Below are 112602 nucleotides of genomic sequence, written 5' to 3'. Positions count from 1 at the left end.
ATTTTTAAAAATAAAAAGTTACAAAATATGGAAGCTTCTAGAAAATACGGACTGTGTGCATCCCCATAGATTGTACTATTTGCCCACCTTTTGGGTGCCAGGCTGTTCTGATGTGGCTGATACCAATATTCCCCTCGTGGTGGGGGGGGGGGGGTGTAATATAAATGTAAATGAGATTTCTGTTTAATCAATAAGTGAAAAGTCTTATTACAGTCTATAACAATTACCCTAATTTACCTCAACCTGGTGCATTTTAAAAAAATTTTTATGTTTTTATTTATTTGAGGAGAGAGAAAGGGAGACACAGAAACCAAAGCAGGCTCCAGGCTCTGAGCTGTCAGCACAGAGCCCGATGTGGGGCTCGAACCCGTGAACCTCCAGATCACGATCTGAGCTGAAGTGGAATGCTTAACCGACTGAGCCACCCAGGTGCCCCCATTTTTATAGATAGAACACAGTATGATAGAATACAGTATAATAGAACACAGTATAATAGAAATTTCTAAAGTGTTCTTTAATCTTCACAGTTCTTTGCAATTTTGTCTGTACCTAGAAACAGTCCTGTATTAATGTTTCTTCACAAATTGAGACCTTAATAAGTAACTCATTAACCCCAATCTACAAGAATATACCTTTCCACATCTGTATGGAATTCCATCATCAAAAGACGAATTTATTGTTCAAATAACCTATGGCTGTCTTTATACACTAAAAATAGGTATTTCTTCCAGTAAGTGAGGTTTCATGGTTTAAATGAACTTCTATAAAACAAGTCAAATAGTGTAGTATAATAAAGAATGTATCTGGTTGGGGCACTTGGTTGGCTCAGTCAACAAAGCATGGTGACTCTTGATCTGGCGGTCATGAGTTCGAGCCCCATGTTGGGTGTAAAGATTACTTGAAAAAATATATATATATGTTTGTGGGGTGCCTAGATGGCTCAGTCAGTTAAGTGTCCAATTCTAGATTTTGGCTCTGGTCATAATCTCACGGTTAGTGAGTTTAAGCCCCGAATAGGGCTCCACACTGCCAGTGTGGAGCCTGCTTGGGATTCTCTCTCTCTGCCCTTCTCCAAGTCACTTTCTCTCTCTCTTAAATAATTTTAAGAAAAAGAATATATATATGTATGTATATATATATATATATTATATATATATATATATATATATATATATATATATAATTTGTGTATATGTATATATAACATATATATGGGTGCCTGGGTCGCTCAGTTGGTTAAGCGTCCTGCTTTGGCTCAGGTCATGGTTTTATGGTTCATGATTTCCAGTCCCATGTTGGGCTTGTGCTGATGGCACAGAGCCTGCTTCAGATTCCCTGACTCCCTCTCTCTCTGCCCCTCCTTGCTTGCGCTCTCTTTCAAAATAAACGAACACTTAAAAAATACATGTATAGGGGCACCTGGGTGTCTCAGTCTGTTAAGCCTCTGACTTTGGCTCAGATCATGATCTCATGTGAGTCTGAGCCCCACGCTGGCCTCAGCACTGAAAGTGCAGAGTCTGCCTAGGATTCTGTCTCCCTCTATCTGCCCCTTCCCCACTTGCGTGCTCTCTCTCACACACGCAAAACTAAACTTAAAAAATACATGTATATGTATACACATATAGAGAGAAGTCTTTGTTATGCTAATCAGGTGAGTAGAGGGGGACCCTTAGATAACTTCAGAATAGGGCCAGTTACCAAGAAGACCAACCCTGTGATGGTGAATCTAGAGTTGGAACTTTGGGCCAGGCCAACCTCCTGGGAAGACCGGGAACCGGAGATGGAGTTCATCGGTCATACTGGGCAATGATTTAATCAACTGTGCCTGTATAATGAAGTCCCAGTAAAAGCTGTACACCAAGGCTGAACAGAGCATCCTGGTTAAGGAACATTTCGTTGTGCCTGGAGGAGTGACATGCCCTAACTCCACGGGGGGGCAGGCAGCATGGGAGCACTGTGCTCCCTCCCAGACTTCCCCCCATGTTTATCTTTTATAATAAAAGTGTAGGGGCACCTGGGTGGCTCAGTCGGTTGAGCGTCCGACTTCGGCTCAGGTCACAATCTCACGGTTCGTGAGTTCAAGCCCCACATGGGGCTCTGTGCTGACGGCTCAGAGCCTGGAGTCTGTTTCGGATTCAGATTCTGTGTCTCCCTCTCTCTCTGCCCCTCCCCCGTTCATGCTCTGTCTCTCTCTGTCTCAAAAATAAACATTTAAAAAGAAAAAATTTAAGTGTAATTGTAAGTGTAGAGCTTTCCTGAGTTCTGCAAATGGATCTAGAGAATTATCGAACTTATTGAGGTCGTGGGAACCCCCAATCTTATAGCCAGTCCAAAGTGTGAGTGTCCTGGGAAATCTTAGAGCTGGCTTCTGAAGTAAGGGCAGTCTTGTGGGGGAAGTGAGCCTATAGAAGCTGATACTAAATGCCTAAGGGGGGGGGGCGGTGCTTATTGTCAGAATTGAATTGATCGAAGTGCACCCAGTTGGGAGTGAGACTGATAAAATTTAGATCACACACACACACACACACAGCTTCATTCTACCCTACTAAAGCTGAGACTTCTGTAGACAGTCCATTTCTGTAGGTGACCTCCTGAAGTTCCAAAACCTAGAGCTTTAAAATGAATTCAGGAAGGTCAACTTTTGACGTTAACATCAAATACAGAGTAAAGACATCACCCCATTGCACATCAAATAATAATTATAATTAAATATATTTAATATGTAAACACACATCTATTTATTGAAGTTTATTTATTTTGAGAGAGAGAGTGAGAGAGAACACATACAGGTAGGAGAAGGACAGAGAGAGAGGAAGAGAGAATCCCAAGCAGGCTCTGCACTGTCAGCACAGGGTTTGATGCAAGGCTTGAACTCAAGAACCATGAGATCATGACCTGAGCCAGTCTTACACTGAACTGACTGAACCACCCAGGGGCCCCTGAAAATGTTTGTTTACTTAAACGATTGTTCTTCCTAGGTTTTACTTGTCAAATGTCAGCCCTGATCATTTGGTTTTACTGAAACAACATTATCACCACAACCAAAAAATCTCAGTAATTCCAGAGGTGCTTAAGTCCCCAGTAAACAGGGATCAGGCCTGATTTTTCTTTAAAGGGAGTAACTTTGACCACTTTTAGACTAGATATATGCAAACTTTTCTGTAAAGAGCCAGATAACATTTCAGCCTTTGTAATCTAAATATGGCCTCTCTCACACATTCTTTGATTTTGTTTGTAGGACCCTTTAATTTTTTTTAATGTTTATTAATTTTTGAGAGAGAGAGAGAGAACAGGGGAGGAGAAGAGAGATAGGGAGACAGAATCCAAAGCAGGCTCCAGGCTCTGAGCTGTCAGCACAGAGCCCAATGTGGGGCTCGAACTCACAAGCCGTGAGATCATGACCTGAGCTGAATTCAGACGCTTAACTGACTGAGCCACCCTGGAGCCCCTTTGTAGGACCCTTTAAAAGGTCTGCTTTAGGGGTGTCTGGGTGGCTCAGTCGGTTGAGCTTCCAACTCTTGATTCCAGCTCAGATCATGATCCCAGGATTGTGGGACTGAGCCCTTCATCAGGCTCCATGCTCAGTGTGGAGACTGCTTGGGATTCTCTTTCTTTCTCTCTCTCTCCGTAGAATAGAATAGAATAGAATAGAATAGAATAGAATAGAATAGAATAGAATAGAATACAATGCAATGCAATGCAATGCAATGCAATGCAATGCAATGCAATGCAATGCAATGCAATACAATACAATACAATACAATACAATACAGGTGCCTAGGTGCTCAGTTGGTTAAGCATCCGACTTTGGCTCAGGTCATAATCTCACAGTTCATGAGTTTGAGCCCCGCATTGGGCTCTCTGTTGTCAGCACAGAGCCTGCTTTGGATCCTCTGTCCCCCTTTCTCTCTGCCCCTCCCCTGTTCATTCTCTCTCTCTCTCTCTCTCTCTCAAATAAATAAATATAAACTCTAAAGGGGTGCCTGGTGGTTCAGTCAGTTGAGCATCCGACTTTGGCTCAGGTCAGGAGCTCACAGTTCCTGAGTTTGAGCCCCGCCTCAGGCTCTGGGCTGTCAGCTTGGAGCCTGCTCTTTGCCCCTCCCTCACTCATTCTCTGTCTCTGTCTCTGTCTCTGTCTCAAATAAACATTAGGGGCACCTGGGTGGCTCAGTCAGTTGAGCGTCTGACTCCAGCTTAGGTCATGATCTCATGGTCCATGAATTCAAGCCCCTCATTGGGCTCCGTGCTAACAGCTCAGGGCCTGGAGCCTGCTTCGGATTCTTTGTCTCCCTCTCTCTCTGCCCCTCTCCCATTCGCACTCTGTCTCTCTCTGCCTCTCAAAAATAAAGAAAGGTAATAAAAAAAAAACTTTTTTAAATAAATAAATAAACATTAAAAAAACAAAAAACTTTAAGAGGCTCCTGGGTGGCTCAGTAAGTTAAGCGTCTGACTTCAGCTCAGGTCATGATCTCACAGTTTGCAAGTTTGAGCCCCGCATTGGGTTCTGTGCTGACAGCTCAGAGCCTGGAACCTGATTCACACTCTGTATCTCCCTCTCTCCCTCCCTAGCTTGTACTCTGTCTCTCAATCAATTAATCAATCAATGAAACTTTAAAAATAATTATAATAAAATAAACAAATAAAAATAAAATAAAAGGTCTGATATAGCTATAATTTGCCTACTCCTGGTTCAGATCCCTAACACCTTCTATGAGGGCAATAACAGCAGACTATGTCTCCTTCAAAAGCCAGTGGTTCTCAACCCTGGCTAAGCATTAGAATATTATAGAGTTTTTTAAAAAATAATTCATAGGGGTGCCCGACTGGCTTAGTCAGAGGAGCATGCAACTCTTGATCTCAGGGTCATGAGTTAGAGCCGCACGATGGGTGTAGAGATTATTATAAATACATACATACATACACACAGACAGACAGACAGACAGACAGACATAATTGATATTGGGATGCCTGACTGGCTGGCTCAGTCAGTAGAACATGCAGCTCTTGATCTTGGGGTCCACGCTGGGCATACAGCTTACTTGAAAAGAAAATTTGATATGGGTGGGCACCTGGATGGCTCAGTCAGTTAAGCATCAGACTTTGGCTCAGGTCATGATCTCACAGTTTGGGCGTTGAGCCCCTCGTCGGGCTCTCTGCTGTCAGTGAGGGGCTGCTTTGGATCCTCTGTCCCTCCCTCTCCTTCCACCCCTCCCCCGTTGGTTCTCTCTCTCCCTCTCTCTTTCTTTCAAAAATAAATAAATAAACTTTAAAAATTCTTTCAAATAAATAAGTGCATATTTTTAAACAAATTTTTTTTAACGTTTATTTATTTTTGAGACAGAGAGAGACAGAGCATGAACGGGGGAGGGTCAGAGAGAGAGGGAGACACAGAATCGGAAACAGGCTCCAGGCTCTGAGCAGTCAGCACAGAGCCCGATGCGGGGCTCGAACTCACGGACCGCAAGATCATGACCTGAGCCGAAGTCGGATGCTTAACCGACTGAGCCACCCAGGTGCCCCAATAAGTGCATATTTGAAAAAAAAATTGATATGAGCTCTGTACTCCCACCCCCAATCCAACTGATTCCGATTTTTATATTGCTTTAGCGCTATCCAGATGGTTTCATGAACAGACAGCATTGAGAACCATGGTTATAAATATTACAGTTATTTCAGTCACCTCCAGAAATATAAGTTCCCCAAGAAAAAAACCTTTCCCATTTCTGTGCACTGTGATTTAGCTCATAATCTCAACTTGGTTCCAGCCAGTTTTATAATAGGATCTAGATTTTTGTATAAAGGCTTATTAATAATAATAGCTACCATATAACGATTGCTTATTTTGTTCTTTGTACAAGGCAAAGATCTTAAAACTATGTTCTAATTTAAACTTCACGACTACCCTAAGAATACTGTTACTAGCACATTGTATAGCTGCTGAAACAAAATTTAGGGTTGTTAAGAAACTTATCCTGGGTGCCTGGGTGGCTCAGTCGGTTAAGCATCCGACTTTGGCTCAGATCATGATCTCACAATTAGTGAGTTCTAGCCCCACATTGGGCTCTGTGCTGACAGCTCAGAGCCTGGAGCCTGCTTTGGATTGTCTCCCTCTCTCTCTCCCTCCCCCGCTTATGACCTGTCTTTCTCTCTCAAAACAAACACTAAAAAAAAAGAAACTTATCCAAGCAACCACATCTGGAAGGTGCAGAGGGTGAGTTTTTGAACCAAGATGTTTGGCTTCAGAACTCCTATGCACAACTACTATATTTCAATGCCTCTTCCCTAAGAAATGTCAGAAAACTGATAATAGCTTCAAAGCAGCAAATTATCCTGTTTCTAGCTGCTAATTTTTCAGAAATTTGGGGAGTCTAATCTCAGGACACTAATCCAGATATTTCTCCCATAGGCAAGAAAGAATTCTTGCTACTTATTTCAAGTTTGTACATGTTTACGTACTATATTCATTTAAAAAATTGAGTGCTTACGTTCCAGAAAGTGCGTTTCGTAAACAGGGAACAAACTGGATGAGTCACGGTTTTCATCGCTTTTACATCCAAAAACTGGCTGGCTCAGTCAGAAGAGCCTGTGACTCTTGACCACAAGGTCATGAGTTCAAGTCCCATGTCGGGTGTAGAAATTATCAAGAAAAAAAAAAAAAATTGGCGGTGCCTGGCTGTCTCAGTCAGTAGGGCATAGCAATCTTGATGTGAGGGTTGTAAGTTCCAGCCCCATGTTAGGTGTAGAGATTACTTAAAAATAAAATCTTTAAAAAATTTTTGAGGGGTTATCTATACATTAGGGGTTATCTACCATACAAGGTTGTGGTGAGAAAATACAATTTTACGTGTAAAGCGCTTAGGCAGTGAGTGCCTCACACACAGTTAAGTGCTCAGTGAACGTTAGTTTACGGAATCTCGAGTGCACTAGGTCTTGAGTAATGGAGAATTTCCCACTGCCATGCTGTATTCCAGCTAGCGTCCAAGTGGCTGGCTCCAGAGGAGGGAAGAAGGGGAGAGGGAGGGGAGAGTACTAAAGGACGATGAAGCAGGTTGAGGATACCAATGGGCCAGATTGGGAAAGCTGTAAACCATCGCAACAATTTAGGACTTTCCCTCTTATGAAGTACAATGTCTAGTGTGATTTTTTTCCAGCTGGTAAGTAACCCAATGAGACATCAGATTTGTGCTCTAAGAAAACACTTACAAAAGCATAAAAGACCCACTATTTTATTCAGTGTTCAATATTATACCCCAAGTAACCCACAATAATCAGGACGAAACTTGGAAGGACTCGGAAAGCACGGCAACCTCCCGAGGCACACTCACAAAAAAACAACCAACCGCATGCAGAGAATAGGGACAAGATGGAGGACAAGGAGCATAAAGAAAAGACTCCGCAAAAGACGCATGGGTGGAGTTCGTAATGGGAAGTCGTTCTAACTCAGGCTCTTCCGCGCTATTGGCTTGACTCTCACTCTTTTTCCTTTTCCACTGGCTACTGGCTCCTTCAATGGATCAAAACAGCCAATCGCCTAGCACCGTGGGTAAAGCCCGCCCTGCCTCCCTGGAAGGAGGAGCCAGAATAGCGTACAGGACCCAGGGCGCTTGCGCGGGCGCCCGCTCCGCCGGTTAAAAGCAGATTCTCTGAGGAGGCGGTGTCGCGGTGCATGAATATTGATTACGCAGCGCCGCGCCGAGCGCCCGCCCCTCTCGGCTGCCCGACGCTCGCGGCTCGCGCTCAGGCTCGCGATGGGGAAGAAGTCCCGGGCGGTACCCGGCCGCAGGCCTATTCTGCAGCTCTCTCCGCCGGGTCCCCGTAGCAGCACCCCGGGAAGGGACCCGGAGCCGGAACCCGACACGGAGCCGGATTCGACGGCGGCGGCGCCCAGCCAGCCAGCTCCGGCGGCGCCACCGACGACGACGACGACCACGGTGACTACTGCCGCCGCGGCCCCAGACGACTCGCCTTCAGAAGGTAAAGGTGCGCGAGGGAACTCCGGCACCTAGGTGGGGCTTCCGAAACTCGAGCTCGGGCCTTGCGGCCTAGGGCAGGGCCCTGGGAGGAAGAGAAACCCGGGCGGGCGGGCTTGCTCCGCATCCGAGGCCTGCTGCGTGGGTCCCGAGGGGAGGACCGATGTGGGCCCCAAAGGCGGCGGAAGGGGCCAGCGGCGCCGCGCGCGCCGGCCCGCCCGCCCGAGGGGCGCCATCTCTGGTGCAGGGGTTGGCCTGGCCTCCCGAGTCTCCTCAGCGTCGGCGCTCGGGTTTGCATAACTTCAGGGGATATTTGTGAGAGTCCGGGCTTCGCTTCCGAGGCCTGGAGATAGGAAACCTGCCCTTTTCTACACGTCCTGTGCTTTTACCTTCGTTTTTGTTGAAACTGAGAGGGACCCTTTAGAAATGAGTACACCCATTTTATTATGCCAGCCAAAGCGAACGTAACTCCAAATGGGTAGGTAACCCCAAAATTCCTGCAGAAGTGGCGCTTGTGGGTTCCCAAGTACTTGTTGGTTTCTCCCCGGAATGGTTCTTGGATTAAGAGTAACTGTTCAGCGCGCTGCTACGGGGCCAGACGCCCGAGATGCCGGGACCTTTTCAGGCGCTAAAATATCCCCTTGGTAGTTACTGTAGGGGGGGGGGGAATGCTATGGCTAGCCTTGCTTATTTTTATTTTATTTTATTTTTAAAAAAATTTTTTTTTCAACGTTTATTTATTTTTGGGACAGAGAGAGACAGAGCATGAACGGGGGAGGGGCAGAGAGAGAGGGAGACACAGAATCGAAACAGGCTCCAGGCTCTGAGCCATCAGCCCAGAGCCCGACGCGGGGCTCGAACTCACGGACCGCGAGATCGTGACCTGGCTGAAGTCGGACGCCTAACCGACTGCGCCACCCAGGCGCCCCTTATTTTATTTTTTAAATATAACTTAAATCGGTTTCCATTGGCTATGCTTGTTTAAAGGCCCAGTGGTATCCCGGAGAAGATTTGTTCTGTGTCTGTGTATTTTTAAAATTTTGAATGACTTAAGGTATACTTTTATGTATCATCATCGTGTCCTTAAAGTCGCTAGTCACGTGGAAGAGTCTAGCTCTGCTTGTTTATCATCTCCCAGTTATTTGGGTCAGTGATGGATTTACACACCCTGTTTTCAAGTTGGTGAAATTGAGATTTGAAAGGTTAAATCAAAGATTGTTTTGTCACCTGTAGTGTTTTCTCTGGTCCACCGTCTAACTGTAGTTTTCTTTTGTACCTTTTTAAAATCCAGATGAACAGGAAGTGGTGGTGGAGGTTCCCAGAGTTCAGAATCCTTCCAAACCACCAGTCATGACCACCAGACCTACAGCCGTTAAAGCAACAGGTACACTTTTTTTTTTCATCTTTTCTACAAGGTCTTTCATTAGGGTCAGATTGGGTTTGTATATATTTTGTTGAATGCTTCGGTGCTGCTTACATTTCTCCCGTAAAATGGAAATTTAACATTTTTGAAAATAAAGTAAATTTTTGTATGTGATGGCTTGCTGGTATATACACTTAAACCAAAGTAAGGTTTGTTGTTGCTTTTTTTTCTGTAGCCAAAATACCTTTTACTATTTTTCTTCTAATCCTAGTTTGTAATTTTCTGGCTCCCCCACTAGTTTGATGTTCTTTAGGGATACCAAGGATGTCTTTCATTCTGTGCATTTCTTTTCCAGCACTATGCTTTGGTTGGTGCCTAGCAAATGTTTGTGGAGCTGAAAATTGCTCTTATTAAATATTTTTTAGGGGCACTTGCCTGGCTCAGTCAGTAGAGCCTGTGACTCTTTTTTTTTGTTTGTTTTAAATATTTGTTTATTCTTAGAGAGGGAGAACACGAGCAGGGAAGGGGCAGAGAGGGAGACACAGAATCCAAAGCAGGCTCCAGGCTCTGAGCTGTCAGCACAGAGTCCGATGTGGGACTTGAACTCACGAACTATGAGATGATGACCTGAACCAAAGTCGGACACTTAACCAGCTGAGCCCCCCAGGCGCCCCAGAGGGTGTGAGTCTTGATCTCAGTGTTGTGAGTTTGAGCCAGACCTTGGTTATAGATATTACTTAAAAGAATAAGTCTTAAAAATAAATAATTATTAAGTGTGAAGGAATATTTGCAGCAGTGGTTTTGTAGATAAACCTGGTCTCAAATTGGCACTCCAGCATTAATGCTAATACCTTGGGAGTGCATTCATCCATAAAATAAATCTTATGGGAGGGCACCTGGGTGGCGCAGTTGGTTAAGTGTCCCAAGACTTGGTTTCCGTTCAGGTCATGATCTGGGGGGTCATGGGATCAAACCCGGGGTCAGGCTCTGTGCTGACAGCTTGGAGCCTGCTTGGGATTTTCTCTTTCCCTCACTCCGCCCCTCCCCTGCTCGCTCGCTCTCTGTCTCTCTCAAAATAAATATTAAAAATAATTTCTTTTTCTGAATCAGCCAGCCCTAAGTTGTTTTGAAGATTAAATTGAACAGGGTACATAAAGTTCAAATACACAGCAAGTGCCAAGAATGTTAGTTTTTGCTAGTCTTTATATATCTTGAAAGATTAAAATATGTTTTGATACTAAATTTTTTTTTAAGTTTATTTTTTGGGAGAGAGAGAATCCCAGGCAGGCTCCATGCCAACGGCACAGAGCCCAACACGGAGTTTGAACCCACAAACTGTGAGATCATAACCTGAGTTGGATGCTTAACCAACTGAGCCACACAGGCACCCCTTGATACTAAATATTTTATAATTGGTAATAATTTTATTCTTTCAGTTTGGAGTTCTGTCCAGACATGACACCTGAGATAATAGAAGTTTGTTCTCCTTTCCTCCCAGTTGCCATGTAAAAAAAATAGGGTCGTTTAGAAAAGCTAAAACTTGGTTGTAAGAGAAATTTCAGAACTAGAAAATACCATTTTATATTTGTAAACTGTGTATGTTATTTTGAGTTTTCTATGATGAATAGAAATTTAATGTTCCAAGAAGAAATTTCTTGAATTGCTCTGTCAGCATTTCAGCCCTTCATGTGCCTTGTGAATAGAACTATTTTCATTCTATCCAACTTCATCCTGAAACATAAGGTATCTGCTTTATTCAGTTCTTAACCTACCAGTTGTGATTCAAACAAAACCCAAAGTGAAACCATTTTCTATTATTTGTATGGCTTCTATAGCTAATAGAGTAGATACTCAAGAATTTTCCTTTTTTTTTTTTAGATGATTTTAAAGAATTTTACCTTTATCACTAGAAACATGCCAGATTTCTTTCCACAGAAATGAAGTATAAATCTTAAGTTGTTAAAGAATGTTTTTATAATACAGTAGAGCACCTTGGTGGCTCAGTTGGTTGGTCAAGCCTTCAACTCTTGATTTTGGCTCAGGTCATGCCCCCCCATCAGGCTCTGTGCTGACAGGGCAGAGCCTGCTTCGGATTCTCTCTCTCCCTTTCTCTCTCTCTGCTCCTCCCCTATACTGATCACAAGAGTTCTCTCTTAAAATAAATAAACTTAAATAATACAGTACAGCAAGCATAGCTAATATTTTCATGCAGAAGAATATTATGGTAATATGCATATGAAATTAAGAAAAATTCAGGGGCGCCTAGGTGGCTCAGTCAGTTGGGCGTCCGACTTCAGCTCAGGTCATGATCTCGCGGTCTGTGGGTTTGAGCCCCGCGTCAGGCTCTGTGCTGACAGCTCAGAGCCTGGAGCCTGTTTCAGATTCTGTGTCTTCCTCTTTCTTTCTGCCCCTCCCCCACTCGTGCTCTATCTCCGTCTCTCAAAAAGAAATAAATGTTAAAAAAAATAATAATAATTTATGGGGGCTCTTGAATGGCTCAGTTGGTTGAGCATCTGACTTGATTTTTTGTTTCGGTCTTGATCCCAGGGTCCTGGGATGGAGCCCCACGTCGAGCTCTGTGCTGAGCTTGTGGCCTACTTAAGATTCTCTCTCTTTTCCTCTGCCCCTCTCCCCTGCTCATTCTCCCTTTCTCACTTGAAAAAAAAAAAAAAACAAAAAACCTTTTTAGGGCATCTGGGTGGCTCAGTCAGTTAAGCGTCTGACTTCAGCTCAGGTCATGATCTCACAGCTTGTGGGTTTGAGTCCCGCATTGAGCTGTGTGCTGACAGCTCAGAGCCTGCTTAGGATTTTGTTTCCCTCACTCTCTGCCCCTTCCCCACTCACACTCTGTCTCTTTCTCAAAAAATAAATAAACATTAAAAAAAAATCTTTCTAGTCAGCTTTGAATATTTTAGAAATTTGGGGTGCCTGGGTGTCTCAATCGGTTAAGTGTTTGACTCTTGATCTCAGCTCAGGTCATGATCTCAGAGTTCGTGAATTTGACCCCCAAGCTCTGCATCTAGCACTGCGGTGATGGTGCAGAGCCTGCTTGGGATTCTGTCTCCTCCTCTCTGTCCTTCCCTACTTGTGCTGTCTCTTGTGTGCACTCTGTGTCTCTCTCTCTCTAAATAAATAAATAAACTTAAATTTTTTAAATTGGTATTTAGTGCAAGAACTTTACCTGTATGCTAAAGATAATGAAAGCAAGATTGATAGGACTAAAACAATGAATGTGAACCCCTATGATAAATGAAGCAACTTAATGTTTATTTTTAGGGTATCTCATGAATTCATTTATGGAATTATGATACAACTAGGTTTTACTTCCTAATAAATCTGTTCATTTACCAAATATTTACAGAGAACATAAGCTGTTGCCAGACCCTGGGAAATTTAGTCTTAGTGATAGCTGAAAAGTTGGCTGGAGTTTAACATTTAATGTATCTGTTACAATAAAATTAGATGTAAAAAGAGAATATATACTTGCTTAATTAAAATTTTTTTTAATGTTTATTTCTGAGATACAGAGAGACAGCATGAGTGGGGAAGGGGCAGAGAGAGAGGGAGACACAGAATCTGAAGCAGGCTCCAGGCTCCTGGCTATCAGCACAGAGCCCGATGTGGGGCTCAAACTCACAAACCATGAGATCATGACCTGAGCCGAAGTCGGACGCTCAACGGACTGAGCCACCCAGGCGCCCCTATGCTTGCTTAATTTTAACATTAGAGTGGCCACAGGTCGTAGAGAGGGAAATGGCATACATAGCAGCATTACAGAAGCTATATCTGATACCTCTTAAGTTTGAGGAAGACATTGAAGATTGGTTCTGGCTGGGTTTTTGTTGTTTGTTTGTTTGTTTTGGTTCTAGCACTTTGATTTCCATTATAATTAGTCCCTTCTTGTTTGAGGAAAAATTGGAAAAGATTTTTAGCTTTGAAAATCTGTTTCATCTATTAAACCCTAATTGGCTTTGTTGCTTCAGATGGACACATAAGTCAACAAATTCCTTTTTTTTTTTAATGTTTGTTTATTTATTTTTGATAGAGAACATGTACAAGCAGGGGAGGTGCAGAGAGTGCCAAGCAGGCTCCGAACTGTCAGCACAGAGCCCAGTGTGGGGCTCAATCCCATGAACCACAAGATCGTGACCTGAGCTCAAATCAAGAGTTGGAAACTTAACCAACTGAGCCACCCAGGCACCCCTATGAATTCTAAAATCAGGATTTACTCTGTGCTATTTTGAAAGAGGATGAGGTTGATTGATTGTGTATTTTGAGAAGGATGTCAAGTAGCTATGTGGATGGTTTTATTAGCTCTAAATGCATATTATAATTTCTATCTCTGTGGTAGTTCAGTGATGACTCATTTTGAGGCTGTGTTCTAATCTGTAAGTAAACTAATTGTAAACTCTGACTGAAGAACAAGGTCATATTTTTCTTCCTGGAGCATACTGGCATTGTTGTCACTAACATTTACCATTTTCTTTCTAGGAGGTCTGTGCTTACTTGGTGCATATGCGGACAGTGATGATGATGAGAGTGATGTTTCAGAAAAACCAGCACAGTCCAAAGAGACAAATGGAAACCAGTCAACCGATATCGATAGTACATTGGCCAACTTCTTAGCGGTTAGTGGTGCTTTTGTTTGGCTTTTTAGCTATTGGAGCCACTTTGGGACCTGGATCTCAAGTGGTTAGCCTGCTTGTCAGTTTCAGTGTTTCCATCTTCTTTCTCCCCTTCCACATCTCTTCCTTAGTCCCTCCCCATCCCAGTCATCTCTTTTTTGTAAAGGTTGTAAGGAGGAGAAAAATGGAGAATTAAAGTGTTTGGGGATCTTTTACATAATTGGAAATTGAGAGTTTTGATTTAAGCTGAGAATTGATCATACAGAATTTTTTTTATGGTGATTGTCATTTTCTCAGTGTTCTAGTTTTGAGGTTATTAATGCATTTGTTACTATTTCCATACTAAAGGAGATTGATGCTATAACAGCACCTCAGCCTACAGCTCCTGTAGGAGCCTCTGCTCCACCTCCAACTCCACCTAGACCAGAGCCAAAGGAATCAGCAACATCTGCCCTTAGTTCTACCACTTCAAATGGAACAGACTCCACTCAGACAGCAGGGTGGCAATATGATACTCAGTGTTCACTTGCAGGAGGTAAGTTTGATACTTTGATTTTTTAAAGAAGTCTGAAGTGTAATTTTCAAAGGTGTTCTAGGCATTGAAATTCCCAAGGATGAAAGCCCATATGCTTTAGCAGACTTTTAACCAGTTGCAATTTTATGCCAAGTGAATAATTAAAGCCATTATTTATTTTATTTGTTTTTTTAATGTTAATTTTAGAGACAGAATATGAGCAGAGGAGGGGCAGAGAGAGGGAGACACAGAATCCGAAGCAGTAAGGCCATTATTTTAAAGGTTCTTTTTTGGGGGCACCTGGGTGGCTCCGTTGGTTAAGTGTCTGAGTTTGGCTCAGGTCACAATGTCATCGTTCATGGTTTTGAGCCCCGTGTTGTCAGTACAGAGCCTGCTTTGGATCCTCTATCTCCCTCACTCTGCCCCTCCCGCTCCCCTCAAAAATAAACACTTAAGAAAACCCAAAAAATTCCAGAATCCTTAAATAATTCTTTGTCTTTTTTTTTTAAATTTTTCTAAATGCTTATTTATTTTTGAGAGAGAAATAGAATGTGAGTGGGAGAGGGGCAGGGAGAGAGGGAGACACAATCTGAAGCAGGCTTCAGGCTCCCAAGTTGTCAGCACAGAGCCCGACATGGGGCTTGAACCCATGAACTGTGAGATCATGACCTGAGCTGAAGTTGGACTCTTAACCATCTGAGCCACCCAGGCGCCCTTGTCAAACTTTCTTAAGTAATTTGTGCAAAAATGATTTGGGAAGGAGGAGTTAGACCTCCAGGGGACATTTGACTGTGTCCCTAGACATATTTGGTTGTTACACCAAGGGGTGGGGAACTGTTAGTGCATCTAGTGGGTAGAATCCAGGATGCTAAACACTACATGGGACTACCCTCACCACAACAAAGAATTATCCAGCCCAAATGTTAACATTGCTAAAGTTGAGGAACCTTGTGTTAGATTGTTAATAGCTTTAGAGCTGAGTTGGGGTATAAAGTGAGAATTGTGGAGAAATTTATGCTTCCTTTTTTAATTTTTAAAATTTTTTATTTTAGGGGCGCCTGGGTGGCGCAGTCGGTTAAGCGTCCGACTTCAGCCAGGTCACGATCTCGCGGTTCGTGAGTTCGAGCCCCACGTCAGGCTCTGGCCTGATGGCTCAGAGCCTGGAGCCTGTTTCCGATTCTGTGTCTTCCTCTCTCTCTGCCCCTCCCCCGTTCATGCTCTGTCTCTCTCTGTCCCAAAAATAAATAAACGTTGAAAAAAAATTTTTTTTTTAATTTTTTATTTTAATTCCAGTATAGTTAACATACAGTGTCATATTAGTTTCAGGTGTACAGTATAATAATTCAAGATTCTATCCATTATTTTGTGCTCGTCAAAGTGCACTTCTTAATACCTATCACCGATTTCACCCGTTTCCCCTCCTCCTGCACCCTCTAGTAATCATCAGTTTGTTCTCTATAGTTAGTCTTTCTTCATTTGTCTCTCTTTCTTTGCCTTTGCTCATCTGTTTTATTTCTTAAATTCCACATGAGTGAAATATCGTATTTGTCTTTTTCTGACTTACTTTTCTTAGCATTATACTTTCTAGCTGTCTGCATTGTTACAAATGGCAAGCTTTCATTCCTTTTTATGGCTGAATACTATTCCATTGTGTATATACCACTTCTTTGTTCATTTATTTTTTTTTAATTATTATTTTTTTTCAACGTTTATTTATTTTTGGGACAGAGAGAGACAGAGCATGAACGGGGGAGGGGCAGAGAGAGAGGGAGACACAGAATCGGAAACAGGCTCCAGGCTCTGAGCCATCAGCCCAGAGCCCGACGCGGGGCTCGAACTCACGGACTGCGAGATCGTGACCTGGCTGAAGTCGGACGTTTGACTGACTGCGCCACCCAGGCGCCCCATTCTTTGTTCATTTATAAATAGGTACTTGGGCTGCTTCCATAATTTGTCTATTGTAGATTATGCTACAATAAACATAGGGGTGCATATATACTTTCAAATTAGTATTTGTGTTCTTTGAATAAATGCCAAGTAATGCAATTACTAGATTGTATAGTAGGGTTTTTTTTTTTTTTTTAATGTTTATTTATTTTGTGAGAGAGGGGGTACTTGTGCATGTGCTGGTGAGCAGGGAAGGGGCAGAGACAGAAGGAGAGAGAATCCCAAAGTAGGCTCTGCGCTGTGAGCACAGAGCCCAACACTGGGCTCAATCCCATGAACCCATAAGATCATGACCTGAGCCAAAACCAAGTTGGACACAACGGACCGAGCCACCCAGGCACCCCTATTTTTAATATTTTGAGGAACCTCTGTACGGTTTTCCACAATGGCTGCACTGGTTTATATTCCAGCCAACGGCGTGGGGAGGGTTCCTTTTTCTCCACTTCCTCACCAACGCTGTTTCTTGTGTTTCTGATTTTAGCCATTCTGACAGGTGTGAGGTGAGACACCTCATTGTATTTTGACTTGCATTTCCCTGATGATGAGTGATGTTGAGCGTCTTTTTCTGTGTCTGTTGGCCATCTGGATGTCGCCTTTGGAAAAATGTCTGTTCATGTCTTTCCCATTTTTATTTGGATTATTTGTTTTTTGCTTGTTGAGTTGAACAAGTTCTTTATATATTTTGGATATTCGCCCTTTATCAGTTATATCATTAATAAATATCTTACCGTATTCAGTAGGTTGTTTTTTAGTTTTGTTGATGAGAAATTTTTGGTTTTTAAAATTTGTCTTTCTTCTAGTTGGAATTGAGATGGGAGATTGGCAGGAAGTCTGGGATGAGAACACAGGATGCTATTATTATTGGAACACACAAACAAATGAAGTGACTTGGGAGTTACCCCAGTATCTTGCCACCCAGGTACAGGGATTACAACATTACCAGCCCAGGTAAGAACAGACTTACAGAAGAAATTACCTAGGAAGAAGTTAGAGTCTTTCTCTTGTTGATAATATTTGTCTTTTGTTTGTCTTACTAAGTGTATATTTATATATATGTATGTATATATATATATATATATTTTTTTTTTTTCAGTTCTGTAACAGGTGCTGAAGCTAGTTTTGTGGTTAATACAGATGTGTATACAAAGGAGAAGAACGTTTCTGTTTCCAGTAGTAAAAGTGGACAAGTCATAGCCAAGCGAGAAGTCAAAAAGGTAAGTTACAACATATCTCATTTGCTTGCTTGCATACTTATTTATTTCTTTATAAATGCTTATTTATTTTTGGCGGGGGGAGGGAAAGAGAGAGGAAAGAATCCTAAGCAGGCTCTTACATGGGGCTCATACCCACAGACTGCGAGATCATGATCTGAGCTGAAATCCAGAATTGGACGCTTAAACGACTTAGCCATCCAGATGCCCCTCATTTGCTTATTTTAAATCTAAAGAACTTGACTCTTGCTCTGGCACAGGTATAGAAGCTTTCTGTTAGTATTTTATAACTGGATGTGAAATAGGACAAATGTTTCTTAAAGCTTTATTTGATGTTTATGTTTAATATGTAGCCCTTATAACAGTTACCCAGTTCATTGGTTCTTCTGGAGCTTTAGGGTGCTACAGAGGCTCATTGGGTCATCATGAAAAGGATGTGGGAGCAGCCAAGCAGGCAGGCTTCAGATCTCCTTCTCTAGTTCAGAATAGTTCTATTTTGGGAACCCACATGTTTTTTTTGTTTTAAGCCGAAATCTAGTTGGACACTCAACCCACTGAGCCACCCAGGCTCCCCATATCTTGAATTTTTAATTTTTTTTATTTAATGTTTGTTTATTTTTGAGAGAGACAGAGCATGAGTAAGGGAGGGGCAGAGAGAGGGAGAGATAGAATCCTTAGTAGGTGGTTCTGAGCTGTCAGCTCAGAGCCTGACATGGGACTCAAACCCACGAACTGTGACATAATGACCCAAGCCAGAGTCAGACGCTTAACCAACTGAGCTACCCAGGGGCCCCATGTATCTTAAATTTTTAAATGATGGGTTTAAATAGGAGGTATATTAACATATATTTTTAGGGGGTGCCTGGCTGGCTCAGTCGGTATAGTATGCAACTCTTGGTCTCAGGGAAGGGAGTTCAATCCCCATGTTGGTGTGGAGCCTACTTAAAAATACATACATACATACATACATACATACATACATACTTTTGGAACAATTTGGTTTTTACAACTCCAGGCGGGAGATAGACTATTTTTCTTTTGAGGTGGACTAAATATTATACCAGTGAAGGAAGTGAGCAATATAGGTATAACAACACATTTCACTTTTCTCTTTGTCACTTTCCTAACATACCTCTGAAGTTATGTCATCTTACAAAAGAGGGTAGAGATTTATCCAGTTACATAGCTGACAAAACTTAGATTTTATTTAATTGTTTAAATCTGCTTCTTGCTAACTTGCCTTTTGACTTGGGAGAATAGGTGGAAGGATATGTGTGAATCGCACCCAGAACTAGGTTCTAGTTCAAACACTGCTTTCCTTGTATGGAAAGATCCCAAATGTCCATCGATGGATGAATGGATAAAGAAGATGTGGTAGATATATACCATGTAGTATTACTCGGCAATCAAAAACAATGAAATCTTCCCATTTACAGCTACAGGGATGGAACTAAAGGGTATTATGCTAAGCACAATCAGCCAGAGAAAGACAAATATGACTTCACTCATATGAGGAATTTAAGATACAAAACAGATGAACATAAGGGAAGGGAAGGAAAAATAATATAAAAACAGGGAGGGGGACAAAACATGTAAGACTTCTTAAAAAAAAAATTTTTTTTTTACATTTATTTTTGAGAAGCAGAGCACAAGTGGGGGAAGGGCAGAGAGAACGAGACACAGAATCCGAAGGAGGCTTCAGGCTCTGAGCTGTCAGCACAGAGCCCAATGTGGGGCTTAAACCCACAAACCATGAGATGATGACCTGAGCCAAAGTCAAGACACTTAACTGACTGAGCCACCCAGGCACCCCAAGAGACTTCTTAAATATGGAGAACAACAGAGTTACTGGAGGGGTTGTGGGGGGGGGGGGGGGTATGGGCTAAATGGGTAATGGGCATTAAGGAATCAACTCCTGAAATCATTGTTATACTATATGCTAACTAACTGGGATGTAAATTCAAAATAAAACAAAAAAAAACACTGCTTTCCTCAAGTAACAATGTTTGCATTTTACACTTGTAAGGAAAATGGTACAAATATATATACTAGTCTGTTGGCCGTTTGTGGTTTTTAAGAACATCCCATGGTTGGGGCGCCTGGGTGGCTCAGTCATTTAAACATCCAACTCTTGATTTAGGCTCAGGTCATGATCTCACGGTTCATGGTTTGGAGCCCCACATCAGGCTCTGGTCTGACAGTGAGGAGCCTGCTTGGGATTCTCTTTCCCTCTCTGTCAGCCTCTCCTCTGCTTGTACATGCATGTGCTGTCTCTCTTTCTCAAAATAAATAAAAAGGAAGGTTGATAATTTAAAAAATATATATATATTTATATATCCAGTGATTGAGGGGTGCCTGGGTGGCTCAGTCAGTTGAATGGCCAACTTTTAATTTCTGCTCAGGTCATGATCTCACACTTCGTGGGACTGTGCCCCGCGTTGTGCTTTGTGCTGCCAGTGGGGAGCCTGCTTGGGATTTTCTGTCTCCCCCTCTCTCTGCCCCTTCCCCCCTTTCAAAAATAAATAAACATTAAGAAAATAATATGCACTAAGTGGTGCAGTTGCTCTGGAAAACAGTGTGTGAAGGTTCCTCAAAAAATTAAAATAGATCTACCCTATGACCCAGCAATAGCACTGCTAGGAATTTACCCAAGGGATTCAGGAGTGCTGATGCATAGGGGCACTTGTATCCAATGTTTATAGCAGCACTTTAAACAATAACCAAATTATGGAAAGAACCTAAATGTCCATCAACTGACAAATGGATAAAGAAGATGTGGTTTATATATACAAGGGAATACTACTTGGCAATGAGAAAGAATGAAATCTGGCCATTTGTAGCAACATGGATGGAACTGGAGAGTATTATGCTAAGTGAAATAAGTCAGACAGAGAAAGACATACCATGTGTTTTCACTCATGTGGATCCTGAGAAACAGAAGACCATGGGGGGAGGGGAAGGGGGGAAAAAGTTACAGAGAGGGAAGGAGGCAAACCGTAAGAGACTCTTAAATACTGAGAACAAACAGGGTTGATGGGGAGGTGGTGAGGGGAAAGTGGGTGATGGGCACTGAGGAGTATACCTGTTGGGATGAGCACTGGGTGTTGTATGTAAACCAGTTTGACAATAAATTACATAAAAAATATGCAGTGATTGAAAAACAGTCATTTTTAGCATGAACAATTGTGTGTGTTATATTTATTCAGGTAAAGTTTTTTTATTTTTTCATTTGAAAAATAAATGAGATTATTTTATTTATAGGAAGTAAATGAAGGAATTCAGGCTCTCTCAAATAGTGAGGAGGAGAAGAAAGGGGTGGCAGCATCACTGCTTGCTCCTTTGCTGCCTGAGGGAATAAAAGAGGAAGAAGAGAGATGGAGAAGAAAAGTAATTTGTAAAGAATCAGAGCCAGTTTCCGAAGTGAAAGAAACCAGTACGACAGCAGAAGAAGCAGCAACAATAATAAAGCCACAGGAAATTACATTAGACAACATGGAAGATCCTTCTCAGGAGGATCTTTGCAGTGTTGTTCAATCTGGAGAAAGTGAAGAGGAAGAGGAACAAGATACCCTTGAATTGGAGCTGGTTTTGGAAAGAAAAAAAGTAAGTTTTTGTTAAGTACATTTTTTCCCCTATTACTATCACACTCTGGGGTCATTGTGCTCTGTTTATAGCCATTGCTGGGATTTTGTTTTTCTCAACCTTTTGTCTACATATGTTTAAGCTGATGCAATAAAAACCTTAACTATCGAGTTATAGTTTTTTTGGTTCCTGATGATGCTTTTGATAGTTGACTAATAAAGACTGACATTGCTCTGATTTAATGATAGCTAGATACAGTGAGGAATGACTATCTTTGATTTAGACTCTTAACAAATGAGCATAGTAGATTCTTAGTGATAACTTGGTTTTTAAATTAAAGTACAGGTTGACTTCTAGTGATCACCTGTGGCGTTATTTAAATAGTTAAATGGGTCTTATAAGATAATAGATTAAGAGAAACTCATAATTTCATGTGCTTCCTTTCAAAAAAGATGGTCCTCAGGAAATTTTCTTGATTGAGAAGTTGATTTTTACAATTTTCTGCCCTGATTTTTCTTTTTCTTTTTCTTTTTCTTTAATGTTTATTTTTGAGAGAGTGTGAGTGAGCCAGGTAGAGGCAGAGAGAGAGAAGGAGAGGGAGAGAATCCCAAGCAGGCTCCATACAGTGCTCATCATGGACCCCCACACGGGTCTTGATCCCACAACCACGAGATCATGATCTGAGCCAAAACCAAGAGTCAGACACTTAACCAACCGAACCACCCAGGTGCCCCTGCCCTGATTTTTCTTGAAACAGTTTTGTCTGCTGTTTGGAGTATGAATCAAAAATGTAACAGGTGTTATAACAGCAATATCTCCTTTAAGCTTTTCCACTTTTGAAAAATTTAAAGCTATCAGGGACAAGCTACGTTAGACTCTATCTATTGTGTTCATGTATTAGAAACTTTGTCTCAGTGAATCTCTAGAACCTTTTCCCTTTCAAATTGGTATTTGTTAACTACAATCATGAATAAGTGCTGAGTAACGAGCATAATGCTTGGCGCTGATGGAAAAAAATGTATTAAATACTTCTGTCCTCAAAGGATTTTAATTCTGATAACACACAGTTATCATTCTTGGTCTCACAGATGCTTAAGTGTTGACGAACAGGTTATAACACTCTAACTTTGTTGTCATGTTCATTGTAGGCAGAGTTACGAGCCTTGGAGGAAGGAGATGGTAGTGTGTCAGGGTCTAGTCCATGTTCTGACATCAGCCAGCCAGCATCTCAAGATGGAATGCGTAGACTTATGTCTAAAAGGGGGAAATGGAAGATGTTTGTTCGAGCTACCAGTCCAGAATCTACCAGCCGGAGTTCTAGCAAAACTGGACGAGAGACTCCAGAAAATGGGGAAACTGGTAATTTGTGTTTTACGTTAAATTTGTAGAGTTGAAAGATACAAAGGGGAAATCCTTAGCCTTGTTTTGTTTTGTGTTTTGTTCCCTTTTCAGCAAGAAGGAGGTAGCACTTGCATCCTTTTATGGAAGTGCTGGAAAGGGAGCTTCCTTTCACTTCTTTAACTGCTCTGTGAAAAGTAGAGAAGTGAAAGGAAGCTCCCTTTCCAGGAGCTTTGGTTGGGGATTCACTACTGATTGGGGACTACCTCTCCCTCAAAAACAGAAAAGCAAGATTCACTCCCTTTTTAAAAATCTTGGTACGGTAACTGCCTTATCTGTATTTTTTTTAAACATTTTATTCATTTATTTTTGAGAGAGAGAGTAGGACAAGCAAGGGAGGGACAAAGAGAGGGAGACACAGAATCTGAAGCAGGCTCCAGGCTCTGAGCTGTTAGCACAGAGCCCAACGTGGGGCTCGAACTCACAAACTGCAAGATCATGACCTGAGCTGAAGTCGGACGCTTAACCCACTGAGCCACTCAGGTGTCCACTGCCTTATCTGTATTAAGTCCATGAGCTCTCATTAGCTCACTGTTTCTGTTTGTAAGCAAGGCAGGCAAGGACTACCTCTGCCAAGCCCAGCCTCCTCTCTGCTCTCTCTCTGGTTTTTTGTTTAGATAGATTAGTCTTTTCATGAGGACCCAACTTATCTCTATTCAGGGTAATGTAGTAGAGACCCTGCTGCATCTTTCCAATCTGTTAATAGAACAAATATCTTAATCTCCATTTGACCCTGATTCTTTAGTGGAAAATTAGCAGTAAGATTTGAGCACTAGACCTTAGTTTGGTGTACTTAATGAAAGATACTTTTATGGGTTATGGTCAAAATACGATAAATAAACAAAAACACAGTAATAAGTAAATGCAGACATCCTTGTTTGAGATTTTTTTTCAATCATATAGAAGAATATGAAGTGAAAATCTTAAAGTCCCCCTTCATCTTTTCCCAATTTGCATTCCTTACCTCTGAAGTCCGTTTTCTCTGTCCTTTACCTATATCTTTCCAGACCTTTTCCACTGTATTCATTTGTGGTTGTGTGTATATGTGTAATCTGGACATGTGCATGTGTAATTTTTGCCATAGATGAGATTAACCATGTGGATTGTTAAACATACTTAAAGTGTAAAATTACTGTTTTTAACCACCAAGTACAAAAGATATTTTTATTTAACTCTTCTTCATCAGTGGACATTTGAGTTGTGTCCATGTTTCACTTTTAAAAGTAATACTGCAGTTGTATTATTAGGTAATACCAGCAAGCCATTCAAGTGTCCATCCAGGGTAGAATGGATAAATAGTAGTGTGTTCTTGCAATTGAATACTAAGCAACGGTGAAAAAAGGTCAATGGTCTACAGTTAATATGCATTAAAATGAATCAAGAAACAATAGTGTTAAATTTAAAAAGCTACAGGAGAACACATATGTTTGTATTCTCTGTATATAAGTTGGAAAATCGTAAAAAATATTGTGCTTAAAGATCTTTCCATGATGGAACTAGAGGAAGGCACTTAAACCACAAGGGTAGAGATCACGTCTGATGTGGATGTGATGGCAGAGGCACTGTGAACTTTAGAAGTGCCTGTGATAGTTTTCCACTAAGCTGGGTTGTGGTTTCTTGAGTGCTCATTTCATTCTTTATATTTATTATATACATACAGTACTTCACAATAAAAACAATGTTGTAATAAACATCTTGGTATATATATCTTTATGCAGATTTTAGTGTCATTATAGATTCCTAGCGATACAATATTATTAGGTCCACGGGTATATAGATCCTATCTAATTGCCCTTGGAAATAGGCAAAAGTCTTAGAACACTAGTAGTGCTTTAAATTGTTAAAGTCTTTTACCTGCCAGCAAATGTAAGATGTCTAATATACAAATGAATTACAAACTGGTAAGTGGGAGGGAGAGATTTGGTTTCAAACAATTTTTTTTTTTTTATTTTTACATTTACTTTTGATAGAGCACAAGTGGGGGAGGGGCAGGGAAAGAAGGAGACACAGAATAGGAAGTAGGCTCCAGGCTCTGAGCTGTCAGCACAGAGCCCGACGCGGGGCTCGAACCCACTAACTGTGAGATCATGACCTGAGCTGAAGTCAGACGCCCAACCGACTGAGCCACTCAGACGCCCTGGTTTCAATTTGAAAACGCAGAAGGAATATTAATAAGAGCAAGGCCATTATATGATAAGATTAAGTACTTAATATAAACTTTTAGGCCAATAAAAGTTAATGAAAGTGATGTTAAAAGTCACATTATTCTTTACATCAAAGATTAACCAGAGTCAAGAAAAAGTATTTAAATTTAGTTATTTCTTAAATCACTTGATAGCCTCATGACAGAATGATTTATATCGTATATGTGGACTAGTTTGATAAGCACACATCTAGGTGGTAAGCAAACATAACAGAGAGGTGGTAAGCAAACATAACAGTTCGTGTCTTTTACTCCATTTAAGTTGATGGTAAACCTGTTCTCTTTCGAAGTTTCCCAAAGAGACATCACCAAGCAGAAGAGTAGTTTGGTCCGATATAGATTGTCTACAGGTCTTAACCAGTTTAGAAAGGAGTTTATCAGGTAGTTTAAAATTATTGCTGCTGTGATAGTGAAACCCTTTTTTTCAAAACTCATATTGTGAAGAACCTTTATGTATCCCAGGTTTGATAACCTAGCTTTTATAAGTAATTGAAGTAATGGTATCCTGGAATAGATTAGAAAAGATAAATAGATGAATGTGAAAGGGAAACTGAAGACTACAGGGTAATGTGGTAAAACAGATTGTTATTTATAGACATTTTAAGAAAGGGGATTATAGAGGATAAGGTTTTTTGGCTTTTTAAAGACAGGTAGATAAGTCATTACGGTTTATTTAATAAAACAGGCAAAGGAAAAAGAACACATTTTTTTTCAGATATCGCTGCTATAGGAGTAAGAAAAGTTACGTGATGTACTATATTAGTATTCCTTTTGAATTAATTTTACATGTTTTCTTTTGTAGTAATTGGTGCTGACACTTCAGAAAAAATAGATGAAAATTCAGACAAAGAGATGGAAGTCGAAGAATCTCCAGAGAAGATAAAAGTACCAACAGCACCTAAAGAAGAAGAACAGGATTTGAAAGTATGTATTTAACATGGCTTGACAAATTTTTAAAAAAATATTTTTAATGTTTATTTTTGAGAGCGAGAGAGCGTCCAAGAAGAGGAGGGGTAGAGAGGGGGGACAGAGGATCCGAAGTGGGCTCTGTGCTGACAGCAGAGAGCCTGATACAGGGCTCAAACTCATGGACCGTGAGATCATGACCTGAGCCAAAGTTGGAGGCTTAACCAACTGAGCCACTCAGGCGCCCTGACAAATAGATATTTTTAAAGTTTGTTTTTCTTTTGAGAATGAGTGTGTGCATGAGCAGGGGAGGGGCACAGAGGGAGAGAGAATCCCAAGCAGGCTGCACACTGGCAGGGCAGAGCCCAAGGCAGGAGTTGATCGCACAAACTGTGAGATCATGACCTGAACAGAAGTCAGGAGTTGGATGCTTAACTGATTGAATCACCCAGGCACCCGGACAAATATTTTTAAATTGGGCAACCGTTAAACTACATTCTTTGTTAGCAAGTACTGAAAGTAATCTTTGCTATCTCCAAATATAAGTCATTTATTTAGTTATGTGAAAAGGTCATATTTCAGGCTGTAACACTGAATTAGAAGACTGACTTGATGTAGAGAAATTACCTACAAATAAATTCTAATGCTTTAATTGCTTTCTTTTAAAAGTTACGCCTTCTGGGGCGCCTGGGTGGCTCAGTCGGTTAAGCATCCGACTTCGGCTCAGGTCATGATCTCACGGTTCGTGGGTTCGAGCCCCGCATCGGGCTCTGTGCTGACAGCTCAGAGCCTGGAGCCTGTTTTGGATTCTGTGTCTCCCTCTGTCTCTGCCCCTCCCCCACTCGCACTCTGTCTCTCTCTGTCTCAAAAATAAATAAACATTAAAAAAAATTTTTAAAAAATAAAATAAAAGTTATGCCTTCAGGGGCAACTAGGTGGCTCAGTTGGGTAAGTGTTCGACTTCTGCTCGGGTCATGATCTGATGGTTTATGGGTTTCAACCCCACATCAGGTCTTCTGCTGTAAGCACAGAGGCCACTTCAGATTCTCTGTCTCCCTCTCTTTGCCCCACCCATGCGCACGTGCCCATGTTCTCTCCTCTCTCTCCTAAATAAATAAACATTAAAATATGAATAAATAAAATTTAAGCCTTCATTGGAAAGCAATAATAATGTATCAATGTAGGCTCCTGTAGTTTGGAAGTACTGAAGAGACTAAAAGTCACAAATTTAATTTCTTCGTGTACTTCTCTTTACATAAAGGCTAACTCGGTTCCAATTTTATTTCTAGCCTAGTGTCAAGAGAATTGGACCATATAAATATGTGGCTATTTAAGGATGGTCTGTTGGAAAAATCACATAGTACATTCTTTTGACTCGAAAGAGTTTATCCAGTCACTGGCTAGTGTACAACCATGTGAAAGGGAGTGGGAGAATTAATTTTGTTCAGTGCGTAGCTGATAAAAGCACTTAGTAATAATTAAATGATAGTTTGGACACTATTGGGAGTTACATCATTTAGCATCTATTTTCACCTGTTGAATTCTATATTGTCTCAAAGTATACATTCAATTTCTCTAGGCTTGTCCTTATTTATCACTTGTTATGTAAAGTATTTTAACGTAAATTAGAGTTTTCTACGTAACTAGAAATTTTTGTACGTAACTAGAAATAACTAGAGTTATTTTCATGACTGTTCAGATGCAACTATTTAAGAAGGGCTGTTTCTAGGCAGACCCTTTTTTTTAGTATGTTTAAGAACAAAATAGTTTACATAATACAGAAAAGTATTGCTGATTCAATTTTATTTTTCTCTTTCTTTCCCACATTACAGTTTCAGATTGGAGAACTGGCAAATACCCTGACAAGTAAATTTGAATTCCTAGGCATTAATAGACAGTCCATCTCCAACTTTCATGTGCTGCTCTTACAGACTGAGGTAATTTAGGCATTTATGTATAGTTGGTCTTTGAGTAAAATGCTCTATGTGTAAGGCATTTATCTTATTTTTCTAATCCTAAATTAAAATTTTTAACATTGGTGCAAATTTGAACGACTAACCCAGGAAACAAAACTGTGTATTAGCTAAAGCAAAACGTAACTATGAAGATAAATACTAAGATTTTATGTGTGGGGATACCACCTTCAGTAGGCATATATTCTATTTTATGTTTAAAAAATATTTTTTTATACAAAAATGCTGATTCAAAGGGGCACATGTGCCCCAATGTTTATGGTAGCACTGTTAACACTAGCCAGATTATGGAAAGAGCCCAAATGTCCATTGACAGATGAATGGATAAAGAAGATGTGGTATCTGTATACAATGGAATATTAGCAATCAGAAACAATGAAATCTTGGCATTTGCAACAATGCAGATGGAACTAGAGTGTATTATGCTAAGTGAAATTAGAGAAAGACAAATATATGACTTCACGCATATGTGGAATTTAAGATACAAAGCAGGTGAACATATGGGAAGGGAAACAAAAATAATATAAAAATGGGGACAGGGACAAAACATAAGAGACCCTTAAATATAGAGAACAAACAGGGTTGCTGAAGGGGTTGTGGGTGGGGGGATGGGCTATAAATGGGCAAGGGGCATTAAGGAAGACATTTGTTGGGATGAGCACTGGCTGTTACATATAAGGGATGAACCACTGGATTTTACTCCTGAAATCATTATTGCACTATATGCTAACTAACTTGGATGTAAAATATATAAATAAATGAATGAATGAATGCATTAAATAACACAATGAGCCTAATAACAGATTTACATCAAACTAAAAATAAAAGTTCGGAGTCCTTTTGTAACCTGAATAGTTTACAACATGGTAAAGCAGGATTCAGTAAGGAACTCCTGTAGGAAGCATACCTCCCTAAGTATTGAACCTTTGCTTTTGATTACTGAACCAAATGAACTCTCTATCAAAAACTAAAATTGCTAGGGAATTAATATAGTCCAAAGGAGAAAAACAAAACTGCTACTCATTTTCACAGATACTGGAGAGCTGGCAGTATAAAAATGTACTAAGGTCCAATCTTGTTTTTCAGAACTGTGTAGAGCAAACTATTTTATATGAAATTAAGACAGTATTTCTGTGCGTTTTGGGTCTACTTTCCTTTTGTGAGAGTATAGCAATACAGTTGTGGACCAGAAGACCTATCCCTTTTTATTTCTGTCCTCTGATGTAACAGTAAGCCTTTTAACTTATTTCTCTGTTTGTTGATTCTAGACTCGGATTGCAGACTGGAGAGAAGGGGCTCTTAATGGGAACTACCTTAAACGAAAACTTCAGGATGCAGCAGAACAACTAAAACAGTATGAAATAAACGCCACTCCTAAAGGCTGGTCCTGCCACTGGGACAGGTACGCACTCTTCTCCCCTTTTCACCTTTCACCTTTGACATCTCAGACATGATTTGTGATCACCACCACCTGACGACATGACAGCCTGTCCGGAGACTGAGAGCAGCTGCAGTTAGCGGTGCTGGGCAGGCAGAGCACCGCAAGCACTTACAGTTTGGGCCAGCCACACGGAGAAACAAAAAGCAATGTTTAAAGTGTTCCATGTAACGGATTTTTTCCCAAGATGGACAAAGCTGGTTTTTACTCTCCAGAGTGTTGTTGCACGGAGTAGGGCGGGCTTGGGGGTTAAGCGCATGCGAGAGCTCTGTGCGCTTTACAGGACCTCTGGAAGCAACTACTCCTGATTAACCTCGGTGAAGTTAAGGAAAGCTTCGTGCCAGAAGATGTGAATGAAGAACAAGATTACTATCTTCTGCCAGCAGGTCAGATGAAAACATTTCTTTTTATATTTGGCTTTTCTTGATTTTTTTTTTCGTTATTTGAAATCTTTGCTCTTTTATTTTTCAGCTCCCAGATCCTCTCCCTCTCTTTAGCTTTCACTGTGTTTGATATCAAGAGTATGAAATGTGAATTCCACGGTCCAAGAGGGGAAGAGTCACCTTTCGCAAACTTCGTTGTTCTCTTCTTTGGAAGGGAAATTAGTGTTCTAGGAGATTGAGTCCCTTCGTTAATGAAACTTGAAACCCTGTTAAACATTGGCAAAAAACAAAACAAAACAAAATGTGAGAGGTGTTTTCTAAGTCATCTGTTGGAGTGAGGGCTCAGGGCTGTATTCACAGAGCTGCTGGCAGTGCAAATAGCTTTGAATTATCCTTGGTTCTTCATCCTCAATTGTCAAAGCTCTTTGTTGCCTTTGTGAATAGCAGTCCATTAAGAAGAGGTTCGTCCCTGTGAGAGCAGACTGCTGTCCTGGGACAGGACCAAACGGAAGTGTCTTTGTAGGAGAATGGGTCTTAAAACGTGTGTTTTCTTTCTTGTAATTTAGGGATCATAGACGATATTTCTATGTAAACGAACAGTCGGGCGAGTCTCAGTGGGAGTTCCCAGATGGTGAGGAGGAAGAAGAAGAAAGCCAAGCACAAGAAAGTAGAGACGAGACTCTTCCTAAACAGACCTTGAAAGACAAAACTGGCACTGATTCAAATTCTACAGAATCTTCTGAGAATTCCACAGGTGGGACAATTTACCCTATACTAATTGGAGAGAAATACTTTTGGAGAAAAAAAGATTTGTGTTAGTTGGTACCATAAAAGAAGAAAGTAATTCAAATCATAGCGTAAATTTCTAGCTAAAAAATAGTGGCTTAACATAAAAATGCAAGAGTTAATACTGAAGAAAACTAAGGCAGGGACTGCTTAGAAATCAGCGGACTATTAATATCAGACTTTGCTAAAAAATAAAATGATGAGCCAGTATATTTTGATTTTTAAAAGATTGTCCCATAAGAGCTTTCATCTGCTTTCTAGATAGGATGCTCCCGATTCAGGAATCATTTAATGTACCCAATTAGATCTAACAACAACAAAAAGATTGTCCTATAACCACTCTGTCATGGCACAAAGCCGTGTATCCACTAACAGGAATGTTAATGTTGAGGAACTAGTAGCTGAATTGTCAATATCTTTGTGGAGTGATAATAGATTTGTTTTCCCTTTCTGTAGAAAACTTAATCTGTAGATAGTGCAGCCTCATTTTTCCACTCCACTATTCTTACAAGTATGGTTGTTGTAAATCAAAATACTCTGAAGAAATGGTATGAAACTAGGACCATTATTTCAGAGAAGCAAAATAATCATTGGAAATTGCCAACAATATTCTAGCATAAAACAATCAGGATGGCTCAACCCAGTAAATGTTCTCCTAGAGGTCTTTAGTTTTGTTGTATACATTAACTTATTTTTACTCATGTATTTATTTTTTGAGAGTGTGGGGGAGAGGGGTAGAGGGGAAGGGAGCATTTTAAGCAGGCTCTGTCCTGAGCAGGGGGCTCGATATGGAGCTCAATCCCATGACCATGGATCATTATCAAAATCAAGAGTTGGATACTCAACCGACTGAGCCACACAGGCACTCCTTATTTTGTTGTATAGGTTTTTAAAAAGGCTTTCATAGCTCCTTAGTTAATAGGAGCTCCTCTAAAGAGGAGTGGCTTGATTTCCACATCTTGGAAGATGCATTTTTCCCCCTCTAAATCCACCATTCTTGGAATGACAGAAATAAGTCAATAGTGAAGCCTAGTCAAGGCTATGATTTTTCATTCTAAAAAACTAGTAGCTGTTTGTTAAAATGACAGTACGTGAAACAGGAGTCTGTGATTTGGCTTTTAAAGTAATAAACATTTAAAGGTAAAGGCATGGAATTTGTTGGTAACATAGGGAGTGGACAGCTGAATTCTTTTGTCCTCTGCTTACGAAAAATGACGTTTTGTATTCTGTTGCTCCCTGATCCCAATTAAAAAGTTCTGATAATGTACCGAATGAAACTGATCGTGTTAGATGATTTTTTAATTTCTAAAATAGCCTAGGGGCAGTTATCAGATCACTAAACAAAAAGCCACATTTGGCTGCAGTGATAATTTTGCATGAAGCAAAAGGGTGGTTTTATTCTACTTACTATTTCAGAAATACATTTTCTGAGTTACAGGGTGTCTTAATATTTTCACAAAGGGATTTTCTTTTGATTACTTTCCTCATTCTTTTCTTTTGGTAGTAATGATAGATATGTCTAATAAGTTAGTTTTATCATGTTAACTGAAGTTAGTCCAGTGAAGGCTTGATGGTGGTTCCGGATAGGAGATTCCACTCCTGACTGCTGTCTAATGTCCCTTTCTTGTATGTTACAAAGCTGAGTATTCTAGAATTACCAACTCTTAGGTGTTTTGGTGAACACCTTAGAATTATTTTCTCACTTTGTTGAAGACACATAAAGTTGGGTACTGTCTGGTTAAAGGAAGACTGAGACATTCCTATCTGAGTAGAACAATTATGCTGTAGGAAAAAGTCACTGATAAACTGTTTATATTCTTAAGCCTCTTTAATGAGAGCCATTAAAACTTGATAATCTTGATCTAAGTAAAACGCAGATCTTGTACTAAGGTTTTTGGGATTTAAGAGCAATACTGATGGCTATTTAAGCCTGTCAAGAAAGTTTAGTATATTCACTTTGTCAGCCCAGTAGTGGTTAAAATCATGTTTTAAATAAGAAAAATTACTATACTGTGGGGAGCAAGGAAGTTTCAAACTTCTGTTCATTTCAATCTTCGTTCATTGTTTGAATTTAACAACCTGTCTCTAAAGATGAGTGATATTTCAAGATACCTACTGTGTCTGTCTTATTAGGCTTTGTCACTTTGGTTAAATTCAGTTGCTTTTCAAAAGTCTATGGAACTATTATTTATACAGTAACTGCTAAACTGGCCTCTTGGTTCAGAATACTAAGCAAACATTTTCTCTTTGGAGAAATACAGGAAAACAGTAAAGGGAAGCTTGCCTAGAAATAGAAAAAAACAGGTTCTTGAAGAGCAAAATTTGTATCCCCACACTATTCTAAGCCTGTAACTTTCAAATTTATTAGCATATAATAAACACTGTGTTTACCTCTATGTTTTTAATTTTAATTTTTTTTTTAATTTACGTTAAGTTAGTTAGCATATATGCAATAATGATTTCAGGAGTGGAATCCATTGATTCGTCCCTTACATATAACACCCAGTGCTCATCCCAAAAAGTGTCTTCCTTAATGTCCCTTGCCCATTTAGCCCATCCCCCCACCACAACCCCTCCAGCACTCCTCAGTTTGTTCTCTATATTTAAGGGTCTCTTATGTTTTTTTCCCCTCCCTGTTTTTATATTTTTGCTTCCCTTATGTTCATCTGCTTTGTATCTTAAATTCCACATATGTGTGAAGTCATGATATTTGTCTTTCTCTGACTAATGTCACTTAGCATAATACACGCTAGTCCCATCCTAAAAAAATTTTTTTTTAAGTTTATTCTTTTTTGAGGGAGGGGGAGACAGGGACAGAGAGAAGGGGACACAGAATCCAAAGCAGGCTCCAGGCTCTGAGCTCAGCACAGAGCCTGACGTGGGGCTCCAACTCAAGAACAGGGAGATCATGACCTGCGCCAAAGTTGGCCACTTAATCAACTAAGCCACCTGGGTGCCCCCAAAACTGTGTTTTTTAATCTCTCCTTGGATTTCAGACTTGAAAGTTCGCTTAAATGGCAAAATATACCAACTGAGTTATATTTAGAAATGAAGAGAAGCATCGTGTAGGAGGAGATCTATTAATATCCAAACTTTGTGTTTAAGCTAAAGGAAGCTATCAGTGTTAAGACACAGCTTTTATGTTTTGAGCAAACTTAGTATGGGATTCAAATATTAACTAAAAATGCTCCTTGTTTGCTGCTAAATTTATCTCCTTATTTACACAGTTTAATTAATTCTGATTATCTTTGCTGGAGGTTGTAAACCCCATTTTTAACCTTGAACCTGTATTTCCTTGAGTTGCTTTGCATAGTAGCACATTGCCATCATAAACATTTCTGTGTTGCATTGTGATTTTAGACGAGAATGTGTAAAATTTAGCTTATTCATTTACCTACCAAATGTAGTTGAAGGTTTAGTAGAAGGAAGTTTGATAAATTATTAATTCTCAGTACTTATTACCCTAGTTCTGATGTAATCTTGATGTTCTATTATTATGTAACATAGTAAACTGCCTGGCCATACCCAAACTTTATTCATCTAAAGGTCAGTGTATAAATTCACATTAGATATGACCAAGTAAAAAAGTTTAATGAGACTTTTGAAGTCTATTAGCTGGAAAACTGCATTCTTGTTTTCTGGTGAATTTTTTCTTTCAGTGCTCCTTTCCTTTGCTAAGTAAGCAGCATCTCAGAATAATTACAGTAACCTTGTAAATCCTATTCTTAAAATCTTTTGTGTAATATTTTTACCTGCTCCATAAAAAGTAAAGCTATCCTTATAGCCAAATGGTTCATAATGGCTTAGGTTTTATCTTATTGAGGACAGCATGGTGTCTTCAAGCCAAGTAAATAAAGGGTTTTATCCTTGTCATAGAGACTTTTGTTTATGGTATATGGTTATACCATCACTTTTGACCATGAAATTTAACAGGTGATTGCATTTGGATCTCTATTCCATGAAAAGTGAGATTTATTTTTTGTACTATTAAAAAAATTTTTTTTTCTTAATGTTTATTTTTGAGACAGAGCATGAGCGGGGGAGGGAGGGGCAGAGAGAGAGGGAGACACAGAATCCTTAGTAAGCTCTAGGCTCTGAGCTGTCAGCACAGAGCCTGATGTGGGGCTTGAACCCACAAGCCGTGAGTTCATGACCTGAGCCGAAGTGGGACACTTAACCAACTGAGCCACCCAGGTGCCCCAAACTGAGATTTATTTAACTGTGATTTCTAAATCTGTTAGATCCCTGGTATTTCACCAAGACTTCTTGGTAAAATAGCACTAGACTAGGAGTCAGACCTAGTCATTGAGAGCTGTATGATCTTGGGCAAGTCATTTCCCTCCTGGGTTTCATTACCTTTGAAATCAGAGAGTTGAACTAGATGATTTCTCATGTCTCTTCTACTCCTAAATTCTATGATTTTTAGGGAGAAAATTCCCTTCAGCATTCCTGGGATATATATCTAATAGTCCCATATATTGTGAAACTTCCCTATTGACGATAAAGAGGGATGGGGAAGGCTACAAGTAAGTATATCCTCCTATTTTCTCTAACCTTTGAAACTTTTCCCAGGAGAGAAAGGACAGTAATTAACTGGCTTTTGCAGAATTTGAGGAAAGCTGATCCTGCAGCTTTTCAGCTATAATTTCTTAACTCAGACTTCAGCAACTTCAGATCTTCTGCATCTTCAAATACCTCTTTTGTGTGTGCCTTTGTTATCCTTTACCTTGAAGATTTGTTTTTCTAAATTTCCCTTTCTCATCACAGAAATAAAAAAAAAAATACCTTCCTTGATTTGTGTTGCTGTGGTTTAGCAAATAATTCATACAAAGGCACAAAGGGATGATAGAGTTGACAAGACCACCTTGGAAATGGATTTTTAAAACTTAGTAACCCAGATTAATAAAAGGTGTTTTGAATGAGTACTTCTCTGGGTCATCCATGATCAGTTATCTACTCACTAAAAAATAAAATAACACAGAATCAGAATCACAAATGTACATTATTTACTCCCCTCTTCTTTTTTGAAATAAAGACCCAGAGCATTCCCTTCTAGTTGTGTATGTTGAAACTGTGAATGTTTGACATAAGAAACTTCAAGTTCAATGACCAAATTTCTCATTGAATTGATGTGATGTACTTCATTTATTTATCCATAAATCTGGGCCCAAAGAACAACACTAGTATATAACAGCTAGGGCAGGTGCTAACTGTGGGGTTCATAAATTTATCTTTCTATGGAAGCATTTTTGAACTGAATTGCTTAATATTTCAGTAGTATGAGTGTAGAGAATAGATGCCTGTAGGTCCAGTTGTCTCACTAGGCAGTTGAACATTGTTGTGAATGTAAGCCATGGAGCTTTTGTCTTGCCCTTTTCCTGACTCCTGTTTATTTTCATAGGTTCTCTTTGTAAAGAGTCCTTTTCTGGCCAAGTTTCTTCTTCATCACTCATGCCACTTACTCCATTCTGGACTCTCCTTCAGTCGAATGTGCCTGTGCTTCAACCTCCATTACCTTTGGAAATGCCACCACCCCCACCTCCACCCCCAGAGTCCCCTCCTCCCCCTCCCCCTCCCCCTCCTCCTGTAGAAGATGGTGAGATCCAGGAGGTAGAGATGGAGGATGAGGGAAGTGAAGAGCCTCCTGCCCCAGGAACAGAGGAGGATACTCCATTGAAACCTTCCACACAAACCACAGTTGTAACTAGCCAGGTGAGAAATGCTCTTTGGCATTCCGAAGGGTTTCTGGGGACTGGGGCATGACTGACACCCATGTTTTATATTAGAAGAGGATGTTTAACTAGAGCTTTTAGCCACTGACTAGATTCTCTTCTGTTTCAGAGTTCAGTTGATTCTGCCGTCTCTAGTTCTCCTTCCACTAAAGCAATAAAAAGAAAAGCCACAGAAATTAGTAATGCAGTAGTTCAGAGATCAGCTACCATTGGTAGTTCTCCAGTCCTCTACAGCCAGTCAGCTATAGCTGCAGGTAAGCATTGTGATTGAAATCTGTTTTCCTGAACATATTACATCTTTGTTTTTGGAATTAGATGTCGTAAAAGGCTTTTAGATATCATGTAAAGGCTTTTCATTTGTTTTTCTTCCAGTTACTGAAAACTACTGTTAACAATTTGACATGTTCCATATTGTTTTCTGTGCACTTACATGACCTCAGTAATTTTGATAATTTAAGTACCTTAATGCTGAAGTGCCTGGCTAGCTCAAGTCCGTAGAACATGGAACTCTTGATCATGGGGTCATGAGTTCAAGCACCACGTTGGGCTTAGAGCTTTTTTTTTTTTTTAAAAAAGAAAAAAGTACCATAATACTAAAGTATTCAGAAATACTTTGCTGCCAGAAAATGTGGCTGTATTTTTTGAGGAGAAGGTATATTGGCATCATTTTATAGGGGATCTAACCCCCAAATTCCTTTTCCATCTTTTCTTTGTTTTTGCTTTGTCAGAGTGTCCTTCTTAATAGTTTTATTTTATGGTTTGTATGTTAGGTCATCAGGCAGCAGGGATTGGACACCAGTCTGCAGGGATTGGACACCAGGCAATATCTGTTAGCCATCCAGCAACAGGAATGGGTCATCAAGCCAGAGGAATGACCCTACAGTCAAATTACCTAGGACTGGCAACAGCTCCTGCAATTATGAGCTATGCTGAATGTTCTGTCCCAATGGCAGTGACTCCCACATTGCAGCCAGTCCAGGCCCGAGGTGCTGTGCCTACCACTGCCATTATTGAACCACCACCTCCTCCTCCTCCGCCACCACCACCACCACCACCGCCAGCTCCCAAAATGCCACCATCTGAGAAGACAAAAAAAGGAAAGAAAGATAAGGTACAGTAAATCTCTCCCAAGTTTTTATTTTAAAATTTTTATTATTGAAGTGATATTCATGTAAAAACCAACATTTTAAAGTATATAATTCAGTAGCATGTAGAAGTATGAGTTCTCCAATTTTGTATGTAATTTTCAGTATTGAGTATTTAGGCCCCCTTGTAAGTTACGAATTTATTCAGCTTTTCTATTTATGCATAAAAAGCCAGTGGAGTTTTGATAGGGATTTCATTTCATGTCTGAATTGTTTGGGTCATACTGCCATTTTAACAATATTGGATTTTTCAGTCTGTGAACACAAGATTCTTTCCATTTATTTAGGTCTTCAGGGTTTTTTGGGTTTTTTTTTTTTTTTTGGCAATTTTTTGTAATTTTCAGTGTAGAAGTCTTTCACTTCCTTTCCTAAATTTACTCTTAGGTATTTTATTCTTTATTCTGTTGGATACTATCATAAGTGATTGTCTATTTGGTTTACAGTTTTAGCATTATATAACGTCCTTTTTCATCTTTTGTAACAGTTGTTTACTTAGTCTCTTTTATATTAATGTTGTTAACCCTTGCTTTCTTTTGGTTACTATTTGCATGGAGTCTGTTTGTCCTTTTACTTTAAATCTGTGTATATCCTTAGATAGAAAATTAATGTTTTACAGACATCACCACTTCAATTCTGTTTTTTTGTTTACTTGTTTTGAGGGAGAGTGCGCACTTGCGATGGGGCAGAGAGAGAGAGGGAGAGAATATCTCAAGCGACTCCACCACTGTCAGCACACAGCCAGGCACGGGCTCAATCCACAAACTGTGAGATCATGTCCTGAGCCAAAATCAATAGTCAGACCCTTAACTGACTGAGTCAGTCAGGCTCCCTATTCAGTTCTGTTTTTTTAAATCCATTCTGCCAGAATACATCTTTTAATTGGAGAGATTTATTTACATCAGTAAATTACTAATTTATTATCAGTAGTTATTGACAGGGAAGGACTTACTGTTGCCATTTTGTTACTTGTTTTCTGTATGTATTCTGAAGATTTTTTTGTCCTCATTTCTCCTCTCACTGCCACCTTTTGTGTTTAGTTGATTTTTTTAGTGACACATTTTGATTTTCTTGTCATTTCCTTTAGCATACGTTCTATATTCATTTTTTTTTTAAGATTTTTTTAAAAAGTGTGTTTTTTTTTTTTTTTAATGTGTATTTATTTTTGAGAGAAAGACAAAATACGAGTGGGTTAGGGGCAGAGAGAGGGGGAGACACAGAATCCGAAGCAGGCTCCAGGCTCTGAGCTGTCAGCACAGAGCCCAACGTGGGGCTCGAACTCACGAGCTGTGAGATCATGACCTGAGCTGAAGTTGGACGCTCAACTGACTAAGTCACCTAGGCGCCCCTATATTCATCTTCTTTATGAAGTCATGGGTATTATATGTAATGTGCTTAAGTTACAATCAGTTTTAAACTGATACACTCTATTGCAGACAAAAACCACTCCTATATAGCTGCATCCCACTCCATTATGTTATTGGTGTTATAAATTATATTTCTACATAATGTGTGCCCAGTAACATAGCTTTGTAATTACTGTTTATGCTTTTGTCTTTTAAATTCTGTAGAAGAATAAAAAGTAGAGTTACAAACCAAAATCACAATCCTACTGATTTTCATATTCCTGTGTTTACTTTATCAGAGAACTTTATTTTTTTGTATGACAACTTAGGTATTTAGCATCATTTCACTTCAACTTGAAGAACTCCCTTATGCATTTATTGTAGGATAGGTCAAGCAATAATGAACCCCAGAGCTTTTGTTTATTTAGGAGTATCTTAATTTCTTCTTCATTTTTGAAGGAAAGCGTTGCCTGTACAGAATTCTCAACTTTTTTTTTTTTTTTCTTTGATCACTTTAAATATATCATCCTGCTGCCTTTGGCCTGCACTGTTTCTTCCAGAAATCCTGATAATCTTATTAAGGAACCTTTGTACATGACAGGTCATTTTTCTTTCACTGCTTTCAAGATTCTCTTTGGTTTCTGACAAGTTATGTGTCACAGGGTGATCTTTTGGGGCTTATTCTACTTGGAGTTTGTTAGACCTCTTGGGTATGTATATCCATGTCTTCATTAAATTTGAGTAGTTTTTAGCTATTTCTTTTTAATTTTTAAAAAATTTATTTTGGAAATAGAGCATGCAGACAAGCGGGAGAGAGGGGCAGAGGGAGAAAGGGAGAGAATCTTAAGCAGGCTCCATGCTCAGCACAGAACCCAACATGGGGCTCAGTCCCACATGACCCTGGGATCATGATTTGAGCCAAAATCAAGAGTTGGATGTTCAACCAGCTGAGACACCTGGGTGCCCCTTGGCTATTCTTTTTCTTTTTTTTGTTTATTTATTTTGAGAGAGAGAGCATGCACACTAGTGGGAGATGGGGAGAGACAATCCCAAGCTGATGCCACACTGTTAGTTAAGAGCCCAGCGTAAGGGTCAATATCACAAACCATGACATCATGACCTGAGCTGAAATCCAGAGTCAGACACTTAACCAACTGAGCCACCTAGGCACTGTGGCTTAAAATATTTTATTTCTTTTTTTTAAATTTTTTTTTTTCAACGTTTATTTATTTTTGGGACAGAGAGAGACAGAGCATGGACGGGGGAGGGGCAGAGAGAGAGGGAGACACAGAATCGGAAACAGGCTCCAGGCTCTGAGCCATCAGCCCAGAGCCTGACGCGGGGCTCGAACTCACGGACCATGAGATTGTGACCTGGCTGAAGTCGGACACTTAACCGACTGCGCCACCCAGGCGCCCAATATTTTATTTCTTAAATTAAGTTCTGCCCTTTTCTTTCCATATTCCTAGGATTCCCATAATGCATATATTAGTCCACTTAATGGTGTATTATAAATTAGATTCTGTTCACTTTGCTTCATTTTCTTTTTTTTAATCTCTGAAAATGCACTTATGTATTTTCTTCAGATTCTTATATAAATTCTAATTAGTTAACATATACAGTGCAATATCGGTTTCAGGAGTAGAATTCAATGGTTCACAGTGTTTTTCTTTTTGCTCTGCAGACTCCATAATTTCAAATGACCTACCATCAATTTTGCTGATCCTTTCTTCTGCCTATCAGAGTTGGCTGTTGAGCTAATGAATTTTTCAGTTCACATTTTTCAGCTTCAGAATTTCTATTTGGTTTGCATTTTTTTATATCTACCTGTTTGTTGATAATCTCATTCATGTGTAATTTTCCTGATTTCCTTTAGTTCTTTGCCTTTATTTTTCTTTAGCTCTTTGAATACATTTAAGACAACTGTTTTAAGGTCTTTAGTGAGTCTGAAATATGTATTTATGGTTGGTTTCTAGAGATTTATTTTGTTCCTTTGAATGGACATGTTTGCCAGTTTCATCTGTGCTTTGTGATTTTTTTCTTTGTTGAAAATTAGGCATTTGGCAAAACAACTGTCTCTCCCAGTCTTTGCACATGCATTCTCTTTGTAGAAAGACCTTCATTAAGAAGCCCAGCATGAAGGTTTAGATCTCTTTGGGCCTTTTCTGGGCATCTGTATCCCCTGTGTAGATTTTTTTTTTTTTTTTTTTTTTAAGAGTGTGCAAGCATGAGAGAGAGGTGGGGGGAGACAGAGAATCCTAAGCATGTCCTAAGTTCAGTGCGGAGCCCGACACAGGACTCAGTTCTACAACCCTGGGATCATGATTTGAGCCAAAATCAAGAGTCAGGCACTCAACCAACTAAGCCACCCAAGAGGCCCCCCATCTGTATACATTTAATTTATTATTATTTTTTTTTTAGTTTATGTATTTTGAAAGAGAGAGAACTTGTGTGTGAGCAAGCAGGGGAGGGGGAGAGAGAATTCCAAGCAGGCTCTTTGCTGTTAGCACAGAGCTGGACGTGAAGTTCGAACCTGCAAATCATGAGATCATGACCTGAGTTGAAACCAAGAGCCGGGTGCTGAATCAGCTGAGCCACCCAGATGCCCCTAATTTTTATCTTCCTGTCTTACACCTTCTTTTTTCCGAGGAGCTTTATATGTTGTTTAGTATTCCGCTGCCCATAATCTCTGCTCCTAGGTATCCACAAGACTGCAGTTTCCCTGTGGTTTTCACAATGCTGCAGTACCTGCTGCTGCCTTTCATGGCTTCCAACCTGAGATTCAAAATATGCTGCCATTACCGCTTGAGCTCCAAGTTAGTCAATGTACCGAAACCAGTCCTTCAGGCAGCCACAGACAGAAGAGAGAATATTTTACTCTTTTCCTTCCCTCCTCAGGTAGGGAACTGAGAATTGGGCTGTTTCATCCCAACCACACAGGAGAGGGTGGTGCAAAGGCAAGCAAACATGTCACAAAATTTCCTACCGTTTTGAGTGTGACTTTTTTTTTTTTTTTTTTTTTTTTAGATTTTATTTTTATGTATTCTTTAGACTTAACATGGGTCTCAAACTTAGAACCCTGAGATCAAGAGCCCTATGCTCTACCTACTGAGCTAGGCAGGTGTCTCAGTGTGGCTTCTTGATTGAGTGTTCTCTTGTTTGCTGCAGATCTTCAACTTGTTTCCAGAGTTCCCATAAAGCGATTTTAGTCTGTATTTGTTTTCATAATGTTTCCTTGGGGAAACAGGGCCTGGAGCTTCATGGTCTTCCATTTTACTGATGTCACGTCACATTCAGTGGCCACTTTTGAATGCCCTGATGACCCAAAGTTTCTCATCAGCTTTTTCTCTGTGTTGGCACTTTATCTGCCTGAACCAGAATCATTTCTCCAGGGATCAGCAGGGCAAATTCATTTGCCTTACCATGGTTAAAGGAACCTTACTGAATGAGATATGTGTTCACACAGAATAGGCCATGTGATTCCACTTGAAACCCCTTGTCCAAGTTAGTATTCTGGTTTCAGAAATTATCTGGAAACGAAGTAAATATTATGGAAGTCAATGATAACAGTTAGAACACTGTCTTTAATATAGTGTCAAGGTCTATACTATAGCATATATGGTTCTCCTGAGCCAGCATACTGTTTACCACCTCCATATCTTTGCTTTGTCTACCAGTCCCACTACTTTTTGTTCTTTACACAATTAAATGTTAGGACAACCAGTGCTGGGGAATCATTTCTTGTATGAAGCCTTCCTTGACACTCTTTCTCCAATTCTCCAAAGATTTCATGCAGTAAGTAACTTCTTAGCCGGTCATTCTTTAATGGTTTTGTAAATAATACTTTAGGAAATCCAGAATTCTAATTTGTTAATATGTCATTTTTATGTACTTCATATTAAAACAACGATAATCTTATCTTTCTTGTTACAGGCCATTTTAAAAGAATATAAAATAATATACTTACTTCCTTGGATGTTCAAGAATATTTGAAATGCATGTTTTCAATCTTGTTGCTGAAGAATTTTGTGTGCAGCTTACTAGAAAATAAGCTAGGGTCGCCTGGATGGCTTAGTTGGTTAAGTGTCTGACTCTTGGTTTTGGTTCACGTCATGATCTCACAGTTCATGAGTTCAAGCTCCACAGCAGAGCTTGCTTCAGATCCTCTGTCCCCCTTTCTCTCTGCTCCTCCCCTGCATGTGTTCTCTCAAGAATAAAATAAAACATTTATTAAAAATATCAAGTGTCCTAGGGGCGCCTGGGTGGCTTAGTTGGTTAAGCACCAAACTTCTGCTCAGGTCATGATCTCAAGGTTTGTGGGTTCGAGCCCTGCATCGGGCTCTGTGCTGACAGCTTAGAGCCTGGAGCTTGGTTCAGATTCTGTGTCTCCCTCTCTCTCTACCTCCCCTGTTCACGCTCTCTCTCTCAAAAATAAACGTTAAAAAAAAATTAAAAATACCAAGTGCCCTTAAAAAAAAAAAAAAAGGCTAGAAAACAAGTCCTAGCCATTGGATCTTTATTCATCTTACTGCCTGTTCCCCTGTAAAAATGTGCTGGAACAGCCATTGCAGGGGCCCCTGGGTGGCTCAGTTGGTTAAGTGTCCAAGTTTGGCTGCAGTCATCATTTCATGGTTCTTGTGTTCAAGCCCCGTGTCGGGCTCTGTGCTGATAGTGCGGAGCCTGCTTGGAATTCTCTCCCCCTCTTTCTGCCCCTGTCTAACTTGCACTTTATCTCTCTCAAAATAAATGAACTTTAAAAAGAAAAAAACAGCCAGTATAATTCTTTATCCATGGTTTTGGATGTGATTGGCAATAAATAACTTCTAAAACAACTTATTTTCCCATGACAGGAATCAAATGTGATAAAATTTTTCACAAAACCCATAGAAGTCAAAAGGAAACAACGACTACCTAGAGCTTTGGATTTTAGTCATGTTTGACAGTGTTCAGTGAGAGGTCATACCTCACCGAGCCCTCTGTCCACTTATGACTGTTATTAGTTCATGTTACTTTTTACACGTATGGTTCCATGCTAACCCCAGGTGGGCTGTTTTGGAGCTTGTTGGCAGGGTATGTATGCAGTGTGTGAGGCTGAACCACAGGTGAAATGACAGCCTGGAGTGTGGGGGTGTGTGGGGCTAAAGGTGTAAACACAACAGATGGAGCACTCAGTTCTCCAGAACGTTAAGAACTGTCCGTTATAGTCAAAATATGGTATTGAGCAGAGAGCAAAGTAATAGAAGACTGAAAATCTAAAACTTACTTTCTCAGATTTTGGGGAATTAAGAAATATCTCTCAAGTGCAGGCAGGAAAAACAGGGTGGGCCCCCATACCTGGTCCAAGAAGAGCCCAGCAGCAGTTAATCACACCTACCACTCAACTGCTTGTTGTGTTTCTAATGTAACCTGGTCAGGTCTTCAAGTACATAGCTCTTCAAAATACAGGGATAAAAAACAGGTTTCCCCCCATGTCTGATACAGGAGCCTTTGAATTTCACATAACTAATCACAGATTCAACAAATTTGGTTTTTGGTTTTATTTATTTTTTTAACATCAGGTTTTTTTGTTTTTATTTTTAATGTTTATTTACTTATTTATTTTTGAGGAGGGAGTGTGCAAGAATGAGTAGGGGAAGGGCAGAGAGAGATGGAGAATCCGAAGCAGGCTCCAGACTCCGAGCTGTTAGCGCAGAGCCTGATGTGGGGGCTCTAACTCATGAACTGTGAGATTATGAACTGAGCCAAAGCCGGATGCTTAACTGAGTTGAGTGAGCCACCCAGATGCAGGTGCCCCTCAACAAGTATATTTTTAAGGCATACTATTTGTCAGGCATTCTCCCCAGAAGCTGGGGATGCAGAATTGAATCAAATGTTTGTGGGGGAATACAAAAGAATACAAACCAAAGAAGTAGGGGAATGGGGTTGGGGAGACAGATAAGCAAATGCATACATGTTTGGTGCTTTAAAATGCAGTGAGAAAAAACAAGCAGTGTCAGGACAGAAAGCGGTCTTTGGGAGGTGGTGCTGTTTCCAGTTAGGTTGGTCGGGGAAGGCCTCTTTGCTAGGGTGCCATTGATCAGAAGCCTGATGATAGTGATAGAGCAAACCGTGTTGGATATATGTAGGCCTACTTTTGCTACTTTCACAAGATTTTTTTTTACTCTGAAAGTAAATACTTACTATAGAAAAAAATTAGAAAATGAAGATGAGCCAAAAAAATTTTATTATATCTCCTCTTAGAACCATTCTTACCATTAATATTTTGATACATCTTGCTTTGTAAATATTTGTTGTTAATTGACTTTGTTGCTGTTTCCAGGAAAGCTGGTCATTTGTTTCTCAGCTCTATTTTACTTAATGTGAACACTGCATTTAGTAAAATTTGCAAGAGGAAACACTGTAATTCTGAGATAAGGGCAACAGTTTTGAATTCCATAGAATAATGAGGCTGAAGGAAATTTTTCTGACCTAATTTTATAAAAACACATTTATGGGGGCGCCTGGGTGGCGCAGTCGGTTAAGCGTCCGACTTCAGCCAGGTCACAATCTCGCGGTCCGTGAGTTCGAGCCCCGCGTCGGGCTCTGGGCTGATGGCTCAGAGCCTGGAGCCTGTTTCCGATTCTGTGTCTCCCTCTCTCTCTGCCCCTCCCCCGTTCATGCTCTGTCTCTCTCTGTCCCAAAAATAAATAAAAACGTTGAAAAAAAAAAAAAATAAAGTTAAAAAAAAAAAAACAAAACACATTTATGGGTGGTTTTTTTTTTTCCAGTTTTTAGAATTTTGACCAAGCATTAATTAGATTTATAGTTGGTAGAAATTTCGGGCAAGAATTTATAGTAGTATTTATTTTTTGTGTTTCTGTCCTTTTGATTTTTTTTTTTTTTGTCCTTTTGATTTTAAAGTTTACTTATTCCTTATATGTAAGAAGAACCTTGATCTTGTGTGGATCTTACTTCCATATTTTATGTATTTTCTTCCTTCTGACCTTTACCCTTTGTTCTAGGCAAAGAAGAGTAAAACCAAAATGCCGTCTTTGGTAAAGAAGTGGCAGAGTATCCAGCGTGAGTTAGATGAAGAGGAGAACTCTAGTTCCAGTGAAGAGGACCGGGAATCAACTGCACAGAAGCGAATCGAAGAGTGGAAACAGCAGCAGCTGGTCAGGTAAACGAAAGCCCCCAGATGAGTGGGTTATGGTGGTGGTTTTAAAGCAGCAGTCATATTCTTTAAGTCACAATCCTTAATTTTTGATATATTTTACAAACCTTTATCTAAAAGTTTATAATTCATAATGATTATTTCCCTGTGATAATTATGATCTACCCTTTTTCAAAATTATAGATATCAAGAGTTTAAAATTTTTTTTAATGTTTATTTTTAAGAGAGAAAGACCATATGAGTGGGGGAGGGGCCAAGAGTGAGGGAGACACAGAATCCAAAGCAGGTTCCAGCCTCTAAGCTGTCAGCACAGAGCCAGACCCAGGGCTCAAACCCACAAACTGTGAGATCATGACATGAGCTGAAGCCGGGCACTTAACCGACTGAGCTATCCAGGCATCCCAGAGATAACAGTTTTAATACTTTATCCTACTGATTGTTTCTCTTAAGCAAAAAGACTGTCTTTAACATACCTGTCTTAGCATACCAGGAAAAATACCTGTCCCACTTACCATGTAGATCCAATAGACCCTTTCATAAATTTTTTTTGAAATTATTTTACAGGGGCACCTGGTGGCCCAGTCGGTTAGGCATCTTGATTCTTGATTTCAGCTCAGGTCATGATTTCACGGTTCATGGGATAGAGCCCCACGTTGGGCTCTGTACTGATAGGGCCTACTTGGGATTCTCTCTTTCTCTCTCTGCTCTCTCCCCCTCTCATACTTGCATGCATGCCCTTTCTCTCTCAAAATAAATATTTAAAAATTTATTTTGCAAATAATTTACAGAAGTTAAAGGGAGGGGGAGGGGTGTGCCTGGCTGGCTAGTCAGTAGAGAATGCAACTCTTAATCTTGGGGTTGTGTTCAAGCCCCACTTTTATTATTATTTTTTTTAATATTTTATTTATTTTTTAGAGAGACAGAATGGGAGTGGGGGAGGGGCAGAGAGAGAGGGAGACACAGAATCCACAGCAGGCTCCAGGCTCCGAGCTGTCAGCGCAAGAGCCTGATGTGGGGCTTGAAATCTTGAACCGTGAGGTCATGACCTGAGCCCAAGTTGGACGCTTAACCGACTGAGCCACACAGGCGCCCCTGTTCAAGCCCCGCTTTGAGTGCATAGCTTACTTAAAAAAAGATTTTTTTTTTTAATTTTTTTTTTTTCAACGTTTATTTATTTTTGGGACAGAGAGAGACAGAGCGTGAACGGGGGAGGGGCAGAGAGAGAGGAAGACACAGAATGGGAAACAGGCTCCAGGCTCTGAGCCATCAGCCCAGAGCCTGACGCGGGGCTCGAACTCACGGACCGCGAGATCGTGACCTGGCTGAAGTCGGACGCTTAACCGACTGCGCCACCCAGGCGCCCCAAAAAAAGATTTAAAAAGGGAAGGGGAGAAAACTTCATTAGAGATTTTTCTAAGAATTTAAGCATAGCTAACTCAAAATTTTTTCTTTATTTTCTCGGTTTTAAAGGTGTCCAGGCTAAAATGAGTAACATTCTTTGGATGCAACTAATTGTTTATTTGTTACAACATAACCTGGAAGATACTCATCTCATAAATAGTGCTGCCATATTTCAGATTCATCTTTGATAGGTTCTAGCTTATCATTGCTTCTGGTTCTTAACATTTGCAACATTCATAAATGTAATACTTAACGAAACCATTTGGAAGAGGATAGCCATCTTTTGTTTCCTAATTGAAGGCATTTTTAGTTTTAGATATATAAACACCAATTAGAATGGTCACTGTAAGAGGTTTTTTGTTCCTAAAATATCTATTTCTGCAGTCATTATATACCTGCTTTCAGCATTTGTCTACTTGTAAACCCTCTGAAATGAATTTTAGCATACAGCATCATAAAACCTGAAGGATTCCTGTCATGTGTCATTTTAGGGAAATGACATAGTCCTGGTTCTTTTTGTTTGTTTGTTTTTTGTTAATATTTATTTTTGAGAGAGAGCATGAGCAGGGGAGGAACAGAGAGGGGGGGAGACACAGAATCTGAAGCAGGCTCCAGGCTCTGAGCTGTCAGCCCACAGCCTGATGTGGGACTCGAACTCACAAATCCTGAGATCATGACCTGAGCTGAAGTCAGGTGCTTAACTGACTGAGCCATCCAGGCACCCCAGTCCTGATTCTTGTTACAAAATAATTGGGTGGTGGTGTTTCTTTTTAATGAGAAAATTATACTTCTTTTTTTGTTAGAGATACACTGTTCACACATGAATCTCAAATTTGAGAAAATTCATCTAGGATGTGGTCCTCTTCATACCCATAGTCTGAAATGTTACTTACCCAATAAGTTTTACCATCATAATTATTAGAATGTACAGTGCCACTGTTTGTTTGCTTTTATCTTTTGGTTTGTTTAATACTTGCAAAGCAAAGCAGGGGCACCTGGCTGGCTCATTCGGTAGAGCATGCAACTCTTGATCTCGGGGTCACGAATTCAAGCCCCACTTGGGGCAAATAGTAATAGTATGGGGGGGGCGTACTATGAATGAAGATGTTGCCTCCAGACTCTTTTACTTCCTTGAAAGGTTACATGCTTTTTGGGGGCAACACAATAAGAAAGCTGGGGATGCTGTTACTGACAATTTGTGCTTTTGCCTCATCCTTGTAGGCGATTCTGTTACTTGGTTTTCTTATTATTTTAGTCTTTTTGGTATTGCTGGGAATTGAGTAATGATTAATTCCTACAATGATGAAATAGGAAACTATTTCAAAATGATAGGTGGGGAATCACAAAAAGTACTGTATTTAGATTATTTTAGATTTATAAAGATTTATAAAATGGATCCAATGCACCCGTTCTAGTAATTATAGTGTCTGAGTTTAACGTATTTTGAAGATGATTGAAGAAGCTATGAGATAGCAATGCTTACAAATAGAACTGTTTGAAAGAGAATTTCAAAAACATTATATCCAAAGGTCTTTGATAGTAAGTTGAAGGTTAAAATATATCTTTCCTAAAGAATTGTAACTCCTTGGGGCTAAGAAAAACTTCACAAGAATTGTTGTATTCCTTCAATGTGACTTTAATGGTTACTGGAGATAGATAAAACTAAGCATGCACTCACGTATCCCTAAAACTGTAGAGAGTATATCTTTGGTTGACCCATCAGAATTAAGAAATTTGATGAAGAATATGCTGGTACTTAGCTGAGAAACTTTTCTTTAAAACTTTATTTTTGAGAGAGAGAATGAGTGTGACTGGGGGAGGGGCAGAGAAAGAGGAGGAAGGAGATGTCAGTGCAGAGGCTTGATCTCAGTTCTTGACCTCCTGACCTGAGCCATAATCCAGAGTTGGACGCTTAACAGACTGAGCCACCCAGGCACTCCTGAGAAACTTTTGAAGCATTGTAATGAACGTAGTTGTGATGGGTCAGATTTTCAGTGTTAGGCAGTGGCTTTTGTTAGGAAATAAACAGTTTCATATTTTTTCTTTCCAGTGAATAATCTGTATGTTGTTTTCACAGTGGCATGGCAGAGAGAAATGCTAATTTTGAAGCGCTTCCTGAGGATTGGCGAGCAAGACTGAAGAGAAGGAAAATGGCTCCAAACACATAGTTTGGGGTGGGGTGGGGGTGCTTTTTTTATAGGTTTTTTTTGTTTGTTTTTTTGTGCATTCAGTTCAGAGTCTTAACCAGTTTTACTGTCGTCAGTAAACTAAATGTTATGAGGGAGAGCATATAAATTTCCTGGGCAAAAGCATAGACATACAAAGTTTTCACATTTGTGAAATGTAATTTTTCTGTTTTGCTGAAGGGTGAGGTGAGGTTGACTGAATGCTTTGACATGGCTGCCTTTATTTTCACACTGGCAAACTCAGCGTATTAGGTACATTAACCTCTGATTGGGAACATGTGGTTCATGAGTATAATACCTCAGTGGAGGACTCACTGACAAAAAGTGAAGGACTTTCCTGTCCAGTAGAGGCTCATTTAGTTCCTAGTGTGGCTCTCTCTCATTAACTTCTACTCCAGAACAAGTGCAATTAAGAAGGCAGCTCTGTATTCTGTTTTGCTTAACTGGGATTATCGGAATCTCTGACGTCTTCTTCTAGCCTGCCACCCCTGAAGTGCTGAGGTATATTGAGGTGTTTACCTTGTGCTGACAGATGGCCACACTCTTTAGAGGATTCTCACAGATTCTAGAACTGATAGCTCAGTCATTTCACACACTAGTGGCATATTTAAATCTCAATACAGGCAGCAGCAGGTGTTCATATCTTTAATTTTGAGGATTTCCCCCCTCACATGTGTGGCAGTAAATGTAACAAGAGCCACTGTATGTATTAATGTGTCTCCATTGTCTTAACCTTGTTCCAAAATTCACCTCCCTTTTATGTGAATGTACTCTCCATAAAATTCCAGTATTTAAAAAGCAGTTTACTGTTCTGTACTTTCTATTGTATCACAATCAGGTAAAAGTCACTTTAAACTGAAGAAAAGGCAAATTGTGTTTTAAAGCTGTTTGTATTTCTCCAGTTTCTGACCTTGTAAATTTGTATATATGCACTAATAAAGCTTTTTTTATACTTCTGATTGGTTATCCTTGCTCTTCCAAGCCTGTTATATCATGATTGTACAATCAAGACTTTAAGTCCAGTCATACTTGTCTTTTATCAAATACAGCATAACGCATGTGTAAACACTGAAGAGAACAGCTCTCGGGAAAAAGAGCAGCAGGATCTTGAGTCATTTGTGGGTGGGAGAGCTGTGGGGATGGTGAGAAAACAGGCTTCTAGCACCAGAAGGTACTCTGTGACTTAAATTTTGGAGCTTGTATACTATAATATTAGCTAACGTTTGACCTAAAATCCTGGAAATGATGTGATGTGGTTAACATTTTAAGATTGCTTTGTTCCCTCTGACTATAAAAGTAACCTCTACTTTGGTTATATTCATATAAAATTGACCAAAGACAACAGTTAATAGTTTGGTTTTTATTCCAGTACCTTTATATGCATAGGAGTTTTGCCTACTGGGTGTCCTGTATATCAGTGTGTTTTATTTTATTTACGATTAATGCAAGTGTTGGGGTGACATTTTGTATATAAACTTTTTCTTATAATTTTACTAGAGCAGATTTCTAGAAAAGCTACCAACTAGCAAAGCTTTTAACTCCCTAGCAGTTCTCTAGACGTGTAGGAGTTGTTGCAGAGCACCAGTACGTTTGTCATTATGTTAACAGAATGGAGCACTTTCTAAAGTCAGATAATTCCATGGTCAAAATGTGTGGTTTCAGTTTTGTAATTTTTCAATTCTAGCTATGGGCTGGTGAGACTATAAGGTCAAAGAAAAGGGGAATCTGCTCCATCTGAGCAACACTTACCAGTTACCTAAACCTAAGGAATGGCAAAGAAGTCTGGAATTACTTTTGAGGCCTGCTAACTGATACTGTATTCACCGGTCTAATTTTGGTTCCCCAGAAGCGGGGCTGCAACTGAAAGGAGGAATCAGTGTGAAGAGCTGGAGGCTGGCCAGTCTTCCACCTTTCCCAGGTTCCTCCCTCATACCCTGGAGGCGGGGCCTCGCTGCCCGGAAGCGTCCGGCCACCCTGCTCTCCCACTTCCGCTCCGTCGTTGCTTGGCTACCGGGCCCTAGCAGCCGAAAGCCGCGGCAGGCGAGCGCTGCAAGCGTGTTTTCTGGGCGCTGAGCGTTTCGGCTGCTGTCCCTGCAGTGAGGTGGCCTCCCGCCTGGCTTAGGCTCCTTTGCCCGGGACGGGCCGGGGAGCGGAGGCGATCGCACCCTTCCCCTGCCTTTCTGGGAAATCTCCACGCCCCCGCCCCTATTCTTCGGGAAACTGCCCCTCACCTCCTTCTCCAGCACCAGAAAGCCCTGAACCCCTGGGTCCCGTTTTCGCGAGCTCACACTGCGGTCCCCTGACCTTTCTTCTCTACCCCGAGGCGACTCCGTCGCATCCCTCTACCCCCCACCCCCCATTCGCAATTCTTTCACTTTCCTGTTGCGTCCTGGTGGTGGGCATCTCTCTCCTCGGAGAGGGAAGCATGGGACCAGCACGGGTCCAGGCGCCTCAGGAGGCAGAGGCTGGAAGACAAACCGCCCTCCCTAGTTCCTCAGGTGTGCGTCCGAGCCTCAGAGTGGGAACCAGTAGCCAGGTGCTTGTATGTGTGAGAAGCTGGGTTGGCAGGGAAGAGGGAGCGATGCGGCAGGGTTTCCTAAAATTCGCGTGAGAGCCGCGCAGGTGGAGGAGGGTGGGGGAGAATATCGGCAGTTTTTTTCAGTTGTCCTGTTCTGGTGTTTTAGCTTCTGTGTAATCAGCTGCCCTTTTGGAAATCGGGCGGGGGTTGTGGCTGGATGCCGGTGTCACTGACTTGTCTTCAGCATAGAATGCAGAAGTAACATGTTCCCAGCACTGGAAACAGAGGTAAAGCAGGAGGTTGGTACACTCCCCTCTCCAGGAACTCCACAGAAATCCAGTACTTCTATATCAGAAGGTATATTCTGGTGGCACCTTTTTCCGGCAGGAGATCTTGATCCCCAAGATAGAATAATTTGCATGAATGTCTTTCACTCGGTTTGTTTACAGAATCCTTGGGTATACTGTCCTTTGCAACAAACACTTCTTGTGTGCCCTTTGTTAAGAGTTCAATATTACTTGAAAGGACTTTCGTGATTGAGATGACTTTTCCTTTCACAGACTCTTCCTGATCCCTATGAAGACTTTATGTACCATCATCTTCAATACTATGGCTACTTTAAAGGTAATATCTCATTCTTACCTAGCATCACCTTTTCTGCCTTCATGGAGTAAATGGTTTGATTAACTGGAAGAGTTGCACTTGGATGAACTAATGGTGAATTTTTCTAGCACTGTAAGGGAAAGGTGAAGGGAAGTGAAAAGTACTTCCTTTCTCCATTGCTGTGCTGCTGTGTGTCACCTCTTTTGAGTGTGTATACAAGAGTCTGTCTATCCTTGGGCCAATACCACCACCCTTTCTTAATTATACCATATGGCATTTAAATAGTCTTGATAATCTGGAAAGACATGTCCTCCATCTTGTCCACAAGTCTCTTGGCTGTTCTTGCCTTTTCCATTGTATTGAATCTGTAGATCAAATTTCAGAAGAAGTGAGAATTTTCTAATACTGGTTCAGCAATCTATGAATATACTCTGTTTCTTCGTCTACATAGGTGTTGTTTAATGTCTCCCAATAAAGATTTGTAAATTTGTCATGGGACTTTGTATCGTTAGGCTACCATAAATGGTATCTTTTTAAATTTTGATTCTCTTTGTTCCTAGTATCTAGAAATAAAATTAAGTTTCAATATTGATTTTATTTCTATCAACCTTGTTAAACTTTCTTATTAACTGTTTCATTTTTAAAGTGATAATTTGTGGGGCACCTGGGTGGCTCAGTTGGTTAAGTGTCCGACTTCGGCTCAGGTTACGATCTCACAGTTCGTGGGTTTGAGCCCCACATCGGGCTCTTTGCTGACAGCTCGAAGCCTGGAGCCTGTCCCTCTCTTCTGTGTCTCCCTCTCTTTCTGCCCCTCCCCTGTGCACACTCTCTCTCTCTCAAAAATGAATAAACATTTAAAAAATAAAGTGGTAATTTGTTGAAAACTGGATTTCCAGTTAGCCAGATTCAAGAGCCCTCAAGACAAAGCAGTTTTGGGCACCTTTCTCTTTCCACTGTACCATGCTGCTTCTCAAGTCTCTCCTCACTGTAAAATGGAGAAAATGATGCTTAGCTCACGTAAGTTGGGATATGAAAGCTTTTTGGAATATAGGACATGTTCATTGTAAAAGCCTGCCGTGGGTGATGGGTGGTGACAGAAGTAGTGGCGGGTTTGGTAGTGGTCGTGGTTTTGGTATTAACCTAGATGTTACAGGTGATGAACTAGCCTTCCAGCACCTTTGTTTAATTGTCTATTCATAGGTCACAGAGGTAGTTTACCAACCTCAGCTACACACCAGCATGTTTGGAAGAATAATCCTCGATACCTGTTGAGCGGCTCTTTTGGAGAAAGACAGGGTATGATACCAGACCCTCTGCAAAAGGAGAAGCTTCTGTGTGAGTAATAATCAGTGTCTGTGAACCCCAGAATTCAGTTGCCTTGAGCAACTCCTTCAGGTATTGAGGAGAACATGGCCTAACTCGAGAGAAGCCAGAGAAGCAGCCTCGGCCACCGTTTCCTGACATCACTCAAAAATGTTCTATCTAGATCCACTTTGGAGTATAGGTTTTAGATTAAAATACTATACCTTCTGGATTATATTTTTCTTCAAATTGTTGGAAAATTTGTTAAGACTCTTTGGTCAAGAGGAGCACATTGATTTTTACACAGATTTGATGGATGTATTTGTTAAGGCAGTTTGCATAATAGTGGTGGAAACCAGGGGACTCCTGGGTGGATCAGCCAGTTGAACCTTCCAACTTTATTTCAGGTCATGATCTCACAGTTCACAGGTTCAAGCCCCATGTCAGGCTCTGTGCTGACAGCTCAGAGCCTGGAGCCTGCTTCAGATTTTCTGTCTCTCTCTCTCTCTGCCCCTCTCCCACTCATGATCGGTCTCTCTCTCTCTCTCTCTCTCTCTCTCTCTCTCTCTTTCAAAAATAAACATTAGAAAAAATTAAAAAAAAAAAAGAATGGTGGAAACCAATTTCAGCTAGCTTAAGCAAAAAATAAGTTTTCACAAGGATTTTATAGGTTCCTTCTGGAATCTAAGGGCAGGTGTGCAGTTGAAGTTCTCCCTCAATACATATGCAACCAAAAGTCAATTCACTTTTCTTTTCCCCATATCCTCCCCTGATCCCAGTTCAAGCTGCTGTCATTTCTCATTATTGAAACAGCCCCAGTACTTGGTCTCCTGAATTCTTCTCTTGTTTCATGCTAACCCCTTTCAGTCTGTTTTCCACACAGCATTATTCTTTTTTATATGCAAGTCTGATTGTGCCCTTTTTCTAGTTAAAACCTGTGAATGACACGACTCAAAAGCCATAAAATACTGTGAAGAAAGCAAAATAACAAACTGAAAAAGAAAAAGTTTGCGACAAATATGTCAAAGGATTACAGTCCTTAACATAACAGGCTCTTACAAATCAATATGTAAAAGATGACCAGATAGGAAAATGGGCAAAGACAACCAAAGCAGAAAAAGACATGAGCAAGCCTTTCCTAAAAACAAATACAGTCGACAGGCTTATGGAAAGATGCTCGATTTCACGTCCAATTAAAGATACAAATCAAAATGTCAAGGTACCGTTTTTTTAATTATGGGATTTGGGAAAAAAAGCTTTTTTTAATGACACCTAGTATATATAGGTCAGGGTATGGGGGAACACTCCTCCACTGCTGTCAGGGATGTGAACAGGTAGACTATTTTAGGAAGGCAATTTGACACTACCTGGGAAATTTAGTACAGTGCATGACCCTTGATGCAGCAATTCTATTTTCAGATCTATGTCTGCGCACATCCCAGTGCCCTGAAGGCTCTTCCATTCTGTGTCCCAGGGCTCCTGACAGGGAGTAGAAAGGCAGGGGTTGAGCGAAGGAGACTCATCTGGGTGGGATGGCTTAGGAGCCAGCTGATTGCCCCACACCCTTCAGTTTCCTCCTGCCCCATTTAACTGACACTCAAGATAACATTCATAAGAAATGATTGCCAGGCTCAATAGAATAAAAAACATGAATGCAAAATCAGCTGGTAGAGGCAACAATGTGAATGAGGTTTAGAGTGTAATTGATAATAGGATGTGCACAGGAACCTGTGGGTGGATAAGTTCATCTCAGCCTAACTGCTTCTGTCTACTTTGTTCACAGTAAGGGGTAGTCCTCACAGGACAATGCAGCTGTAAATGCATGATCCTTATAGTAAATTGAGAATCTCAGTGGTATTAAGGAAAAATGATCTTTAGAGCAACCAGACTCCAGACTTTTTTTCCTGTTTTGATCGTTGAAGTAAAGATCTTTTTGCATCATCTTTGTAGCAAAGTATTTTTATGCTGTTGGTTTTTTAACCAGAAAAGAACAAAGAGAAAAAGGAATGGGTTACAATACAATCTGCTTATTTGAAAAAAGAAGAAAAAATAATAAAGAAGGGCACCTAGGTGGCTCAGTCAGTTACTGTTAAGTGGTCCAACTTTGGCTCAGGTGATGATCTCATGGCTCGTGAATTGGTGCCCTACATCGGGCTCTATGCTGACAGCTTAGAGCCTGGAGCCTGCTTTGGATTCTGTGTCTCTCTCTCTGCCCCTCCCTCACTCATTCTCTGTCTGTCTCTCTCTTTCACTCTCTCTCTCAAAAATAAATAAGCATTAAAGAAAGTAAATGAATAAAACAAAAGAAAAGGAATATGTGTGTAAAGTTGCAAATTCAAATGGCAGAAAAAAAGGAAAATTAAAAGCCCTCCGTGCCCTACTCCTGATAAAGCCATTATTGTCTTAATTCTTTTCATATATGCTCATGTATCTGTGTATTCTTGTCTTTTTAATTACTCACAGGGGATACTATACACAATACTATAATACTATAACTTTGATATTTTTTTTCCGTTTAATAATACACCTTACAGAGCTTTTTCAAATGAGCACACACACAATTTTTTACCTCATCTTTTTTTTTTTTTAACGTTTATTCATTTTTTGAGAGACAGAAAGAGAGCATGAGTGAAAGAGGGGCAGAGAGACAGGGAAACACAGAATTCCAAGCAGGCTCCAGGCTCTGAGCTGTCAGCACAGAGCCTGACATGGGGTTTGAACTCACGAACCACGACCCGAGCCAAAGTTGGACGCTTAACCGACTGAGCCCCTCAGGCACCCCTACCTCATCTTTTTTAAGGGCACCTACAGTATTCCACCTGATTAATATGTCATAATTATTTTAACTTCCCTTTTGATGTTTTCGTTGTTTCCACATTTTTGTTATTTGAACATTGCTTCAGTAAGCGTCTTAGTATGTGTAGTTTTTTTCTTTTTAAGTTTATTTATTTATTTTGAGAGAGAGAGCGAGCAGGGGAGGGGCAGAGAGAGAAGGAAAGAGAGGGAATCCCAAGCAGGCTCCGCACCATCAGCACGGAGCCCGACATGGGGCTTGAACCTACGAGGCATGAGTTCATGACCTGCGCCAAACCAAAAGTTGGGCATTTAACCGACTGAGCCACCCAGGCATCCCTGTATGTGTATCTTGATGAATTTTTGTGAGAAAATCTGTAAAGTAAATTCTTAGCAGTGGGATTGCTGGATCAATGGTTCTGTATTTTTTTTTTAATTTTTTTTTCAACATTTATTTATTTTTGGGACAGAGAGAGACAGAGCATGAACGGGGGAGGGGCAGAGAGAGAGGGAGACACAGAATCGGAAACAAGCTCCAGGCTCTGAGCCATCAGCCCAGAGCCTGACTCAGGGCTCAAACTCACAGACCGCGAGATCGTGACCTAGCTGAAGTCGGACGCTTAACCGACTGCGCCACCCAGGCGCCCCAATGGTTCTGTATTTTAAATGTTACTAGATAAACTGCCAAACTGCTTTCCAGAAAGTTTGTACTGATTTGCCCACTTGCCAGCAGGTTCTGAGAGTACCTGTTTACTTAACACCTGTGCCAGAATGAATGTGAAAACACATAAATACTTTTTGTGTCTGTTAGGTAAAAAAGTAGTATTTCCTTGTCATAGTGGTTTACATTTCTTGATGTAACGCTGAGCAGCTTTACCATCTTTTCAAATGTTTATGATCCCCCCTCCCCTCATTAAACTAGGGAAAAAATTAAGAGACAGAAAAAACAGGGCCCTGAAATTAAAAAGAAAAAATTTTAGAGAAAGAAAAGAAAAAAAGAAGGAAAAATGGGGCCCTAAATGGGGGTGGAGGATGGAAAGGAATAGGGAAAGAGGCAAGAAAAAAGAAAGTCACAGATCCCTAGGACAAACCATGCCTCCTTCTTCCTCTTTCTAGGGCCCACCTGTATATCTTCACCTGTGCATAGACGGATAGAAGCTGTGAGCAGAGGTATTCCATGTCCTTCCAGACCCGAAAACTCATGCTGCTGCTTAACAGAAATACGTCTTCACTCCCTGCTCTCCCCTCCAGATCTGGCACTCACCACACCCAGGGGCTTTTGGCCTTTCCTTCCCCCTCTCCTTGCCTTTCTTTGCCTTCTTCCTCTCATTTCTCTTCTTTTTCTCCGTCCTAGGAGCCTCTTTTCCTCCTTTCTTTCTCATTCTTTTCCCCAAGAGCTCATCTTTCTCTCCTGCCCCTGCTCGCTCCTCTTCGTTAGTTTCTGTGTCCTCCCAACCATTGTATTTTGAATTTGAAAGTTAATTTGTAGATTATTTCTACAAATTAGTTAATAGTTATTAGTGTTGTTAATAAAGTCTTACGTACTTTTCTCTAAAACGCTAACAGATGAAATGCAGTTTCCTCTTTTGCCTCTCTCTAAGCAAAAATAATATGACATAATTTGATTTAAAAAACAAAAAAGTTTCTTCTAACTTACTCTAAACCTTTACATTTAAATATTTAATAGACTGTGTAGAATTTTAATAATGTAGAATTTTAACTTTGCATAATGTCAATGCTGTCGTCTTGGACTAAATCTCCTTCTTGAAGGAAACACCTGTCTTAGGATTGTGCACCTGTGCTCATATTTTAATACAGTGCTTCAAGTTACTTGGTTGTCACAGTTGAGCTGTAAAGTCCCCAAGGAGAAAAGGAAAGCTATTCACTCATTCCCTTTCTCTCTGCAGATTCTCTTATGCTTAGTTCACCACTTCTTAGGAGCAGGCAGCTTCTTCATGATGAATTTGGTGAAGTCAACCCATGTCTTCGAGAACCCCGAGATCTCTTTACCTTCTTCTCTAGCAGTGGGCCTCTGCAGGCTCCGAGATGGCCAATAGAATGTGAGGTCATCAAGGAAAACCTTCATCATATTGGTAATGTGACTTCTGTGTCGCGGTGCTGTCCTGACAGACATTATTATGAGAACCTATTAAGTCCAGCATACTGAAGTACAAGGCAGGACAGATTCAACATCTGTTAGCTCATCCTGAAATGATTAAGCCCTGGGAAACTGATATACACTGGTCAAAGTAAAAGTTACACTAATGTGTAAGCTCAAATGCTTCAGGGTTTATTGGAATGGAGGGATACCTTTCTAGAAGCCGAAATATATCAGTACTTACATCTGCCTCAGTATTAATATGCTTGAGTTTTAGGAATTGTATTTTTTTTTTGACTCAAAATCACATGATGTAACATTTTTTTTTTACTTTTTTTAACTATTAGAATTTATTTATTAAATGTTTTATATGTCATCTTTAGATATTTTCTATTATGATCTTTTCATTTGTTTATTTTATTTTATTATTATTTTTTAATTTACATCCAAGTTAGTTAGCATATAGTACAACAGTGATTTCAGGAGTAGATTCCTTAGTGCCCCTTACCCATTTAGCCCATCCCTCCTCCCAGAATCCCTCCAGTGACCTTCTGTTTGTTCTCCATATTTAAGAGTCTCTTAGGTTTTTGTGCCCCTCCCTGTTGTTGTATTATTTTTGTTTCCCTTCCCTTATGTTCATCTGTTTTGTCTCTTAAAGTCCTCATATGAGTGAAGTCGTAATGATATTTGTCTTTCTCTGACTAATTTCACTTAGCATAATACCCTCCAGTTCCATCCTCATAGTTGCAAATGGCAAGATTTCATTCTTTTTGATTGCCGAGGAATATTCCATTGTATATATATACCACATCTTCTTTATCCATTCGTCCATTGATGGACATTTGGGCTCTTTCCATACTTTGGCTATTGTTGATAGTGCTGCTATAAACATGGGGGTGCATGTGCCCCTTTGAAACAGCGTACCTGTATCTCTTGGATAAATATCTAGTAGTGCAATTGCTGGGTCGTAGGGTAGTTCTATTTTTAATTTTTTGAGGAACCTCCATACTGTTTTCCAGAGTGGCTCCACCAGCTTGCATTCCCACCAGCAATGCAAAAGAGATCCTCTTTCTCCGCACCCTCGCCAACATCTGTTGTTGCCTGAGTTGTTCATGTTAGCCTTCTGACAGGTGTGAGGTGATATCTCATTGTGGTTTGATTTGTATTTCCCTGATGATGAATGATGTTGAGCATTTTGTCTTGTGTCAGTTGGCTATCTGGATGTCTTCTTTGGAGAAGTGTCTATTCATGTGTTTTGTCCATTTCTTCACTGGATTCTTTGTTTTTCGGGTGTTGAGTTTGAGAAGTTCTTTATAGATTTTGGATACTAACCCTTTATCTGATAGGTCGTTTGCAAATATCTTCTCCCATTCCGTCGGTTGCCTTTTATTTTTGCTGATTGTTTCTTTCACTGTGCAGAAGCTTTTTTATTTTGATGAGGTCCCAATAGTTCATTTTTGCTTTTGTTTCCCTTGCCTCTGGAGACATGTTGAGTAAGAAGTTGCTGCGGCCGAGGTCAAAGAGGTTTTTGCCTGCTTTCTCCTCAAGGATTTTGATGGCTTCCTGTCTTACATTGAGGTCTTTCATCCATTTTGAGTTTATTTTTGTGTGTGGTGTAAGAGAGTGGTCCAGGTTCATTCTTCTGCATGTCACTGTCCAGTTTTCCCAGCACCACTTGCTGAAGAGACTGTCTTTATTCCATCAGATATTCTTTCCTGCTTTGTCAAAGATTAGTTGGCCATACGTTTGTGGGTCCATTTCTGGGTTCTCTATTCCGTTCCATTGATCTGAGTGTCTGTTTTTGTGCCATAGGAGTTGTATTTTTACTAGCCTTGGTATAGCTGATGAACACTATACATACCAGAACATAGTTTTTACTGTTGTTTTGTTGTTGTTGTTGTTGTTGTTAGATTTTTTTTGTTGGTTTTTTTTTTTAAGTAGGCTTAAACCCAGTGTGCAGCCCAGTGCGGGGTTTGAACTCACGATCCTGAAGATCAAGACCTGAGTTGAGATCAAGAGTCAGACAGACACTTAGCTGACCGAGCCACACAAGCGCCCCAGTTTTGGCTGTTTTGGTTTTTTTTAGAGAGAAAGAGAGGTAGGGTGCAAGTGAGAGAGGGGCAGAGAGACAGAGAATCCCAGGAGGGGCAGAGAAAGAGAGGGAGAGAGAGAAAGAGAAGCAGGGCTCATGCTCGCCTGAAGCAGGGCTTGTGCTCACACGAAGTGGGACTAGAGCTCACCTGATGTGGGAATCAAACTCATGAACTCCAAGATCGTGACCTGAGCCAAAAGTCAGATGTGTGACCATTAAGCCACACAGGTGTCCCAGTTTTGACTGTTTTTAATTGTATTTTGAGTTTATTGGAGTGTTTTTGTGGAAATGGTGGAGACTAGTTTTGTGAGATTGCTGGTCACACGTTTGAGCTCTTGGTGCAGATACAATCTTCAGCATTCATTATATGAGGGTTTCAGAAGTGGGTTGCATTGAAGTGGAGACTTTTCTAATGGCTGGGATGCCTACGTCTATCAAACATTATGTCTCTGCTTTAGACTGCTAGATAAACAACTGGATGTTTCTTATTCTCACACTTCCCTCTTATAATATTCATTCAATGTATATTTAATAAGCATCTGCCATCTGCTAAGTGCAGTGCTTGGTGTTACAGATATAATGATAAACAAATGGAGACACCGAGAGTTCACATACTGGTGGGGTTGTTGAAGATACAACCAGGCAATTGCTTAGAGTTTAGTCCCTCTGGGAACGCTTAACACCAGCCTGGAAGATTAGGGAGGGTTTCCCAGAGGAGATGACACATATACTGAGATCTGAAGGATGATAAGTTACAAGTAATCCACCTGAGAAGGTCAAAGAAAATATTCTAGTTAGAGGACATAGAAGAAGAGCATGGCATGTTTGAGCAACCATGGAGCATTGAGCATGAAAGACAGGAGATAAAGCTGAAAATAGAGGGAACTTCTCAGTGTCTTAACTGGGCACAGGATTCTGCTCTTAAGGTGTTTGGAAATGGAGGTTGAATTTTGAGTTCGTATAATAGCTGAGAAGTCCTAAGATCAATTTTTAGATAAAAGTCTTAGTTGATGTGGCTGAACAATAGGATTTTGCTTTTCTCTATATAAAATAAGCAAAGAAAATTCCTGTGAGGATTTTGGATGCAGTTCCAAGAGGGGGAAAAGGTGGGAAACTGGAATTAAATAACCACATTATTGCAGTGGTAATCCACAAAAGCACTAGATTTTTATTTATTTTTTTAAGTACTATGCCCAACGTGGAGCTTGAATCCAGAATCCCAAGATCAAGAGTTGCACCCCAGCACTAGATATTTTAAAAGGCAATTCTTTTTAATTTCAAGGAAATTTGATAACAAGCACCTTATTGTTTAAACCAAATTGACACCCTCATCATTTCCCATCTCTTTAAAGATAAGAAATTAGCATTGTTTTTTTTAATTTTTTTAATGTTTTATTTTATTTTTGAAAGAGAGACAGAGCACAAGTGGGGGAGGGTACAGAGAAAGGGAGACACAGAATCTGAAGCAGGCTCCAGGCTCCGAGCTGTCAGCAAGAGCCCGACGCGGGGCTCGAACTCACGAACCGTGAAATCATGGCCCTGAGCTGAAGTCAGACACTCAACTGACTGAGCCACCCAAGTGGCCCAAGCATTGTTTTTTAATGAGTTGCATCTTTATTATTTATTTTGTCTTTATTTTTTTATATTTAGTCAGTCAGAAGATAATATTAGAAGCAGTAAAGAACTGCAGGGTTTTTTTTTTTTCATGTTTATTTTTGAGAGAGCACGCATGTGAGTTGAGGAAGGGCAGAGAGAGAGGAAGACAGAGGATCTGAAGGAGGTTCTGTGCTGTCAACCCAGAGCCCAGTGTGGGGCTTGAAATCATGAACCCTGAGATCATGACCTGAGCCAAAGTCAGATGCTTAACTGACTGAGCCACCCAGGTTCCCTAAGAACAGAAGTTTTAAGCACAGATTTTGGAGTGATTCCAATGAGGTTCTAGGCCCAGATCTGCCACTTACTAGCTGTATAACCTTGAGCTCATTTTTTTTTTTCATTCAAATTTATTTAAACTGAAAAAAAAAACAAAAACTGGTTACCCATTTCTCCTGTCTACCTCTGGCAACCACCAATGAGCTTATTTCTTTGGTTTTGTTGTTTGTTTTGTTTTTTAAATCCAATATGTAAGAGAGATCACATAGTATTTGTCTTTCTCTGTCTGACTTATTTCACTTACCACAATGTCCTCAAGGTCTGTACATGTTGCAAATGACAAGATTTCATTCCTTTTTTATGGATGAATAATATGTCATTGTGTATTTATACCACAATTTCTTTGTCCATTCATTCATCAATGAACACTTAGGTTATTTCCATATCTTGGCTATTATAAATAATGCTGCAGTGAACATGGGGGTGCCCTTATGTTTTTGAGTTAGTATTTTCATTTTCTTTGGATAAATACCCAGAAATAGAATTGCTGGATCATATGGTAGTTTTATTTTACAATTTTTTTTAAGTTTTTTTTTTTTTTTTTTTTTTTAAGACAGCAAGAGAGAGCACAAGGAAGAACAAGTTGGGGGGTGGGGGGCAGAGACTGAGGGAGAGAGAGAATCCCAAGCAGGTCCCACATTGCCAGTGCAGAGCCCTACACAGGGCTCAAACTCAAGAACCATGAGATCATGACCTGAGCCAAAATCAAGAGTCAGATGCTTAACCGACTGAGCCACCCCTATTTTATGATTTTTTTGAGGAACCTCCATACTATTTTCCATAGTGGCTGTACCAATTTACATACCCCGCCAACAATAGGGTTCCCTTTGCTCCACATCCTCGCTAACATTTGTTATTTCTAGTCTTTTTGATGATAGCCATTCTAACTGGTATGAGGTGATTTTCATTGTAGTTTTGATTTGCATTTCCCTAATGATTATGATGTAGAGCATTTTTTCATGGCTCTGTTGGCCATCTGTATGTCTTCTTTGGAAAAATGTCTATTCAGATCCTCTGCCCATTTTTTAATTGGAATGCTTGCTTGTTTGCTATGAAGGTGTATGAATCCTTTATATATTTTGGATAGTAGCCTCTTATCAGATATATTATTTGCAAATATTTTTTCCCATTCACTGGGTTGCCTTTTCATTTTGTTAATGATTTCCTTTGCTGCACAGAAACTTTTTAATTTGATGCAGTCCCACTTGTTTATTTTTGCTTTTGCTGCTTTTGCTTTTAGTGTCAGATTAAAAAAATAATCACCAAGGGGCACCTGGCTGGCTCAGTCAGTAGAGCATGTGACTCTTGATCTTAGGGTTGTGAGTTCAACCCCACATTGGGCATGGAGCCTACCTAAAAAACATCATCACCAAGACCAATGCCCAGCAGCTTACTGCCTATGTTTTCTTCTAGGAGTTTTATGGTTTCAGGTCTTAAATTCAAGTCTTTAATCCATTTTGAGTTTAATTTTTTGTATGGTGTCAGACAGTGTTCCAGTTTCATTCTTTTGCATGTGACTGTCCCATTTTCCCAACACCCTTTATTGAAGAGACTGTCCTTCCTCATCATATATTCTTGGCTCCTTTGTCATCAATTAATGGACCATGTATAGGTGGATTTACTTCTGGGCTGTCTATTCTGTTCCATTGATATATGTGTCTGATTTTATGCTAATACCATACTGTTTTAACTACTGTAGCTTTATAATATAGTTTGAAATCAGGGAGCATGAAGTCTCTATCTAGCTTTGTTCTTCTCTCAAGATTGCTCTGGCTACTCAGGGTCTTTATGGTTCCATAGAACTTTTAGGATTCTTTGGTCTATTTCTGTGAAAAAATGCCATTAGAATTTTTATAGTGACTGCATTGAATCTGTATATTGATTTGGGTAGTATGGACATTTAAAAATATTCTTCAAATACGTGAGCATGGAATATCTTCTAATGTATTTGTGTCTTCTATTTTTTTCATTAATGTCTTACAGTTTTGAATATACAGGTCTTTCACCTCCTTAGTTAAATTTATTCCTAGGTATTTTATTCTTTTTGATACAGTTGTAAATGGGATTGTTTTCTTAATTTCTTTCTGATAGTTCATTACTAGTGTATAAACATGCAACATGTTTTTGTATTGATTGTAGTGATTTTGTACTTTGTATATTTACTGAATTTATTTATTAGTTCTAGCAGTTTTTTGATGAAGTTTTTACTATTTGGGGGAGTTTTTGAGAGAGAGAGAGAGAGAGAGAGAGAGGCATATGAAGAGGGAGAGAGAGAATCTTAAACAGGCTCCACACCCAGCACAGAGCTCAACGCAGGGCTCAGTCTCACGGCCCTGGGATCATGACCTGAACCAAAATCAAGAGTGGGACGCTTAACCAACTAAGCCACCCAGGTGCCCCTTTAGTGTTTTTTATGTACAGTATCATGTCATCTGCAAATAGTAACAGTTTGACAGTTTTACTTTCCTTTCCAATTTGGATGCCTTTTATTTATTTATTTTTTCTTGCCTGATTACTTCAGCAAGAACTTTCAGTACTATGTTGAGGAAAAATGGCGAGTCAGCATCTTTGCCTTTGCCTGATCTTAGAAGAAAAGCTTTCAACTTTTCACATTTGAGTATGGTTTTAGCTGTGGACTTGTCATATATGGCCTTTATTATGTTGAGGCTCCCTCTATACCCACTGTGTTGAGTTTTTATCATAAATGGATGTTAAATTTAGCCAAATGGTTTTTCTGCATCCGCCAAGATGATTGATGATTGTTATCCTTCATTTTGTTAATGTGGTGTATCACATTATCTAATTTGCAGATGTTGAACCATCCTTGCATCCCTGGAATAAATCCCACTTGATCAATGTATATGATCCTTTTAATATATTATTGAATTTCATTTGTGTCTTTATATGCTGTTGGCTTTCATCAATGGCTACTGTAGTTAAAATGATACTGAGAGTTGCCCAAGTCACATACGAGAAATCTTTTAGAATTGAGTGTTACTGAAAAAGCTTTGTTTCTTCTGAAATAGTTGATATACTTGTTCCTCTATGGTAATATAAATTATGTAGCTGATCATATTTTCCTGCCTTTAAAAAGAACTTTTGGGCACCTGGCTGGCTTAGTCAGTAGAGTACGTGACTCTTGATCTCAGTGTTGTAAATTTGAGCCCCGTGTTGGGTGTAGAGATTACTTAAAAATACAATCTTAAAAATAATTGCCAAAGAGAAAGAAGCTCAGGGCCAAATTTTGAAGAGTTGTTAGAGCAACTATAGATCAACTATATTGACCTTTCTGGCTTATTTTTAAGTCTTCTATTTAAAGTTTATATTTTGGGGCACCTGGGTGGCTCAGTCGGTTAAGTAGCCGACTTCGGGTCAGGTCATGATCTCACAGACTGTGAGTTCGAGCCCCGCGTCAGGCTCTGTGCTGACAGCTCAGAGCCTGGAGCCTGTTTCAGATTCTGTGTCTCCCTCTTTCTGACCCTCCCTCGTTCATGCTCTGTCTCTGTCTCAAAAATAAATAAACGTTAAAAAAAATTTTTTTTTAAAGAAAGTTTATATTTTTGTTGTATATGCTTTTTGTTAAAAATCTCCTCATAATCTTTATGGAAAGAACCAAGACATAATTTACAAACAAACTGGAGACTTACTATGAGAATTTGGTTTGATTCAACCAGACTAACCATATGAATAATAATTATTATATATAATTTTACATTAGTTCTGGATAAAATACCTTTTATGTTGCTTCTTATTTTGTACATTTTTAATGTTTTCTTTCAGAGTGGGTTCCACCTCAACCAGAATATTTCTATCAACCTACAGGAAATGAAAAGTTACCAGAAATTGTAGGAGAAGAAAAAGGCACAGTTGTCTTTCAATTAGATTCAGGTATTGTTATTACACTGAACAGTCAGTGATAATCATGACAATATTGTAATAAACATATTTTCTATAATAACAGTTATTTTTAACAAACTATAGTTTAGTGATAAATAAACTGTCCTTCCAGACCAGCCTGAATAGGAGCCATGATATTAATGGCTAATCAGATTTAAAATTTCAGTTGTTTTTTGGGGTGCCTGGGTGGCTCAGTAGGTTGAGCGACTGACTTCGGCTCAGGTCATGATCTCACAGTTTGTGAGTTTGAGCCCTGCATCGGGGGCTGTGCTGACAGCTCGGAGCCTGGAGCCTGCTTCAGATTCTGTGTCTCCCTCTCTCTCTGCCCCTCCCCCACTCATGCTCTGTCTGTCTCAGAAATAAATAAACATTAAAAAAAATATTAAAAATAAATAATAAAATAAAATTTCAGTTGTTTTTTAAAATGACAGTACCTTTTTCTTAATAGTTCTAAGCCCATTTTAGAGGTTCTTCTGTATTGGGGAGCCTGGGTGGCTTAGTTGGTTGAGCTTCTGACTTCGGCTCAGGTCATGACCTCACAGTCTATGAGTTTAAGCCCCACGTCGGGCTCTGTGCTGACAGCTTGGAGCCTGGAGCCTGCTTCTGATTCTGTGTCTTCCTCTTTCTCTGCCCCTCCCCCACTCATGCTCTGTCTTTTTCTGTCTCCAGAAATAAATAAACATTAAAAAAATAAATTTAAAGGTTCTCCTGTGTCACTCCACTTCCTAGAAATCAGATATTGGATATTCGGGGGAACTTGCTCTTCTTTTCTCCATCTCTGTGTTTTAGTGAGTTCTTTGTAGTATGTGCATATAACTCTCATTTACCATGTGGTTTAATTGATTTCCATTAATTTGCAGCCTTCCTATAGGTAGAATCCATCTCTCTCTTTTAATGTTTATTTTATTTTGAGAGAGAGAAAGAGAGCGCAATTGCGAGCAAGGGAAGGGCAGAGAGGGAGAGAGAGAATCCCAAGCAAGCTGTACACTCAGCACGGTGCCTGACACGGGGCTCAATCCCACAACCATGAGGTCATGACCTGAGCTAAAATCAAGAGTCAGACACTTAACCAACTGAGCCAACCAGGGGCTCCTAGAAAATATTTTTAGAGGCACCTGGCTCAGTTGGTTAAGCATCTGACTGTTGATCTCAGCACAGGTCTTGATCTTGGGATCGTGAGTTCACACCCTGTGTTGGACTCCTTGCTGGGCATGGAGCCTACTTAAAAAAGAAAAAAAAGAATGAAATTTGGGAAATATACAAATACTCAGAAATTAAATCGCATATATATATATATATTTTTTTTAACATTTGTTTATTTTTGATAGAGAGAGACAGAGTGTGAGCAGGGGAGGGGCAGAGAAAGATGGAGACACAGAACCTGAAGCAGGCTCCAGGCTCTGAGCTATCAGCACAGAGCCCCATGTGGGGCTCGAACTCATGGACTGTGAGATCATGACCTGAGCCGAAGTCAGATGCTCAACTGACTGAGCCACCCAGGTGCCCCTAAGCAGCACATTTCTAAGTAACCCATGAATTAAAGAAATCATAAGAGATGAATATTTTGAGCTGAGTAAAAATAAAACAACATATCAAAATTTATGGGATGCAGTTAAAGTACTGCAAGGTAAAACTATGGCTTCAAATGCCTATATTTGAAAGGAAGAAAGAGCTCCAATTAATTACCTAAGCTTTCATATTAATAAATTTGAATAATAAGCACAAACTAAGTCCAAAGCAACCAGAAGGAATGATATAATAAAGATAAGGATGGAAATCAGTGAAACAGAAAATAGGAAAACAATGTGGAAAATCAAACCAAAAGTTGGTTCTTTGGAAACCTCAACAAAACTGACAAAACTTTAGCTAGACCAACCATGAAAAAAGAGGAAGGAAACACACACAAAAAAAGAATTACAAGTTACAACTTATTGCCAAAAAATTAAACAACATAGATGAATAGGAAAAATTGTTAGACACAACTGACTCAGGAAGAAATTTTAAAAATCTGAATAGATGAAAACAAAGAAATTGAGTTAGTAATTAAAAATCTTTGTGCAAAGAAATTCCTTGCCCAGATGGCTTGACAGGGTTTGTTTGAATTATATCAAACATTTAAAGGTGAAATAGTACTAGTCCTTCATCAGCTCTGAAAACAGTAACAGGAGGAAACATTTCTAACTATTTGTGAAGCCAATATTCAAAGTTAGACAAAGACATCACAGAAAAGCCGTATTCCTTAAGAATATAAATGCAATGTTTTGATGATTTTTTTTTCTATCCAGGTTCATAACTGTGGAGACTTAGATAATAAGTATTTTAAAAATGAGGACCTCTAAAAAAATAAATAAGTAAGTAAAAATAAATAAGTAAAATCAGGATCCCTAATAATCATCTTTAGGGCAGAAATGTTTCCTTGCTGATGGAGGCTAAGGACATTTTACTCTTTTCGTTGTCAGCGCAATGATTGCAGGTTGCCTTCAAAATCTTCATAATTCACTGTGGCTCCTAATGTTCTAGAATCATAGAGGTGGAAGGCACGCCGTGTTCTCTCCTTCCCTCTCCACCTTCCTTCCACAATACTGGGCTCTACTATGTGTATCAGTAACAAACATTTATTAAGCAGTTACTATGCACTGCTATTTTTTCTGCATGCAGTCTTAAAAATCTCTTATCTTGTAAATGAGAGATGAGGTAAAATCAGGAAAAGAAGAGGTAAAGAAAAAGATTTTTAAAGAAAATAATCTATTGCTTAAAAAAAAAGAATATAAATGCAAAAATCCTCAACCAAATATCAGTAAACCAATTCCAACAGCATATTAAAGGATTATACAGCATGACCAGGGAGGATTTGTTCCAGGAATGCAAGGATGGTTCAGGCTAAAAACCATACACCAACGTGGCACACCACATTAGAACAAAGGGAAGAACACGATCCTCTCAAGTGATGCAGAAAAAGCATACGAACATTCAAAAAACTAGGAATAGAAGAAAATTCCTCTGCTTGAAAAAGGTTATGGAAAGCATGAATCAACTTCACACTCACTAAAATAGCTATAATAAAGGCAATAACAGGTGATGGGTAGGATGTGAAGCAGGTGGTAATAGAAACATTTAAGACAGAAAGGACATAAGGGCACCTGGCTAGTTCAGTTGGTAAAGCATGCTAGATCATGTGACTCTTGATCTCAGGGTTATGAATTCAAGCCCACATTAGGGGTAGAGTTTACTTAAAAAAAGAAAAAGAAAGGAGATATAATGTTCAAGAGCAATGAGTCAAGAAAAGTTAATAGGAACCCTCCCAAGGATGAGGAATTGAGTTTTAAATTCATAATCTCAGAATGTGAAGTTAGTCATAGGGAGGGACATGGCAAGCTAGAGAAGCTTTCAATAAGGGTATCCTTTGTCATCACCAAAAATCATCTGATGCTTATTGTATATATAGGTACCAGAGTTAATTAGAAGTTTTTTTTTTTAATTTATTTATTTTGAGAGAGAGAGAGATAGACCACGAGCAGGGGAGGGGCAGAGAGAGAGGAAGAGAGAATTGCAAGCAGGCTCTGCACTGCCAGCATGGAGCTCAATGTGGGGCTCGAACCCACGAATCATGAGATCATGACCTGAGCCGAAGTCAGACGCTTAACCAACTGAGTCACCCAGGTGCCCCTAGAACTTCTTAAAAGGGGTTCTCTGAAATTGGGAAATGTTGTATTCAAGAAATAGCAAGAAAAATATTCTCACAATTTGAAAATCAGTATTTGCTATACAGTAATGATCAGAAAGGAAATCAATTTTATTGGAGGAGGAATATGTACCAAGTTTAGTTAGTAGAAATAAAATGTGTTAAGTCAATGAAATCAGGGTAGGCTTCTAGAGAAACAACCAGAACTAGGAGGGAGGGACCACAGTGTTCACATTTCCACAACTGGAAAAATGAAATGAACCGATTCTAGCAGGTGGCCCAACTTCGAAGTAATTTCATATGCTCTGTTCCCAGTTGCCTTGATTATGAGTGCTTGTGTTAGTAATACTGTGTTGGGAAAAGCTACATGTGGGGAAGTGAGTGAGGTGAAGCAACTTACAGTTTCCCTAGCTCCACCTATGGAGAGTCTGAGAAGGAGTTTGGGAGACATTAAAGTATAAGGTCTTAAGTGGATAGACTTCAGTCATAAATAATGGAGGATGTACTGCTCCTGGAACCTCAAGAAAGTATTGGGCTTTTTTTTTTTTTTTTACGATTTCATTTTTAAGTGGGGAGCCTGGGTGGCTCAGTTGGTTAAGTGTCCGACGTCAGCTCAGGTCATGATTTCACAGTTTGTGAGTTCCAGCCCTGTGTCGGACTATGTGCTGACAACTCAGAGCCTGGAGCCTCTTCAGATTCTGTCTCTGTTTCTCTCTGCCCCTCCCCCTGCTCATGCACTCTCTCACTCTCGCCCTCAAATATAAATAAACATTAAAAAAAAGAAAAAAAAGGATTTAATTTTTAAGTAATGTCTATACCCAAAGTGGGGCTTGAACTTCACAACCCCGAGAACAAGAGTTGCATATTCAACCAACTGAGCCTGCCAGGTGCCCCAAAAGTCTTGGGTACTAGAAGTCTATTTTACCTCTTGTTGACCTGGTGGTAGTCATTTTCAACAAACTCCTTGACCTTGAATTCAGTTGCTTTACCTGTTCTATTCAGAGATGTTTTCTGCCTAGGAGCAACCACTAGGGCTGAGAGCTCACTCTCCTGAGGGCAACTTTTGTGAATTTTCCTTATTGTCCTGTTAATGCGCAGTTGTGGCAGTGGTCTTGATCTTGTCCTTTGGATTCACCAAGGAGAATTGAGCCCACCCTGTTGGAGGAATGAAGAAACAGAAAATGGAGAAGATGGGACTCCAGGGAGAATTTGGGAGTTTGTCGGTTTACCTGCTATGAGAATAATGGGGAGAAACAAGGAAAGAGGTTTTATTTTTGAGAAATGTTACTGTGGACTATGAATTGGATCATCTTTAATGTTTTTCCCTGAGAGACTCAAAAAAATGTCGAAATTCCTGTATTAATTACATCTGGTTGCTGGTCTATAACTTTGTGCTTCCATGAAGAGACTGAACCACGTAGGTCCCCAGCTTTTAGTTGCTTTACGCGACTCTGCTCCTGCCTCCTCTGTGCTTGTTTTCTTCTTTTACTCGCTTCTTTATATGCTTGCTTTTCTCTTTTGCTCTCATTTATTATCCAAATATTTATTACCTAAGTCTTCACGACAGAGTTGCCTATTGAAACAAAAGCTGTCGTAACATGAACAGATTTACTAATAAATTAGACTTCTATAATCAGTCCCCACATGTCAGCATATTACTGTTTAATGCTCCCATCTGCCCTGCCCTGTGGTCAGCATCTTTGTTAATATCAGTCACTTGCCAATTGGTGGATATTGTTAATATGTGACAATATAATGCAAGTACAGTAAAAATCAGCTGCAAAGTGAAATTATCCTTACAAGAGATGCAGGATTTTATGAAGCTGATGGATGTTAAGGAATTGTTTGAATCACTTGCAAAGCCACTGACAAATGAGAATCTAGATATTTTTTTTAGCAGTTAACAACAGTTGAAGAGAAAATCAACAAAAGATGACAAAATAAGCTCTTCTAGACATAATGATAAGAATATGGTGGTACAAAGTCTTTGGGAAAACTACAAAGTTTTACAAATAGTTTTGAAATAGTTTTGGAAAAGAAACTAAAAATCAAGGATGTCAGATGGTAGTCTTACTGAATTTGTCTGAAAAGTTGCAACCCCACTTTTTTTTTTTAATGTTTATTTTTGAGAGACAATGAGAGTGGGGGGGGGGGCAGAGAGAGAGGGAGACACAAAATCCAAAACAGGCTCCAGTCTGAGCTGTCAGCAGAGCCCAACAGGGGACTTGAACTCACAAACCGTGAGTCACAAACCACACTCACAAACCAAGTTAGATGCTCAACTGACTGAGCCACACAGGTGCCCCTCAACCCTACTTTCTAAAACAAATTAACAATTGATTATTGCAAGGATTAGAAAGAGATGATTATAATCTAAATTTTGTTAAATAAAATAAATTATATATATATATATATATATAATTTATTTTATTTAACAAAATATATAACAAACAACAAATATATATATATATATATATTTGTTGTTTGTTTTAGCATCATTTTAAAGATAAAATTTCAATCATAACATTTTCACTATAATTACTATAGATATTTTGGTTCCCTTCTTAGGCTAATTCACCCATGCCAATTCTTCTCAAACTTCTATTATTTTTTTATATTTAAATCTGGAAGGATATACCAAAAAAATTATATGAAGTATACTTTCTTTTTTTGTTTTTCTCCATTATCTTTTTTGTAATGTTTATTTTTTATTTTTGAGACAGAGAGAGAATGGGAGAGGGGCAGAGAGAGAGGGAGACACAGAATCTGAAGCAGGCTCCAGGCTCTGGGCTGTCAGGATAGAGCCCGATACAGGGCTTGAACTCCTCCCAAACTGCAAGATCCTGACCTGAGCAGAAGTCGGAAGCTTAACTGACTGAGCCACACAGATGCCCCTCTATTATTATTATTATTATTATTATTTTTTTTAATTAATAGATGCTCAGTTGGTTGGGCGTCTGATTCTTGGTTTCGGGTCAGGTCATGATCTCACAGTTTCATGGGTTCAAGCCCTGTATAGGGCTCTGCACTGGCAGTGCAGAACTTGCTTGGGATTCTCTCTCTCCCTCTCTCTGTCCCTCCCCTGCTTGTGCTGTCACTGTCTCTCTCAATATAAGTAAATAAATTTTTTTAAAAGTTAAAAAATAATAGATGCTATTTTTTTTTTTTTAATTTTTTTTTTTTTTCAACGTTATTTTATTTTTGGGACAGAGAGAGACAGAGCATGAACGGGGGAGGGGCAGAGAGAGAGGGAGACACAGAATCGGAAACAAGCTCCAGGCTCTGAGCCATCAGCCCAGAGCCTGACGCGGGGCTCGAACTCACGGACCGCGAGATCGTGACCTGGCTAAAGTCGGACGCTTAACCGACTGCGCCACCCAGGCGCCCCTAGATGCTATTTTTTTAGAATAAAGATTGTAAATGTTTTCAGATGCTCTATGTAGAATCTCATTTGTTTGTCAACATCCTTTCAGATTAGGGCTTATGTGGGTACAAACAGTATCTGAGATGCCAGGGGCAGCCGTGCAGCAAAAGGAGGTGCTCTACACCACTTTAAAGGTCTTCAAAGAAATACAATGTTTAAAATTAAAAGTCTCAGCAAGGACCCTTGAAAATCTGAATATTCATTATCGTTAACCTAGAATGGCGATAAACACACAGAGGAGCTCTGTGAATATTGGCTGGATGAATAGATTCTTAGTGGAACCTGCTCTAAATAGGTCTGTCTCCTCTGCAGTGCCCACCGAAGGTTCCTATTTCACTAGTTCCAGAGTGGGAGGCAAGCGAGGGATCATCAAGGAGCTTGCTGTTACGCTGCGAGGACCTGAGGACAAGACTCTCCTGTTTGAGTCAAGGTTTGAGAGCGGGAATCTGCAAAAAGCTGTCAGAGTGTGAGTAACAGGAATTTCCCAAAGGGGTGATCGCTGGAGGGACTGACTCACATCTTCAGGAGTCATATTAGGAGTTAGGGGTGTTTTTGGAAAAGAGAGAAGTGGTGAGAAATGGTATGAGGACAAAGAAAAATTGAATAATTGTGACTCATATTCCCTCAGGGTAAAAATTTATCTACATTTTTTTTTCTGCTTATGAAAGAAATTAGTATTAATTTAATTTGTGTTAATAGGGGTGCCTCGTTGGCTCAATCAGAAGAGCATAATCTCAGGGTCGTGAGTTCAAGCTCTGTTTTGGGTGTAGAGTTTACTTAAGTAAAACTCAAGAAATCTGTATTAATAAAAATACATAACATAAAAAATTGAAGTTCTGTAATCGTACCTCTCAGATGCAGAAACTGTTAACAGTTTGGTATACATGCAGTAATTTTTCCCCCTTTTACTGTGTATGTATAATATACAGAAATTATTTTGTTTTTTAAAAATAGCATGATGGTATACATACCATTTTGCAAATTGCTTTTTTCCACATAATAAGCTTTATATTTTTCCTATGGCAATACTGCAGATTTATCTCATTATTTTTTTAATTTTATTTTTTATTTTTTTAAATTTACATCCAAATTAGTTAGCATATAGTGAAACAATGATTTCAGGAGTAGATTCCTTAATGCCCCTTCCCCATTTAGCCCATCTCCCCTCCTACAACCCCTCCAGTAACCCTCAGTTTATTCTCCATATTTATGAGTCTCTTCTGTTTTGTCCCCCTCCCTGTTTTTATATTATTTTTGTTTCCCTTCCCTTATGTTCATCTGTTTTGTTTCTTAGTCTTCATATGAGTGAAGTCATATGATTTGCGTCTTTCTCTGACTAATTTAACTTAGCATAATACCCTCCAGTTCCATCCACGTAGTTGCAAATGGCAAGATTTCATTCTTTTTGATTGCCGAGTGATACTCCATTGTATATATATACCACATCTTCTTTATCCATTCATCCATTGATGGACATTTGGGCTCTTTCCATACTTTGGCTATTGTTGATAGTGCTGCTATAAACATGGGGGTGCATGTGTCCCTTCAAAACAGCACGCCTGTATCCTGTGGATAAATACCTAGTAGTGCAATTGCTGGGTCGTAGGGTAGTTTTATTTTTAGTTTTTTGAGGAACCTCCATACTGTTTTCCAGAGTGGCTGCACCAGCTTGCATTCCCATATCTCCTTATTTTTAATAATTCATATTATTCTATTGTATGGGTGTTCCATATCATGTGTAACCTGTGCCCAGCTGATAGGAAATGAAGGTATTTAGTGTTTTTTGTTTAATGAATTAACAGAATTAATACTCTTGGGCACGTTTTCAATTATATATATATATATATATATATATATATATATATATATATATAAATTTTTTTTTATTAATTTTTAAGTTTACATCCTAGTTAGTTAGCATATAGTGCAACAGTGATTTCAGAAGTAGATTCCAGTGGTTCATCCCCTACATATAACACCCAGTGCTCATCCCAACAAGTGTCTTCCTTAATGCCCCTTACCCATTTAGCCCATCCCCCCTCCCACAACCCCTCCAGCAACCCTCAGTTTATTCTCTATATTTAAGAGTCTCTTAATGGTTTTTCCCTCTCCCTGTTTTTATATTATTTTTGCTTCCCTCCCCTTAGGTTCATCTGTTTTGTATCTTAAATTCCTCATATGAATGAAGTCATATGATATTTGTCTTTCTCTGACTAATTTCGCTTAACATAATACCTCTAGTTTCATCCATGTAGTTGCAAAGACATTTATATTTTTAAATATTTGTGATGTTATGGGATACATTCTAGAAATATAATTGGGGGGCCAAAGGGTTTGAACACTTTAAGTATTGCTGTTTTTTGCCAAATTACCCTCCAACATGATTTCCGTTCCCATCACCGGTGTATGAGAGCGACTGTTTCCCAAAGCTGGAATATGCATGAAATGGAGGGAGAATGACTTCATATTTTAATTTGCCTTTCTTGCATTATGCCTGTGTGGGAGCATCTTTTCAGGATTTAGTATTTGTATTTCCTCTTCTGCTACTTTTCAATAAGGTGAATGCATTGCAGAGATGCCCCCTCATCTTCAAACAGTTGATAATCAGAGCTAAAATAACACCTGAGGCTGACAGGTCTCCTCCATAGTGGTCATGTCCAGGAGGTAGCTAACAGCCAACAGAGGGCTCTGGCTTCGCTGCCGTTAGGTGTGGTTCTAGAAATGTGTTGAAGTGGTTGGGAACTGCTACTGAACACTCCAGAACGATACTAAAAAACTCACAGAGCTCCCAAATACCCCAAATAAACTTGGTTGACCCATATTTCTTTCAGCCTAATGTATGAGTTGAGGAACTAAGTACACTAGAAAATTAATGTTTGAGGTAGCAGGCTTTCCTGTTGAAATAAGATCTATTTTTGCCCAGGTAAAACATTTTTTAAGCTTTGTTTTTTGAGGGGGGATGTGGTGTTACAGAGATATTCTTCTATTTTCTCCACTACAGAGATACCTATGAGTATGAGCTCACCTTGCGAACTGACCTCTACACAAACAAACACACTCAGTGGTTTTATTTTCGAGTGCAGAACACTAGAAAAGATGCCACCTACCGCTTCACCATTGTCAACTTGCTAAAACCCAAGAGCCTTTATACTGTAGGGATGAAGCCACTCATGTACTCCCAGTTGGATGCCAAGACCCACAACATTGGCTGGAGAAGAGAAGGAAATGAAATCAGGTACTATAAGAACAACAGGGACGATGGGCAGCAGGCCTTTTACTGTCTCACGTGGACCATTCAGTTCCCACACGACCAGGACACTTGCTTCTTCGCACACTTCTATCCATATACATACACTGACTTGCAGTGCTACCTGCTGTCAGTGGCAAACAACCCTGTCCAGTCTCAGTTCTGCAAACTCCGAACTTTATGCAGGAGCCTTGCAGGAAATACCGTCTACCTGCTCACCATCACCAACCCATCCCGGACCCCTCAAGAGGCAGCTGCAAAGAAAGCTGTGGTCTTGAGTGCCAGAGTCCACCCCGGAGAAAGTAACGGCTCCTGGATCATGAAAGGCTTTTTGGACTTCATCCTGAGCAACTCTCCAGATGCCCAGCTCCTCAGAGATATCTTTGTCTTCAAAGTGGTTCCTATGTTAAATCCAGATGGAGTGATTGTGGGGAATTACCGGTGTTCATTGGCTGGAAGGGACTTGAATAGACATTATAAAACCATTCTGAAGGAGTCTTTCCCTTGTATCTGGTACACCAGGAACATGATCAAAAGGTGAGCCCCTTTATCTGTTGATCTTCCTCCGAATGCTGTGAGTGCTCTCTGATGGGTGCGAGGGCTCTCTTTGATGTAGCAATCAGATACGGCTTGAGAGAGAGTCTGCCATTCTCTTTGCAGTCACATGAGTTCGTTCAGTTTCAAACTTTTAAGTCATGTTTTGTCTCTGGGGTTAAACTGAACATGCAACATTTCTGCCAGGGGTTGTTTGACGTATAAGTGAAAACAATGGAATAGAGAGGTCAGAAGTCAGAAGTTCATAGGTCTTTGTCAGGAGGCCTGGCGAATAATAATAATAGTACCTAACTACTAGGCAGTGTTTGTGTATAGGGGACAGGCGGTATTCTCAGTGCTTTACAGATACATGACCCGTGTAATCTTCACATTAACCCCCTGAGGTAGGCACAATCAGTATCCCCATTATATATGATGAGGAAACTAAGGCCCAGAAAAGTCAAGTCACTTGCCCAAGGTCATAGAGCTAATAAGCAACAGAATAGATAATTTGAATACACGCTCTCGGGTTCCAGAATCTGAGTTCCTTATTACCTCTTATATTTCATCGCATAAAGAAAGAATAATAAAAAAGTCAGTTAATATTTTCCAAACCCGTGTGAAAGCAATTGAAGGCTATGATGTAATAGCACCCACCTTAAAGGAACTACTACTTAAAGGTACTCTGTGTACTCCTCTCTGCCAAACTACAGCGTGTAAGATATGTGAATGCATACACCTTCTAACCTTATCTGTGTGAGAGGGTGGGGGGAGTGTTGGGCTGGCAGGCAAGATGGCTAAGGGCATGTGCTTGGGAGTCAAGACAGGCCTGGCTTTGAGACGTGGTGTTACTACTGGCTGGTTCTGTGACCTTGGATGTGATTGCACCTCTCTGCACTTCAGCTTTCTCATCTGTAGAGGAGGGTAATCTTACCTGCCTTGGGTGGTTACTTAAGAGAATTAGATGAGGACCCTTGTCATCTGTTTAGCACAGTGTTCAGCACATTGTAAGTGTGTGGCATTACTGTCATCCTCTTCATCCTATCATTATCATCATGGAGAAGGTGACCGTGATGGAAGACTGAGGACATGTCCTGGGTGAAGAGGAGACAAAGAGGAGCTGAGCCTTACAGGAACCGGTACTGGAAAGTCAGGGACCCAGGCTTTCTTCGTTTCTCTTTTTCATCCTTACACTAACAGCCTCTTCCCTTCTCTTTCTCTTTCCCCAGGTCTGCCCCCAGAGGGGGCTTTCTTTCAGTTGATTTCCTCCACTTCCTTGTCAACTTATACAGGGCCTATCCAACACCCCTTTCCACATCAGGGTGTTTTCATTTCAAGTCCCTCTGACTGGCAGGGGTGAGGAGTGCTGGTGTCATGTTTACAGCAGTAGCTGAGGGTGGGGACAGGGTCCTTTGAAGGGGTTGGCATTTTCTTTAGTGGGAAGGTAGCAACAGACATACTTAAGGAAGAGACTGTAAAAGATCCTTGATTATTTTCATGCATCTGGATGTCCACTAAATCTTTTGTTTGCCCCTCTCAATAGACTTCTTGAAGAAAGGGAGGTTCTCTTGTATTGTGATTTCCATGGCCACAGCCGTAAGAATAATATCTTCTTGTATGGCTGTAATAACAATGATCGCAAGTACTGGCTTCATGAGCGAGTCTTTCCTTTAATGTTAAGCAAAAATGCGCCAGATAAGGTAAGCACACAAGGTAAGCACATAAGGTAATCTTCCGTCCATTGACTAAGGAGGAAAGGAGTTCACTGCATCCTATGTGTAGTGTTTGATCTGCCACTTCACATTTCTTTTCATTATCTTGGGTAAATCCCAGCAGCCTGGACCTCAAGACTTTACTCTGGTTTTCGTTTACAATATAATGATTCAACAGTTCTCTACATTATTCAATGTTCATCGTAAGTGGACCCTTAATCCGCTGTATCTATTTCACCCATCCCCTGCCCTCCTCCCCTCTGCCAACCACCAGTTTGTTCTCTGTACTTAGGACTCTGCTTTTTTGTCTCTTTTTTCTTTGTTTTGTTTTTTAAATTCCACATATGGTTGAAATCATATGGTACTTGTCTTTCTCTATTTCACATAGCATTTTACCCTTTAGGTCCATCCTTGTTGTTGCAAATGGCAAGATCTCATTCTTTTTTATGGCTGAGTAATATTCCATTGTGTATCTATACCACATCTTCCTTATCCATTCATCTATTAACAGACACTTGGGTTGTTTCCATGTCTTGGCTATTACATATGGGTGCAATAAACATATGGGTACATGTATACCTTGGTATAAACATATGGGTGCCATAAATATATGGGTACATATATATCTTTTTTGAATTAGTGTTTTTGTTTTCTTTGGGTAAATACCCAGTAGTGGAATTACTGAGTCATATGGTAATTCTATTTTTAACTTTTTGAGGAACCTCCATACTGTTTTCCACTGTGGCTGCACCAATTTACATTCCCACCAACAGTGCATGAAGGTTCCTTTTCCACATCTACACCCACCCTTGTTATTTCTTGTCTTTAATTCTAGCCATTCTGATGGGTGTAGGTGATATCTCATTGTGGTTTTGATTTGCATTTCCCTGATGATGTGTGATGTTGAGGATCTTTTTATGTGTCCATTGGCCATTTGTACATCTTCTTTGGAAAGGTACTTCAAGAATTTAGAAAGGTGTGGCTTTAAGAATTACTCTGTGTACATCCACAAAAGAACAGATAAATAATATATAGTATATCCACACAATGGAATGTTATTCAGCAATAAAAAAATGAGGTGCTGATATGCTAAGACATAGGTGAATCTTGAAACATGCTACGTGAAAGAAGCCAGACCTAAAAGGCCACATTTTTGTGTGATTCCTGAAATGTTCAGAAGAGGCAGATCTGTAGAAACAGAAAGTAGTGATTAGTCGGTGGGGAGGGGGAGGGGGCCTGACTGCTAATAAGTACTGGGTTTCTTTTTGGAGGTAATGAAAATGTTCTAAACAGAAAGTGGTGATGGCTGCATAACTGTAAATATACTTACATCCTTGAATTGTGTACCTTAAATGTGTGAATTTTACAGCATGTGAGTTATATCTCAATAAAGATGATATTTTAAAAAATTTTTTAATGTTTATTCATTTTTGAGAGACAGACACAGACAAAGTACAAGCAGGAGAGGGCAGAGAGAGAGAGAGAGAGAGAGAGAGAGAGAGAGAGGCAAAGAATCCCAAGCAGGCTCCAGGCTCTGAGCTGTCAGCACACGGGGCTCAAACCCACAAACTGTGGGATCATGACCTAAGCTGAAGTCGGATGCTCAACCGACTGAGCCACCCAGGCGCCCCTCAGTGAAGATGAGTTTTGAAAATTGCTCTGGCCTCTTTTCCTGGGCACAAGTTCAAACTCCTAGTAGGTAACTTATTCTCTTTAATCCTGTGCTTGGCAGTGATAGAAGGGATTGAATGATACACAAAATACTAATATTATATGAGTCTCCACAGAAAAGTTTACATAAGACAAGATTACAAATAACTGTAAGATAGTAAATGGCTAATAAATACAACTTAAAAGTCTTTACCAGTTGGCTGAGTAACAGCTCTGACAGTTAGGCATAAACAGAGGATCTGCATTGGCTTAGACGTTGGTTTTCAGCATCATAAATAGATCCACAAAATGTAATTTCATTAGAAAGAAGAAATTAGGGGCGCCTGGGTGGCTCAGTCAGTTAAGTACTCAACTCTTGATTTCGGCTTAGGTAGTGATCTCATGAATTGTGAGATTGAGCCCATGTTAGGCTCTGCACTGATTGGGATTCTCTTTCTCTCTTTGCCCGTCCCACACTCACATGTGCGCTTGCTTTAACAAATGTTTATTTATTTTTGAGAGAAAGAGAGGGAGCGGGGAGGGCAAAGTAAGGATCTGAAGCAGGTTCTACGCTGACAGCCAAGAGCCCGATCTGGGCCTTGAACTCACTAACTGTAAGATCATGACCTGAGCTGAAGTCGGTCACTTAACCGACTGAGCCACCCAGGTGCCCCATCAAATAAATAAACATTTACCAAAAAGAAAGAAGAAATTAGGTTGGATTTAGAAAAGTTTTTAAATAATAGTGCACATTTTCTCCTATAAAGATATATGACAAATATTTTATATCTACTATTCTTACATTAAAAAGAAAGAGGAAGCTTTTCTTTCTCCCTCCATTTTTTTCTTCCTTCCTTCCTTTTCTCTTTGTTTTTAAAAAATCTTCCTGTCTGTGTTTGCTAGGGATCTCTTTAAATAAAATGGCATCCAAATATGTGTCTTGTTAAAAAAAATGTTTTTTTAATTAAAAATAAATGACATCCAGGGGCACCTGGATGGCTCAGTTGGTTAGGCGTCTGACTCTTGATTTCAGCTCAGGTCATGATCTCTTGGGTTTTGGGTTCGAGCCCCATGTTGGCTACATGCTGACAGTTCAGAGCCTGCTTGGGATTCTGTGTCTCCCCCAGCCTCTCTGCCACTCACCTACCTGCACTCTTGGTCTTTCTCTCTCTAAATAAATAAGTATTTTTTAAAAAATTAGGGGTGCCTGGGTGGCTCAGTCTTGAGTGTCTTACTTGGACTCAGGTCATGATCTTGCGGTTCATGGGTTCAAGCCCCACATCGGACTCTGTGCTAACAGCTTGGAGCCTGGAGCTTGCTTCAAATTCTGTGTCCCCCTCTCTCTCTGCTCCTCCCCCACTCATGCTCTCTCAAAAAATAAAATAAAAACATTTTTTAAAAAGTTTTTTAATTAAAAAACAAATGACATCCAGAACCCAGTATCTAAAACAATTAAAAACAGAGCTATACTAATTAAAGGGGGATGGAAGGCTTGGAACCTTGCCCATTCTGCCTCCTTCAGTCTTTGTGGCAGGAATGCTTGAGGCTCCTCAGTAGAACCCCTGGATTCCAGGGTGCACCACTTAAAAACCACTAGGTGGTGAAATGCCTTCCCACTGTAAAGCATTTTCAGCAGGATAGGATAGGTCGGGATAGGTGCCAAGTGTACATTACAGACTCCAAGTAAGGAAAGAGGGTTGGGGTGGTCATGAAGGACAATGGAGGATATTGAACTCCGAGCCAAGAACATTAAGTATGAGGAAGTGAGACAGTTCTAGGCAGATTATAGGGGTGAGGCATACCCAGATCATATATAGAGGATAAACCCAACTGGATCCAAGGGCTCAAGTTGCAGAGGAGTAGAAAATAAATCCTAGAAATGTGGCTAGTGTCTTGAATGCCAAAGTAAGCCAGCATTCCCAAACTGGAGTTCAAAGAACCCTAGTCCTGCAAAATGTCCATGGAAAGGTAGGGAAGGGAAGGAAGGGTTCACGGGCAATAAAGAACAGAATTTACTCTCTCCCCTTTGGAGACTCACAGTCTACAATAATGAAATGCTTGGGAGAGGGGGTACCTGGGTGGCTCAGTCGGTTAAGCATCTGACTCTAGGTTTCTGCTCAGGTCATGATCTCGTGGTTTCATGGGTTCAGGCCCCACGTTGGGCTCTGTGCTGGCAGTGTGGAGCCTGCTTGGGATTCTCTGTCTCCCATTCTCTCTGCTCCTCCTCCACTCACGCTCTCTCTGTCTCTCTCAAAATAAAAAAAAAAGGTCCTGCATAGGAAGACTGTGTAATTTTGTTAGCCCCTCATCCTCCTGACCAACATGACCATAGCACTAATTTTCTCCTCTGTAATCCCTTAGAATTATTACTATTTTATGGAACATACTTTAGGAAATAATATATAGACCCCAGGGAAACCATTCTTATATTAATGAGTCATTGGCATCTTATATTTGCCAGTTTATGATTAACAGAGGATTTGGGTTTCTTTTTAGTTCTCTTTTCATAGTTGTAATTTTAAGGTCCAAAAGTGCAAAGAAGGAACAGGACGAGTTGTAATGTGGCGGATGGGAATCCTGAACAGCTACACCATGGAATCTACCTTTGGGGGGTCCACACTGGGTAAGCTCTCTTTTGTATATCATAGGTCAGCATGACAAGGGGGAGCCAAGCAAAGCTCTGAGGACAGGAAGTCCTTTTGAATGTTGGGGAGATGATTGACCTAGAGAGTTTTCTTAACTGCGCCTTATGCCAAATTTGACTAACCTAAATATGAGTGTGAAATATAACACTTGGTGGGGCAGTATAGGCCCAAATATAATACTTGATGGGGAATCAGGCAGATCTGGGTTCGAATTGCCTCTCCATTTCCAAGTTGTGTAATCCTGGCTCAGTTACTTCATTTACTCTTTGAACCTCATTTTTTTTTTAACTGGCAATAAAAGTAGTACCTGCATTATAGGTACTACTTAATGCATGTAAAGCCCTTGGCATAGTGCCTACCACAGAGTAAAACTTCAGTAATCATGGCCATCATGATTGGAAATTTTTTCATTGTCAGATTCTTCTGAACCAAACCAGATCTAGAAGGAGAAAGACCCTGTCCAGAAGCACAATATTCTAGAATCAGAGGTGGCGTTTCTAAGGAGCTATTCATAAATTAGATTTGCATTTGCTTATTATTTAATGAGAAATGTTTATGGATTTTTTTTCAGGCAATAAAAGAGATACTCACTTTACTACTGAGGATCTAAAGTCTCTAGGTTATCATGTTTGTGACACCCTTCTGGATTTCTGTGATCCTGACCGAACCAAGGTAAAAATGGGGTTCAAGAAATGGGGTGGTGCTACTGTGATCAGTTTCACATGGGTCCAAAGTCAGCCTACTGAGATTATAGGTGGTCTTTATTTTCCTCTTAATATCGTTCTGAAGTTTTTATAATCAGTAAAAGAAAGCCCCCAGCCTGCACACACTGTCCACAAATAGCAACCTCATAACTCACCAAGAATATAGAAGCCTTCATGTCAACCCTCCTTCAGCACACCTCTCCCTCATTTTGCTTTCCAGAAAAGCAGGAGTTCTTCCCCTTCTCTGAAACTAACCCTGCCCTTTGTGCACCCACCAGCCCCTCAATCTATGGCCTCCCTAAAGTCTTGCCTTATTAATTACCTCCTCCCTTTTCTGTGTCCTCAGTTTTTTCCTCTTCTTACTTTTTTTAGTTTATTTATTTATATATTTTTAATATTTATTTACTTATTGTGTGTGTGTGTGAGAGAGAGAGAGAGAGAGAGGGTCAGAGGGAGAGAGAGAATCCCAAGCAGGCTCCAGGCTGTCAGCACAGAGCCCGTTGGGGGCTCGAACTCACAAACTGTGAGATCATGACCTAAGCCAAAATCGAGAGTTGGACACTTAACCAACTGAGCCACCCAGGCGCCCCTTTAATAAAAAAATATTTAAAGGAGAATCAGCCACAATACGGCCTGTTATATCACATCTGCCATAAGCCAAAATCTGAACAACCCCATTCTAATGTTTCCTTCCTTGCTATTCACAAAAATACAATAAATCAGACCGTTGAATTGTTTAAGAAGTTTGTTATTGTCCATAGCCAGGGAAAAGCACCTAAAGCATAAAATTCACTGATGTTCTGCCCGAGAAACACTTTTACTGCAGCTCATGTAATTTATATGTTAACATGTCCTTAGAAGCAGAGGTTACCACTCACACATCTTTATGTCCCCAGCAATAAATAAAGTGCCTTTCCGCATATGCTTAGCAAATATTTGACATATAAATAAGTGAATAATCAAAAATGTCCTTTTATTGATTTCCACAGTTCATGCAGTGCCTAACCGAGCTTAAAGAGCTCTTACAACAAGAAATCCATAAGAAATTCAATGAGCTTGGACAAGATATGGATTTAGAAGGAAGTTGGAGTGACATCTGCTTGTCTGACATTGAATCCAGGTAATGAAATGAAACTTCATTTCAAAAAAAAACCAGAGAGGGGCACCGGAGTGCCTCAGCCAGTTAAATGGCCAGCTCTTGGTTTTGGCTCAGGTCATGATCTCACAATTGTTGGTTTGGAGCTCCGTGCTGACACTGACCACGTGGGAGCCTGCTTGGGATCCTCTCTCTCTCTCTCTCTCTCTCTCTCTCTCTCTCTGCCCCTCCTGTGTACAAGAGCACTCACTGTCTCCCTGAAAAAAAAAAAAAAACCATTAAGGAAAAACCAGACAAGTTCTATTTTTTTATTGTTTTTGTTTGCTCTGTTGTTTTGTTGGTTGAGCCAACGGTGCAAAATATTGAATAAATTGTAGCGCACTTAAATATATATAATTTCTTCAGCAACTATGTATTGAGTGCCTGCTCTTTGACAGCATCTTTTCTAGGTTAGGGAGATGGGCAGGCAGTGTGTGTAGGGCCTTGAGGCAGTTGTAAAGCCTTTGTCTTTTACTCCAAGGGAGACGGAAAGCTTTTGGAAAGTTTTAAATAGAGAAGTGTCATGTTCTGACTTGGGTTTTAGTTTCAGTAGGAATACCCTGGCTGCTATGTGGAAAATAGATTGTAGAGAGGAAAGGTGTAAGCAGGGACATGCATTTGGAGGCTCTTGCAATAATACAGGTAAATGCAGGTGGTGGTCTAGACATGAGTAGTTGTAGTGGTTGGGGGTGTATGAATTGGTTGGATTCTGGATATATTTTGAAGTTTCAAACATTAGAATTTTCTTATGGATGAGATATGGAGCACGAAAGAAAGAGAATGAGTCCATAATTGATTGGATGGAGTTGCCTTTTAAGTGAGATGGGAAAGATTAAGGTGGTGGAGAAGGTTAGGGGAGCGGTGAAGGTCAGGAGGCTAGTGTTGGGCATGTTCAGTCTGAGACGTCTATTAGGCATCTAAATGGAGATATTAAATAGGCAGTTGAATATATGAGTGTGGAGTTCGCTGGAGAGGTCAAATAGAGTCATCATTGGATAGATGATGTTTAAACCTTAAGACTAGGTGAGATCCCAAGGGAGTACGTGCAGCTCGAGTAAATAGGAGGTCCAAGTCTAAGCAGGGTACACAGCGCACAGGTCACAAAGATAGGGAGGATCCAGCAAATGAGGTAGAAAGACCAGGACCCTACAATGGCTGACAGGCTATAGGATCTAGCCACCTGACACCTTATAACCTCCACCCTCACCCTTTCACACACCTCTCTCTATGGCTACACTGGCCTCATTCTTCTTCAGACTCGCCAGGCCCTCTTCTGCCCCAGGGCCTTTACACTAGCAGTCCCAGCTGCCTAGAATGCTCTTCCCGCAGATATCCACATGGCTCATTCCTTCACCTCCTTCAAGTCTTTGTTTAAATGTAAAATTTGTCAATGTGGCCTACCCTCATTACTCTAATACTGCCACTTGCTCCCCTGCCTTTGCCCTCCTGCCACTATTCCCTATCTCCCTGAGGTACTCTACTTTTTTTCCATAGCACGTTATCACCTTCTGTCTGTCTTAGGTCATTTACATCTCTATTGTGTTTATTATGTATTATCTGTTTCCTCCTATTGGATGTAGGTCCCACAAGGTCAGAGATCTTCATTTTGTTCACCTCTGTATCTCATGTGCAGAGTACCCGGCACATAGGGAGAGCTCAGTAAATATTTGTTGAATTAATTTAGTTTGTAAAGTCTCAGCCCCACACTCATAATCTCTTCAACTATTTTAGGAAGCCTACCAGGTGGGTGAGTATCTGACAGGTGGGCAGGAACACCTTCTAGTCCAGCTTACTGGCCAAGGTGCCTCATACCCATCCCAGCTGCCCTCAGTCAGAAGATTTCTGGGCTGGACATGACAGAGGCTGCGCTGTAGACTGTGGTGGACAGTCGAAGGCTCTCCTTCCTACTCTCTGTGGACATAGAGTTGACATCTGGGCCCTAAAGCAGTTCTGCTGGCTGAGTCTCCCAAATGTGTCCTTAGGAACCTCAAGTCAGACCATCAGGCCAGGCAGTGTGCCCCATTCACCATGTTGCCTCTTCCACTCTTCCAGAATTATTTGCCTCGCTCTCCAGGACCACCGCATGAACCATTCTTCATCTCAGCCTCAAAAACAAAATGCCCCTGCATGTCAACCTGTTGGTACCGAGCCCGGGGGCAGTCCACTCAGAAACAGGGAGACTGCATCCTAGCTGGCTTAGCAGGGACACATTTAGTTAAGATACATTTAGTTAAGAATTATTGAAACCATTTTGCCAGCATCTGAACAGGAAGCCAGCTATCACGGGCCTCCATGGGTCTCCACCTCTCCATTCTCACCATTACCCAGAAAAGCAGACTGCGAGTGTCCAAGCCCAGCTTGAGTGTGCCCTGTGTTTGCACGTCCATGGTTTTCAACATTTTCCGTGGCATGCCGCATCTAATGTTTTTATCCCGTTGATTAATAGTTTTCCGTTATCTCCAAAAGGGACTTCAGAGACTATTATCCAGTGACCTCAAAGGCTATTCCTCAGACTAGAAAAACCTTTTGAGAACAGGGAATTGGGAATTAGATCTGAGAAGAGAGGGTGTTCTTCCCGCTGTCTTACCGTGGGGTTCCTCATTGTGGACTGAAGGGAGGGAGGTGGAGCATGAACAGGATGAAAGGCCTGAGCAAAAGAATGGTTTGAAATGCTCTTTTCCCAGGAGATCTGAGTTTTGTGCCTAAGACACTTTTTTGTACATGGAGGCCATGTTCTAGAGCCCAGCTCTGGCTTCTGGCCACGCACACCCTGGGAGAGGGGAATGTATAATGGGACGCTTAAACAATGGACATGATGAAGGACACAGGGATGGAGAATCCAAGTCCTCATTCATCCTAGCCCTTGAAGGAAGGGGGAGCTGGCCCTCTGTGGGGGAAGACTTCAGATCCGTCTGGACCTGCATCCACAACTTTTGAAGTGGGAATTGAGATAATAAAAGTAATATTCCTGGCCTCTGACCTACAGATTCCTTGTTATCAAATATGTTTATGTATATATTCAACACAGTTCTAAAGAGTACCCGGAGGCTCCTTGCTCTCTGAACTGGACCTGGCCAGACAGGAATGAATGAAACAAGCCCCGCTTTCAAACAAATCATAGTCTGTTATTCTCTAGAGCTGCACAGCGTCCCACAGTGACTGCCACGGGCAGCTTTGCCCACCTGGCCAGTACTTACTTTGCCACATGGATTATAGACTCCTTGGTGCCAAGGGCTTGGTCACGCTCATCTCTGCGCTCGATGCCCTGCCTGGCACGTAGTAGGTGTTCAGAATGAGTGAATGAATGTGCTTGTCCGGAATTGCTGGTCATCGAAATGCAGGCACTGGGAGCAAATAGCGGACTGGATATTCTAGTCCCACGCTGCCAGTCTGGTAAATGTATATGTCCTAGACATTAATAACAGGCATCTCCCTTTCTTCTTTCCTTCTGGAAACAGCACCAGTGGTTCTGATAGTTCCCTCTCAGATGGTCTCCCTGTTCACCTCCTGAACGTAGCAGATGAGGTAAGATTATCAGACTCTTCCACTCAGGAAGTAGCAGCCTTAAGGAAAGCATGAGTCTCCTGGATAATTTGGTGGAATTTTCCAACTATCCTAAAATCTATAGAAAATAGATTTTCTATATCTATTGGTTACCCTGCCCTGGAGTCTTTCATTTTGTCCTTTATCACTTTCCTTTTATTTATTTATTTAAATGTTTTATTTATTTTGATTGAGAGAGAGAGAGAGAGAGAGAGAGAGCGAGCAAGGGAGGGGCAGAGAGAGGGAGACACAGAATCCAAAGCAGGCTCCAGGCTCTGAGCTGTCAGCAGAAAGCCCGATGTGGGGCTCAAACGCACGAATCTTGAAATCATGACCTGAGCCAAAGTCGGTTGCTTAACTAACTGAGCCACCCAGGCACCCCTGTTTATTTGTTTTTAATAACTTTCCTTTTAAAAATCTAGGGGAAAAAATGTGAAGACTCCATGTTTACTACAAAGTCAACAAAATTTTTTAAAAAGTTTAAAACTGAAAAACATCTTTTTTTAAAAATTGTTTTTACTCTTGAGAGAGAGAGACAGAGTACGAGTGGGAGAGGGGTAGAGAGAGAGAGAGAAGGATACACAGAATCGGAAGCAGGCTCCAGGCTCCAAGCCATCAGAACAGAGCCCGACATAGGGTTTGAACTTACGAACCATGAGATCATGACTTGAGCCAAAGTCGGACATTTATCCAACTGAGCCACCCAGGTGCCCCTAAAAGTGAAAACATCTTAAGAGATAGGGGTTGTCTCTTGATCTTGGGGTTCAAGCCCCATATTGGGTGTAGAGTTTACCTAAAAAAACAAAAACAAAACTATTTCAAGAGATAGAGGTTGTTAAAAAGACCCATACTTTAAAAAAAAAAAAGTGTTTCTTTTTTTTTTTAAGTTTATTTTATTTATTTTGAGAAAGAGAGAAGGAGAGAGGAAGAACATAAGCAGGAGAAGGGCAGAGAGAAGGGGAGGGAGAGAATCCCACGCAGGGTCTGCACTGTCAGCTTGGAGCCCGAGTCGGGCTTGATCCCATGAGCCGTGAGATCATTAGCTGAGCCAAAATCAAGAGTCAGATGCTTAACCAATTAAGCTAACCAGGTGCCCCAAAAAAGTGTTTTTTTATTCATATAGTTTTAGATAGTTTTTTATATTTCCATATATTAAATTTTCTTTGCTCCATCTCATTCACAGATCTTATTACATAGATGATATATTTGTTGTGGTTCATTATGCACATAATTTCATAGTTGCGTTAATAAATACCTCCATCATACAAGGTGCCTGGGTGGCTCAGTCAGTTGAATGTCCATCTCTAGATTTCAGCCTCAGTCATGATCCCAAGATCATGAGATTGAGCTCCATGTCAGGCTCTGTACTGAGCTTGGGATCTGCTTGCTTAAGATTCTCTCTCTCTCCCCCTCTGCCCCTTTATCCTACTCACTCTCTCTCAAAAAAAAAAAAAAAAAGGAAGAAGAAGAAATAACTCTCTCATAGGGTGAGATTAAGGCTGTGTCAGATGGAACCTGCCAAATCAGACTGGACCCTATAATTTTTTCAGCTGGATTTACAACATCAATATAAGCGTCACCACTCAACAGGTCCCTGGAAAATCAGTCCTGAGCTTCACTTGCTTAATTATTAAAGCCACCTTGTGTAACAGCCAAACTGACTCTTAACTACACACCCAATATCAGTATTGTCTGTACCTGACATTATTGCCATAAGTAATCTGGTTTCATATTGTAAAGCACAGATATTTGGATATTGATATAGGTGTCCCTTTGGCAGCATACCTGCAATAGTGGGATTTGGGGGTGTTAAATGGGGAGCAGACTCTGGTAACAAGGCAACTGAACTGTTCATCCTCCGAGCCAGCAGCAGTTGGGCACCGTGAGGGCCCATGTCCCAGGGCAGCTCTCCTGTCTTGAGTGTTGTGTAAAAGAGTGCTGCACGCAGGTGGTCATTTCCTCCGGAATCCTCAATGACTAGGTTCTCTGTGTTTTTTGGAACAGTTGAATCAAAAGAAGAAGATGTATAAGAAGAAAAAAAAGAAGCCGCTTCAGACTAGGAAACAGCGAAATGAACAGTATCAGAAAAATAATTTGATGCAGGAGTTAAAGTTAACAGAAGATGCCCTGGTAAGAAGGCTCTGTTGCCTACTTCTGTGGTCTGGTTAAAGAGAATTCCAGAGTGGGAGCAGGACAAGGGGTTAACGTTTACTCTCAACCAGAAAGGGAATGGGGAATGGGGTAGAGGGAAGCTATTTTGAATTCAGAGCTCTTCCATGGGTCCTCTGGACATCTCTGAGCAGATTTCCACCCTGGCCCCTGCACTACCCTCTGCCATGGCACTCTGGTCTGGATTTTGGCCATGTCTGGATTTCCAGAAGAAACGGGGGTGCTGGAGAAGTGGTGGCTGGAGCTAGCCCAGGATTGCTGCGTGGCCGAGGTGTCAGGCCTCGTCCAGGCTGGCTCCTTCCCAGTCTTCTCCCAGCGGCCACTGTTTCCTAAAGATGAAAATGCTTTCCGATGTGGGCATTTTACTGTTGGGTGGATTGGGTCAATTATAAGTAGCTTAATTGCAATGGATCAATTGAAAAATATTCTCTTTGCACTCAGTCCTTCCAGGAAAGGGCAGGGTTTGCTTCTTCTACCCTGCAAAAACAGCCTACCTTTTTCAGAAATTCAGAGAATGCCAGTTCTTCAGCGATGAGAAATGAAAAACCGAGGTTGAATGAGGTAGTAGTTTTGCCTGACCTTTTTTTTTTTTTTTTTTTTAACTTCCACATGGAGAATGTGTCAAAACTTTTAACTCCTACACAGAGTGCCTGAGTGGCCCATTTGGTTAAATGCCTGACTCTTGATTTTGGCTTAAGTCATGAACTCACAGTTCATGGGATTGAGCCCCGAGTGGGGCTCTGGGCTCACAGTGGGGAGCCTGCTTGGGATTCTCTCTCCTTCTCTCTCTCTCTGCCCCCTTCCCACTCTGTCTCTCTCTTGCTTGCTCTCAAAATAAATAAACGTTAAAAAAACTTTTGGGGGTAATATATTTAAAGTGTACAATGTGATATTTGATATCCGTACACACTGTGAGAAGGTTCCCACCACTGAGTTCCCACCACTTCACATAGTTACCATTTTTTTTCTTTAATAACTGAAAGTTTATGGTCTTTTACCATCTTCTGCCTATTCCCTCCACTCCCCAGCAACCACCATTCTACTCTCTGTTTCTATGAGTTTGACCCTTTTTTTTCCAGTTCCACACATAAGTGATACCAGGCAGTATTTGTCTTTTTCTGTCTAGCTTATTTCACTCAGCGCGATGCCCTCTAATTTCATCCATGTTGTCACAGATGGCAGGATTTCCTTCTTTTTTAAGACTGAATAATATTATTTGCAAATATTTTCTTATTCCATAGGTTTCCTTCTGATTTTGTTTTTTTTTTTAGGTTCAAAAAAATTTTTATAAGTAATCTCTACCCCCAACATAGAGTTTAAACTCACAACACTGAGATCGAGGTTCACATGCTCTACCGATTGAGCCAGCCAGGTGCCCCTGCCTTCTGATTTTATTGATGATTTGCCGTGCAGAAGCTTTTTAGTTTGCTCTAGTCCCACTTGTTTATTTTTGCTTTGGGGATCAAATCCAAAAAATCATTGCCTAAACCATTGTCAAGGAGCCTACCTCCTGTGTTTTCTTCTAGGAGTTTGACGGTTGCAGGTCTTAAGTATAACTCTTTAACCCATTTTGTGTTGACTTTCGTGTATGATACAAGATAGGGGTACAGTTTCATTATTTTGCATGTGGACGTCTAGTGTTTCCAATACTGTTTATTGAAGAGACCATTTTTCCCTGTTGTAAATGCTTGGCTCTTTTGTAAAAAAATTAATGCACCATATATTCATGAGTTTATTTCTGAGCTCTCTATTCTGTTCCATCTTTGACTCTTTGTTGTAGATTCTCTGATTTTTCCAATTAGCACATCTGTCCCACAGGCTGAAGAATACAATAGCCCCCTATGTCACTCTTCCCTGTCAATGCCACCGGGAGCAGGGAAACATTAAAATCAGTGGGGACATTGACACTGCTTTGGAGTAGACACCACTGAAGTCTGACCACGGATATTGGTGGTTTGTGATTTTTTTACCCAGAGCATAAGAACAGGTGGTTTCATCATCTGTCCACCCCTGCAGTCAACAAATTGTACTGTGTGACCACCACACGCCACACGCTCTTCTGTGTGCTGGGAATGCAACATCGAACAAAACACCATCTCTGCCTTAGGGACCTTAGAGTCTACTGGGGATTTTAACAAAGAAGCAGGAAATTACATCACAGAGTAGGTTGCAGAAGGAGCACAGAGGAAAGGCACCCAATCATTTTTTTAGTACTTTGGAATTATGTACCTATAAAATACTTGTGTTTTTTGGGGAGGCGCCTGGGTGGTTCAGTCGGTTGAGCGTCCGACTTCAGCTCAGGTCATGATCTTGCGGTCGGTGAGTTCGAGACCCACGTCGGGCCCTGTGCTGACAGCTCGGAGCCTGGAGCCTGCTTCGGATTTTGTGTCTCCCTCTCTTTCTGCCCCTCCCCCACTCATGCTCTCTCTCACTCTCAAAAATGAATAAATGTTGAAAAAAATTAAAAAAAAATATTTGTGTTTTTGATGTATAAAAACAAGTTTTGGTGGGGTGCTTGCCTGGCTCAGTCAGAAGAGCATGCAACTCTTGATCTTGGTATCATGAGTTTAAGCCCCACGTTGGGTATAGGGATTACTTAAATAATAAACTTTAAAAAAAGTAAAAATAAAAAAATAAGGGCCGCCTGGGTGGCTCAGTCAGTTGAGCATCTGACTCTTGATTTCAGCTCAAGTCATGATTTCATAATTGGTGAGATCGAGCCCTGCATGGGGCTCAGTGCTGACAATGCAAAACCTGCTTGGGAGTCTCTCTCTCTCTCCCCTTCTCTCCGTTCCTCTCCTGCTCACACAAATGCTCTCTCGCAAAATAAATAAACGTTTAAAATTTTTAAAAATAAATAAGTTTTCGTATAATAGTATACAACTCTTATAGACAGGGTGCAAAATAGGCCCTTTTCCTGCAGAATGCTACCCTGTGTTTAACAGTGACATAATGAGGTCTCACTCTGTCACACCAAAGAACCCCCACCGAGCTGTCTCTGTTAGGCATGGAGGGCAATTTGGTGTCTGGTGTGACAGTGGCAAGATCACAGCTTTCAAGTCCCTCTTGAGTTCAAATTCCAGCCTTACTGTCACTTTCCTTGAGTTACTGAACCACCCTGGGACTCAGTTTCTGCCTCTAAAATATTGGAGTAATAATCTCCACATCATAAATGTTGAGAAAAGGAGATGTGAAACTGTGTAAAATGCCTGGCATCTTGTAGGCAGTCCATAAATAAGTAGTTTCCTTCTTTTCTTTGAATTATTGTTCATTTGTGTCTTGATTCTCTTTCCGTGTTACAGCATTGTAATGAATTAACATGTGTGAATAGAAAAACACTCAATGTAGGGGCGCCTGGGTGGTTCAGTTGGTTGAACATCTGACTCTTGATTTCAGCTCAGATCATGATCTCACGGTTTGTGGGTTCAAGCCCTACATTGGGCTCTGTGCTGACAGTGTGGAGCATGCTTAAGACCCTCTCCCCCTCTCTCTCTGCCCCTCCCCTGCTCTGCTCTGACTCTCTCTCTCAAAAATAAATAAACCTTAAAAAAATTTTTTAAATGCCACCCAATGTATATTCTATATAATCACATTCGTGCAAGTGGAAAATGTAGTGAGAAAGTGCTCATCTATTTCAGTCACAGTTACATGGAAGAGACAAGGGCACCTCGCTGGACCCATCAAAAATGACCTCGATTCTGACTAAGAGTAAAGAGAGAATGCAGGTATGTCACTAATCTATATATACACACCTATACGCCAGCAATTAATTTGACCTGGTTTTCAAGTGCCTTGTGTGATCCGGGGGGGGTGGTGATCCATGGTGCACAGTTCACCTCCTAGGGTTGGTGCTGCTCGGGGCACGGCTGAGGCGTTTTGCCCCCTGCGCAGGTACAGAGCCCCTGGCCACCAGGGGGCGCAGCCCACGAGGCACCCCAGGATAGGAGGAATCCCCCCTAGAGCTCAAAGCTTGCCGTGGAGAATTTAGTTTCATTACAACAAACATTCGTTCGGCGGCTATTATTTTGTAACTCCATGGCGGCATTTCAGGTGAAACAGCGATAGTGAATAACGCATTGGTTCTCAGCCCTACGAGATGGTAACAACAAACCCGGGCGCCGCCCTCAGTCTCAGTAGTGAGGTGTTCCTGGCCAGTGTTACCAGTGATCGTTCGATACCGAGGATTGTGAATGGTTTCCTTTTTAAAAGGACTAAGTTAGAACGAGTTCATCGTTATCCCCTAGTAACATCTCTCTTGCTCATTTGCACTGGCATATTCCTTCCTGAGAAGGAGGAAAAAGAAGTGGAGAAACAGCTAGTAAGCTGAGAGCTCTGGGTATGTCTCTGGGCGGGTGCTGCTCACGTGTGCCCGCCGGCGAACAGCGTGAGCACCGCTGGAGTAACGTGGGCAAACTAGAGAGAATGGACGGCTCTCCCAGGGTGACGTCCCTCCTGGCTTCCCAAGGCTGCTGTTCGGGACTTCTCAGGTTGGCGCTCCCGGGTAACCATCAGTATCTTACGGAGAGTCTACGAGGGGCAGGGCCCCTTGAGGACTGTAAGACATAATCCCTCCCTTCAGTCCGCCATCCTCCGGGAGGATGAAGTCCAACCTCCGTGGCCTAACAGAACCGGGACAGCAGTGGGAAGAGAGGTACAGGGGAATTCAAATCAGAGAGGATTTCGGTCCTGACAGGCAGATGAGCCACGAACTGCCCCCTCTCGTCTTCAGCATTCGCTCAGGACGTCGCCAGGTTGCTCACACCGTATCCCACAGCTGAAACCTGCTAATTGGGCAATAACACCTAAGGGGGGATTCAGTTAAACCCAGAGTGGCGGGTGAATGCCATCCAGACCTCTACCTTCCTTTTCTTACAATTTCTGGTGGAACGTTTCTCTAACATGGGCGTTTAACTTGCAGGTATAGGTAAGCAGAAGTGAAAACAATGGGGCAGCCTCCACCTTGAAAGACCGAGTTCTTCCCTCTGTGTAATGTCTCTAGACAGCTTATGAAATGTAGTCGTTGAACTCAGGGCGATTAAAATATTGCCCACGGACCAACCCTTCTTCGGCTCTCTGAAGGATTAGGGCAAATGCTTGATTCCTTTGTGCTCTGGAACAACATCAATGACTATACTTCGGCATTTGGGGAGAAACGCAAATACTTCTCACAAACTCCTGGTAAAACCAACCCCAACCCTAACTATGACTTCAGAAATCGCAACATAAAGTGACTCAACTTTTATATCTTGTTTGCCCAGACAGAGAAGCCAAGACCCACAGTGTCGTGCTCTCCCAAGAGACGCACAAACTCCAGCCAAGAGCCAGCTGCAGATATGAAGTCACACTGGTCCAGGAACAGATATCCTGCCACAAAGAGAGGCCGCGCCGCCATGACGGTTTACCCCTCCTTGCACATATACACGTACCCATAGGGGGCCTTGGCCACACAGGAGCGTCATTGGCAGTGGGGCTAGACACGTTTTGTAATGAGGGGAGTTGTGTGACTTGGGGTACACTGCGTTGTGTGCTCATGGTGCACTGACCTTGCGCTGTGTGCTTACATTGCATGCATGCCCTCAGGACTCATACCTCACGAATCAGGTTTTTTTTCATAAAGCGAAATTATGTATACAAAAGCTTCCTTTATCAGAAATTGAGGTGTGTGTTCATGAACCCCACAGCACAGATATACCTCATTCTAACCAATAGATAGTCTTTCTAAAATTATGTGCAAATTAACTTTAAGAGCTCAAATTCTGTTTTAAACCTATTCTGGGAGTGTGCTGTGTTTAAAAAGTCTTGAGTCAAAGCTTTCTGGCAATGAATGGTCAGATTATGATTATCAGATTGGCTCATGGTGGCTCATTGGCTCATACCACTCAGAGAGAACAATTCGTGTATTCGCCAGTTTAGTCTTACATATATTATGTTCAACACGGTTACGTATGTTTTTTAACCCATTGATTAAAATTCTTTCTCTCTAACCAGTTGTTTCCTTTGATTGATCGACTGCATAACCTTAAGTGAACAGGTGTTTTATATTGTAGATCTCTCGTGAGCACCGAGCACAGTCAGCAGACTATAGCCTGTCATGTTAACAGGCTGGAGTCGTGTTGAAGAAGGTCCACTCTGGCTCATGCCAGGCCTCCTGCTCTGACTTTCCCCTCTTCCTGTCACATTGGATTGAAAGTTTCCTGGTGTGTTTTTCACGATCGCCTGTAAACTCCTTCAGCCTCCACCCCTACCTGGATGACTAATGATTAGGACCACATGGCAACACAAATTCTATTACAATTCCAGTATCTGTGCCTTTAAAAAAAATTAATAGACTTGGGGCGCCTGGGTGGCTCAGTCGGTTGGGTGTCTGACTTCGGTTCAGGTCATGATCTCGCAGCTGGTGGGTTTGTGTCCCACGTCGGGCTCTGTGCTGGCAGCTCTGAGCCTGGAGCCTGCTTCGGACTCTGTATCTCCCTCTCTCTCTCTCTGACCCTTCCCCACTCATACTCTGTCTCTCCGTCTCTTAAAAACAAACATTAGGGGCGCCTGGGTGGCTCAGTCGGTTAAGCGTCTGACTTCGGCTCAGGTCACGAACTCCCTGTCCGTGAGTTCGAGCCCCGCGTCGGGCTCTGTGCTTACTGCTCAGAACCTGGAGCCTGTTTCAGATTCTGTGTCTCCCTCTCTCTCTGGCCCTCCCCCGTTCATGCTCTGTCTCTCCCTGTCTCAAAAATAAATAAAACGTTAAAAAAAAAAAATTAAAAACAAACATTAAAAAAAGTATAAATAAATAAATAAATAAATAAATAAATAAATAAATAAAATTAATAGACTTTATTTTGAGAACAGTTTTAGATTTACAGAGAAACTGAGGAGACAGTACAGAGAGTTCCCCTATATTACCCACCCTTCCACCCTCCACATACACGGTGTGTCATTTAAAAAATTTTTTTTAATATTTTGAGAGAGAGCATGCACACATGAACAGAGGAGGGGCAGAGAGAGAGGAGAGAGAGAATATCAAGCAGGCTCCACACTATCAGCATGGAGCCCAACGTGGGGTTTGATCTCACAAGCGTGAGATCGTGACCTGAGCTGAAATTGAGTTGGACGCTAAACCGACTGAGCCACCCAGGTGTCCCCATGTGAGTCTTTTTAAAGGGAATCTGCTTGAGCTCTTTTTCATTTGTTTGTTTGGTTTCTGGTATGGAACGCTTCAGGAATTTTCATCTCTTCCTTGCCCAGGGGCCACGCTAATCTTCTCAGGATCTGTATCCGTTTTAGTATAAGTGCTGCCGAAGCAAGCAGGCACCTGCCTGTTCCACACCTTACACCCTAAAACCTAAAGCACAGCCAAAACCCCACTTTTTGTCCCTAAGAGGATATCTTTCAAGGACAAGTCCCCAGACAGCTACAAACTGCTGAGGGCAAACCTTTGTATGAAAGTTGTTCAGAAATACTTGTCTCTTTGGGAGAAAGTTTATAAAGAGCACCCCAGTATGGTGATGTTTTTGGAATCAAATACCAGAAACGATCAGATTTTTTTTAAGTGCTTTTGAAAGCAACAAACTCCCAGGGGAGTGGGGGAGAGCTTCCTGAGAGATGGGGTCTGAATGCTAAGGTATTGAAAGGGAAGAAGGAGAGAATTCATGTAATCCAGACACGGCCTCCACGTCCAATAATTGCCAAAACATTGTGGCAGTTCCATTTTGAGACCTGCTCAGCTCACAGTCAGGCCTGCAGAGGGGTAGCTGTTTGTTTTCTTTAGAAGAAAGCAAGCCTTCCTGCTTGGATGGTTAGGAAGAAGTGCCTCCCCCCAAACACACACACACACACACACACACACACACACACACACACAGATTTACATGCTGCAGCATCTAGCAGCCCGTGTGCCTTTCTCATTTTGCTTTTGGTAGGAGGTTGCGAAGGGTGCCTCTAGCTGGAAACTTATTATTTTTTTTAATGTTTATTTATTTTTGAGAGGGAGAGACAGAGCACGAACAGGGGAGGGGCAGAGAAAGAGGGAGACACAGAATCTGAAGCAGGCTCCAGGCTCTGAGCTGTCAGCACAGACCCTGACTCAGGACTCCAACGCATAAACTGTGAGATCATGACCTGAGCCGAAGTCGGACCCTCAACCGGCTGAGCCACCCAGGCGCCCGTAGCTGGAGACTTTATTTTATTTAATTACAAAAAAAAATTTTTAACGTTTATTTATTTTTGAGACAGAGAGAGACAGAGCATGAATAGGGAGGGTCAGAGAGAGGGAGACACAGAATCTGAAACAGGCTCCAGGCTCTGAGCTGTTAGCACAGAGCCCCTCTCGGGGCTTGAGCCCATGGACCGCGAAATCATGAGCTGAGCCGAAGTCGGCCACTTAACCAACTGAGTCACCCAGGCGCCCCGCGTAGCTGGAAACTTTAAAATGACAAACTAAGGTAATTGATTTTGTATGAACATAATAAATCTCATGCTGCAGGAGAAACAACCCAAAGCGTCTTGATCACTAAGAGTTAATCATGAGAATGGAGCATTTTAGTCGGGTCAGAGGCCAACATCTACCTTATATTCAAGAGTTGTCAACAAAGGTTAAAGGCGGCAGGGTGTTGCCTGGCTGGCTTAGTTGTTAGAGCATGTGACTCTTGACCTCGGGCTCAGGAATTCGAGCCCCACCTTGGGCAGAGAGATTACTTAAAAATATATATGTATTTAGGGGCACCTGGGTGGCTCAGCTGCTTAAGTATCCAACTCTTGATTTTGGCTCAGGTTTGTGAGTTCAAGCCCCACGTCAGGCTCTGAGCTGACAGTGTGGAACCTGCTTGGGATTCTCTCTCCCTCTCTCTCTCTGCCCCTCTCCCTCAAAATAAATAAATAAATAAATAAATAAATAAATAAATAAATAAATATTTTTTCTAAAAAGGGAAAAATAATCTATATCCTATTTTGTCTATAAGTTAAATACACAATCACTAATGGTATGTTTTAAGATTCAAGAAGTATTTCAGGTAAACCTGTTTTCTTTAGAAGCCTTACTTTTGGGACCATGTAGTCACAACCAAGGTCCTGTGGCAGTACTCGTTTCTGTTTTTGGAGAAGTGGCAACTCTTGAAAGTGATAGAAACAAGTCCAAATAGGTAAGGTGATGACAGTAAGCATTACTCTTAAGTTTCTGATGGAACATTAGATACAGGAACTCTGTATAGACACAGAAGCTCCTTATCAATGTGATCTTTGGTTTAGTTATGTTGTCACCAATTTTGATCCCAGCTTTTAGCAAAAATGCTACGCAGAAGGCTCTGCTTTGCAGAAATAGAACTGCTAACTTCTGGTTTTCCAGGTTGTTCTCCGACTAGTTCTGCTTTAATTACCTAGAATGGCAGAGATGTTTCCAGAGCACAGAGACTTGGGGCCTTCTGCACAGGATGCCTTTGATGCCACAAAGCCTACTCTGTCCTTTAAACTACAAAGACAAACTGTAAGGCATGGCTAGGTTTAGCTGAGCTACATTCCACCAGGGACACTTCTGTTTCTTAGTGGAATATTCCTGGGGAAGATAAACTCACCCTTGTTCATGCTTGCCGAGGTCCAACATCTTTTATCCCCTTGCCCTCACCTCCATGCTGCCTGATCAACCACAAGGAAGCTCAGAGGTGATTTTCCTCCTTAAGTGGGTTCCAACTTAACTCTGTGCAGCTGGGTCACATGGTCTCTGAGAAATCAGCTTCCACAAGACATTGGGTTCAGAAAGGCATTGTTTTAATTAGCGTGTCTACAAGACAAAGCTCTAGTGACAAAGCGTATACCACATGTCCAGAGGAACAGTTGCGCAGTAAGGGTCAAAAGAAAGGAAGATCCCTAAGAACATAGAAACAAATAGTAACAACTTGAAAATTCGGACTCCCTGCTATACTTCTTCCCTAAGATACGTGCTACTCCCACAAATCCATCGGAAAGAACTCACTGAGCAGTGACTGACTTGGGAACGACCGAGAGTGCAGAGACGCGTGAGACGCCATTCCTGCCCCATGAAAAACTAAGACTTGTTCTGCGCTAAAGCTTTAGAACATGGTAGTGGGTTAAAGACAATCACCAACTTAAATTTAAAACACCTGGGTTTGAATCCCACCCAGGCTGGCGGGGGACGGGGTGGGGGGGTGCAGTTGCTCAACAGCTCTGGACCGCTCTGGTGAAATAATCTCTAAGGCCTCCTTGTTTTTCAAAATCACATTTTTTGGAACACTTCTCACAGCCGTCGCTCATGCAATAATGTGCCCGAAACAGCCTCCCTCTTCAGCCCGGGGCCAGCACCCGTCTCCTCTCTCCTCCTTGGGGAAACAAACACTCCGGTTGCTCAAAGGATAGCCCCGCCCGTCTTGCCCGCGGCCAGATTTGGTCCAGGCCATCTCTCCTCCCGGTCCTTTGAACTGGCTATTCCCGGACCGACCGTAGGATTCGGTGACCGGAAATTACTTCAATAAACCTCTTGGCAGCCCAGCTCAAGCCCCAGCCGCTCTCTTTTCTCCCTCTTGGCCTCACTTGCTCCGCCATTCAGCTCAGACTCCGGGGCACAGATGTCACCCACTCTCTTGCCAGCACTCCAGAGTCTTTGCTCTCTGTCCTTCTGCCGCATCCACCTGGTAGTTCCTCGCCTTTGGATCAGCCTAGCCATCCCAACCATCTGTCTTCTCCACTCCTACACCCAGGCTGCCAACATGGCTGCAGGAAACCATGCCCCCAAGAGAACTGGAGCCACTGCTCATGGATCCCCTCCAGCCTCTGGAATTAACTCTCTGTTTCTGAAACTGAAGTTCCCTCATCCTTCCCCACGCAGGGCTATTTCACACCACCTCCAGGTTCCTCAAGTGCCCTGTCCCTCCCTGTTACCATCACCCTGCCAGCAAACAACCTTACGAGGAGGTAGTGGTTGAGAAGGCAGGCTCTGGTGGGGTGGGGGTAGGAAGAAAAATTCAAACAAGTTCTGATCTGTCTCTAGTGGGTTTGTTTATGTGTTGGTATTGGTAAAATGATTCTGAAACCTTTTCAGATGTATTCTAGGATTTGAGCAAACGAATACAAGAGTTGATGTTGAGTCAGATAGAGGGAGTGCTGGAGTTCTGTAACCATCACAGTGAAATGGACCAGGCAACACTCATCCTTGGAGGCCAAATTTAGGAGGAAATATGATGATGAGGAGGAGGAGGTTTTAAAGTGTCCACTCAGAAAACAAACAAACGGTCTACTCAGATTGCATATTAGTTCCAAGGGAAAAAATATTAACTATGTCATGGAGAAATTGGATGCACGTTGACAGAGTGACCACCGAGGGGCAGAAAAGAAAGAAAGATGTTCTCTTCCATCTGGCATTGTTCCATATGGTGCTTTGCCTGAATCTGCTACAGCCGTGCAGCCAACAAAGCTGGACAAAGTCGGCACCAAAGGCAGCAGAGCTGGAGGATGGTAAGGCCGCATCTCTGAAGGCGTCAGTGAGCTGCTGAATAAATTAACCAGTCCTGGAGGTGCCCTGCGTCTGGACTGCTTGTTTATGTGAAGCAATAATTGCCTTTTCTTTGAATCTTGTTGTTGTCTTTTCTTTCCCTCTTGTGGATTGTACTTGAAATCCTTCTGGTTAGGAAAGGCAGCCAAATACACAAATTGGTGCACTGAAGTGGTCCAGGTGCTGAGGTAGAAGTCTGTAGGATGCAAAGGAAGGATTGGTGAGATCTGCCTGGGAAAAACCATCAAGACATTTCACGGGGCGCCTGGGTGGCTCAGTAGGTTAAGCCTCGGACATTGGCTCAAGTCGTGATCTTACAGTTTGTGAGTTCAAGCCCCGTGTCGGGCTCTGTGCTGATAGCTCAGAGCCTCGGGGCTGCTTTGGATTCTGTGTCTCCCTTTCTCTCTGCCCCTCCCCTTCTCTGTCTCTCTCTCTCTCTCTCTCTCTCTCTCTGTCTGTTTCTAAAATAAACATTATTTAAAAATTTTGGGGGCGCCTAAGTGGCTCAGTCGGTTAAGCATCCGACTTCGGCTCAGGTCATGATCTCACAGCTTGTGAGTTTGAGCCCCGCGTTGGGCTCTGTGCTGACAGCTCAGAGCCTGGAGCCTCTTCAGATTCTGTGTCTTTCTCTCTCTCTCTGCCCCTCCCCCACCCACACTCTGTCTCTCAAAAATAAACATTAAAAAAATTTTTTTTTAATTTTTTTTAAAAACACACAAAAACGACCAGTTTGGTATAGTGGGCTACTATTGAGCAGGATCTTTTCTTAAAAACTGATATATCACTGAGCTGAGTCCTGAAAGGTGACAAGTGTTTGGGAAGTGGGCACGGGGGTGGTGGGCATGGAGGGAGCAGGGAGAGCCAGTTAACGTTCCAGATCCATAAGGAACAGGGCGGACGCAGCGTTGGAGGCTGAGAGGGCTCAGGGCCATGTCACAGATGGACCGTCCTGCAGAAGGGAGGTGCCGGGCAAGGGGACCAGCATGCTCAGATTTGCCTTATCATGGGCTCACCCCAGCCCCTCTATCAAAGGAAGATCAGGATCCTGAGGACTAGAGGCCGGGAGGCCAGACTGAATCATTTAGGAAAACTATGATAACCTGAAGTTCTTAGAATGTTTATGGAGAGAGGGTTTTGGATTTATTTAGGAGGTAGAGGCCACAGGGTGTGGTCTCTGGACACGGAGGGGAAGGGGAGGGACTTATAAGCATGGTAACAACAAGGGTGTGACTGTTTAGCAGGACAGAGGATATAGAGGGAGGCTCTGGTTTAAGAAAAAGAAAACGGAGTAACTTCACTTTGGCCACGTTCCCTTTGAGGTACAGAAGAGAACGAAGTGGCGATGGAGGGAGACTGTCGAATCTAGGAGAAGCCTTTCCCAGCATCACCATGGCATGCAGATACTAAGAGCAGGTGGAGATCATCCAGGCAGGGTATGCAGAGGGAGACGCCCCGGTACCCGGGATACATTCAGGGAGCTAAGTGGTGTTGCAGAAGACAAAAGGCCATATATTTCATGATGAGATGAATATTCTAGAACAGTGCTTGCCCAATGGAAATATAATTCCAACCACATAATTTCAATATTTTAGTAGCTACCTCGGAAAAGTAAAAAGAAAGAGGTAAAATTAATTTTAATAACATAGTTTATTTCACCTGAAATATCCAAAAAATTATTTCAACACGTAATCGGTATAAGAATATCAACGAGATCTTTTACAGTGTTTTTTCCTTGGGCAAAGTCTTTGAAATCTAGTGTGGACTTACACCGACCGCACACCTCAGTTTGGACCAGCCCCATTTCAAGCGCCACCTGTGGTTTGTGACTGCCTAATCCAACAGTCCCAGTCTGAGGCAGATCTAGGTTTAAATCCTCCCTGAACCCAAGTTTTCTCCTCTGTGAAATAGGACAGGATGGCTACCTCCCATGTAGGGTAAAGTTCATGACGCACAGCAGGCCTCTAACCAAAGGTGGTTTTTACAAAGGGAGGGAAGAGCTTCAGAAGGGGGGCAGTGGAGATGGTAAGGAACGGTTGAAGGTTTTATGTTTTCTTTAAGGCCGGTAGAGGCTTGGTATGTTTTTAGGCTATGGGGAAGTTGCTGGTAAAGAGGGAGACCTATGGAAGAAGGGATAAAGCAATGCAGAAAGTTTGAGAAGACACTGGAGGAGATGGAATTGAAAATTAGCCTTAAACCCAGAGCTGGGCACTTCTTTCTCTACGAACAAAGGGAAGGAAGCCAGGGTGGACAGGAGCAATGCTCGCTCCCACTGTGTGGGGGGCAGTCTGTTCGGTACGTTGTGTGCGTTTTCCCATCCAGTCCGCCCAACTATCCTCTAAGGTGGGTCTTGCTAGTGTTCCCATTTACAGATGAGGAAATGGAGTCTTTCAGAAGGTAGCTTTCCTATGGTCGTAAAGCCAGTGGAGCCAGCATTTGAACCCAGGCATTCTTTTCTAAGTTTTTATTTAAGTAAACTCCACACCCAACGAGGGGCTCAAACTCTCGACCCTGAGGTCAAGAATCACATGCTCTTCCAACGGAGCCAGCCAGGTGCCCCCAAACCCGGGCATTCTGATGCCAGAGTCTAGAGCCTTCTTTCTGGTAGAATGTTCCTTATTTTGGCTTTGCCTTATGTTTCTTCATGATCAGATTCAGGGGATGCATTTCTGACCAGAATACCACATAAGTGACATGTCCTTCTCAAGCATCACATCAGAGGGCATGTGATGTCTATCTGCCTCTCGACGGTCACTCTGTCTATAGTCAATGTGGTGCTTGAACTCACAACCCCAAGATCGAGAGTCACACGCTGTACTCACTGAGCCAGCCAGGCGCCCCTGTGACTTTTCTATACGTTAAAAATTGTTTTGGGGCATCTGGGTGGCTCAGTCGGTTAAGCGTCTGACTTCGGCTCAGGTCATGACCTCACAGTTTGTGAGTTCGAGCCCCACACCGGGCTCTGTGCTGACAGCTCAGAGCCCGGAGCCTACTTTGGATTGTGTCTCCCTCTCTCTCAACCCCTCCCCACCCTGCTCATGCTCTGTCTCTGTCTCTCTCAAAAATAAATAAATATTTAAACAAATTTTTTCAATAAAAATTGTTTTTATTTTGGAACAATTTTTATAGAGATTACTTAAAAATAAAATATTTTTTTAAAAAGCCACAAAAGATAGAGTTCCCACATACCCCTCACTCAGGTTGTTTCTCGTAATGTTACCATCTCCCGTTACCATGGCCCATTTGTCAAAATCAAGAAGACATCAGTACATTACTATTAAACTCCAGACTTTCTTCAGACTTCACCGTTTTTTCTTTAAAGTCCTTTTTCTTTCCTGGATCCAATCCAGAACATCATATAGCATTTTGTCGTCATGCCTCCTTAGTCTCCTCTTGTCTGTTACCGTTTCCCAGTCTTTCCTTATATTTCATGACTTTGACAGTTTTGAGGGGTCCCAGTTAGGTATTTGGTAGAATGGTCCTCAGTTGGTCTGATGTGTTCCTCGTGACTTGACTGGAGTAATGGGCTTCTGGAAAGAATACCACAGAGAAGTGTCCTTCTTATCACATTACAGAAGCTTTTAAAATTTTGTGGGCAAGTGTGTAGATCATCTTACAGCCACCCAAGACAAGCTTCATATGTAAGTTCCCTTGTTGAATGGCTGTCACCAGCCTGGAGTGGCCTTTCTTTGGTCTCTCTCTGCCCTCAGAATATGGGGGGTGATGTTAGAGTTCACCTGGGATGCCCCCAAGGTGGTTGCAAACCAACACCATGTTACTAGGTCAAAACTAAAAACCATATGACTGACCATCTCTAAAGATGCTAAAAGGGGGGCACCTGGGTGGCTCAGCCAGTTCTGATTCTGGCTCAGGTCATGATCCCAGGATGGTAGAATCGAGCCCTGCATCAGGCTTTGTACTGAGCGGTGGAGTCTGCTTAAGATTCTCCCTCTCTCTGTCGTTCTGTCTCTCTCTCTGTACTGCCCCCATCCCTCTCCCCTGCTCGCACTTGCTTTCTCGTGCTCTCCCTAAAAAAAAGTTAGGGGCACCTGGGTGGCTCAGTCAGTTAAGCCTCTGACTCTTGATCTCAGCTCAGCTCATGATCTCACGGTTGTAAGCCCAAGCCCTGAGTCAGGCTACACGTTGTCAATTCAGAGCCTGCTTGGGATCCTCTCTCCATTTCTCTCTGTCCCTCCTCCACTTGCTCTCTCTCTCTCAAAATAAAAAAGGAAAACATTTTTAAAAACCAATAAAGAAGAAAGCAGATCTGAGAGATTAAAAAAAAGCTCAGTCCAGGTAACATTCCCTAAACTCCTGGATGCAGCCATGCCTGAAGCCATCTACTTGTAAGAGTCAATACATTCCCTTTCCCCCCCACATGCCCACCATCCCACCATCCCAAAGCAGATTGGGTAGGATTTTATATTACTTGCACACAGAAAGTCCTAATTAAGATACCAGGTAAGTATTTCAGTTGAGATAAGGCAATTTAAAAACCTTCATGAAGGGACATCTGGGTGGCTCAGTCGTGAAGCATCTGACTTCAGCTCAGGTCATGATCTCATGGTTCGTGAGTTCGAGTCCCACATTGGGTGAGCTCAAGCCCTGCTTTGGGTGAACACAAACCCTGCTTTGGGTGAGCCCCGCTTCTCTCTTTCTGCCCCTCCTGGGATTCTTTCTCTCTCTCTCTCTCTCTCTGCCCCTTGCTCACTTGTGCCCTCTGTTTCTCTCTCTCTCTCTCTCTCTCAAAATAAAATAAAATAAAATAAAACATACATGAGGAAAACTGTGAGATACATAATCCCATCTATAATTAGCTGAGGAACATGAAGGAACTCAGAGGAACAATGAGCAGGATGGACCTGGAAAGGACCTGAAATACAACAAATATATATTGAGTGCCTAGTATGTGCTTGGTATTGTTCTAGGCACTGAGGATACTGAAGTGAACAACAACAAAAAGACAAAAATCCCTGCCCTCTTGGACATAATTCTAGAATGTTGGGGGCAGGGGAACAAATTTAAAAATTATATAGTACTCTAGAAGGTGATAAAGCCTAGGAAGAAAAATAAAGAAGGGAGAATAGAGAATGCCAGCTTGTTTCTGAAATCTTCACAAGTGAGCCCGTGAAAGAGTGCTTATTCATCACAACTTTAGCACAAAGAGGTTAAGTGATTTGCTCAAAGTTGTCAACTGCAAGTGGCAGAATGGGAATCAGAAAATAGGAAAGAAGTTATAGGACCTTTAATCTCTCTCCCAGGTTAGACTGCCTCCCAGCCCAGGAGTCTTTTAAGTGGCAAATTCACTCATCTTTCACTGGGGTTCATTATTATTATAGATCTCTTGTCCTGTGACCTGAGGTCATACATGGGTAGAAATGGCTTTTGACATTACTGACCATCCTTCCTCTTCCAAACCTTTCTCTTGACCTCAGTGACACTGATGTTCTGGTCCTGTTTCCCTTCCCCTCAAGGGACAAATTAGTTTGCCCCTTTTGATTCATATTCCTCTCACCACATGAATATGGGTCACCAACTAGAACTCACCATATTGAACTCTATCAGGGAACACCACTCATTTATATCATAGTCTTGTGAGTCGTTCAGTATGGAGATTGGGCAGCTGTATACAACAGCCCTATACCTTTTGCACTTCCCTTATCTATGCTACTGGCTTCCGTTCCATTTCTGCAGATTCTCCCCAAATTTCATGGGTAGCTTCTGCCCTGCACCATTGGAGAAAATGGTAAAGCACCCTGCATCCCCACCCACCCATCCTTGCAAGAGGTTCTTTATCTCTCTGTGCCCACAGCCATCAGTGGGGGCAGAGACGGTGGATATTTTGTTAGCACCACCAGCACACAAATCCACAAAGAATTCTTTTGGTAGATGGTCTCTAAGGTTAGATATTGTCTCGTTAGACACGATTGTTAGATATAAATTGTATTGACATCTAAATAATTTCTGGACTTGGTTAGAAGCAACTTGTAAGCTTCTTATAACTCTAAAACCTACAACTTGACATATTTCTGCGTGCCAAGCTGGGTAGGCGTATTATTTCATTCAATCCTCATAACTGCGTGGAGGAGACATTACATTGCTCATTTGTCTAAGATTCAGAGAGTTCCTGTGATCTAAGATCACGCACTGGTAGAAACAGAATTTGGACCCAGTCCGTTGGACCTCAAAGATCATGCTCCTTCTGGTTGTGTAACCTGCCCCCAGTATCACCTAGCACCATGCTGAGTACAGGACAGTAATAATTAAAACTATTTCAATATACAGCTAAAAAAAAATCTTATCCTATGCACAATTCCACTTACCATTCAGTAATAACCCTGAGAGGTAGGTAGTAGTGTCATCCTTAGATTTTGATACAGAAACTGAATAACAAAAGACAAAAAGTTTTCTGAATCATTTAGATACAAAGGAGAGCCAGGATCCAAATGCAAGTCTTCTCCAGGTACTTCATTCTGAGCCATGCTCTGTGTTGTTTGATACAGAACATGTGAGCTAGGGAATGAAGGGTTAAGGACGCCTTTTTCCTTTAATAGCCTGTAGCCTCCTAGGCACTGAAGTATGTGTTCATTCATGCAATATTTACTGAGCACCTAGTATGTGCCAGGCGCTGAATATGAAACAGTGAACAAAGGCTGCCCCAATTACTGAACTCCCGGAGCTTGCATTCTAGTGGAAGACAATTTCAGACAGTAAGTGCTACAGGACAATGTGGTAGGAAATAAGGGGTAGGTAAATTTAAATAGAGGTCAGAGAAGCCATTTCTGAGGAGGTAACATTAAATGAATGCATCAAGAGGCAACCTGCTGATGGATTCGTTGTTTGATATCAAACTTAACGAGTTTTTGTTGGCCATTAGGCTGTTTATGGGTTTGAATACCCTTTGTACCTCATATTGCAGATGCCCTGTTATGCCCAGAATTCGTGATCACCAAAGACCACCAAGGAGCCGAGTCCGATGCAAAAGCAAGAAGCCTTTATTCGAGCTATCTCGAGCTCAATCTCCTACCTGCACCGATGCAGCGGTGAGATGCCGGAGAGAGAGCGAATTTCAAAAGCACAAAGGCTTAGGGGCACCTGGGTGGCACAGACGGTTAAGCGTCCGACTTCAGCTCAGGTCACGATCTCGCGATCCGTGAGTTCAAGTCCCGCGTCGGGCTCTGGGCTGATGGCTCAGAGCCTGGAGCCTGCTTCCGATTCTGTGTCTCCCTCTCTCTCTGCCCCTCCCCCGCTCATGCTCTGTCTCTCTCTGTCTCAAAAATAAATAAAACGTTAAAAAAATTTTTAAACAAAAGCACAAAGGCTTATAGGGGTCTAGGGGCAGTTGGTGGGGTGATGGTCGTGGCCTTAGCCGATTAGCTGGGGAAGAATCAGAGTCCTGTTGTGCAGGTTGCCGGGTATGGTTTGAACAGGAAGTTTGAACAGGTGAGTGGGAAGTTACTCAAGGGGAGGTGGTTTTAGCAGGTGAGTGGGAATTTCTTTCTGCGGTTTTCCCAGAAAAGGGGGCCATGTCGGGGACAGTCACTCATGATGGAGGACACAGGACAAAATGGAGTTGGCCGGCCTAGGTCCGCTCTTTCATTCCCCCTGGTCATGTAGCTTATGGACCCAATCATGGGACCGGCTGCATTTCTGTTTTGTCTTCTTCTGTTACTAGGGGCTTGTACTGAGCACGGAGGACCATTAGTTGGACGGCTCCCACACGGTCCCTGACAAACTGGACCAGGCTGTTGATGATACAGGGTCCGAGGGTTACTAGTAGGAGCAGGATGGCGAGGGGTCCAGCAAGGGCCGAGATGAGGGTAGTTAACCAGGGAGACCAGTTGAACAAAGACTCGTACCAGGACTGAGATTGTTCTCTAACTTTCATTGTTGCAGCCCTTCCCTTATGAGGGCCATTGATTCTTTTACGACCCCCGAGTGATCAACATAGAAGCAACATTCTTCCCCTAGGGCTGCACATAGTCCTCCTTGCTGCATGAATAATAAGTCTAATCCCCTTCTGTTTTGGAGTACTACTTCGGATAAAGAAGTAAGGGATTCCTGTAAATGAGAAATTGATTTCTCAATTCTTTCTATGTCTAAGTCAATGGTTGCCCTTAGGGTTCCGTAGTTTTTGTCCTGGATGACGAGTGAGGATATTCCAGTCCCTGCCCCCGCTAATCCCAGTCCCAAGAGCGCAGCCAGAGTTAGGGTTGTAATAGGCTCTCTTTTACTTCGGGGGTTAGTAGAGCCTAACCTGTTAAGAATTTTTTCCCCCGAATGGTACACTAGCTTGGGGATCAACTGCAGGAGTATGCAGAAGCCTTCCTTCGAGGAGTTAAGGACTTGGGAGTGGACGCAGGGAGCGAGGTCGGTGGAACAGGCCCACCATGAATTTTAGGGGGAAGTAGATACACTGTCTCCCTGGGGACTGTTAGGGTTTCATTACAGAGATGTGACTGCCCGGGGGGCATGTGGCCTATGCAAGTGCCCGGTCCTGTTATTGTCTGGAGGGTTAGTCTTACAGTAGCCTGCTGCCATCTGCAGGAGTTAGAGTTGGAGGCTGTTGTAAAATTGCCTTTAATGGCAATATCTTCGTAATATGGGGGCCGGACATCTAGACAGAGCCAACAGGACTTGGTTGGGTCAGGCCTAGAAGTGTTTAGTACCTGGTATGCTCCGTGCTCCATAGGGGGTCTGTATCAGATAGTAAGTTGTGACCCGGGGCAGGAGGTGAGGGTGACGCTCCGGTAGGGACAGGGGATGTGGAGGGCTGTGTGGCCGGCACCTGGGTGTTTCTGGGTGTGGCCGTCCGGGCGGGGGCAGGTCGGGGAACTAGTACTTGGTTGGGTCCTACCCCTGTGGGCAACTGCTGGGCAAGGGGGGTTGCTTGCATTTGGAGGGTAAATAACATTCCTTTATCTCTAGGCCCAAGTCTGACCTTGTCATAAAGCTTGACCCCCCAGGTTTTTCCAGCTTCCCACCCTGTTGCCTTTTTTCCTTGTTCTGTGAAAGATATTGACACAGGATTACCATGGCCCGAGACATATGGTGGTTGGGGGCCACTGGGCCGTGTTACCACGATGAGATCTCCGGTGCGTGGTAGGGTCCACCAGATGTGTCCAGTGGTGACACATGACCAAGAGGCGCAGAAGTAGTCTGCCGCATCCCCACAAGTGTCCCCATGGTCTTTTCCACCAGGACAGACATAGAAGTAAAAGTCTTGTCGCCTGAACCCTGTGGTATCAACCCTGGGGTGGCCGGTATAAGGGGGAAACAGGCTTTCTAAGTCTACTCGTAATTCTGGGAACCATGTGTCTCTAGGGTGGGTCTGGGATGTCTGATTAAGTATTGTCCCTGAGCTGGTGTCTATGATCTGCCAGGTGATGTTTTGGGGGGCGTGGGGACTCCTGGCAGCATGAGCAATGACAAGCAGAGTTAACAGAGTTAACAATATCAGGTGGGTCGAATGCGCTATAGCTTGAGCTTGAGCAGGTTGTGTTGGTCCCGATTGACGGCCCATTGCGTGATGAAGTCCTTCCGGATCGTGGGGGCGGGGGGGTCCGCTGGCCGAACGTGGGTGTGATGGACCCAGGTCGCGATACCGTCTACTTTGAGAGTGGTGGGGGTTGTCAGCACCACGATGTAGGGTCCCTTCCAGCGCGGCTCGAGGGTCTCTTGGCGGTGCCTCTTGACGCAGACCCAGTCTCCCGACCTGTACTGGTGAGGTGTCAGGGTTGGGCTGGCCTCGTAGATGGCACGGAGGCGCGGCCAAATGTCCTCGTGCGCCTTCTGGAGCCCTCTCAAGGAAAGAAAAAGTTCTTGATCTTTAAACTCAGCAAGAAGTTCAGCTCGAAGGTTGGGAATAATAGGGGGTGGCCTGCTAAACGTGATTTTGTAGGGAGTAAAACCCAGAGTGTAAGGAGTGTTCATAACCCGGTAAAGGGCATACGGTAGGAGAGTCACCCAGTCCTCGCCAGTCTCCATGGTTAATTTGGTAAGGGTCTCTTTTAGGGTTCTATTCATTCTTTCTACCTATCCTGAGCTCTGGGGCCTATATGCACAATGTAATTTCCCCCCACAGCCTTGGCTACTGCCTGCGTTACCTGCGAGATAAAAGCTGGCCCCGTTTCATGCTTGGTTGGGTATGCCTCCACACAGCCAGAGAAGGTGTC

General features: G+C 41.4%; 2 protein-coding genes and 1 non-coding gene across 13 annotated transcripts; 2 read left to right on the top strand and 1 right to left on the bottom strand.

Annotated features, from left to right (window-relative positions):
- The first annotated feature begins 7728 nt into the window (after positions 1-7728).
- On the top strand, positions 7729-50218 carry FNBP4 (formin binding protein 4). Of its 2 annotated transcripts, none has more exons than XM_047069989.1 (17): positions 7729-7974; positions 9262-9354; positions 13825-13961; positions 14307-14493; positions 17220-17367; positions 17513-17633; positions 20892-21233; positions 22361-22571; positions 25616-25737; positions 27552-27656; positions 28961-29094; positions 30080-30267; positions 35701-36011; positions 36141-36285; positions 36802-37142; positions 45521-45678; positions 49151-50218. In XM_047069989.1, exons 1-17 carry the CDS (start codon positions 7749-7751, stop codon positions 49239-49241), a joined length of 3060 nt encoding a protein of 1019 aa, XP_046925945.1. In that variant the 5' UTR covers positions 7729-7748; the 3' UTR covers positions 49242-50218. The 2 variants fall into 2 exon arrangements, with proteins under 2 accessions (XP_046925945.1, XP_046925944.1); XM_047069988.1 differs by having other exon boundaries at positions 7729-7980.
- Positions 50219-50304: 86 nt separating this feature from the next.
- AGBL2 (AGBL carboxypeptidase 2) lies at positions 50305-96923 on the top strand. 10 transcript variants are annotated; one of them, XM_047069992.1, is made up of 19 exons: positions 50305-50430; positions 51106-51757; positions 51944-52064; positions 52338-52401; positions 53581-53715; positions 57592-57645; positions 58383-58568; positions 66378-66485; positions 73913-74066; positions 76602-77384; positions 78925-79081; positions 83240-83366; positions 83960-84060; positions 85082-85212; positions 88686-88752; positions 90775-90900; positions 91381-91500; positions 94578-94664; positions 96198-96923. In XM_047069992.1, the coding sequence occupies exons 3-19, from the start codon at positions 52041-52043 to the stop codon at positions 96369-96371; spliced, it is 2598 nt and encodes an 865-aa protein (XP_046925948.1). In that variant the 5' UTR covers positions 50305-50430; positions 51106-51757; positions 51944-52040; the 3' UTR covers positions 96372-96923. The 10 variants fall into 10 exon arrangements, with proteins under 10 accessions (XP_046925948.1, XP_046925946.1, XP_046925954.1 ...); XM_047069990.1 differs by having other exon boundaries at positions 51944-52076; XM_047069998.1 differs by lacking the exon at positions 96198-96923 and adding an exon at positions 95858-96191 and having other exon boundaries at positions 51944-52076.
- Positions 96924-98133: 1210 nt separating this feature from the next.
- Positions 98134-98245, bottom strand: LOC124506552 (U6 spliceosomal RNA). The gene has a single exon (XR_006960804.1). It is a non-coding gene; the product is annotated as a U6 spliceosomal RNA (small nuclear RNA).
- Between the last annotated feature and the right edge of the window lie 14357 nt (positions 98246-112602).

This window comes from Lynx rufus, unplaced genomic scaffold (assembly GCF_022079265.1).
Source record: "Lynx rufus isolate CCGP_SWC_20201006 ecotype Redwood Valley unplaced genomic scaffold, mLynRuf1.p SCAF_9, whole genome shotgun sequence".
NCBI lineage: Eukaryota > Metazoa > Chordata > Mammalia > Carnivora > Felidae > Lynx > Lynx rufus.
Note: the sequence above shows the minus strand (reverse complement) of the source record. Positions and strands in the feature narration are given on the sequence as shown.

What these genes read in the sequence shown, in the direction of transcription:
- FNBP4 (XM_047069988.1), top strand. Translation starts at nt 7,749, where the DNA reads ATGGGGAAGAAGTCCCGGGCGGTACCCGGCCGCAGGCCTATTCTGCAG. An exon ending in TCCAGAAAATGGGGAAACTG is followed by an intron (nt 22,572 to 25,615) that starts GTAATTTGTGTT and finishes TTTCTTTTGTAG; the next exon opens with TAATTGGTGCTGACACTTCA. An exon ending in AAACAGCAGCAGCTGGTCAG is followed by an intron (nt 45,679 to 49,150) that starts GTAAACGAAAGC and finishes TTGTTTTCACAG; the next exon opens with TGGCATGGCAGAGAGAAATG.
- AGBL2 (XM_047069990.1), top strand. Translation starts at nt 52,041, where the DNA reads ATGTTCCCAGCACTGGAAACAGAGGTAAAGCAGGAG. An exon ending in AAACAGAGGTAAAGCAGGAG is followed by an intron (nt 52,077 to 52,337) that starts GTTGGTACACTC and finishes TTCCTTTCACAG; the next exon opens with ACTCTTCCTGATCCCTATGA. An exon ending in TTGTCTGACATTGAATCCAG is followed by an intron (nt 85,213 to 88,685) that starts GTAATGAAATGA and finishes TTCTGGAAACAG; the next exon opens with CACCAGTGGTTCTGATAGTT.